This window comes from Lytechinus pictus, chromosome 15 (assembly GCF_037042905.1).
Source record: "Lytechinus pictus isolate F3 Inbred chromosome 15, Lp3.0, whole genome shotgun sequence".
NCBI classification, from domain to species: domain Eukaryota; kingdom Metazoa; phylum Echinodermata; class Echinoidea; order Temnopleuroida; family Toxopneustidae; genus Lytechinus; species Lytechinus pictus.
The window spans coordinates 14,316,265-14,460,443 of NC_087259.1; the positions used below are offsets into that span (position 1 = coordinate 14,316,265).

Genomic DNA, 144,179 nt, shown 5'->3' on the forward strand with positions numbered 1-144,179 from the left:
TCTTTTTTGTGATGGCATATGTCTGAAAGCTGTTTGACTAACGACATTGACCATTGCACTGTAATTCCTTTGGTGATGGCATATCATTGAAAGCCGTTTGGCCAATGGCATACCTGACCCATTGCATTTTACTTCCTTTGGTAATGGTATTCCATGTTATCCATTGGGGTATTCAATTTTGAAAAGGGAATAACAAGCCATTCACAAGACTCCTATGATACTTTCTGATCAGACTTCCTACACAAAAACGTTTTCTCCATGTTTCAAAATATCATCTATGAGTCCTAGAGATTGTTGAGATGTGGGCTAACTTCAAACCGGTTTGATTTTAAGTAGCCACATGTGATATAATCTCACAGAGTAGCTCTTACAAACTGTCCAGGGTCCCGTAACACAAAGGTTAGCGATTGATCGTACGCTTGATTTTCACGATTGATTGTACATTGTAGTCAATGCAATCAATTGCAGAAAATTTGTTACACGATCATTGCTAAGTTTTGTGTTACGGGCCAAAGGGAAGTATTTCACAAAGAGTTAAGTATGACTTAAAGCCATGCTTATTGCTGACTTGCATATGATATGTAATGCGCAATCTTATTTATGAATACGGAGTAGCATGCCTCCTCTTTGCATGATTTGACCAATGCGGTGTTGCCTTTTATACGGCACGCAACTGGGAACTGGGCATTTAAGTGCGACTCTAAGTCATACTTAAATCTTTGTGAAACACCCCCAAGGATTTTGTACAAAAAGTACTATATACCATTTAATCACAAGGGCAGGCCTTTATCACAGAGCTCAGTGATTGATTTGTATAGCAGTAACAATCAATTCATTCAGTTGTTAAAATCAACCTTGCAATCAATCTCTAAGCTTTTATCTACATTCTGAAAGAAGTATTCATGGTTTTTCAAAAGCTGTTCGTGAAGTTACGCACAACCAGGGGGGTGTTTCACAAAGATTTAAGTATGACTTAGAGTCGCACTTAAATGTCTAGTTGCACGCGGTATAAAAGACATGACCGCATTGGTCAGATCATGCTAAGTGGACGCACATTACTACGTATTCGATCAATAATGTTGCGCGGTGCATATCATGAACGCGTCAGCGTATAAGTGTGACTTAAATCTTTGTGAAACCCCCCCCAAAAAAAAAAAAAAAAAATCTTGTTCTTAGGTGCTAAGTTGCATTGGAATATATCATTTAGCACAAGAAAGTGTCACTATAGTTGTGTGTGAAGTCATTCATAACTTAGGTACAGCCAGTCAAGATAAGAACTATAAACACCATGGAAAGAGTCTCCATTTTTACTATTTTTTAGTAATTGAAATTAGTCAAATGAGGACAGGAAAACTCATTGGGCAGAAAGATAATTATTTGTATTTATATTGATACACTGGTAATCATCCATCAGTATGTAATCTGTCAAGTGGATGTATCATTTCAGAGATACGCAATGTGCCATATTTTTTCTTGAAAAGGACTTGTCGCTCACTGTTTGAAATATTGTGAGGTATATACTGTAAAATGCTATTGATTAAAAACTGCATATTTTTATGGAAGTGTTTCACAAAAAAAATTTTGTAGGTGATTTTAACGGTTCCATGACATTTGCTCCGGCGACAATTGCTCTGATTGAAAACATGTTAAGCCAAACATAAAAATCCAAAACTCTATAACTAAGTAAACCCTAATTATCATCATTATTTTGAACAAAAAACTCCATTACAATCCTAACTCTAACCCTATGCCTTCTGAGAAATTAAGACCAGAGCAATTGTCCAGTCCTGAGCCAATGTCGTGTCACCGATTTCCACTGATAAAACTATCCCTGGAACACTCCCCAGGGGCCCATTTAGTAACTGTGCCAATATGTTAACTACCATGGCAACCTTGATTGTGATGGGCTGTTGAGCCCTATTACCATGGTAGTTGGCATAATGGCAAAGTTTCAAAAGTTTTATGTCCTTTATGAAATTGGTCCAAGGTGTCTGGTCTCTTGTCATTGATTGTACCGATGTTATCAAACATATATGTGGTGTCATTGCAAAATATAACTTGCAAATTTCAAATTGACAATTGTTTCTATGGCAAATCAATTTACAATTTATATTGCAAAAAGCAATTTAAAATCATTACGATTGATTTCAAGGCTTAGAATGGACTTAAAATTGATTGCATGTTTCTTGTAAAGCCTCGAAGGGAAGTGAGTGCAGTTCCAATACTTCTTGCCGCCATGTGCATATGATGTAAAACCTTTTGTATAAAATTGAGAGATGGAAGCGCGTATATATGCAGAGTATGTTTGTGTACTTAAATTGTACACATGACTTTTATACCACGCTTATACATTGTGTATATAAATATTGTACAAAGGATATATCGATTATGTTAACCAACTATTATTTGTTCCTATATCATATTTTCCTCCTATATTTATGTATAGAATATTTCCTTGCTAATATGATTGTCAATAATGTATTTGTATAACACATTTTAGTGTTAGTTGTATAATAATTTTTAAATGCACATGATATGTTTGTTGCCAAATGCAGACAGCCAATTTTTAATGTCTTTGAAATTCTTGGTATTTATGTTTTAAGACCAAATAATTCCACTTTGAATAGTGTCGCAGACAATTTTCATCAAGTGAAGCAAAAGAATACATAAGAAAAACAAATGGAATGCCTCTGGCAGTCTTCTTGCCTGCATAATGCGATTTGACAAATTTAATTATTTATAACTAAAAGTTGTTATAATAAAACTAACTTCTTTAAGTTGACAGTTTATTTAGACACCCCCCCCCCCCCCAGTGATATGGATCTGAAATTTCATTCATCTATTATTGATATGTTTTTAAACATTTATACAATAGGGTAAAAACTTATGCCAAATGAGCACTACATGTATCTGCATATATGTACTTCAAACTTTTTTAATCTGTAATGGTGCCTACAAAAAAAGGTTGTTTCCTGCATATGATGGAAATTAACAAACGGGGGGGGGGGGGGGGGGGGGGCTGTAGGGAACAGGGTAGGAAGTAATTTCATTTTTTAGGGGCTATTTTTCTTTTCTTTTCCACATTGGGGCGATTGCAGAATTTTGGGGCCTATTTCTTTCATTTGAATGACTACTTTTTAGGGGTAAAAAGTATTTGTGCAGTACAAGCAAGTATTCTTCTGTTTGATTTTCTATATATTCTTGAATGTTTTATTGGGGAACTCGAAAAAGAGACGTACATGTAGCATGTATTTTGGGGCCAATTTGGAAATTTGGGTGAGGCTAGAGCTTCAAGTAATGTTCTGAAATAAATCTAATTATAGAATGACATTTAATATTTAATGTACATGAAGTTCCATTCCTAAATTGAAAACGAGTCGAAAACGCAGCCCCACTAGCATTACCAGATTTATGCTGGCGAAAAACGGCCAGCATAAATAGATAATAACAAGGCCAGGATACAGTGAAAAGGTTAGAGGTTAGGCATGTTATATAGTCTTGTGTTGTTCATGGCTATATGATGATGTCATGGTATTGGTTACATGTATCACTGTATCCTGGCCTTGTGCGCTCGGCTGCTCACACCATAGCCTAGGTGAGCCTCCCCTATATACCTGTCAAAAGTATAGGTAGATTTGTTCAAAGTTTGTAGAACTTGACCACGTCTGGTGGAAACATTGGCAGGCTATGAATATTCACTAGGATGTGGCCAATGAGCTGTCGGGCTATTTAGGTTTACAACGAATATTCAGAATTTATGCATACATTGTTAACTCGGTAAATACCAATGACCAATCAAAATCATTGTTGCATGCGCATTCTGTTTAAAATACTGACTGGGACACAATGAGTGCGGTTCTTTCATATTTGCAATTCATTGCAAACCTTAATTGTGTTACGGAGCCCAGATCACTCTGCAGAAGAATAAAAGCACTTTAAATGTGCTATGCAATGAGCCAGGTGTGTAGCTATGTGAATGTATTATCTTTTTCACTATATAGGGAGGATTCTTGATATGAAATAGCTCAGTGAGCCAGTCTGCTCACATTAACATCTCAATTGGTCACTATTGGTTTGTCATTGTTTGATTTTGATAGAATGCATTTATTCTTTGTATTGGATCTAATGCACCATTGTAATATTATTTATTAGAGCAAGTGAATGCATTCAAGATAGTGTAAAGGTTTATTCATACCATTTCTCCTTGAGTTTGGATGAAATAATTGCATGTTTTCTTCCAGACACCCCACAAATTTCAATTGGCTGCCATTCAAAAGACCAAATTTTTTTTTTACAAATGCTATATTTTTAAATGTCTAATGAAATTGCATAATGAGACTGCGCTGCACTTATATCTTTGGAGAAACCCCAGTTTAAATAGGGTAATCAAAGGTTTAGATGATGATTTGCCCCTGAAATTGGATGCAGTTTGGCAAGTTCAATTTTTAATGGCCTAACATGACTCTATAAGGGCTTCATTCTATGGGTATTTCTTATGCAGGAATGTTAATTTAGCCTTCATACAGTAAAATGTATCACTTCTCAGTGGGTGAGACATGCAGTGTATAACATTTTATATTTAGCATATTTCATGAAGCCTAAATTTTATTGCTATATATATAGTGACATGAACAGGTGCAATAGGTGTGTAGAGTAGTTATTTATTAAATTTTAATGCAGTCATCCATCAGTTATAATGCCTATGTAATAGTACAAACCTTAATTTTAGACCGATTTGCAGTAAGCCTTTGTCTTACTGTCTGTCCCCCCCCCCCCCCCCCCCCTCATTGAAAATTATGCCTTTGTGAATTCCTCCATTTAGTAAAAGATGTAATAATCACTAAGTGGTTTTACATGTATCTGCATTGTAATATGTGGAAAACCTTGATTGCTATATGATTTTATAAACTTATGACACTCATTATATGCTACCACTGCAAAAATATTAAATACATTTTTGTGTGGCTTGTAAATAAATTCATTATTAACTAAAAGGTATTTATTCAATTCCTGTTTCAACGATTTTTAAATCTGGTTATATTACCCAGCATTTAGTAGAGCAAGTTATCAGGTCAAAAGTAATGTTTATTACTAGAAAGGTTGTGCATATTTAATGAGCTGGATGCTGGTTTGTTATAAAAGAAGCATAATAATATTCATTTTATACAACAGAAAATTTACTCTAAGAATATTGCTTAATGAGAGAGAAATGATACCAAAAAAAATTCTTTTACAGGATATCTCTGGTCTCCAAGTCTTTATTTAAATACAATGGAAATACATGTACGACATGTTTTGAGGGATGCACACGATAAGTTGTGAAATTATTACACTTATGTAAATAAGCAACATAATTTGGAAATTCATTGTACAGATGTTGGGGGAGGGCAAGGGTGTATTTGCTTCATTGGAATGTAAAACAATTTATTAAAGAATTTGTTTGCCTTTTTAAACATAATTCTTGACTAGCCATAATAAGTTGCCAGGGAAATGTATCTCGACAAGGTACATGTATACAGTGCGTATCAAAAAAAAAGTTTACACTTTGAAAAAGCTGGATATTTTTATCACTTATAATCTTGGGACTCATCTATCCAATGGAAGTAAAAGTTATGACAGAATGTTACACTTGAGCGAGTACTGTCCATCTTTGTAAAGCTCGCAGAAATCTGTTTGCCCACTGTGTCAAGGGGAAAGGGCGAAATCAAACTTACCCTGCGAAACATTTCTCATACATATCAAGCATTTTGTAACAATTTTGGCATTTAACATTAGTAAGCACAATTATAAATGAATCCGAAAAAAAGTTTAAAGTGGGTTTACATTTCATTTAATACTTGTTTCTCGACAATGATTAACTAAATGAAAATCAAGTCTAGGCCATTTCATGTAAATCACAGCTCAGTGTAAAGCAAAAACGTATCGATGTGCCTCGGTAAGTGGTGCTCACTCAAGCGGAAATATTTTTCGACAGTTATATCGTCACTTGCTTAAATGGATCTGTACCAATGTTAAAATGTGGAAATACAAATGTGTAATTTTACAGGATTTTTTCAAAGATACGCACTGTATAATATACATTTCAAAGTGTAGAAAGTGGTTTGATGAAAATCTCAATTGGATGGCTGGTCACCTGTTGTACTACATGTATGCCACCAGGATGCTTTTAAGGGCTACAATTCTTTATGTAACCGGTAGTTGACAACAATACTCAAAATGGGGAAGGATTGTATTGATCAAAGCTTTTTAAAAGTGAAAACTAGCCCCTGGTCACACAACATCGACGTCCTTACTATTGTAGAAATTAAACACTAAACAGAGAACTTTGTAATTTCTAGTGCACATTCTATAAAATCTTAACACCTCTGTGCAAAAAGTCGTGCCTACATAATTTATCCATGGAAGCCCAGAATGAAAATGTTATCTCCCTAACTTTTTAGCAACAAATAAATGGCAATGGCTACCTACAAATAACAGCCCACTGAGTTTTGTAGGACTAAAAACAATGAAAGATTAGCAATCTCTATAAAGATGCATATTGGAATGTTGAGAATCTATTTAAAATGCCCATCACAGCTTAGAGGTCATTGTCATTGAACTTAATATCGCGCAGAAACGTATATAATGAACAAATTGACCTTTCCATAATAATCTCTGACAGAAGATATGACAGCCAGGTCATTTGATGTGACCTGACTGTATTTTGGTTACTCTTCCCAGACACCAAACATTTCTAATATCTGGTGAATACTTGCAAAGTTATCATGCGGAAACCAACTCGCATATTTAATTGGACATTTATGAAGTTATCATGCATACTCCGAATTCAAACTTAGCGTGTATTTCTGTGTCATCTACCTACATACCGAAATTTGAGTTATTGCACGGAAACCAAGTGAGGGGAAGGACGGACAGTGGCAACGCTTAATGCCCCTCCCCCCTTACTTCGTCTGCGGGCATAAAAATTGATGAACCGGGACAGCAGATTGGAAATATGTTGTTTGTCCAGGACGACACTGCTGTTTTGATTGAACAATTTTTGGCAAAGGCTGCTTTGTCATGAAGGGCTTTAATACATTCTCAACATTCCGGAGAGCTTCCACAAAGTGATTTGCAAAATATCAAGAATTCCAGAGTTAGTTTTACTTATATTATTTTCAAGGTCAATATTACTTCAAAACAAATGACACACTCGGGGGTGGGGGAGGACATTATAAGCCGAAACCAGCCAAATAAATAATTTAGAAATACTTCTATCATTAGTACCACTTTAGAAGAGACCATGGCCCCAACTTACAAAAAGTTACGATTGATCTGTTCAACCAATTTGAATCCATTGTCATCATTTTTTTCTACAGGAATTTTGCACAATGTCCTTTTTAAAGAAATAGAAGTACACTAAATTTTTAAGAAAAAAAAAGGAGAAATATCTAGAGAATAATTTGAACAAACATGCATTTTTGGAGGTTCACATTGCTGGCTTTCAATAGTTGTGGTTGATCGGATCAATCGTAACTCTTTGTAAGATGAGGCCCAATATATGTTATTTCAGTTCATCTGAAAACAATATGAGGATGAGAGTGCAAGATATCCTGTCAAAATTTCATCTCCTTATAAACTTGCCACATCAACATCATATCTTCATTGTACATATTTACAGAATTGTTATTTGTCAACACAGTTTAGATCATAGGCTATATTATATAAACTGTACAGAATATGTACAATAGACATTTAAACTTAGCTGTGCAGTTCTTGCTTGCTATATTGCTGTATTTTGTTTGAAAGTTTGCCACTTTGAATCAATCACTCATTTCAATATCTGATAACAAAATATATTATAAAGAAATGCCATATATACTGTATGAAATCTAGTCTCTATATATATTCCGATGATCAAGTTTTTGTCAGACAAGTCCATGCATTTGTTCTGTAGGATATGAATAACATCTTTGATGAAATTTGTGAATTTGAGAGTTTCCTTTCATAAATTACATTGTTATACTTTCTTTATAATTTTTATTAGTTTACATGTTTTTTTAAATTTTATTCAAATATCCTAAATTAGTAGAGATGATGTCAGTTTTCACTTTTAGAGACACCACCTATTCATACTTTTGACTGATCTATGATTTGAAATCAGTTTGCTAGCAATTATATGAATATTTCTTTAAATATCATGGTCAACTTTATAGTGCAAGACAATTATAGCACATTTTTTTTCTTTTTTAAACCTTAGGACTAGAAACTGAGAAATGTGGTAATATAAAATGACCAAACAGAAATGGAATAACCCAAATATCTGTGTTGAACTGCATCGTAATTGTTAAGAAAGGACATGTGATATACTACATGTACCTAAAAAATATAGCCAAGATTGAGTATCGGGGCATCTGACTTTCAGCCGTCTTATTAAATACATAACATTTCACTGTTCCAAAAATGAACAAATAGGTTAAACTCGCTGTAAAAAAAAATCTGCTTATCTGAAAGTATTAAGTTCATTTTATTTTTACAATGAAATTTGAAGGTTCAATAATTGAAGGAAAAAAAAAAAAACTCCATGTAGTAACTGCCCATTGCCTCTAAGGACCTTGTGATGAAAAAAAACTTGAGAGGTCATCACATAAAACTTTCTTCAGCGTATACTGGAGTATTGATTATAAATAATGTTTTGGTCTTCAGTGTGATACTCAAATAAGGTCAATACTCTTAACTCTTCCCCCTGAAAGAAGTTCTCTGAGTTCCAGAGTCTCTCAATGATTGCAGTATGAAATGACTGACCAAGAAACTTCTAGGGCATTTCCTGAGGCTTATATTTTGTTTATCTAGATCATGTCCCACCTTCGCATTGGGACAGTTTCTATTGTGCGTATCCAGATTCTATTCCAGGCTCACATTGCTTGCAACCATGAGTTTATCTCATAAATGATCTCCGGAAGCTTCTTGATGATGCACTTCAAACAAGAGGAGTAGTTGTTTCACCTCATGGTCATCGGCCAGGAAGAATGTTCTTGCTTCTGGATGGATCCTTTCACAGGGCATTGATGGAAAAGCTTACTAAACCCGGCAAGACAACACATGTAGTCTCACATCACAAGATAGCTCAGACTCTTCTCTTCAAACCCATCACTTCATAATCATCAAGGCAAACCGCTGGGGTTACAGGATGGCACCACCATCCTCCTTGAATTTACAATCTGGAAGCTAAGAAAGGCCCGCATCCATACAACTTTGGCGTCGTGTTGCATCAAAAAGTCACCCCATTGGGACAGGGATGTCCACACCAAAAGCGATTCTTGCACGTGAAGTCTCTGTTCATCAGATGTACGTTTCTGAGAGATCGTCCTCGTTGATGCCCGAGACTTTCTCGCCGTGGATCAGCTTGGGCGTGACGGTGGTGGGCGCGGCCATGGAAGCATACGCACTGTCCTCCATTGAGAGGTGAGGGGGTGTGATCTTATCAGTGACCCTGAGGGAAGTCCTTGTTCTTTGTGCAGTGGTGGGGGTTGATTGGTGTAGGGCAGTGCCCGGCGAGGAAGAGGAAGGAGATAACACGCCCTTTGGCATTGACCGAGTCTTCTGTTGGATCTTATCCGTAAGCATCTTGATCTTGTCCTCTCGCTATTGGCGGAAGATATCCCATGAAACACATAAAAAGAAAAGAGAGCGTGTGGAATATGACAAACAAATTTTGATATATAACAAATATTTCATCATGCATGCAACATCAAAGTTAAAGTTCATTATCATTAAAGGTTTGTTGGTGAACACTTGTGCCACAACTGATAATTTGAAATTGAAGAAGTTAAATAGAAGGTGAATCCTGAGCACAAGGAAGAATAAGAATTGAAACCATAGAACTTAAGGCACACCATCATCCTCAGGTTCAGTTTGAGGTTTAGAGGAGGAGGGACATAGGACAAGATCTTTAATTTACGGTGTGGGGGCTTTATCATCTGAGTAGAAAACAATATCATTTCACAGTGAAACCTGTCCATTGTGGCAACCCAAGGGAAGCACAAATTTGACAAGCAAAAAAAAAAGGTCACCTAAATTTAAGGTCAATAAAGTTTTTCACCTATATTTAAGGTTAATTTGTCTCTTTAAAAAAAAAATCCTATGGGGGGGGGGGCTAGCGCACCTTCAGCCCCCCCCTGGATCTGCCCCCTAATACAGGTTTGACCGTACTCTCAAACTACAAAAGGGAGGGGCTACACCCCCCCCCCAATATCTAAGGAAAGCAGAGTCTACGGGAAATATGAAGAAAAGAAGATAATCTTAAGGATAAACGCTTTATAAAGAAAATTTAGTTATACAGTGCGTCCCACAAAAAAGGAAACCCTTTTTCAGATATAGATTTCACAATTATTAAACATGTTTATAACAACTATGAATTTAATACTTATGGTAAGAGTGGGATCTCATCTTGAATTTGAGAGCTTAGCTTAGCTTAGCAAATCATTCACACATGGCAATAAATATTGAGGCCTATCAGACACTCACGTGTTAATCTGAATCCCCACTCATTTCAGGGATCAGTGAAAGAAACTTAACAAATACAAAAGAAATGCTAATGAGTGAATCATCAAATAAGCATGACTGTCGTATCACGAATCAATCCTATCCAATTTTTCTGCAAAAATTAATTTTGACATTAAAATTTCTAACTCGTCTTGCTCATTAATGAAGTGTTCGTCACATTAGGTATCAAAATGTAGAGGAATAATTGAATTGTACGATGTAAACGAAATATAATAATTAATTTGCCTTTGAAGGAAAAATATGTGGGCATCCCGGTTTCCTTTTTTCTGGGAGGCACTGTATAAGAATGCTCTCAGTTGATCTTTAATAAGACCTTACCTCTTTGATATGTTTCTTGATCTCATCATTTTCTGCTGATAATCTTGTATGTTTTTCTTCATCTTCCCTGGATGGTGCTGTTAGGCCCTGAGTGTTCTTATTATATGTGCCCTTAGGATTATGTGCAATAGATACCACCTATATGATAAAAAAAGGCCAGACAAAATGTTGGGTTCTTTAACATTTGTTCCTGCGACAATGTGTACATTGGCCCGTATTCTCAAGAGGTTTTAATTATACCATGGATCAAAAACATAGACCATGTAGATTTCTGCATGAAATAACATAGACCATGTAGATTTCTGCATGAAATAACACCTATTTTGTTGCATACACTCACAGAAGTCCTATTATAAATGCACACTTTTTGCAAAGGGTAATACAAGAAATCTGCATAGTCCAGTCTTGTATCATGGTACTATTGAAAGCTCTTTTGAGAATATAGGACAGTTAAGCCAAACAAAAACCCGAGCCTCAAACCTTGACGTAACCTTCATCCTACTCCCTTATATGATTCTAAAAACTCTCACCATCACCTTAAATTTTCAGAGAAACAAGCTAGGAGTAATTGTCATAAGAGCACATGTAATGTTACCATTCAATTTTGCTTGTATCCAATTCATCTGCATGCAGATACTCTTAGATCATCCAACACCATACTATCAATTTGGTTGGATTACCATCGGTCTAACAATCAAGTGGTCTAATACTCACTTGTTGTAACTGTCATTTGGTCTAAATTATATTTTGTAAAATTTGGATTCTAAATGCTTTTAGAAATGTGTAACATTACAACCTAACTAAAAATGTTGACAAAGTGGTGAAATTAGACATAAGTAGATGAACTGGTTGTTTAAATACATGCTTTAACACTACCCTTTCCAATGTATTGTCTACACTGAAATCTAAATCAAATAGATTCTGTTTTTAAGGTTAAAGAATAGTCTATTCCAAACCAATTTAATAGATTGCTGATTATTTTCATAGTTTCATTCTTGAGGATTAAAGCCTATCCAGTACATGAAAGAACTTTAACATTCCATTACAACTGGTGGGTATTTCATAAAGTCTTTCAAATTCACCTCTACAAAGTCAAATTGTTAGATTTATTTTCACTTCTTTTTGTATTTTTTCCTATACATTTTTAGTTTTTGGTGAAATGTTATTAATTACTGCTCAATATTTTACCTTATACAACTTACCTTTGGTATAAAAATGAGTGCTAGCGTAATTGCTGAGCAGAAGACAATAGTGAATGAAGTGAAGCCATAGACGGCATTATTTTGACTCTTAATGATTAATGTGACTGGAGCTGTAATAATACACAATACCTGTGATAAAAAAAAAGAAACAGAGACATAGAGAGTGTGAAGAAAGAGAAAAGCAAGAAAGACATTTCAAAATCTTAATGAGCAGGCAAGATTAAAAACTCATCAAATTCAATTTGTAAATGAAAGAAAACCCCAATTAAAACAAATTACCAGAATGAAAAAGCAAATGCAGCCTACCTTTTCTTACCTACATACATTGTACACTTGAATCTTTGATTCAAATCTAATTAGCATAAATTGCTGATGAATTGAAAACGCAGCCCACTAGCAATCACCTATTCATGTCAGCCGAAAAAAGGGCTGACATAAATAGATAATAAACAAGGCCAGCATACAGCATAAAGGTTAACTGGGGTTATGGTATGTTGTAGAGTCTTGTGTTGTGCATGTTTATTGTTATGTTGATGTAGTCAAATCATTATGTAATGACATCATCATCACATGACTAGTCACATGTTCTGTTATATGTGTCACTGTACACTGGCCTTGCTTGCTCACTGCCTCCATCCTATTAGCAAGCAAGGCCTTTCTTATATACTCCAGCAAATGACTAGCAAACTTTTTGACAGTTAGAGAGGAAACCACCACGTCACGATAAACTTCCCAAATATCATGCATAAACATGAGTTTGACAATAGACTTTAGTGATATCATCCAATAGGCAGAGAGGAGGTGAGAATCTTTTATCATGTATTCATGAATACAACAAATCAGGAATTCATTACATAAACCTCTCTCCTCAAGTAGACTTGAATACACAATGACCAGTTCACAAAAGGTATTCAAAGTGAAAATGGCTAAAATGTAAGCAAGCCACCATCTGGTTTTTTGAATTCCAATGGTAATTATTCTCCCATTCATAAGGGATTATCTACACCAAAAGTATTCAAAGCAAATGCAGAATAATGAGTCCGGACATCACCTTCAGGAATTTTTTTTCTAATAATGGTGGGACACTAAACCTCAATGAATGCATGATTGATGAATGTTGCTAGGTTAGACAATGACCTGTTAGCTAGATAGTATCACATGTCATGCATACCTTTGAGACAAAGATGAATGCGTGGCTCACATCTGTTGCTAGGTCAGACAATAGTTTTTTTTACTCCGTTCGGTGAAGAAATTTACAGATGAGCCATGAACCCATTGAGCCCAATGCCCAAGAACACTTGAATATGATTTGGTTTATAGAAAATGTACATCATACTCAAATGGGCTGCGCTACAGGGGCAGCATGGGGTGTCAGCCCCCCCCCCCCATGATTCTTTATGTAGTTAAAAAAGGGGGGAAAGAAGATTCAAATGAAACATCTTAATATAACATAGGAGTGTCAGTTGTAAAACATCCTTCTCTGATGATATAGACTACATATATAATTTATGTGATACAGATGAGATTACTTACAGCAACATTATATATGGCCATGCCAACCAATCTTGAGTCATTTAGATCCCGTACCGTCATGTTACGGGTTTCATACGCTAAGAAAAGACCGAATATTAAAAGTAGGCCGTTGATACCATATAAGATACCTGAAAAGAAGGAATAGGAGACAAAAGGAGAGAGGAATGTGAAAATTAAGTTTGCATTTCTTTAAAAGTATTTGAATAAAATTTTTACTTTTCTGTTTGAAAACAAGGGGGAGGAGATAATCTGTTGTTTGTAGGTTATCAGCAAAAGCTGTCAAGTTCCTACGGGAGTTACCATAAACAGAAACAGTTGCTTTACAAGCACTTAACTTGGAAGAAATGCAATTACTATTGATACTCTCAATATCAATCATCCAAAGAGACATAAGGCAAAATTGAAATAATCCACATATATCTAAATACTTATGTAAATGCTGTCAACCGTAAATTGCCAATTCGCCTATTGCCACCTCGTCCATTCATTACATGGTCTAACATCATTTAGTCCATCAACATTTCGTCTAACAACCATTTGGTCCAATAATCGTTTGGTCCAATCATCAGACGAAATAGTGAGTGGACGAAATGGCAATTAGACCATGTGGATAGTGGATGAACTGATGGTACATGTAGACCAAATGATAGTAGACGAGATGGTAATTGGACGAATTGTCATAAGACCAATTGTTAATAAACCGCTATCAACTTACTGATTAGTAATCATATACGGTACCCAGAGGCAGATCCAAGATTTCAAGGGGGTGGAAAGAGCACATTAGAAAATATAAAGGGCGCCAATGACAATTTTCTTGGTTTAAGTGTACGTTCAATGAGTGAATCTCAAATATGACAGGGGCGCATGCCTCTTTGTGCCCCAGCCAGCCTGGATCCACCGCTGCATACTTCTCAAAACTGGGACATTTTCCAGAGTTACATCACACATCTTTAAAACAAGCTCAAACCAAGTGAATAATGCGGTATCATGTGTATACAGAGGATTACTAAATCGCACAAGATGATCTGTTAAAACCTTCCTTTGACATCTTAACCCTCGTCAAATTCTTCAATGAATATTCAAGACTTGTACCAAAATACCATTTAAATCCCAGTGTGATTGATGCCTTTAAAGATCCAATATGAGAAGCAGATCTCATTCATTCATTGAATATTCTAGTGTGGTCTCAAGAAAAAAGGATGTTGAGTTCATCCATCATCTGTTGAATATTTTATTTAACAGTGGACGAGTTCGCTTAATACCAATGTGGGTTCAAATTGGAAATCGTTCAATAAGTGCTAAAACGTGAATTTAGAATTATCAGCCAACCAGTTGAATACGATTAAAAATATAAACTATTTGCGGAAATCTGAATGTGAGCTATCAGTCTTCATTTAGAAAATTTGATCACATCATCACGAAGAAAAGTGTTACTTGGACTCTTTAAGACCCACAACAGGATGAAACACAGATCTTTCTTGCAAGGTTTAAAACCATAGGTCCTTTTGTTTAATCACATCTTTACTTAGCCATATAAAACTACCTTGTTCTGTTACCTTGCCCAAATGCCCTTAGTATATAAAGGACCACTTCAAGATTAACCATGAATATCTAGGATAAGACTTAAATAAATAGGTCCCTTGGCGCAACCCCAACCTCCTAATCAAATCTTACTGAATCAGTTAGCGTAGTATTTGTAGTAGTAGAACTCCTTTTTTTTGGGGGGGGAGGGGTGTACACTTTTCCTTTCCCCCAAGACAAATCTTAAATATCAAGTAGAATTTTAATGTCTTGGAAAGTGTACTACCATCGGAAAGATAGGCAAACATGCGTAGAGTATTGTGGGAATAAAAGTGATACAGGTATCAAAGGCATTATCTATGGATTAAACATGGATCTCTGGATAGGACTTAAAGACATAAAATCCATTGCTTTAATCTCTCCTGGAACCACTAGATCAAACCTTACCTAGCCCAATGGACGTGTCACTGGCTCAATAGCAACCCAGGTATTAATGGCCTTATCTATGGATTAAACAATGGTCTATTTTGCTAGGACTTAAAGCCATAACCCAATAGCTTTAATCTCCTCAGGAACCACTTCATCAAATCTCACCTAGCCAATATTAAAGATACGTTATTAGCTGTAGAGTGCTCAAGCTATTAACAGAAAGGTCTCAGGATCGAAATTGGATCTCTTGATAGTGTTTAGCCCTCCCATGGAACCACTTGAGCAAACCTTACCTAGCCAAATAGACATGTTTTTGGCTGTACAGTGCTCCAGCTGAGGGACAACCTCCAGGTCCTCCTCCGGGAAGGTCTCCTTGGGGAGGTTCTCCACCGTGCGGTACATGGGATCCACCAGCTGCCAGACCAAGATGATGGAGGAATCCAGGAGGAAGATGATCCCTATCGTCAGGTACATCTTCCAGGTGTTGACCTTCTGCTGGTAGAAGGGCAAGCAGATGAAAAGGTAGTGTGAATATGAGAGGGGATAGTAAGGACCCTTGTGGGACTAGTTAGTGGTGGTAGTTGAGATGGATGAATATGATCCCTATTGTCAGATACATCTTCAAGGTGTTCACCTTCTGATAGTAGAAAGACAAGCAAATGAAAAGGTAGTGTGAGAATGAGAGGGGATAGTTAGGATCCTTGTGGGACTATGGCTAGTGGTAGTAGTTGTGATGGATGAAGGCGATCCATATTGTCAGTTTGAAAGACTATAGTGATTTATTTTTGGAGGTAAGGGTGATGATTGTGGTCATGATTGTTATGGGGATGGTGGTAGTGGTGGTGATGATGATGATGATGATATCTCTGGTGGTGGTGCTGGTAGTGGTGTTGGTGATGCCGATCACAATTATGATCATAATAATAGAATATAAGGATGATGATTGTGATGTTGATAATCATGATTGCGATCATGATGGTGATAATGATCATGATTATAATCATGATGATAATGATTTTAACTATGATAATACTCAAGATTATGATGATGATGAAAATTATTATTGTGTTCTTGATGACAGAGATGATGCTAGATTGGTGAAGATAGTTGAATCAGTGCCAAATAATCCAATGATAAGAAGCATAATTCAGGAATATCAAAGTTGATATTTTTACCTGATTATTAAAATACATGGTGATGACACAATAAAATTACTAATCATGAGTGACTTGATGTTCACTTTCTTTTAATGAGATTAGAAATTAAAGCACATCATGTTTGGATTCTTGATGTATGAAATGTTTACCAAATTTATACAAAAATCACAACAAGCTGAAATGAAAATGTCATGTGCATCAGTCTTATCTTGTTTGTATCATGTTCTAACTGTAACCGTAGCAAACAGCAAGCAATATGTTAAATTACTAATATTGGTGATAGTCCAGACATGGCAAACCACTTGTATGCAAAATAAACTTACTGGGAAAGTAATGAGATATGTTATAATATGACCCTTCAAAATACTTTGATACATATTGAATAATTTTTCAGACACCACACCAATTAGATAAATGAATATGATACAAAACCACTTCACACACATTAATGTTGCAAAGAAAACACATTTATGATTATTGTATTACAAAGAGAAACCTGTTGAAGAATGGCTGATTATGCATTAACACACATTTTCACAAGACTCCAGCCTCTGTATATATTTGCAAGCTCAGTCTCCAACAAGTTCAGATTTCAAACAATCTGTCATGATTGAATAGTTTGATATTACATAACATTTCAAACGCCATGAAGATAGATTGGGATCAATTATGCACAAAAACACATAAGAGATGATATAACACAGAGTTATGCCTCCTTTTGAAGAAAACTTGTCAGAGCCAGAGAGAATATCCTGTACTAAATTAATATCATACCCACATAAAAAGTCTGCAGAGGACAATTCGCTATGTATATATAATTCAAATTAATTTATTTTGTTTGAATTTGTCTGCACTTTCATTTCAGTTCATTTTAATTCCACCTTTAAAAATTACATTAAAATCATTTCGTCAATATTGTGTTCAATCATCTAGTTTGAATAAATTTTATTTAATTCATTATATTCATTCAAATCATTTCAATTTACCTAAAGCAAACATTAATTTATCTGTCTCATTGTTTCAAACAAAAGAAGCACAATGAAAATTAGCATATGAAAAAGATTATATGCTATATGTATTAAAGAAAGAAAGATACATGTAAATGATATTAACGTTAAATACGTTACGAGTTAGCTCACCGATCAAACCACATAACACATCACTTTATTACCATGTTGTTTTAGCATTATGTTCGTATGTATCATGTGAAGAATAATGTTTAATAAAAGCCACTTCAAACATTTTATAATGAATATGGTCAAATGAAGCCTGAAAAATTAATGATTGCATGATTATAAAAAAAATCATGATAGCTCTAGCAAATCAAAGCAAATTCAAACCGTTATAATGTTGTAAAAAACTTCTTCCTGAAACACAACCTTGAACTAATATCCCCGCTCCCACATAATTTAGGGATAAAATTGTAACTTTAACAGATCTTGCCAGACTGTTTCATGATTTTCATCTTTCAACAAAATAGCTCAATGGAATGATTATTTTGTGAGCTCATCATTCAGATTTTAAGCATGAATTAGCACATTGATACAAATTTTGAAAAGGACATCCGTTGCAATGTGTGCACTGAAAGATACCTCAATGTAATCTTAACAATTTAGGTATATACCTATCGTTGAATAGGCATATCTATACTACATACAATGCTCTGCAACATGAAACAATTTTAGACATTTGTGCATCACAAATGTCTTTATTGTCTGCTCTTAAACTGTCCCACTTGATTTTCACTCAGATAGACATATCTATAAATATATAATGCTATCTACCCAATTTGCCTTGGCCTATTTCAATAGTAGTTCAGGGCCCCGTCTTACAAAGAGTTACGATAGATTCAATCAATCATAATTCTATGGAAATCCATCAGTGTCATGATTTTTTCTACAGGAAATTTGCAAAATGTCCTTTGTTTATAAAGGAGAACACACCGAACTGTCAAGAAATCAATGAATTTATGGATATACATTCATATCTAGAAAAAAATTTGAGCAAACATTAATTTCATATGTTGACTTTGCTGGCTTTCCATAGTTGCGATTGATCGGATCAATCGCAAGTCTTTGTAAGACGGGCTCCTGTAGTACTTCCTGGAAAGCATACTCATTCACTTGAACTTAGAAAATGTGGGTTAACAATTTATTATTATGACTCCCTCCACTTGTATTATCCACCTCGAATTACGTCAATTTTTTTGCCAGCATCTTTATTTAAGTACCCTAGAGTTAGCACAGAGCTTACCAAAGACTCTTGGGTTAGATGGATATTAGTGATGGCATATATAAAGCAAAATAAAACAAATTATACCTTTACTACAGGTTTCTTCTTCTTCTTCTGAAAAGGTAAGTAAGAAAAATAATAAAAAAATACTAATATGTCAACATTGAAAATTAAGATTTTTGAAAGTCAATGTGGCATATACTATTTCAGAGGGTATGAAAATAGGCATTATTGACTTGGTTGAATGTTATTAATTTGTTTATCGTGTTATGTTCTCTTATACTTATGCTCTAACAAAGTTACATGTAAACAGATTAAGTAGAAGCATCTTACATACAATGCTACATCATAAACATGATTCAAATTAAGAACTTTCTCCTTACTATATTCATACCGGTTCCATGATATTTGCTCCCATGACAATTGCTCCGATGGAAAGTCTGCACGTGAAGCCAAACATAAAATCCAACCTCCAAAACGAATTAAACCTGTATCCCTTAGATTATTCTGACCCCAAAACTATTACAATCCTAAATAACCCTATGCCCTCTTAAAACCGGAGCAAATGTCGTGTCACCCTACACACCAAGCACATAGAAAAGAAGAAGGGGGTAGAATGACGTGGAGAGTTAAAGGAGGAGATCTAAAAAATCTAAAACATACAATCACAAATCTTCGCAAAGAAAGATGAGAAGTTAAATGAATACTACAAAATTCAAAAAATAGGGTTAGAAAATAGAGTTGGAAGTGGAATCGCTGAGCGGTACCGAGCCGCAACAAGCGCCAGCTAGCAAGTGTGCAGTGCACTTGCTTATCGATATCGATACGCACCTTGCTTGGCGGCCGGGGTGCGCCGGCCAATTCGTTGGGAGGGCCACGTACAGCTTGCGCTCGCAAATGTTCAGCGTAAGGGGGCGCTATTCCACTTGTTAAAATGGACCATTGAAATATTCATTGGCCGTGTGCCTCTCGCTCAGACATGCTGCCCGCGTTTAGCTCACGACTTCCCGCGCTCGCTACACGTACACCCGCGACGAAGTGTCAAGTTTACCGAGAGCGGCACTGTAGGTTGATATATGCTCAAAAGGTACTGGCATAATATGGTTGGTCATATCTTAACTAAAGTTTTGTTTTGTTTTGTTTCAAGTGTTTGTTCTGTGAGCACAATATGTTTATGTATTTTAAGGGTAAAAGGAGAGGAGGACGAAGGAAAACAAGGAATGATTAAAAAAAGATAAAGAATTAGTAAAAAGGAAGAAACAGAAACTAAAAAATTATTTTTTAAAAAGAGGAAGAACAAGAAGAGGGAGGTGGAGGGAAACAATACCCCAACAGTAAACAAGAAGAAATGGGTGGTACAGAGGGAAAGGAGGACAGGAACAAGAAAAGAAGAATTGGAGTGTAATAGAGAGATGGGGAAGGGGGGGAATCTTGTGATATCAACTGACCTGCAGGCTGACTTTCCTTCTTCTCCTCCTCCCATCATCATTATCTGTCTTCTCCTGAGTAACTAAGGAATGCATCATCCAGATCTTAGAGAACATAGAGCCGTACCCAAGAGAGAATCCAATGCTTATCAACCATGCTATAGACTGTAGAGAAGAAAGAAAGAAAGATCAAAGTTTCAAAACTATCATATACTGTATACACATATTTCTTATAGTTATAGCAAATCCCATGGTATAGCTTCATAGAGCTCTTAAGTTTGCATAATTTTAAATTTCATTTTCTCCATACAATACCATCTTTGTTATCACATTCATATATACCTATTGTTTTTATATAGTTCCTATGGACATTATGAATTTCATAATGGTTAAACTTTTTATTTTATTCTCAAATTAATCAAATTAGACTAGAAAGTTTTGTTTTGAAAAAAGGCTGGAATGTACAGAACACATTTGAGTTTAAAATGGTTACAGATCCAGTGGATACAATTTAATTTCAGGGGCCGTAATGTTTTTGCACTCCAGTCAGCCCCTCAAAACTATTGTGTCTAATCAGGCTAAATATAACACCAGTTAAACTTTATGTCTGTCACATCTTGTAAAAAATGATATGTAAGCAGAACTGAATTAACAAAAATTGAAAACAAAATTGAAAACTTTTGAGCATTACTGCTCAATAACAAGGTTGGAAACGAGCCAACGACAGCTTACAGACCTCTCCAAACCTAGACACTTGACTCATTGAAGTTTACTCAAGAAGCTTGCGGCCATGCATGCATGCTATCCCACATAGTTCAATCTAGTGTGGCTTGAACAACATAAAACCACATGAAGTTCAGTTCAATCACATGGATTTGAATAATTCAAGACGGTGGTGGTTAACCAGTGTATGTTTATGCTCTTCTCTTCAATTAGTATGCATGGTTTATCATTCAAAAGCTCACACCCCTTAGGCTTCTTGTCGCCCATGGCAGAGGGGGATAAGCACCCTCATGGCTTGGGTTAATGCAGGACAGTACAGTATCTTTTGCCTTATGTGATTTCCCACCGATTTCCACACTATCATGGCTTCCAACTACCTGAAGTTTATTCTTTGTTTTGATTATTCATTTGTTTATGATTGCTCAGTCTTTTCTTTATTTTCAACAGAATATTTGCTAAAAGAGGTGATATCAAATCAAACAGGGTTGCTTGGACATGTAGAACTTTAAAAAAAAATCACCTCAAAATCAGACTGCTAAATTTCAATAGTAGCGTAGTCATTGTTTGGGGGCTACCATATTTAAATTTTCATCACACAGTTTTGATTATATCTCAGAAAATGATACCATGATGAGAGAATAATCACAACAGTTTTCACTTTGTGATGAAAAGCATGTGTCTATTTTTGAAGAAAAGAAAAAAATTATGTAAACACATCTTGATCCTGATATTGTGCAATGATGAATTACCTACAGAAGGATATTAATCTATGATACAAAACTTTTTTATATTAGGCAAAAAATTAATGGTGGCAATTTATGAAAATGAATGAGGTTATTTTCCATTGAAGACACACTCTGAAAGAAATGTTTGTACTGACATTTTAATAATGCTGTAGGCCTGCTTTGTTTACGGCATTTAATTCCTCTATTGGTTTTTTTTTTATCATCACTACCTTCTAATTGCCAAAATAGGGTTCAATCGATAGTTACTGCTGCATAGCTTGAACTACTTTTTCATTGAGAGATTTAACCCCTGATATGCTTGAAGGAGATTGAATCTCATCAAACAGGGAGGCGGAAATATGATTGCTTATTCTACCCCGGGCTACATAAGGTAAAGGTCTATCCTTTAATTGTATCACCGTTTGAATAACTGTGACACGCTGGTTAAATATCTAAATTTGTAACTGAGTTGTACCCTATAGAAGTTTTTTTATCTTGGGTACATTGATGAGAGGAAGGCAAAGTCTTGCAGGCTAGTACCTTTGCCTTTTTTATCATGTTGGATCTGTGAGATGAATGATAATTTTTATTCTGCTTGTACCAAGTTTAAAATTCATACCATTGTTTTTATTTAATACATGAATCATAAAAATATCTTCTGTTGGGTAGTGCTGAAGCTGAAACATTTAACTTTCATTTTCAAACTTCCCATTCTGTTAGAGGTGTTGACAAGTTTTCAATATCAGAATTAAAGAGTTCAGAAGTTCGGACATTTCACTTTTAGTAGGAGGAACAGATCATTAAAGATAAAAAAAAAATAAACATAAATTCTTCCACAACTTGAAGCCTGGTACTGATAAAACAAATCCTTGCAATTCTTTTTTTTTCAGTAAGGCAAAGAGAACAACTGTACTGTCTGGGATCAGCGTCTACTTGAATGGTAGCTCTCACAAATAAATAAGAAAAGAAAATATCTATGCTTGAATTGCCCTTTCAGGTAAACTCAATCTAATTACAATCATTAAAGCCGTTCACGGGATAGAGCTCCCCTAAAAGTACATCACCACTTGAGTGAAAAGGTCAACAAATGGTCCGGAAGATGGAGTTCATTTTTCTTTATGCACGTTGTGTCTTTCTGTCCTCGATTCGATGATGAATTGAGCCTAAGGCTAAGCATCTCTACACGCACAACTGTGTTTCCTCAATTGAAAAATAATTTTCCTAGCTCTTCTTAACAGACTGTTGCCTTGTGAAAGCATATTGCCTTGTTTTTAAAAATCTGTTTGTTTGGTTTTCTCCAACGAATGTTGATTCCTCGCTTGGTGTTATCCATCCAAATCATTGGTGCGCATATCAAATTCTTATCCGTAATTTCTTCTGAACTTTTGTTGAGGATTGTGAACTTTTTTATCAAAAGACTCTATAAATTGTATTGTAGAAAATTGTTTGGCTTGATAGAAATATAAGCTTTTACTATTTTGTCAACTTTTAAATTTGAAAAGAAGATTCTAGAAAAACCATGCAAATAAATTAAATGTTCTAAAAATGTAAACCTTTTGATATGATACAAATTGTCACATAATCAATGAAGATTGCTCATCAAGGTTTTCTGAAGCCCAAACTGAGGCTTGAGCTTACACCGAGCATGTTCCTTAACTAATCCAACAAATGTCCAAACCATAGAAAACATCAACAAAACTGACCTTACAAGTTCAAAGGGGAAAGAAGCAAATGCTTTCGTTTGTAGATCTGCGACCACAGTTTGCATATATCTTGATACGCGCACCATTACCAATGGTATTAATAGCCTGCACAAGTTATTTGAAAGTGTACGTTTGTATCTGTAAACACCAATTGTGCCTCTTACATTGAAACATCTCAAGCGCTAGAAATCCATGATAAGGTTGTAATTGTCCAATCAATCAACATGCTTTCAGTAGCTTTTAATAGGAGCTTAGATACTTGTGATTGATGGTTTGCTTTTAAAGCAAGGCCCTGGTCAGCCATCAGTATTCAATTTTCATGGCATTTTTATTAAATCCATCCCTTTTCTGGATTGTATTAACTGTCTAATCAAATAAATAGATTTTAGTAGCTTTTAACAGCTTAGAAACTAGCAATTGATTTATTAAAAAAAGAGCCTTCTTTATGCCAGTTACACAGAAAAGTCCTAAGTATCCTTCATTGGGGGACGAGGGGAATTGAATCATCCAATCAAAAGAGGATTTCAGTAGTTTTTAACATCAGCTTTGAAACTTGCAACTGATTTGTCAAAAAGAGAGGCCCTATTCAACTTTCCTTATGCAAGGTATATGGCAAATTCGTAAGAATCCATCATTGGGGACGAGGGATCGGATCATCCAATCGAATAACAGGATATCAGTAGCTTTTAACAGCAGCTAAGAAACTTTCATCATCCATCAGTGCACTACTTACATGGCAAATTCTTGAGAATTCATCCTGTTTCTGCCGAGTGTCAATCTCTGAGGAGTCTGACTCGGAACCATCAAAACCAAGCAGGAAGACGCAGATGAGGGCAGCGATGCACCCCAGGGCCGTCACGTTATTCACATGGGGCTGGGAACACTGGATGTATCTGAGGGAGGGGGGGGGGTGAAAAAAATACATAATCAATCAAATTTAATGATAAATCTTAATTTAATATCTATATTAATTATATATATTCCTAGCATCTTTGAGGATCAAGCCTAGCTGTAACTCCAGCTTCCGCCACAACCATTTTAATGGTGATTTACACCACACTCACTGTACCTCCATGGTATCTTTACAATCCTGGTAATAACACTGATAGCCTTATCTAATAACCTATCTGAAACCACAATCGGTCTACCCCCACAACACCCGTATTTCATACCCATTCTATTGGTTTCATACACCCCTCTACCGGTATCTCATACCCACTCTACTGATATGATACACCCCTCTACTGGTATCTCACACCCATCCTACCAATACCACGCACCCATTCTATAGGTATACCAAACCCAATATATCGGCACCTCATACTCACATACAAGTACCTTACACCCCTCTACCAGTATCTCACAACCATTCTACTGGTATACCAAACCAATTTTACCAGTATACCAAACCCATTATAATGGTATCTTATACTCGCATACATCTTACATCTTACATCCCTGATACACCCCTCTACTGGTATCTCACACCCATCCTACCAATACCACGCACCCATTCTATAGGTATACCAAACCCAATATATCAGCACCTCATACTCACATACAAGTACCTTACATCCCCCAACAGTATATCACAACCATTCTATTGGTTTCAGCACCCCTCTACAGGTATCTCAGATACCCATTTTACTGGTATCATACACCACTCTAATGGTAACTCATACCAATTCTACTGGTATCATACATCCCTCTACCGGTATCTCGTGTCTATTCTACTGGTAACATACATCCCTCTACCGTTATCTCGTGTCCATGCTACTGGTATCATACACCCCTCTACAGGTACATGTATGCCACACCCATTCTACCAGCATCTCACACCTATTTTGCCAGCATCTCGTACCCATTCTTCCGGTATCTCATATCCATTCTACTGGTATACCAAACCCACTCTCCCGGCATCTCACACCCATTCAACTGGCATTCTACCAGTATCTTACACCCCTCTTACCCTGTATGCTGGAAGCACAAGTTGAAGCCGATGCAGCAGAGAGCAAAGCAGATGATGACACCAGCCAGGACCGATACCAAGATGAAAAGCTGTCTTGATATCCTCTCCAGCTCTTCACTCGTATCCACTCCATCCTTGGGAATCCCAGTAGCTGAAATGGGTCAAAAACAAAATCAAATACAACTTTCACTAAAATTCAGGCTAATTAACCCTTTGCCTACTGGAACCGGATAGTCTCTGTACAATGGGAGGTACAGAATTCCGTAGTCAAAATTTTAAGTAGATATTTTTTCCTTGCATTTCTTAAAGACATCTCTGTGAGCCATCATCTTCTTGCATGCTACTGAATTGGGATTTTTCTTAACTATTTTACATTTTCTGTCTCATGCTATACAAAAAAATACATAGTGAGGCCATGGCAAAGTGGTCTATGACTACTGGAAACCGGTTCATGAAACCAGTTTGGAAGATCGCTTTGCTAGCATTCTCACTTGATCACACGAAAGTGGTTTTCAAAATCACTTCATGTAAAGTGATCTTGTTGCTATGGAAACGCTCTCAGTGGGGTAACACATTTCACGCAAAATTTGAAACCGCAGCGTAGGCATTCTACACCTGTCGTTTGGAGTAGCGCGCTCAAAATGTGCAAAGATCGCTTCACGAAGAACGGTTGTGTCCTCACTTGCACTAAAACCAGTTTACCGAGGCGAAGCGATCTTGAAAACTACATCGTGAGGCAGTTTTCCAAACCGGTTTGGAAGATTGCTTCCAAGACCGCTTCGACTGTTCTCACTATGCGTTAAACAACTTTCCACTAAACTAGTTTCTAGTAAACTAGTTTTAAGAACGCAGTGAGAATGGTGTCTAAGGCTCGTGATTAGATGCATGAAAGTCCATATTTTGATCCTTAGGCACCGCATCTACCCATGTGACCAAGGAATCTAATCAACAGTGCTGTTTAATCCTACATTTAAATAAATAAATATGCATTTGTGGTAATTATGTGTGCACTGTACTAAATCTTTTTTATGATGAAGTACCTGGAAATCCTTGAGCATCCAAAACATTTGTTTCCTGAAATCATTAATGCCATTTATCCACTGGGTTGTTCTACTTCACCAAACTATCAAGGACACACATGTTTCCTAACATTGAAATAACCATGTGCTGGTTACGCAGAAACATCATTAGCACACTTTTGAATGTCTACAAGCTGTGATTGATTGAGAAACATACGTTGCATCAGGCTGCGTTGCATACACGAACATAGTTTGCAAGGCTCCACTAAAAAAAGAAGTCCAGTTAACTTTATGTAGATTACAAAGCCTTTGCAGCTTTATGACAACAAATTAACAGTGGAGTTCTTCCAATTCCTGTCTTTTAATCAGAGGATTGTGGGTTAAAATCCTTCTCCAGCTTTTAATTTCTGTCAGCAATAAATTAATTCATATTTTGCTGCACTCAACCCGGGTGAGGTAAATAGGGACCTGGCAGGTATTTAATGCTTGAAAGGTAAAACGTGTAATAGCTGCTCTGTTAAAGTAAAATAATTATACTCTAGGAGAGTGCCTACAGACTTCCCATTTAGAAGTGATAAACGCTTTACAATTCCACAGGAATTCTCCAAAATGTTAGGTAGGTGTAGGTATTTGACATCAGGCATGTTTAAATATGGTATCAATGATAGCCCATGCAAAAAACTGCACTGTTTATGCTGAACAGCACCATCTTGTGGTCAAAGTAGGTGACTATTTATACTGTTTTTTTACTAGGGACTCTTACACAGCCCCCATGTTATTATTTTTTTCAATCCAATCACACATTTACATGATTGAATTGCCCATCTAGTGCCAATTACATGAACAAAAGTTTCTGAATAAAAATTTACATGTTAAGATGAATTTTCCATCTAAATTGGCATTCAAAAAATGTCTGTGTTTTTCCCCCAAGTATTCTAGGCCATTATCTAAAACTTGCTTTTTATGCAGGTTCCCTCATATTTCATATTTTGAATTATCTATGATTTCAAGTTGCTGTATTATTCAATTTAGATGAATGATGCCATGACTGATTTATATCATGTTGAATCTTCTGATGCTATATTTTTTGTCCTATGTTCACTTGTGATAGGTCTATATGTCAAATGAAATCAAATTCAAATTCAAACGGGTCTGCAGACTATGTACATGCAGACTACTATCACCCCAATGATTAGTGAGAGACCCAAGGGGGGTGGATAATCCCTTGCTCTTTTTCTTTTTTGATCCTATAACCCTTTGATCCACCTCTATTAATCTCTCAGATCATCTTTCTTTCTCTCTATCCATGAAACCGGAGCAAGCGCTGAATCCCACCGATACATCCCTGGGAATGGCATCAAAATTCTTCCCAAGACATACCCCTTTCTCACACCTATGTAGGCTTGTTAGACGTCATTCTCCATCACCTTCCATCTTTTCATGCAGGCACATTTCTCATTTCAATTTGAACAGTTTATTCTATACATAATTTAGATGTTTACGATTTTTATAATGAAAATATTTCACACCGGCAATAGCAGTCACCTGCCTATAATGAACACAGTTTTGGTTTTAATTGAATAAACCTTCCCACCAAAACATGCATCATAGGAACTTGTCCAGAAAGGCCACCTGCCTATAATGACCACAATAATGGTTTTAGTTGAATACATCTTCCCATTAAAGCAGATACGAACCAATAGCGCCATCTCCAGTCCTCAGCTACTCATACCTGGCCAGTTTCCTGACCCATAATGCTAGTGTAGTCTAGTAGTATAGACCCACTTGAATGATAACATGCTAATTAACTACTCAATACATTTATACCGCAATAATTATGTTACCAAGAAGCAAAAAAAAAATACTCTCAAAACATTTTAGTTTCTCTATACAAATACAATTATAGGTAAATTTGTTTCTCTGTAGTATTAGTAGATATCTGAAAACATATATTTTAAGACTATGGCCTGTATTCTGAAGTCAGGTTTAAGTTAAACTCAGGTTTAAAGTTGTGGTTTAAGTATGGACAGCCAAAAGTATCAATTTTTTTTTATTAAGTTGTACGTTTCTTATGTTTGCTGTGCTCTTTCCTGATTCATCGATGGTGAAGACAATAATCTATATATACTTCCTAGACAATTATGAATGATTTGAGAGCCAAATGAGCTGAAAATTATATCCCTTCTGTTAGTGATTTATGTAACAATTGACTGTCCATACTTAAACCACAACTTTAAACCCGAGTTTAAGTTAAACCCGACTTCAGAATACGAGCCTATGTATTTATAACACATGGTCAATGAGAGACCACACACAGTTCACTCCCCCTTTAAAACATGCATCAAAGGAACTTGTTCATGAAGACCACTTGCTCATAAAGAACACTTTTCTTGTCTCCCTTGGGTGGTCTTCATAGACAGATTTCAAAGTATTTATCATTTGCAAAGCACTGATTATTGAGATACCTACTCAATGGCGCATTATATGCATAAGTCTTGAATCTTAATCTAAGGATCTAAAGCAAAAAAGTAAACTTTATAAATGAAAGTAGTTTCATATCTACCATAGATAAAAATTTTACTATCGCTAGGAATTCATTAAACATAATGCATGATTTTTATGCCAATGTAATTTTATTTCATTTGAGCATGACAAACTTTGAATATCTGAGTCTGAACGTATAATCAAGGATAATTTTGCAAAGAAAAGACAATATTCAATAAAGTAAAGTCCTTGTTTCTATTCTTTCAAGTAAATGAGCTTAAAGAAAACTTATTTGAAACCCTGAGCTATAAAGACTTCTCATCTACCCATGATAAGCACTCTTTTCGTACTGCAAAGAATGTACAATTTTTTTTAATAGATTGATTAGGCACAGACTATTTGAACTTAAAGAAAGGTATGACTATATTTATGGTATTCCTAAAATGAAAAAAAGGGAGAAAAATAGCCCAGTATCAAAACCCTAAAGAAGAATAATTAATCAAAATATCAATTTTTTTCTTTACTCCAATGTTATTTGTCATCAAAATGATTTCCAGTCAAAATAAAAGATCTTCTTTGCACCACTAGGAATGACTCACTCGTATAAAGTGTCAGTAATGTTTCAAAGACAAGACATGCTAAAATGGAATCAACCTATGTAACAGCGGCGGTATGAGGATATGGAATATTGCTGCATATTCAGGGGCTCCATGTGGTTATAACTTCACTAATCTAATCTAAGATGGATTTATGGCACATAGAGAGCATTAGGGACAGCGAAGGACATACACTGGTTTGGTTACAGTGACAACATCTGCGTTAATAGCACTAATAGGATTGAATGACATGGCAAGGATGGGCAACATTATTGTAAGGAGAGAGAGAGAGGGAGGGAGAGGAGTAAGATGCGGGGGGGGGGGGGTGGAATAATAAAAGAAATATAAAAGAGGAGAACATAGAGAATGGAGTGAATTGAGAGGAAAGGGAATAATTATGAGATGATGAAAGAATAGATAACTATATATAGAAAGCGAACAAGAAAATGGCGTGAAACAGTGAATTAAAAGAGGGAGGGGGGAGAGAAGAGAGAGAGGAAGATTAGAAGAAAATTGAAAGATAAAAGAGAGAAAGTAGGAGCAGTGAGAAGGGTAGGAATTGAGTTGAGGGGGGCTGCAACAGGAGACAAAATAGAGGGAAATAGAGAGGAAAAAAGAGAAGAGGGGGAAGAAAGAGGATTCACTCTCAGAGAAAAGGATGAATGAGAAGTGTGAAAGGAGAAAGAAAGGGGTAACAGGAAGAGGAGAGACGTGGGGAAGGAAATAAATTGAGGTTCTGACTTTTGTATCTTAAACCAAGTGTTCCTGATTCAAATTCCAACCATGTCAAGTTTTCCTTCAGCAAGAAATTTATCAACATCGTACTGCACTCATTCCAGGTGACGTGAGCGGATGCTTCACATGATAAATTTCTTGACTGTAGACTGCTGAAATCAACAGCAAAAGCTTAAACAGGGGTAATAATAATATTTTATCTCTGAATAGATTACAATGTATTTCTAGAACAACTGTGTTATTAATACCTACAATAATTATTTCACTCATTATGAAAAATCAATAAAAATGGTGGAGATTTTTGAGGGAGATATTGTGCGTGCAAATACACTGAGGGATGGAAAGCAATTTAGAAAAATCATTTTAAAAGACTTTTACACCAAATCATTGCTCACTGGACCACTTAAGTCTTTGAGCCAATTATCAAGGTTATTTAGACATGAACTGCTCAAGCTAACATAGCTTCATGGCAATGGTTACTGGCTATACTATAGATTCACAGTTTGTGTGTGCTAAATAATCACCTCACAAATTAGATGATATCACCAACTATAACTTGAGATTTTGAGCCAATAAGTGAACAGAGATTCATGGAAACGATTACTGGTTATACTATAGATTCACAGTTTGTGAGTGCTAACTAATCAACCCACAAATTATATAATATCACCAACTATAACTTGAGACTTTGAGCCAATCAACTAACGGAGCTTCATGGCAGTGAATACTGGTTATACTACAGATTCAGTTTGTGGGCACTAAATAATCAACCCACAAATTAGATAATATCACCAACTATACCTTGAGACTTTGAGCCAATCATACATTTTAAATGACACGAACACCCAAGCCATGGCTTTATGGAGGTTTGTATACCTTCATAGATAAGCAAATACATCTAAATCAGATTTCCCATTACATGGTTGAAATGGGGTAATATCTGATTAACTCAGTCAAATACCTCCTCCTTTTAACCTCGATTTTAACCTAGATTTTTACCCCAATAAATACTGGGGGAAAGTTCATGACTACCAGTGGATAGGAGAGCATATTGTGTAAAGCTACCAATTAATTGATTATGATGCGGTTGGGTTAACAAGCCAGAGATTGCTAAAATTGGGTCAAAGAAGAAATGCAACTTTTGGAAAATATTTTGATATTTCCAATATTTCTGTTGAGTCCCATAAATCTATAACTGTGTAATGTTACAATAAAGCATTACGCAATTTCCTTATACTTTTAATTTTAATCATTCAGATGCCTCACACAAGACATGTTTTCTATGCTGCTAGACAATTCATGTTTTTTAACTGCTCTGAGACCATTTTTATCATTTTTCCTATTCAGCATTTTTGGTGAAGAGAGTTATATCTATATAGTTATCCCTAGAATCTAGGGAATACAAAAGTGGTTGCATTTCTAACAATCCATGGTCAAACTATCTCACTGGACATCCATGTTAAAATGTTCCCCCTAGGCTGATTGGTCAAACAATCGTATGTGCTTGTGGGTATTAAAATGTAACATTCTTATCAACTCAAGGTATGGTTCCTTAAGCCCATCGCACACCTTACGATTGGTCTGCGACCCGATTTTAGAATAAAACGTGATAAAATTTTTATGGAAATATTTTGAAACATGGAACATCTTACTGCATATATATAGTTCTACATCATTGTGGAGCGTTGTGGCCCAGTGGATTAGCCTTCTGACTTTGAAACAGAGGGTCGTGGGTTCGAGTCCCAGCCATGGAGTAATTTCCTTCAGCAAGAAATTTATCCACATTGTGCTGCACTCAACCCAGGTGAGGTGAATGGGTACCCGGCAGGATTAATTCCTTGAATGCATGAGTGCTGAAAGGCAGCTAGAGCTAAAGCCGGGGTAATAATAAAACATCGCGCCTCGGAATAGAATATTTCTAGATAGATGGCGCTATATAAATGCCTATTAATTATTATTATTATTGTACGAATAATTATATTATGACCATGGTAACATGCTTGTTAGAATAAAAGTGAATTGAATATCTAATCGCAATGACATCATATCAATTGTACAATTGGCTACGATTTGAAACTAATTTTGATTTTGCTCCAAAATAAAGACTTGCAATAGTCCGAATTTTTATTTTGGTATTCTTACCGATAATTTGAACCTCAGAATAAAGATTTTTATTCAGATGTTCAGAAAATAAACAAAACACGATTTGTTCTCAAATCAGATTGTGGACTATTCAGAAGATGTGCAGTGGCCTTTATATTCAAGAAGAAGAAGATGTCTTATCAAATCATTCAATTCAAAGGGGAGCTGTCCTCCAAGGAGCTCAATAACACATTTGATCTCCTGCGAAAAGCTCATGTGCTTTAGGATAGTCTTGATGAATATACCTTTTATTAAACAATTGGAAATATATTGTAAACTTAGGTTGTTAAAATATCATGGCCATCTGATCTATATTGAAAGACAAGAATTCCCAAAAGCTAGCTGTAATTCCACATGCTTCTTGGCAAAATTTTGTGGTATGAATGTGGTAAATACTATTACATGTTCAATTATTTCCCATTCCAGTGGGTATGAAACACAAGACTACATCATCAGAATGTTGCACCCTGGGTAAGGATCGAGAAACAACTTGTGCAGTTTAGGTCTTGAGTTGGTTCTGTTTAAAGCTGTAATTACACTTTGGCATTAACGCTATGTAATTGTTATGATTTGATAGGGTTGGGTGACTGTTACCACTCATTTAACATTTTTTTAGCAATGTCAGTTGAATAAATGATGATGATGAAATAGTGTATCTAGCCACTATCCTGTCATAAATAAGTTAATGATATTTCTTTATTTACAAATTGGGGTGAAGTTACCCCTTCTTGTTCTTTAATTTTTTAAAGTTTTTGTTTTCATAGGTTCATTTCTTTTTCAAAGCACAATATAAGTCCATTTCTATTCTTACTATCTCTAGGTATATATAATGTATCTATTTGAGAAGATTTATTTCAGATTGCCCAAATTGCTTTAAAATTTCTTCTAAACTACAAAAACTTGTTAACAGTGAATTACCAACCAACAGATCAAGTAAAACATCTGCAAATTATGTGACACATATCCTTGAAGATTTTCAAAGGATATATGTTCGATATATTTCCCCACTGCATTATTGAATACAACAAACAGGGGAAAACAATTTTCATGAAAAATCAGCTGAAGCTTATTACATCAAATAGGAAACACAAACAAAATTAACATGAAATTCCATACTTTCTAATTCATGTGAGAATTCTAATAATGACATTTAACAGGTACAATGAATTTTTGCTGCATTTGTTTGAAAATACTTCATAGCTAAAGAAAATTAAATTGAATTCAGATCATCAAGAACAAACATTCTAATACATCACACACAGGATGTCTTTTCAGTCTTCAAGTGAAATTCCAGGGTATCTTGAAAACACTAAAGTTCAATGGACCTTAGTTGTTTTTTTCTTAATATTAGCAAATTATTAGCAAGTGTTGACATATGCCATGAGTGCCATTTTGTCCATTGAGAAGTGTTTTGCACTCCACAATCCATTACAATGAGTAGCATTGTTACTGAATAATACTTATATCAAATATAATAATCTTCTTTTAAAACAAAGATAACGGCAAATAGGTAATTTAAGTTTAATTTCTTTTTATCTCTATTGACCTAAACAGAATAGGACATGATCAACACACAATTCACTCGAACAATTCAATTTGATCTTTATTTATTACAACAATGTGTGCATTTTGGATTGTATTTACAGATAAAATTGTTGGCATATTAAATTCAAAATTACAAACAACTGATAATTACAATAATAAAAAACTAAATTAAGTTATATTTTCATTGCCTAGCATCTTTGAAATTTCCACCTCATGACAGCATATGTAACTGATGATATATCTTTAGGCCTCCCCAATAAAAATGACAATGATAATAATAATGAACAAATATAAAAATATGTAAATAAAGAATAAACTAACAATGAAATGAATTGAAATGATAAAACAATATAATATAAAATATAAATAAAGATGAAAATAAATATTTGCACTACACAGATAAAAAAGTATATGGGCCACAAATGAAGTCCTCTTTAATACTCCAATAAAATCAAATATAAACCAACCAGTTTAAAAAGGAAAGGTCTGAAAGTATTTCAAAATCGGCCTTCGAGGGTGTGGAATCAAATTATCCTCATTACATTAGAGCCACACCCAAGGTGCTTGCCTGTTATATCAGGTGACTGTTTTACCAACACTTCAAGGTCACTCAGTCCCTTCTAAGTCAATATTTTTGCAAACATGAACCTGATTTCAAGCAGGTTAATTAGGGATATGTATTTGATTGTGACGTTGCCTCATATGTTTGGTGGAAGTAGGCAACGTTTGATGCACGCAACTGAAAAAAAGTTTGATTTGCATGAAAATGAAGCAAACCCTCTAACATCTTTGGTCCAAATACAATAACAGTTTATACCTTAATTAGGTATTATTTTTAATCAATACTCCTTGAAGAAGAAAAAAATATATAATTCATTAAAAAATATGCTCAAGAGCAGAATAAGTGTGACCAAAATGTCCCCTCTTTCTCTAAAAAGTTTAAAGACTTCATCTGCATTTTACAAAAAATAAATGAAGTTTAGACAAATCTCCACAATTGAATTATCAATACAATTTTGAAAACAAATGAGTTATATTAAGCAGATTTCATTTTGCAATTATCAAGTTTGATTGATTCATCTTACGAGCAATTTGGATTTACCATATCTGATTAATACAAAATTTGTTGTTCAATTTAATTCATCCTTATTTCACAAGCCATATTAAGTAGGCTAAGTTAAAAAAAAGATTGTTTACATGTTTTTGTGCCACTTTTTATCACCTACAAAATACCCATAATATCCCATCTCCTACACTCTAAATTCCAAGGATTTGAAATAAATCCAGATTGGCTGTGAATAGTGACCAGTCGAATATTAGATTTAGGTTTAAACTTTGTTGATTTAAGTAGAAATCTAAAAGATTTGAATTTAAATATTTTGACATTTAAATGTTGATCCTCAAGATTTAAAATAAATTCAAAATTTGGCTGGTCACTATTCACAGCTGATCTGGATTGCAATACCAGGGCCCCGTCTTACAAAGAGTTGTGATTGATCCAATCAATCGCAACTATGGATGGCCAGCAACATCAACATTTAAAATATATGTTTGTTCAAAATATTTTCTGACTACTATGTATATTCAAGCATTCATTGTTTTCTTGAAAATTCACTGTGCTTCTTTTTGTTTACAAAGGACATTGGGCAAATTTCCTGTAGAAAAAATTATGACACTGATGGATTTCTATAGTTACGATTGATTGGATCAATCATATCTCTTTGTATGACGGGGCCCAGGCCTGTATTTCTACTGAGATTCAAAGGGTTAAGAGAGAGAAAAGAACACAGTGTACCCACAGAGATTCCAACTCATCAAGGAAGCCATAATCAGGCATGAAATCATACCGATACTCTATCTAAATACGTCAAGCTCCAGCGCTTAATTTAATCAGCGCTCAGAGCTGCGGATTTCATGTGCTCCACTTACTGTCGATGCAAAGTGGGAGCAGTGATTACAGTGCAAGCAAAGGGGGGTAGGTTTCACGGAACTCCTCGCCGCCGGAACAATGACCCCCCAGATACAATAGAGGCGTGGGTGGAGGAGGAAGTTTTATTTTAGTTCTAGAAGAGAGGAAGGTGATGATTAAGAGGAAATGAAAGACAGGTAAACTTGAAGTCGACCTTCCATAGGGGAGATATTTGCCAAGTCGAAGCAAATTTTTAGACCGTATTGTGCTAAACAATGCCTAATGTTCAACTTACACAAAGTTACCTGAATGTGAATGAGTTCTCAGAAGAAGAAACATTGAAAAGAGATGAGGAACACAGGGCAAAGACACTTGCTCTAACCTTTGACAAGAGGCCCACGTGAATGGAGAGAAAGCAAGTAAACATAACAAAAAGCTTAATGAATAGACAGACAAATAAAAGAGATAAATAGAACAAAAAGTGGGTAAAATGGAGGCTGTTTGAAGGGAGGTTTGACACTAAAGAAAATATGTTAGCCATTAAGGAAAAAGGATGACTAGGACACATGAAAGGAAAAAAATATGCATAAGGATTCGAAGAAATGAAAAAAAAAGGTAATTTCCTGAGAATGTACGAGATAGAAGAAAGAACAATGAGATAAAAAATAATGACTGGAATGATGAAATAAACAAATGTTCTTACCTGGCCATTCACTTGTATTAAGCCATGTTAAGTTGTCGTTTGCATAGTCATAGTAACCGATCTTTCTGTATTGCCCATCTGTGGTGGGGAAAAAAATACAAAATAGTAAATAAATATCACTTTGCTTATGTGATATTTTATTTGAAGGGGGGGGTTAATAACAATGAAAGCAACATGACATCATTTTTCAAGAATTATACATAAAAAATAAATGCCTCATTGAGAAAATACATACAAGCATTCTGCCTAAGATCTACAGAATTTTTAAGTTGATACAAACAACAAAATCAATCAATGTAAGGGACAGCACCATTAGATTTGAACAGAAAAAAAAAAATACTTTGAATTTCTAATATTTTTTCCCCTTTACGTCCTTTCTGCCATTACGATCAGTGACCCAATTACCAAATGGTGCAATTTGATGGTCAATTCATCAAATTAGATGTCAATTTTTCTCCTTATCTGGGTTTCACTTGGAGAATTATGAGATGAAATGACCGATAGCCACTACATAGAGACCTAATAATCTCTCTCTTGTTGACCATTACTCATCCTATATTAATTTCATTGCAAAATGATATCAGCATTATGAATAAAGCCATATCAAAATATCATATTTTACTTTAAAAACAAAATCTTGCCATTCCATTTTTCTAGGTATTATTTTGTTGCAAAGGAATACTATTTTCTGTATAATATATTACAAACCACTGCTGGACAATTTTTTATCCTTTAAGATATGTTCAGAGAATGCAGCAAAAAACTAGTTAAATTTATTATTATTTTACTATAAATTGAAGTCTACTTATTCAATCCCTAATAAATATTTGAATATACGAATCCTTTTTTTTTTCATTTCTATTTGGTACTATAGTAACCTGCTCTTCAATTTAAAATGTAGTCTACGGAACCACTTATCAATATCTTTAGGACTCCATCTGTCAGCTCTAAGATTTGACTTTGCTTTTAAAAGATCAACTTCTTTCATTCACAATTTTACCAAATATGAATCTAAACTTCTTTGAAACCGATAAAAATAGTTTTTTTTTTAAGGCAAATCAGCTTATCATTTCTTCAAAGGGCTCCCGGCATTTTATGAAAATACCATAGTAAACTAGAAATGACATTTTTATTGGCTTGAATAAACAGGAAGTGATATACCCATTTTATCTGAAAGTAGGTATTCTTCATGACGTAACAGAGGCTTCATAACCCAAGTAAGCATTCTAAACTATCAATGTACGTGAGCATCTCCATGGATCTACTGCTGTTAGCTTAACCTGTTGACTACTGATTTCTTGATTTCCCATAGGCTTTGTACAGGAATCGCCCGGTTCCAGTAGGCAATGGGTACACCATCCCCTTCTCAATAATTCAGGTTGACTTGGATGTAACCAAATAAGATAGACTTAGACAAGGTAATGCATTAATGGATACTACCGACAAGATTTATCCCTGAGAGTAAAGTTAGTTTGAAGGTTTCAAAGTTTTTAAGATTTCAATGCCAATACCAATAAAGTTCCTTATAAACAGACAATGCCATAATCATATATGTTTATGTAAACAATTTAAACAACTGTGGTAAATTTAAGATTCATGAAATTGCATTAATTAATTCTAAAAGTGTTTAAAACATATATAAAAATATTTTTAAATCAGGAAAGACTAGCACTTGCGAAGATGCTAAGATCATATTTGTCAAGGTTTTTTTTTTTTTTAGGAAAAAAGCAATGTAGATTAAATATCAGCTGCATGCAAAAATCTGTGTCTGCCATTACCTATGAAATGTATATATGTATCAATAACCTGTGTGACATGATATACTTTAATGTATGGTTTCAATGAAGTGATGATGAAAATAAGGAACCAGAAAAATCGTTCATGAAAGCAACCCAAGGAGAATTGAGGACGTGAATGACATTTGAGAAAACAACAAAACCTGGTAGGGAATTTCCCCTAACAATTCATCAAGGAGGTGCATAAACATGACTTTTAATCGATACCCTTTTATATGGGGGAAGGAATTCAATATCCTTGCATGCAGGGGTGGATCCAGGATTCAGGCTTTCACCTCAAATTTAAGGTCATTTTGTCTGCCAAAAGTTTGAGAAGCAAAAGAAAAAAAAAAGTTTTCACCTAAAATGTAAGGTCATTTTGTCGCAAAAAATTGGACAAGCCCCCCCAAAAAAGGTCCTCACTTCCAAAAGGGGGGAAACACTTGGTTAAAAAAGGCATATTTACAATAAAAAAAATTATTATGACTCTCAAAGGGGGAGGGGGGGGGCACGAGCCGGATGTGTCCCCCCCCCATCCGCCAGTGTTTTCATGCAGCAAAAGAAACATGAAAGTGATTTGCAACTAAGTAATATACTCTCAGCTTCTATGACATGAACTATTGTTTACTCTTGCAACAGCTGTTTTGATTTGCTTTTTAGATTTTAAAATATGATTTTATTCTTTGAAAGGGAGATAAAAATAAAAGTTTTATCAATTTAAAAAGCCAAATATGACAATCTGAAAGTGTTATATTGATAGGGGGTAATCTAAAACGGTGAAAATCTGAGCCGATTTTTTATAACGATGTTCAACGGACTATTCTTTCAAAAGCCATGTTTAACTTTCTCTCCCGGCAAAGATAATTTTTCAACGTTGCTGGGGAGTGTTTTATTAAGAAGATAGAGACTTGTCCACTGACTTAATTGCTCTGAGCTAATCTGATGCAAGGATTTTGGTAGGTTACAACAGTAGTGAGTGAAAGTTTCTGACTACTGTTTTTCCTGAATTGCTCCAAGTTTAGTCTAACAATCTTGTTTCATTCAAATTTGTTATTGATTTCAGGTTTTTGGAGTCAATATTAAAAACCATTAAGAAAACATTTTATCTTCACATGTTCTTTCGCAAAGATAAACTCACAATGTTCCCCTAATAAATGAGCAAGGGAAATAATATTGGAATGCTTCCCAGGGAGTGGAGAAAGTTATTACATCGTGTGCAGGCCAGCTAGGGTCGGACATCCAGGGTAACATTACATGTATGTCTTTAGAGCGCTTAGAGATGTCATTCCGATGTATTAGGCAGTATATAAAAGCGGAATTCTGTCTCCAATCTGAAATATACAGGGTTTAGAGACCTTGTTCTGATGTATTAAGTGCTATGTAAAAGCAGAATGTTATTATCATTTCTGTCTTTAAGCTAAAAATCCATAAGCCAGAGGATCTTGTCAAGGGTATGCATGAATCGATTGACTTACCGATCATTTGTTCAATTTGCGTCCAGGCCAGTCTGTCACCCGTCGATGTAAAAGCCACCGTCCCCTACGAAAGCAGACAAAATGAATAAAAAGAAGATCAGGGTTGTTTTTCAGATAACCAGCAAAACGTGCTGTCCCCTTCAATATCAGATAAACTCTCCGCCCTTTCACACGGTGACAAAATTGTAATTTGAATGATGATTCCAGTGAAAGATAAGGCTAATGACAAATATTTAGCACGTGTGAAACCAAACTAGAACATGATTAGAATCACGAACGCTAATCACAGTCACAATTACAATAGCAATCAAATCATCATTACAATGATGATTCAAGATTCACGTGTGAAAAGGCCCGAAATAAAAGAAAACAAGATGATCAAGGTTGTTGTTTTTTTACCTTCAGATTAGCAGTAATGAAGGTAATTGTTAAGCGTATTTTGTAAAATAAGCCAAGTAAACATATATGTGATCAATAAGAAGATTTTCTGTAATACTTGCTGGCAATGGTCACTGTGATTTGGATAGGGGTCTTATCTCAATTATGGAAATATTTCAAATATGTCACAGTGAAACCTGTCTATTAGAGGCCACCAGAGGGAGACACAAAAAGTGGTCACTGTAGGCAGGTGGTCTTTAGAGACAGATTCTAGAGCATCCCTCGGAGAGGACCTTAAGCCGTCGGTCCTCTGGTTGCTTGCTCACAGGCATTCGTGCTTTCTTAGCAGTCAGGTAAAAACCTCGGTATAACATAACATAACATAACCACATAACATATACCTCTATTGAATTGGAGACAATTTTGGTGGCCACTAAAGACAGGTTTGCAGTATAGACATGCGGCCGCTAAGACAGGTTTGATGACCGTGTTGTAGATTAATGTCATACATAGACTCTTTTCTATCTCTCTCTCTCTCTCTCTCCCGGTCAAGTGCAACTTTTTTGTACACACCTTTCACTCCCCCCCCCTCTCAAGCCAATAATTTCTACTATCATTAAAAACTACTTCCAATAAATTCCTTTATCCTTTCCCATATCATTATATCTATGTTTGCGCATTTGTCTGGCTCGCTGTGTCTCCTGTTTTTCTTTCTTCCACCCCTGTCCAGCCTATCACTCTCCAGGGCGCAACATCTCCCTCACATGACTCTCTTCAAATTTGGAGTATTACACTCAATGTGCATGACCATGGCTTTCCTTAAATATTGACCATGTAATGAAGCCCCCTGCGTCCTTGGATTTGAGTACATGCCTTCATGCTATTGCATATCTATGTACATGTGATAGTGAATTGCTAATTCCTTTTTTTCCCCTCTCTAATCCTGGCTGTGCAATAGTGAAGTGCTCATTTCCCTAACTCTTCTTGGGTTGCTATAAAAAGACATTCTTAAATCAAGGGAATATTCCTTGCTAAACAATTCCATATAATTATAATCTATAACTGACATGGATTTTAGAAAACGTTAATCGAGAGCGAATCTGAATAGTGATCATAGTCCTAGTTTAGAATTTAATTTGAATTCTAAAGATTAAAATATCAAAGGATCTGAATTTAAATCTTCAAGCTTGAACTTATATTCTGACTCTAATTGCAGTTTTCTGCTGGTCCCTATTCACAGCCACTGTAGATTTATTTTAAATACTTAGGCCCATATTCTGAAGTCAGGTTTAATTTAATCTCTGGTTTAAAGTTCTGGTTTAGCTAGAGATAGCCAATAGTGGCATAAATCTCTAACAGTATAATTTCAAAGAATCAGCTCATTTTTCCCTCAAATGATTCTTAACTGTTTTGGAAGGATGAATAATATAGCTTTCTTCGCCGTTCACAAGTTAGGAAAGATAACCCAACACAAGAAACAACAAATTTAAGGAAAATTGTGGCATATTTGGCTTTACATAATTTTAGCAAGGGAGACACACAGATAAAGCATGATAGAAATATTGGAAAGAGAGCGAGAGTTGATAGAGAGGAGAAGCAAAAGATGCACAATGTTATGGTTATTGTATGTTTAAATTTTAAACATTCAAGTCCACAGACACTCAGAAAAGGGCAAAGCTCCATTGATTGAGGTGTTGATGTAAATTGATCATGATTGAGGGAAGTCTCAAATACCCTGATCGTGGTCTAACACAAAAAAAAATGCTTTAGAGCAGTCAGCAATATCATTATAAGAGTCTACAATGTGCTGAGGGATCACATTTGTGATTCAAATCCATACCTTTAGTGAAATTTCAAGGATATTCCTTCCCTCTTAAAGTTTATGTCTATGAAACTGATGTATGACTAGAATAATAGCATAAAGTGGTTTTTATTCTTCGGGCTGAACGCATAAAATGAAATAAATCACAAAACATGGGATATATGAGTTGAAAAATAAATTTATATTTTTGTCTTAAAACCTTGAAGGGCAGTTATCATGTGCCTTAAATAGAAAGACAAGGAGACTCATCTACCCCCTCCAACATAACCACATAAAAAGATCAACACGTTTGGCAAGTTGCTGTATTCATTTCATAACGGAGCAAAATCATTAAGAACGTTTCACTGCCCTTGCAGTGTATGTTTTTAATCACTTCATGTTTAATAGAGTTCGTGTTTTACTCAATGTTTTCATAATTCATTTGAATGATTTTTCAAGGACTTTCCATGCTGATATTCCTTTGAACGTCACTTTATAGCTGGGTACATCGGAATAGTAGGTCAGATTTATTCAACGGTTTATGTGACGTGAAAACCGATCGATATCCCAAGAATATATTCAGGAATATGTTTCCAAGGACACTGCTCTCTAATTTCTTCTCACACTGATTATTGGACCATATATGGGCAAATAAAACGTAACATAAATCGATTTAATAAGGAAATGCAAACTGGGGGGTATACATTGTATATAATGTGGCCATTCTATTTATCTTGGAATCTAATTTATCGTTCAAGAGTGGTTTCCACGTGTGATTCAAGGGTATTTCTTCCTAACTCATTCCTCAAACATTTGCTTGGCCTTGTGCTCAACCAACATGATAGACCCTTGATTATTTTCCAGGTACGCATGAAATATGAAAGTATCGAAACTTTAACAATATGACTTATCGCACTTTACATTTGAAAACTTTATCAAGGCGACTGCATACATGGATACTAACTTATGTTGTTATTTCTCTTTAGTCTCATTACTTCTGTTTTGTTTTATCAATTCTATTTTGTTTCAATATTCCTGTCCTGTCTCATTAATTCTGTTTTGTCTCCTTATTTCTGTTTTGTGTCATTTATTCTTTTATAATAGCTCCCTACATTAGTACAAGCATTGATCCACCTATTAGAGTTCCCTTTTAATTTCTCAGTGTTTGTTTGGTTTCTCAATCCACATTCTGTTTCCTAATCACATGTCCATTAAAAAATGTTCTGATTTCCCAGTCTAGTCTACCACTAATGATGAAATTCTTAATCGTGTTGGACATGGGAACAATACACTTTCACGTATAGCTTATTATTTTAACAACATGAGTGAAGAACAAGCACTGACTTAAATGATTCTTCTCCCATTCTCAATTCTGCCTATCTACATGATTTCAAATAATATTACTCAGGAGCACTGGCGGATCCGGGGGGGGGGGGGGGGGACACAACCAGCCCTTGCCCCCCAGCCCCCTTTTGAGAGTGAAGCTCTTTTTTTTTTTGCTTGTCAAATTTTTTTGTGGACAAAATCCTCTTAATTTTTGGTTGAAACCCCCCTTTTTTTTGCTTGTCAAATTTTTCCTTGGGAAAATGTGCCCCCCCCTTTTAAAAATCCTGGATCTGCCCCTGCTCGGGAGAATACTTTTAAAGAGTCAGTAGAGCCTAATTTCATGCTGTCTGCTTTAACTCAAAGCACTGAAGTAAATCCAAGTGGTGAATAGTTTCATCCTCCCACTTGAATAGTATGATGTCACATACTTAATTATGCCCATGAGTCAGAGTATGGTCAACACATTTTTACACAAGTCTGCCTGTCTCAGCAGTCTAATTCTGAAATTTATGGCTATTGTCACAACAGAGATCTAGTTGAAATCATAAACATTTATAAAGAAATGATGCATACTATTTCATAGCTTTAGCATCATAAATGATAATAGGAGAGTAATGGAGGATGCATTCAAACATATTAAGTGGAAAAAAATCAATTATTTATATCATGTTTTATATAAAAAAAATACCCAGAGGAATACATACAGTGATTGGAATAATCTACATGCCCTAAAATATCACTTAGATAATGCATAAGCAGCATATTTGATAAATTATTTCAGGAACCTATTGAAAATAACTTCAGATAGTACTATCAATTAACAACCTATCTAAAAACCAACCTACTTATCAAATAATGCTGTGTGTTGGTTGAAATCTACTTACAGAGATGATTACATGTGAATGATATGTTAATGATTACCATTGATAACTGATAGTGCGACGCATCGCAGTTTGCAATAACGTCCGACAGTGCCTCTAATCAAATCAATATTGTGTGACTTACCGATAGTCCCTCAAAATTAGATGAATTTAGGGCCATGTAGATTTCATCTGCTATGTCAGCATTTCCGTAGGTGTAGTTCTCAAGGCGTAGATTTCTGCTTGCTAGTCTCTCCTGAGTTCTGTTCAGGATGATAATGATTATTCAAATTATCACAACGATAACAAAGATTATGATGGTGATGATGATGATGTTGATGATGATAATATTAAGTACAATTCTCATTATAACAATTATAATATAAAGAAAAGTATATAAAGACAAAAAAATAAAAAGAAAGCAAAGGAAAAGTAATAAAATAACATTTTAGAAAAGCAATTATTGGTCTTTTAAGGTTAAAAGTGCAATACCATGGATTAATTAGATAAGTGGCTAACAAAATGAAAAAAAAAACCAATATTATACTCATTAATGCTTCAAGACCTCTCACTTCAAGCATTTTGAAATTATGAAGTGCCCAAAGCACAGGAATGAGACTGGAATTAACACTTTCCTTTTTGACTAGCACACACATTATTGATCTTTTCCACCTCTTTTATGAATCGATGACAACCCGTATAGCTTCATGACGTATATATATATGTTCCAAAATATGATATATATTCAAAATCTTTCTTTCTACAATCATTCGAGACAGAAAAGCATAAGCATTGCCCTGCACTACAAAACAGAACAGAACAAGCCAATCCGGCAGAATTTTTTCCCCGCTCGGTTGTGACAGAAGAATTAATCGAAGGGAAGGAAAATACTTTTGCATTAAAAATGGTATTTGGTTCAGTCACCTGTTCCGATCGATAAAATAAGACTAGGCACATGGAAAATATGAGCATCGATCGGGATAAAGTCTGTCTGGGATAATCTAGGACACTCCTGACAGAGATTTCCAGGGGAAAATGTCAACGTTCATAACTTCTTTGTAGATTAAATACCCAGGCAAAGGATAATAAGCAGCTAAAATTTAAAATATATATTTTAGATATTATGTTATACATATCCCCTCCTCTCTGAAAGAATAAATTCAAAATCAAAATCAAAATCAAAATCACGTTCATAACTTCTTTGTAGATTAAATACCCAGGCAAAGGATAATAAGCAGCTAAAATTTAAAAAATATATTTTAGATATTATGTTATACATATCCCCTCCTCTCTGAAAGAATAAATTCTAAATCAAATCAGTTTTTCAGCGGTTCTAAAATCCACAAGCTACATTATTTTAGCATTGAGTTGGAATGTCAAAAGGGAAGACATTTCAACATGAGCAACTTTCACTCATCTCATTAAACAAAATTAGAGTTCAAATTGACACTTAACCCGCAACAAGCACATAAACGATTTGCAGTAAGACAATTGGTTTTATTTTCCACTTTAATTCATTATTTTGAGGTATTTCCGTCAAACTGCTACAGGTGTCAATGCTGATTTGCTTTCTCTCGTGAAGTGCTTTCACTTTAACTGAAAATGTTATTCAAATTGTTACTTTTAAAAGCAGTCAAGTTTCCAGGCAGATGTAAATTTGTTGCTCGCGGTTTGTATTTACATTCAGCGGCTTCATGAAAGAAAAAAATTTGCATTTGGGACTGTAACTGGATTACGTTAATATGAAATCGTCATATGGTAGCCTGCAAACACAAAAGCCCCTTGAGAGTTAGAAATAAAGTTCAATGATCTCATGTGCAAATCAAGTCTCCATCTTCACAGGGAATTTGTATCTAAAATTGAGTATTGAAATAAAATGTCTAAAGGTAAGTGAGGAGGAACATTTTAGGGAAGAAATTCGAAATCCGGGCAACCATAAAGAGAATAGAATATCAACAGCTTACCCACAGCTTACCCTCTAAATACTGCTGAATTTTATGATTCTTACAGGCCTTGTTCCAACAGGTAATAATTGGTTAAATACTATACTGTAGTACATAATAGTTTCCGATACTAACAATGCCAATAGCTAATCAGAACACCACTTATGGTTAAATACTATACTGTAGTACATAATAGTATACAATACTAACAATGCCAATAGCTAATCAGAACACAACTTATGGTTAAATACTATACTGTAATACATAATAGTCTCCGATACTAACAATGCCAATAGCTAATAAGAACACCACTTATGGTTAAATATTATACTGTAGTACACAATAGTATACGATACTACCCATGCCAATAGTTTATGAGAACACCACTCTTTTCAAGGAAGTTATCATCAATATTAACAAATTTGCAAGAATCAGTGTAAGAGGAGACAAGAAAAATGGTCTTTGTAAGCAAGTGGTCCTAATAGACAGGTCCTTATCATCCATGTTTCAATCAGGAATACAATTCAGGGCAGTAGCGGACCGTGACCCGGAGGAGACAAAGCATTGGAGGGGCACTGCATTGTTTGTGAACAATGCTGTGCCCCCCCCCCCCCAATGCTTTGTCTCCTCCAGGTCACGGTCTGCCACTGATTCAGGGGAAACCAAAGTTGTGGTCTTTATAGTTAGATGGTCCTTCTGTACGAGTGGTCACTGTCAAAGCAGTGGCTGTGTTTTATGAGAGGGCACTGGCTGTAAGAACTCAGTTTTCATCAAAAATGGATATAGCTCCTTCTGGTATTAAAATATACATGTAGGGGGTAAGTTGAGCATAGGGGCAAGTTGAGCCAACACCCCCAGGCCAATAATGAATGAGTCAGACATTGTGGTGGTGTCATGTATTGATGACCCATGGCATAACCCCTTACCCCACCACATTGTTTTCAACTTTGAAACAAAAAGTACTTTTTAGACGCACAAATACAAATTTCAGCCAAAAAAGTTTTTAAAAAGGTGTGAAATAGATGAATGTTTTTTTTACACACACACGTCTTTAAATATAATAAAGGCATAAGTACAACATTGTTAATCCAGGTATGGATCTTCATTCTTGTCATAGTCTTTTACATGATGGATGCATAAGAAATGTGTAGATGCAAAATTGTCGCATTAAGTTCGGACTGGGGTAAGTTGAGCCAGCCAACATGGGGCAAGTTGAGCCATGGTAATTCTAATGGTAATGTACATTTAAAAAAAAAATTGATATGCCATCGAGAAGCCATTGATATGCAGGCAGAAAGGAGCAAATTTACATGACTTTTAGAGGATGTTCGTATTTATAGAGAATTAGCAAGTGAAAAGACTTAAATAAAAAAATTGACATGCTGGTTCTTCCCCCATAGATTTTGTACATAGTTTTTGTGGCTCAACTTACCCCACAGATGGGGCAAGTTGAGCCATTTGACATCTCTTTTTTTCAAAGGTGACAATGACTTTCAGTGTGGGGTAGAAAGTTATATATAGGTGAAAAATATTTCAGAAGAATTAAATTTTAGGCAAGGTACTTATTTCTACAAGATTATTAATCATATCAAAAAGCAAAAAGTGTCACAACTTACCCCACCTTCCCTTACTGTTTATACTTACTTATTGAGAGCAAGAGCTAAGGCCCATATAGCATCATAGGCGAGGGGAGCTTCCGGGTATCCTGCAGTCTGCTGTGGAGATGTGGTAAGTTTTCTGTTTAGCCGAGCTAGAAACTCCTTGGAAGTCTGTAAAACAATAATGATTAAGAAAATTCCTTTAAACAGTTATTATCCACTTAATATTCATAAATGTTCTAGTATATTATTAACTCTTAACATGCCGGAGTAATTGCAGGTCTATGGAATCTATGTTTATTATTTTGTGCCAACTGGTGGCATATTAAGAAATAATCAAGGTTTATAATCGCTTAGCAAGTTAATAGCCGAGAAGTTACTTATTGCATATATCAGGCAAGATTTCATATGATTTACCTCTATGTTATGCTCTTAGAAGCACGGTTCTGAAAAAGCATATTACAATGATAAATATGAATAAATTATCCTAACTCATCCAGTTAAATACACTGAATTAAATTCTTCTATCATTCATCTGGTCATGTTCAAATATATAGAACATTTACATCTGATTATATTTCCAGAGGATTTTTTTATTAAATATCTACATATCGTCCAGTCATAGTTAACAATAAAAGGCATTTACAATATTTCAAGGGATAACCATAGTGTGCTGGATATGGCAACAAATGTGTACATTTGAGATATTAGGTTCGACAACCTTTCATTGATAAAAGTTGATTTTCAAAATAGTTGTCAATGATTATATGACAACATAGGACTCAATTGCAAATTTACAATAATGATTATTATACATTTCATTTACATACCACCTTTTCATGAGATACAAAGTACATTGTACAGAGAAATAAAACATGATAACACAAATAGGGGGTCTAAGAAAATTTGAAAAAATTACAATATTATTAACTTTATATAGAAAATGTGCAGATAATCCAATGTAGATTTGCAATTAAAATTGAAATCAATTGTAAATATTTTTGAACATCCTCTAAACGTTATTTCCAATATATTCGATACACGTATCACAATATATACTCGGACTGGGGTGGGGTTTCACAAAGCAGTTGTTTGTAATTTACGCATGTCTTTACACAAGTCTGGTGACCCTTTCTCATGCTAAACAATATATCCATACGTAGCTCACTTAGCAACTAAGAACATATTCCAGTCGTGAGTAACTTCACAAACAGCTTCATGAAACACCAACCAGGGCCCCATTTTACAAAGAGTTACAATTGATCTAATCAATCCCAACTGTATGGAAATCCATCCATACCATAATTTTGTCTACAGGAAATTTGCACAATCTCCTAAGTAAACAAAGAGAATCACACTGAATATTCAAATATGCAGTTTAGATGTTGACGTTGCTCGCCATTCATAGTTGTGGTTGACTGGATCAATCGCAACTCTTTGTAAGACATGCCCCATGACTGGGATGCTATTTCATATACTGTTGTTTATAAGTTATTAACAACTTTACGCAAGACTGGTGAACCTTTCTTTGTAATAAATCTGTAACCTTCTAAAAACTGAATTACGATGGTACTGGCTGTCCATAGTTGAGATTGGATCAGATCAAAAACACTTTTTTCACAAAACAAGGCCCTGGTGTATCCATAACCTTTAATATCAATCTCCACTTCATCATCAGCCCACACCATCACTTTGACCATGCATCTTCTTACAGAAGCCAAACCCTCATCAAAATATCTACTGCCCTATTCAATCACAAAAAGACCTGGATAAAATCAGCACTGACCCATCCCCTTAGCGGAAATATCCATACAAGGTCCCAATAATTAAACTTCCACCCCCGTCCCTATAAATCTGGGAGACCTGGCAAGGGTTGCACGAAGCATCTTGTCACCGATTCTCGCTGGAAATTTCGCTTGCAGCCAATCAGATGCAAGGATGTGAGCAGCTCGAAGCAGTTGTCAGTGTAAAATCACTGGTTAAATGATTTGAGAGACCCTCCCCCTGTCCGGAAGAAAGGCAGGTGATGACCGATGATCAGTTGTTAGCTTGATGAGATGGCTAAAGATGTCTTCTCAAGTACCTTGCTCCCATTTGTAAACTATTTCTTCCACTCTTTTCCATCTCAATGCCTCTAGAGTGCCGATGAGTTGTGCAAGATTCAAAGCAGAGGTGCTGATTAGATGGAGGTAGTGTTGATGATGGTGGGAGTGGTGATAACGTTGGTGTTGATGTTTCTGATGGTAATGGTGATGCTTTTTATAGTGGCAGTGGTTGTGATGGCTTTGGTGGTGGCACTGGTGACGATTGTGGCTATGACGATGATTATAGTAATTATATTAACCCTTAAAGGACGGGGGGGGGGGGTGGAGAGGGGGGCATGATGGCCTCCCCTCAGCGCTTTTATCGCACCGCAAAATTTAATGACTTTTTCTTTAAGTCTCGCTCAACTTTTGAGACCAAGTTTGTGATATACGGATATAGCATCGAGATGCTACATGAATTTTTACGAGACATATTTATACTTTGTGTACAAAGTCTATTGGAGATGAAATTCAGAAAAGGGTGATTATTTTTCATTCTAATTGGTCTGCTTAATTGACCTAGGGTTTGATTATTGGTTAAATGGTTTGTAATGATTTCGATTTAAAAAACAAAGAAAAACAAAAAGATGAAAAAACATAAAAATACATAAGAGATTCTAAAAACAAATAAATACATTAGGAAAAAATTGACTTTTTGCAATTTTTCAATGTGGAAACCTTTAAATTAGATTACAAAGATGACATTTGGAAAAAGATGAAAATTTGGAGTGAAATTGGGTGTTAAATGTGCAAGTTATGTTTTTTTTCACGAGAAAATTTGCATATTTTATTCATAACAAATAAAAAATTATTATTTTCAGAATTTTTTTATACTAGCTTGTAGTTTATGTGGTCAGAAGGGGGAGCCATCATGCCCCTCCAGTCCTCAATAATCTCAAATAGCCGAGTCCTTTTAAGGTTAATAGTGGTGAAGGTGGTGGCAATGTTAACAATGACGGTGACAATGGTTGTGGTGGTGATGAAATTTTTGATGTTATCCACACAATAATAGAAAAATATAAACAAAACACACAGATCTATTGTCACACCTTTTATGACATCAGCCATTGTTCACTGGTATTGGAGTCTTCATTGCTTTAAACTTAATGGGGGATTAGATTTGATGATCTAATTGCACCTGAAGATACCTTTGTTCGTCTTTCATATCTAATGAAGATATGAACTAGTTCCATTCACAAAAGATTGGGCATTATTGTTTCAAATAACAGTTGGTTCCTAACATACAAGAGTTACCAAATGGTACCACATATTACATACATAGTTTTATACTGCTCACGTTTTTTCAGGCATTCTAGAAGTTACACATATATTTTACATAGCACTCAACCATAGGGACTTCTGGTCAAATCAAGTGTAAAAAGTGATATATAAACTGGTGTAATAATTGTTATTTCTGTAATTTATATACCTCTATCTCAATCTGCTGATCTTTACTTCATTGTTTATCTATTTGTTTCTGTTGCTTAAACCAATCTGTCTCATATTTTGAGTCTCTTTATATCTCTATCTCTTTTTTATACAAATACAAATCATGACTTTCTCTCTCTTTGTCTCTCCTCCATCCCCTCTTTCTTCACTCCCTATCTCTCTGTCTCTTTTTTCCTTCTGTCTCTCTATATCCACACTATTTACAGGTACTAGCATTACTTTACCCTTCCTGCCCTTTTTTCTGTTATAACCCTCTCTATGAATTTCCATCATAAGTTATCCATATCAAATCACGCTGCATCATCCCAGCTGTCGCTGTAGCAGGAGTGTCTTCACACCTCTCCCACCTTAATTGGGGGAGCATGCACTTCCGTGGAGACCTCCGGTTTGTAATGTTTAATCAAATCTCAACACTTTACCCACCCTTGCTAGGTGTGTGTCTGCCAAGGTCACGGTTAAAAAGACACGTGGGGAGCTTTTCACGATTAAGTTTTTTCAGTGATTTTCACATACTAATATGCTCTCAGCCAATCAGAATGCAAGGTTTTGCAGTAGCTCATGACTTATGTTGACTTATGTATTCCATGGATGACTCCCATGGATTAGAACTCTTGAGGAGTGGTGGCGATGGATATAGGGGTAAGGAGAAGGGGTGGGGTATGAAGATAGGGGTAAGGAGAAGGGGTGGGGTATGGAGATAGGGGTAAGGAGAAGGGGTGGGGTATGGAGATAGAGGGAGAGGAGAGGAGGTGTTGTGGTGTAGGGGTAGAGGGAGAGGAGGGTGGGGTGGAGGGGTAGAGAGAGCAGAGGGTGGGGTATAGGGGTAGAGAGAGCAGAGGGTGGGGTATAGGGGGAGAGGGAGATGAGGTTGGGTATAGGGGTAGAAGAGGGTGGGGTATAGGGGTAGGAGAGGAGGGTGGGGTATGGAGATAGAGGAAGAGGAGAGGAGGGTGGGGTGTAGGGGTAGAGGGAGAGGAGGGTGGGGTATAGGGGTAGAAGAGGGTGGGGTATAGGGGGTAGGAGAGGAGGGTGGGGTATGGAGATAGAGGAAGAGGAGAGGAGGGTGTGGTATAGGGGGTAGAGGGGTAGAGGGAGAGGAGGGTGGGGTATAGGGGTAGAGGTAGAGGGAGAGGAGGGTGGAGTATAGGGGTAGAGGAGGGTGGGGTATAGGGGTAGAGGGAAAGGGGGTGGGGTGGGGTATAGGGGTCGAGGGAGAGGAGGGTGGGGTATAGGGATAGAAGAAAATGAGGGTGGCGTACCGGGAGAAAGGAAAATGAGAAGGGGGCAGCTGAGGAACATGGAAGGATGAGAAAAACGTCAGATGCAAAACCACAGCATTACAAGAAATAGGTTAGAAGTGTCAAATGATTTGAACATAATAAAGATCTACCCAGCATGCAATACCGTCCTTTCGACCTCCCACTGCTTAATTTGTTTTCACTCGTTGACACAATTTTGGCCATCTCATCCTAGATGATAGTCACATACAGAGACCCTCTAGCTTTTCCGCTTGACTGTCTTCCCGATTCTAGCACCCTGCTAAATTACACTGGAAAATAATTGTTACAGTTCGGTAAACAGACAGGCATTACTTCTGCCTTAAGATGAATGAGAAGATGGATTAAGAAGTATACGGAAGTTAAGAGGGATGGATAGATAGAGAGACAGAGGCAGAGAAAGACAGAGAGAGATGGAGAGAGATAGAGAGAGACAGAGGATGAGAGAGCGTAAGGGTTGCTGATGCAGAACATGGAGCAGAGATAGAAAATATAACAGGGGATTGAATCAAGAAAAACAGACACAAAAAAAGGCTGTAATCTGAACTTGGGTTTAAATTAAACTCGGGCCTATAGTTGTGGTCTTACTATGGATAGCCAATTGTGTCACATATCTCTAACAGTACAGGTTCAAATTGTCAGCTCATGTTACTCAGATCATTCGCTACCATCTGTGGGTCATAACTGGAGTAGTTTTCTTTGCCATTATAGCCATATGGAACATCACAATGAACATAAGAAACATACCATGTTAACAAGATTTTTACATTTTTGGCTTTCCATAATTTTAGGACAGAGTTAGACAGTGGCCTAAGTTAAATAGGAATTCAGAATACGGACCATAGCATTTATTATACATTCAAGGAAAAAAATTAGCGAGAGGGAAAGACAGACAGATATAGATAAAGATACAAATAGAAATAGATTGTGGGGGCATTGTGGGCTAGTGGTTATGACTCTTGTCTTTCAATCAGAGGAATGTGGGTTCGATTCCCAGCCATGGCGTGTTTGCCTTCAGCAAGAAATTTACCCACATTATGCTGCACTCAACCCAGGTGAGGTGAATGGGTACCTGGTAGGAAGAAATTCTTTGAATGCTTCAGCGCCTACATGGCAGCATGGCTAAAGCCGAGGTAATAATAGCAGCGCTTTGTATCCTCAGGCAAAAAGTGCTTAATAAATCCAGCTATTTTTAATATGATTATCTGAAGGAGGGACAGAGGGGGACAGAGGGTGACAGAGGAATATTAGAAATAAAGAAGGAATATGCAAATAAAAGATATTAGATCAATTTTGTTTTAAAAGTGAAAGATGAGCAAAAGAAACCTTAACCGAAAAGAGCACCTTAGACTACTAAAGTCAATCTAATCTTTGTTCAATAGTTCGGGTTCAAAAGAAACATAATAAGCATTACAAATTGTATTCCTAATTCCAATGTAATATTGTTTAAGTTCAAAACTAATCACAAACAATGGTGAACTGTTGAATGTCGATGGTGAAAAAAAAAACTGTTCAAACTAGACTCTCCATAAAGAAAATATATTGCAAAGCTAAAGAACCTATCAAAGTAAATGTTATTGAACCGGAATACCCTCTGTACCACCATCAGAAAACAAAGCAAATTACTGCTACAATAAATCAAAATGACCAACTAACAGATTCTTTTTAAAGTCAATTCATTCAGCAGAGAAGCATAAACACATCATTGAATCACATGAGTAGCATTATCTAGGTCGCCACGTATGTGGAGAAACATTACGCCGTGATGTCGGAGAATGCAGTCCAAAGACCGCATCATCCGTCCCAACTCTCAAGTCCTCTTCCTTGGAATATAATGATTGATGGCGTATCTGTGTCATATTAATACAGCTATGATGGAGAATAGGGGAAATGAAAGAGAACGGATTGGAGGAAAAAAGGAGCAAAGATGATCTATGCTAGCATAGATAACGGTAAATGAGGTCATTGAATCCTTTGAATACCAATCCCTCGGAAGCTGTACTGCTCCAAACTAGAACATCTCTCACACTATTGACGTTAGGTGCATCAGAAAATCTGCTGATTTATTTCACCATTTTTATTGTCATTAAATGAACATCAAATATACAAATTAGCCTCTTTCTCTTGTTTTGAAATTATGATAACGGAAGTCACAATATGAATGTGAGGCAATCATGGAAAATTTAATCATTGCGGTGCTTTATATTTCTTAGATGATTCCTTCAAGAATATGGAAGAATAACAGCTGATTAAAAACAAAATTGTTGCTAAAGTTGAATCCATGTTGTGTGCCCATTTCTCTTGTACTCTATCTACAATTCAATTACATTAATTGAGCAATTTCTCAAAATGAGATAGGCAGACAGTTAATTTTTCCACTGATAAACTTCCCTTTAAAATTGCTTCTCTGGCATCATCATACTCCTTTATAACATCTTTTTATGGAAACCATTCCATGTGCTTTTCTATTCATGTTGACTACATCCCCAGGGTAAAGACAATGTGGATCATCGCCAAGTGTTCTAAATAATTTTAGCAACTTTGACACCAACATTGTGTATTATAGAACAGGTGGGCGTTTCATAAAGCTGTTCATAAGATACGAATGACTTTACGCTTGACTGGTGATCCTTTCTTGTGCTATGTGATAGCCCTATACAATTGATTTATGACCTAAGAGCATGTTCCAGTCGTGCGTAAAGTTGTGCGTAACCTTACAAACAGCTTTATGAAACACCCATCTGGGGGCTGTTTCATAAAGCTGTTCGTAAGTTAAAAGCGACTTTAAGAACGACTGGTGAACCTTTCTTACGCGTTAAACCATCACCAATGAATATACCACTTACCACAAGAAAAGATCACCAGTTGTTCTTAAAGTCGCTCGTAACTTACGAACAGCTTTATGAAACACCCACCTGCGGTCTGTTTCATAAAGAGTTACAGCTGTTGTAACTTTGCCATTATGGCAATCACCATGGCAACAGGGCTCAGTAGCCAATCAAAATCAAGATTACCATGATGGTAGTTGCCATAATGGCAAAGTTACAACAGTTCTAACTCTTGATGAAATGGGCCCAATAAATTGCCAAGTTTTGCTGGAAGAGCCTACAGAACATACACATCCCTGTACTGATGAATGTTTCACAGAAGACCATGCATCAGAAAAAACCTAGCCGTGACGTTTAACCCGTCGGAGATTGAATGATTTTGCTAGAAAGCATATTTCCGTATCTGCCTATTATGCAGGCTCAGTTTCCAACAGATTAAAAGATTGAATTTGTAACTGACAAAGTTGTTACTTAGTTCTCAAGTTCAAGTTTATTCATTTAAACCAAAAACATCACATCATAATCAAAATAGATATACATACAATGTAAATGAGTACATAAATGCACATCGATTAGATTATGCATAGACAAATTGCTTTTAGGACCCCTTTAAAAGCAAAGCTTGTGAGTGGGGCCCTGGAATACTAATGATTATTAACATAGAATATAGGATATACTAATCTACAAAATACAGAAAGAGAGAAAAAAAATGATATAATAAGGTTAAGATGCTAAACTAGAATGGAAGACTATTACAAACACACACCCAAAACCATCTTCCATTCTTCTCAATGTGTACAACCAGGCGGAGCTGGAGATTGAAGTGGACGGTACAAGATGATGTATAATTGTTTGATATCCTTCATTATTACAAAAATATATAATTCAATTGTTTAATGGAACTGTTGCTTGGCTAAAAACATTAACATCCATTGTGTAAACACTAAGTAAGCCTACACTATTATCAAGATTTTGATGTATCTACAGGTTTTACATTCCATATTGTGCTTTTTACTCATTCTTTGTTGTCCAGGTATACATCGTTCACCTATCAAACCAGGATGAATCCATTTCATTCTTCGGTCACTTTATCCATCAACAAATCTCGCCTCCTTTTCATCTAGTTCATACCACCGCAATAGACTTTACAAGACAGTCAACACTTAAAAGAACTTGCGGTTATACATTATCAAAACCACCTTGGACTATGCAGACACTCTAATGGTTTCAAAACTTCAGATATTACTTCCTTTTTTTGGCCTTGCACGAGAGAAGTAGCTGGCCCCTAGCAGCTCCCCTGGTTTTTGCTTGGCAGAAAGCTTTTTGTGCACCACTGACGGTCCTTGAGAACCTGTTCTATAAGGAAGCCTTTAAGGTTCTTCGTACGACCTGTGGTGTTCTTAATAATGCAAATAATCCCTATATAAAGAACCCTATACAAAGTTGGATGCGTCGCACCCCATACAGTGTATAAAGAACCTTAAAGGGTTCCTTGTAGAACCCCAAATGGTTCTCAATGACGGTTTACAACCATTTTCAGCTTTTTTGAAGTACCTTAAAAGGTTCCAAATACAGGATAAAGAAAGGTTCTAATTAGCACCCTTTTTGAAGAGTGTAGTGAGAGTTAGAGAGAGAGCATGAGAGCCTGACAGACTATGGAGAGGAAGGGAGGGACGGGGGAGGGGGGTGCCACTACTCACCATGCCTGAGATGGAAGGGGTGTCATCTGGTTTCAACATCATCCCTTCTGTGGTGAAATGATACTGTAGGGCCTCCTTGAGCTGTTCGGAAGTACAATTAACTTTCTTATCATCGATGGAATCGTACCAGTTGTCAGGATACCACCCAATCAGGAACCAGACAATCTTAGGACCATACAGCTTCTGCTTGTACACCTGCAAAATAAAAAGAAGAATTTGAATGAACATTTAATTTGGAAAAATAAATCCTGTTTGATGAGAATAAAATCCTTCAAAGCATGAAATGATTCTAACGTACATTTTTTGTTAATCCCAATTGTGCATTATTTATACTATCAATATAATTATAGTGTAAGATTATACTGACCATTTTCACATGCTTATCCTTGTTTGTAATTTTGAGCATAATTGGGTATGGGTTTATTTTACGATATTAGAGTTACATTTCAGATATCTAGGACTCAAAACTTTCTAGACCTAGGTCAATAAAGATGTGATAACAATTCGTCTTGATTTTGAAAACTTTCTGTCAGAATTATTGCAAAATATGTCTTGGTTTTCAACTTGGCCATGCATTTCTATATCTAGTAAAGCAGGTTTATTTAAGGGAACAAAAACAATTCTTATTTCAGCACATATATTACAAATCATCTTGCTAGAATATATATATGGACATTACAATGACTAAATTCTAAATTGTTAACTTTATCATCACTTGCTCCTATGTTGTTTACTTGCCTCAGTGAAGTAATAATGAATTACCAGTGTATGCATGACATTTACCAATATTACTTTGGAAGATTTGACAGTCCTACATGACACAAAAATAGCCCCCTTTTTCGGAGGAGGGGGGGGGGGGGCTTCTAACTCTCTAACTTTCATCATAACTTTCCTTAAGATCACATAAGCTTGCCTTGGATATCAACGCCAGCTGTCGGATTTCCCTTTTCACAGCTAGCATCTGACAGATTGTGTCAGGGTTTTCCGAGAGGCGGAAGAGTGAGTGGATCGGGTCTAAATTTAGGACCTCTAATTAGGGCGGGGTAAATAGAGTCACCCTGTACCCCTCCCTAATTCAAGTTTGCTCTTATACCTTCACAAGTAATAATGGGGAATGAAATACGTGCAATTAAAGTATGGAAGGTATTAACTCTTTGCCTGCCATGGACATAAGCCCTCCTGTGCCATATTTATTTCAAGCTGCAACCCTAAGAGGGGTTTTGCATGGACTATGCTAATTTAACCGACAATAGCCTTTGATTGGCTTATTGTAAAGAAAAGCTCTGTGTGTATACTTTACAATGCAATGCATACATCTCTATGTGTATGTAAAATAGACTTGATACACTCTAGGTGTATTGTGAATTAAATGTGACTTGAGTCGAACTTGGTAGTCCGCTAGATAGTCGAAGAGAGCGAGCAAAGAGTTAATGGTATAACATGCGTTGTAGACACTGCATGATCCTGTTTGAGTAACGCTGACAGTTTCTCACTTCTCCTGATTAAATTTGGAGCATACCATAGACATTCTGACAGTCTGGTAGATGAAATCATCAAAAACCCACCCCGGTTTATTGAAGTCTAATGTTTGATTAATCTGTTTCCATTGAAATTGAAGAAAGTGGGTGTTGAGACGAGACAAATAGGCATGTGTTAGGAGAAAACTATGCCAGAAATGAAAAGAGAATGGTTGAGAATAAGAATTGGGATGAAATATAAGAAAGGGGTAATAAAAAGACAAAGGCACAGAGTCTGAGAAAGCAGTAGATACAAAAAAGATTCTTGTAGGGTATTTAAATAGATATGTAAGTTTAGTAAAAGAAAAAGATGAGAGAGGAGAGTAGAGGAAAGGGGAGAACATTAAAGAACATTTCCCAAGTAGGATGACAAGAAATATTACAGAATATCAAAGACAAATTCCATGTATGATCAGTGACAAAATAGGATGTAAGAATTAGATAGGCAATAAAGTAAAAGAAAGATATGTGGGTAAGTAGATCAGAGGAGAAAGGGAGAGAGAGAGAAAGGGGGAGAGACATGAAAGAATCAAATCAACCAGGATAAGAGAGCCATCAGGGAATGTGAAAAATGTCAAAAACAATTTGCCATCGACAACAAATAAGGGAGAAGGAAGGAAAGATTTAAAAAACAAGCTGTGAACTCTCTTCCAAGTAAAAGTGCCATGTTTAAAATCAGTATGTTTTCTCAAATAAGTTTGGAGGATTGCCCACTCTCTGGTGATTACGGAGGGGACTTTGGGAGTTCCTTTGTCCAAATCAAGAGAATAAAGAGCAATAGGAGGGTTAATTGGTTGTCACGGCAATCATTTCTTCCTAGGTGGTGAGGAAATTGATTGGAGACATCCGGGAGGAGGGATGGAGGCGTGAGGAAAACAATGTTTGTATTGACTCCCCGGTGTGGATTTGACTAAGGAGGTAGCCGTGACGACTGGCTTTGGAGATGACGGTAGAGATGGTCAGGATGGGGAATTAATGATGTGATAACGATGTCAGCTGGAATAATGTGACGGAGTGAGTAGGAATTAGATTGTAATGTGACATGATATGAGGTGCACGATCGTGGGGTTTGATGGAGATTTGATCGCTGGGGTGTGGCATATTCTGACGATGAGAGAAGGATATGTGATGTTGATTAAAAAGGACTGGTGCATCAAAGCTGGGGATAGAGCCGGTGATGGTTGCAGTAGTGGTGGTGGTACTGGTGGTGGTACTGGTGGTGGTGGTAGCAGTGGTAGGCAATGGCAGAAGTGGTTGCAATTGTGAATATAGAGTTGTCAACAGTGGTGATGGTCACAGATGTTGTGGTGATTATAGAAGAGGTGGTGAGTGTTAAGGACGATGATGGTAGTGGTGGTGGTAGTGACGGTAGTGGGAAAAGTTGTGGTGGTAGTAGTACTAGTAGTGGTGATGTCGGTGGAAAAGCCTGTGGAGATGCCCTTCATTGTGACGGTGCTGGCTGTGGTAGTAAGGATGTAGTGGTATCTGAGATAGTTGTAATCATGTTGAAGTGACAATAGCAATGATGTCAACAACAGATCAAATACAACCATGGATGTTGTTACAACTTGATAGGGGATATAGGGTGTGGCAGTAAACATATTGCTGATGTTGTTGGTGGTGGCGGTAATAGCAGCAGCTATGATAGTGGTGACAGTATAGTAGCAGTAGTAGGTCAGGGTCCTGTTTCATAAAGACTTGTTATAATAACAAGTGCACAATTTCTATAACAAATTCAATCAGTCAATCAGATTGAAGGATTTCAGTAGCTTTTAACTGCAATTGCAAATTTGTTATTATAACACATTTTATGAAAAGAACCCCTGGTGATGTGTAGAATTAATGTCAGTGGTAATGATAACACTATCAATTTTGAAGACTTAATTACCTATTACAATATTACGATATTGCCAGACATCTTAAGAAGATATGAACACACCGGAGGGGTGTGTGTAGTTTACGGTCAGGTGATCCTTCTTTATAGGAAACAGCATACACTAGGGGAGATGACTAATGCTCATCAAGAGGCATATGTTAAAATGTAAGAGAGTATTCGGTAAGAGGTTGTTAGAAGTATAGGATTAGGGTTCTATGCTCTAGTGACTCTTCTTCGCTATCTTTTACTCTTAGATAAGCCTTTTCTTTGGATGATACCAGATAAGTGCTTACCAACTAGATTGTCAAATTCCAAGAAATCTGAAAATAACATTTTCAGGCATCTCAAGAACACAGCTACACTCACAAGCCCCCATTCATGGCCAATAGCAAGTTACATGTTTTTCCATTTGTATGAGAATGGAGATTTCTACATTGCCATTCAGACTGAGTCTAAATTTAGCCATGTCCGCACGTTCATGTAAAGTGTCGCCAAGGGCTGAGATGACAACATAAGCAACTTCGTACATGTGATTTTGAGAAGTCTTTCCTGTAGGAGATCTGGGGCCTGTCTTACAAAGACTTGCGATTGATCTGATCAATTGCAACTCTGGAAAGCCAGCAAAGTCAACATTTAGAATGTATGTTTTTTCTTTTTTTTTCTAGATATGTTATTCCTAAATTCATTGATTTCTTGACAATTTGGTGTGTTCTCCTTTGTTAAAAAGGACAATTTGTAAAACTCCTGTAGAAAGAATGATCATACTGATGGATTTCCAGAGTTACGATAGATTGGATTAATTGCAACTCTTTGTAAGACGGGGTCCAAATCAGTCACTTAGCCTTATGTTACGGGGCCCAGGTCGCAGGATAGAACATACACTCTAAAAACATATAAGGTGAAAGAGTAGGAAAGGGTGGAAAAGGGCCAAAGAGCGGCAGCGTTTTCCATCCTTATTACAATCACTGTCATTCCTCGGCCTGTTTATAGGGTGATTTAGCCCTGTCACTTTTATTTTTAATAGTGTGGGTTCAGATTTCAAAACTATCCATGAGGCCATATGAGGCAACAAGGGCCCTGTAGCATAAAACTTAGCAATCATATAGGGGCTGATTTTTACGATTGATCATACACAATAATCAATGCAATCAATCTTAGAGATCAGCCCCCCAAAATCAATTGCTAAGCTTTATGTTACGGGCCCCTGAGTAAGTTTCTCCATTAAGACAGGGTCGTGTATCTTCAACCCTGGACCCAGTAACATAAAGCTTTGTAATTGATCATAAAGCTGATATCTACAATTGATCATACACAATAATCAATGCAATCAATCTTAGAGATCAGCCCCAAAAATCAATTGCTGAGCTTTGTAACACAGGGTCATGTGTCATCTTTAGCACTTAATGTCTGCATGCTAAAAGATTTTTTTAAAGGCCAATAAGGACATTGCTTAAACTACTGTGAACAAAATGTCTTTGAAAATGATGTTTCTAGGGTTAGAAATGTCTATTGAATGCATCTGAAGAGATAAGTTAAAATGAGATAGGATAGGAAGAGAGTAAAATGTGATAGTGTAACAGATCTAGGTATGAGAATTTATGGCTTGGGATTAAAAAAAGAGTCAAGTAAATTTATCAGCATCCATGGCCAAAAGGGATGGGCATGCAGGAAGGAATTTCTTTTTTTTAATCATGCTGTCAGGTTTAGTTTAATACAAATATAAGAGTAGTAGTAACAGTAAGTTCATTTGAAATAGGTCATCCATTTTTAGGCTTGGAGCAGAATCATTGCTACATTTGGAGAAAAAGAAGCCAAATATTGAATCTTGCCAAAGGCTTGTTCATGTCATGTCTTGTGAACCAAATATTGGGATTTTAAAAGAACACAAAAACCTAAAAAAAAGAAATGGAATGGGGGACTTGGCTTACAAATAAGAGAATTGGGTGAATATATTCTGCTATCTATATTTTTATTCCTGAGGCTACATCTTCAAAGGATTTGGGCTGGAAAAAAATAACTGTCAAGCCTGTCCAGTTACCGTAAAACAGGCAATGCCATGGAGAAGGGAAATTTGTTTTTGTTGACGATGGGGCACAAGTACAGCAATGCATTAACGTGTTCACTTCTGAATTCTGTAATTCCTATATATGCTTTGTACAGAAACCATCCAGTTTCAGTGAGCAGCGGGTTAACTGGAGGACGAGGCTATGTCAACAAGAAGGGTTATATTTAGTGATATTTGCTGAATACATCCTGGTTTCACTCGTGCTTTGGTCTTGGATTTTCTGCAGGTTTAGACTACAATTTAGTCAAAATTCCAACCTCTTGTATGTGTTTGTGTATGTTCTGCGCTCACAGCAAAACTATGAAACAATAACTGGAGCTAGAGTCAGGGTAATATATAGTTTGCCACTAAATAGGCAACTATTATTAGCATTTTATAAATACTACATATGGGTATTATTATTATATTGCTGTCCTCTGTGTTGAACACACTGCTCTTGGGTGCAAAGAAAGAATAGAAAGTACATGTAAAACCAGCCAAGCAAAATATGACCTCCCAATCAATTCTGTGTAAGTTCATGTTTAGTTTTATCAAGACTTTGTTATAGCCAGTAGCCAATCTGCTTGAAACATGCTCATGTTACCTGCCAAATTTTGTTTTTCTCTATTCATCTCTATTCACGATACACATAATAGATGAAACCCACAAGAAGACGGTCTGAATAAATTGTCTGAGCATTCCATTTTAAACTCAAATAATGGGCATTAGCAGCATTTTGTGGCAGGCTTTTCGAGGTCTCCTCTCTGTCAAGGGTAATTCTCAGACAAAAAGCTATCAACACCACATGAGAATAGTCACATGGGGTGAATAACACAAGAATGGTGACATGCAATAAAGCAGGTCTGTCATAGCGGACATAGTCCTTTCTTTAAAAGGTAGACCAAACATTACTTGCTGTGCTAATAAACAGCCAAAATTTCCCTTAAAAAAGACATATTCTCTTTTATCAAGTCTTAGAAAAACCATATCAATTAAATTGGGTGGCATTGCATGCCAGCAGCATGAAACAGCTCTTCATATGCTTTAACCGACAGCTTTTAACCATTTAGTGCTTGGTGAATAACCTTTTAAAAATGTCTCTAGACCATGCAATAAACTTCAATAAGCATGTTCAGTATGATGCTTTGATCATCACATCAAATACAAACAAAAAGGAAAAAAACAATCAACCACATGATAGCTACTGTTGGTATATGACATCATAATACAGTCTCCCAAAACACTTGATAAACCACCATATTTCAAAAAGTTCCATTTAGCTCTCACAAGCCACTCTAAGAAATGACTTTCAAGAGTCTTTTCATAACTGCTACTCTAGTGTTTCCCCGGAATGGTAAGGGCAGAAAGTGTTACAGAACTTATTCACAAAAGACCAACCACCTTGTTGCCTTCTATGTAGAGACATGGTGAACGGGAAGGGCAAGGAATTCAACTGACCAGCCGTCACTGGTGCCTACTGGGTATTGAAGTGAAAGACACGAAGGGCAAAGATTCCTTTTGAATCTATTTCTCTCTAGGCATATTCAGACCGACACTCACAAGAATACCTGTTAAGTTACGAAAACTTGTTCAGACTTAAAAAAAAAAGGATTCTTCCCGACCCGAAGCAGACCCTTTTGGGGCAAGTTCTGAAGTTAACACATGCATGCTCAGTATGGTCTTATTAGCAGGAGAGGCATGCAATTCAAAATCACTACCTCAGCAGCCCATAGCACCCACGCCCATCTACTCGGTGGGTTGACAAAGTTCTGCAAGAATACCTGTAAAAGTTCTAAGTGCCTACTATTTAGCAGATATTTTCTTTCAGGAATATTGCAAGTTATTTTCGTTCACACTGCCAAAGACACAATGGTATTTTCTGATCATGCTAGATCAGGGTAAGGTGAATTGTCCAAGGTCAGAACCAAAAATTTCACCACAAATCCCGCCAGCGACGTCTCATAACCAAATTCTCACACTTCAAAGGAAGACAAAACAATGGGGATTGCAGGAAAGCTGGTACGAAAAGACGTATAATGCCTTTAATGTAGCAGGTTTCCTGAAAAAGACTTTAGAAAAGATACGTAAGCTTGCCTATCAGAGAATACCTGGTATTTTCGAGCTTTGAGTCGGTCTAAATATGTCTTCTGAGGATGGAGAATACAATAAGTTGAAGAGATTGCAAAAAAGGTCCTCCATTTTGCATTTGGCAAGGCTACTTCATGTAATAGTGCCTTGATCATGGATGGACAAGTGTACAAAAAGAGAAATATGTCCCTTGAGGGAAGGAGAAATCAATGAAAATATTTGACAGTCCTCTTGAAGATCCATCATGACTACAAAATGTGGATGACATCTGAACCAGATTTGAAGGCCAATTTATGAATAATTCATTTGAAAAAAAAAGAGTTACAAAGTTTCCAATATTTGAGAATTCATACATAATGGACATAATTTTGACATTTAGGATGTTAGATGTATCTTTATTTTCAATGATTTATATGTTGTATCAGAGTACCATTTCAATGGATGCCAAAAAAGTACAAAGTTGGTGGGTTATCCAGGCATTCACTCATAATCATTAATTCTTTTAATTTGTCAAATAAATGATAAGATACAACAGTTTCTTTGACATCATTTTTCCATACTGATTGGAAATTTCACTCACAGATTGGAGTTTGCTCATCTCATGCTTGAGTGAACCCCAAACTTCAATCAAAGCTCCCCCCTCCCATTCAATCAAGTATTGTGAGGAGATTATTGTTAATCAATTTGGACAATTATACCAATACCGGGGGGGGGGGGGGTACTTGGATTATTATTGGACGGGGGTGTGAGGCTTGGGCCTTGAAACCCTTACCCATTGCTAAGGGTCATTTGACCCATGTCTAAGGATTTTTCTCAAAATACAGACCCATGCCTAAGGATTTTCTTTAAAATATAGACCCATTTTCAAATGTGGAAATACTACAGGTACTCATCCCGGGGTTCTGGCTAGTCGTACTCTCGACCGGTATTAACATAGACATTTCCAGGGGTTTTTCCTGGGGATTCTCATAAGTATTTTTTTCAGAAACCGACCCATGTCTAAGGATTATTCAGTTGAAAAATAGGACCCATGGCTAAGGAATGTTTGCAATAGCAAGACCCATGTCTAAGGATTCTTTCGCAAAAAATGACCCACTGGAGCGGCACATTCCTGTATGCGATATACACGCGAGTACAAACCCCCCCCCCCCCCCCACCCCCCGTATATGTCGTGGAAGAGAACTGAGATAGGGAAAAGAATGGAGGAAGTAAAAATATCGATTAAGAAATGGGGTAAGTAGCTTTAAAACAAAAAGACAACAAAATAATATAAGTTCTATGAATAAACACTCAAAAAGAAGTGCTCATGTAAAGGGATGATAATGCAATTATCTGGGATATCCTACTAAATTTAGTTGGTAAAACTCTACGTCCTCTCGCTGGCTCTAATAAATCCTATCTGCTGCCCTCTCAAGTTTCAAATCAATACTAAAGGATAAAAATGATATGACAGATATTTCCTTCCTCCTTATAAAAAGCTTGAACAGATGAAAAACCAAAACACCCTCAGGACACATTTCAGCTTCTTTAAATTTTGAAAAGTGGTTTATCCAAAAATCATTCAGGCATTATAGCGGACATAGAAAAGCAGGTTTAACCTTTCTTTCAAAAATGAAAATAATTGGGGTCATAACACCTTTAACAAAGTGCAATAATCTGTAGAGGGGAGGAGCTGGTAATGAAAGGTCACTGAAAATTGGCTCTATATGAACCAATCGAGTAGAAAAACAATATTAAGCCCTTTTTTTTGTTATATCATCAATTAATATCTTCTTTTAAAATATCTTCTGTATGGCTATCATTCACTTTTTATACATATTCTAGAAGAATAATAAATGCTCTTACCAATATAAGTTTTATTGAAATTGTTCCTAAGAATGAAGAATATATTTTTTTTCAAGTTCTTGCTAGGAGCATGTTATCTCTTTGCAAAATATAAAATGTTTGATTTACATATGGTTGTGTTTATGTTTTTACTATAATAACAAAAATAAAATTATTTTCCCCCTATGATTTCATCTGAGGAAAAAATTCCTTCTGATTTTCTAAAAATACAATTTAGTAGTAGAGTATTTGTCAAGCAAAGCAAACTTATCCCATTCAGTTTTTTAATGCAACATAGAAAATAATACAGATAAATTTTCAGTTTGATTTAATAAAATATATGGAATTTAGAGTGAAGTCATATGATAAGCTATATGTTCATTATGACATTCTACTTGCAAACAGATACCCCACATATTTCTATTTTAATCTCATGCCACTTGTGACTTTCTGCTTTTAAAATGCTAATCATATCTCAAGTATGCAACAAATGGGTCAAAAGGATCTAGACTCTGGAGCTCTATCAACGAACAAAGCGAAGAGACGCAATTGACCATTTCACACATGGAGAAAATATCACATTTTATGTTTACACTCCACAATGAATTTCAACACCAAAGGATATGGTCCTCTGAGCCAATGAACTAATGTTATTCTTCACATCATAGTCTGAAATTTGCAATTTAATGCTACACTCTAGATTCCAAGGATGTAAAACAGATCAAAATCGCCTGTGAATAGTGACATGCTGAATATTACATTTATATTTAAACCTTGTGGCCCGTATTCTGAAGTCGGGTTTAACTTAAACTCAGGTTTAAAGTTGTGGTTTAAGTATGGGAAGCCAAAAGTATCAAAATTTTTATTAAGTTGTATGTTTCTTATATGTTTACTGTGCTCTTTCCTGATTCATCGATGGTGAAGCCAATCATCGATTTATACTTCCTACACAATAATGAATGATTTGAGAGCCAAATGAGCTGAAGTATGATATCTCTACTGTTAGTGATTATGTAACAATTGGCTGTCCATACTTAAACCACAACTTTAAACCTGAGTTTAAGTTAAACCCGACTTCAGAATACGGGCCTGTGGATTTAAATATAAAGGTGAAAGATTTGAATTTCAATCTTTTGATGATCAAATTCTATTCTTAAGATTAAAAATAAATCTGAATTTTAGCTGTTTACTATTTACAGCTGATCTGGATTAATTTTAAATCCTTGAAGTTTAGATTGTATGGTAAAAACACTCAACAGCCAAAGTCAGGGAATCTGTTGAAGTTATCAATCGTTGGCAAAGTTGCCATAATATATCAACTCTCATGCAGTTGGATCGAAAAGTTTTGCATAGCATGCATCTACTCGAGCTGGGATTAGTGTGAAAGACCCCCATCAGCTTGTGTACTTTCAATTCTTCAATCCAAAGGAAATATGGGCACGAGGAAGAGCCGGACCTGAAGAAGCATGCACTCTGCAGAATATAGATTTCGCCCGAAGCATGAATTATTGAGGAGGGGATCGTATTGCAGGAGAATCAAGACAACAGAATGAGGGGGATGTCCTTGTACAAGTGAACCATGCTTCTATTTCTTACCACAGTATATATTTAATTTAGAGATATATACTTTGGCAGAAATGCACTGTTTACGATCCATTAAAGCTCTTCAAACTATCCATGACTTGGTGGACAAGGAGAAAAAGGTAAAAAGATAATAATGTGGCCGAAAAAATAAAAAAGCAAGTTTTCTGTTACTCTCTATCATGGCCATACCCAAAAAAAATTGCGAGAGGGGGGGAAAGACGCATGAAATTTTTCTTTCAAGGGAGGGAAGTGACCTAACTTTTAGGGCACTTTTACGTATTTTCTAAAGTGAAATTGAATTATTTCGAGTACACATTTGTTGAAATTCGTTACAATTTTCAGTAAACAAATGCAACTTTTCATTTTTTTTTTGTGGAAGGGGGGGGGGGGGGTACTGGTAAGTTTGGTCAATCTGGTTTATATTTTTATGTTTATCGCTGTTCAGAGACATTATGGATGACAATGGTACAAAATATACGAAAAACAGATTCAATTCATGGTAACAAAAGTAGAAATGAAGACTCGGTTTATGCAATTGACAATCTCGTGCTTATAATTTTCAGGTTTTCTACCAAGGGTAACAAATCCATTAATCCCAAAGGCTTAATATAACAGGTTTATATTTATATTTCTTAGAACTAGGGAATATATACAAATATTGCATGGACCTGGCCTAACTAGTTGATTCTATGTTTGATATGAGATTCAACACAAGATCCTAAAAAGACTTTTGATTACAAGGTTACAATCAGCAAACAATTTTGTAGACATGGTATTGCCTTGAAGTATGAGGTCATCAACCTATTCCCACTCAAAAATTCTGTAAAGATAAATTTTAAAGTCCTTCTATTTTGTATTTTCAATGGTAAATGGGCTGAATGGCAATTGGACCACATGGTTACCTCGTTAGTAGACAAAGGACTAGACCATGTTGGATGAGACCAAATATAAATTAGACAAAGTGGGTGTACACTTAGACCAAGTGGCAATTTACCAAATACACTGCACCAATGCAACCTTGCAATTTTTTCCAGTTCAAGGTTGCAGAAGTGCACATTGATTCAAAATGATACCGTTTCCTTTGTTTCAGGAGGCTTCTGTTTTACTTGATCGATCGCAACACCTTGCCAACAACACAGGTATATCTCTCACAAGACGACAAATGAGGTTTATATAATGACGCCTACAGTCCCACAGTGCCGAGTAATCATGTTGCACTTAGGGGGAAAAATCAAACTCCACTGGCAGATAACCCCTAGCATTTTCTGGTGCAGCGTCAGTTGGGAAGTATTTTAAATAAAAGTGATACCATTGGCTTGGACATTAATAGATCCCTCCTTAAAGGGACGGCGATCGATGTTTTACAATGACACCCCCATGAGCCATGTGACACAAACCTTGGCCATTGATCATGGGGTAGACATTAACAATTGATTGCATAGATCACTATGGGAAATTAATCACAAAAATCAATCGTATGTGTGATCAATTGCCAAGTTCTGTGTTATGGCAGTTTAGGGGGTGTTTCACAAAAGGTTGAATATAAAATGCGGTTGTGGTAACAACCTGAAAGTGAGGTCAAACAGAGTCCAATGAAATGACAAACAAACAAAGAGTATGGCTGATAAAAATGTGCCAAATTATTGTGGTGGGATATGTGTACTTGCTGAGAAATTGACAAACATGCATGATATTTTAGTCAGGATTGGTTGTTTTTCGAGCAATGAAGCATGAACCGGTGATCTTAACTGCGGTCATTTTTCAGCTGAGATTCCATCTCAGAGTTAGGTTACTATATACCAGATCAAGATCTACCACAATATGTTAGACCTAGGTCCTGTAACACAAATAATAATAATAATACGACGTTGCTTGTATAGCGCATATCACTACCCATGGGCGTCTCTGTGCGCTTAGTAGGAAAAGAGACAAAGAAAGAGAGGACTTAAGCTATTATGTAGACTTCCTCAGTTAGAGATTAATCGTACGCTTGATTTTTCACAATTGATTGTACATTGTAGTCAATGGAATCAATCGTACAAATATGTGTCTACGGTCATTGCTAAGCTTTGTGTTACGGGCTCCTGCTCATGAAATAATTGTTTGCTGCAACTTCAGGTAATATACACTTAAACAGCAACTCGGTGTTATCTAATTGATGAATACGTGGTAATAAGACGCATTACTGGAGTATGATATGGGGGCCATTTTATAAAGACGTGAATTATTGTAACTTTGTCATTACTGTAACATTTACTGTTACATCTAAAACTTAATTGCGATTGGCTGGTGAGCCCTGTTACTATGGAAGTTCAATAATGACAAATTTTCAACAGTTTTAAGCCTTTCTGAAACGGGGCCCTGATCAATGTGGTGATGTGTCATACAGCACAAATCAACTGGGCATGTAAGTGCACTTATTAGCCTTGAATCTTTGTGAAACACCCTTAAAATCTATGGAATAGCCCTTTACAGAGTCTATTTATATTGAAAAAACAAGTACTTGGACTCCATTGGGAATTCACCCTTAAAATTTTCTGGGTTCGTAGTCACTGGGGATGCACGTGAACAAATGTGAAACCAAAACTCCACTGGCTCAACAGATTTTTCTTTCAATAAATCACTTTATCTTTTGTCCCTAATCCTAATGAGACAAAGAAAGAGTTTGCTTGGTGCAAGAACGTTCCTAGAGGTATATGCCAATTTGGCTATGATTCTATCAATGACTGTTTTCCTTGGTTTTAAAGTATTCCTGCACAATTGCAAAGGCAAAATGTGATGATCTGAGATTTTTTTACTGAACGATTTAATGTTACGAAAGAAAAGAAGTAGAAAAAGAGTGCTGATTGCTTGGAGATTTTTTTTACAGAAACAATTAGAAAAGAAGTAGAAAAAGAGTTCTGATTGCTTGGAGATTTCTTTTACAGAAACAATTAGAAAAGAAGTAGAAAAGATGGGATAGTGTTCTGATTGCCCAGAGGTTTTTTTTTCAGAAATGATTTAATGTTAAAAAAGAAAGAAAAAAAAAAAAACCTGGGATCGAGTTCTGATCCTGTGACTTACTTCGCAGAAGACTCTCCTTGCCATGCCCACGTAGAATACCCCGACGATGATACGAGCATCCTGCCTCTTCAAGTTCTGGACTGCGTTGTCGGGAACAGTAAGGAAGCTTTGCCTACTGATGATCTCCATGCCTTCAGCCTTCACACGTTGCTCCAAGTCTTCTATGGTCTGAGAGACAAAAGAAAACAAATTGAGATTTTAAAAAATCTTTTAATGATTGACTAACTGATTGTCACTGGAGTGTTGTGGCCCAGTGGATTAGTCTTCTGACCTTGAAACAGAGGGTTGTGGGTACGAATCCCAGCCATGGAGTAATTTCCTGCAGCAAGAAATTTATCCACATTGTGCTGCACTCAGGTGAGGTGAATGGGTACCTGGTAGGAAGAAATACCTTGAATGCTTGAGCGCCTAGGCAGCCCAGCTAAAGCCAGGGTAATAATAATAGCAGGGCCCGCTGGGAGAACAGTGTTCAGAACTGAAGTGGATACCCTGGGTAAATATACCTATATTATTATTATATTATTATTATTCTCTTTCATTTCCACTTCAACAAAACTTAAAAAGTAAAGCAAAATATAGATATGAAAAAAAGAAACCCACTGGAAAGCACAGCTTGTTTATGTGAGTTCCCTGCAATGAATAACTCGTTAAAATATAACTTTTCTTCAATGAAAATCAGATTGTAATTAACAATGTTCAACAAAATGATAAAAATATACCAATGGGGTCAAACTCTTTTTGCCTCCAAACAATATGAAAATTAAAACAATGTGTCAAATATTATACCCATGGTATATAACATTAGACAATTGATATGGATTGTTCCTATATTTTGCAATGCAATAATTGAATTATATTACTTAATAATTTCAATTTGTATATTGTCTTCTTTTAAACATTTCATTTTTCTTTAATCTAGATTAATATTAATGCAACTAATTATAAGTGTGAATAACTCAGAAGTGCAATTTCGGAAAACAATTTCATCATTTTTAATAATATTTATTTTATTATGTATTACCATGCCATAATTCCTTGCACCATAATGGACAATAAAGAAATTAAATTGAAGTGAATTGAACTGTCAAGTGAAGATATTCAAAGTGTAGAAAATGAAAAGAAAAGCACACCTGATAATGATCCAGAAATACCTATCTCCATGAGAACGGATGAAGCCATGTCTTTAACCCTTTGCGTGCGACGGGCTTCCACAGAAGCCCAGCGAGTCGTTCACTTAGCTACGACGGGCTTCTACAGAAGCCGAGATATGTTTGGTTTAATTCAATGAAGTTTTTCAGCTTTTTCGTAATTGTTATGTACTAAAACCTCTGCCACTATTTCCTTTATAAACCTATTTCGATAACAGATTGAAAAAAATATACAGCTACGTGGGGAAAAATCCCGAAAATAGGAAATCATTTCAACTTTACCCGATTTTTTCGTTGGAGTCTGACGGGGAAGATAAATTTTGTGACGAGCACGTACGCGCGCGCACAAGGCCTGATCACGTGATTTGTTCTGATCACGTGATTTGACCCATATCGTTGTTCTGGTAGATATATATACGCTAACATCTTTTCTGCAAGATCGTCACGTAATAAGCTACGCGTTTATTCACCATTTTCGTCTTATTTGTTTAATCAAGAAGATATCACTCTAGATAGAATGATATCTCCTTGGTTTCATCGATCGATTGTATTTTCAGAAAAACAAAAAGCTTGTAATGTCTTAGTACTTTGAGCTGATCTCGGTGCACTTTTGAACTTTTTCCCTCCCCATCATCCCCCTTCTTATTATTTTTGTCTACTATTCTGAAAAAACGAGAAAAGAAAGCAGTTAAGCACACCATTCATCTTCTGCTCTTTTCAAAAGGGAAACGTCCATGTAGTTCATGATATCGGCACTACCCGAACAAAAGAATGTTTGGGCGGCCACTCAAACAAATTCCTTCCGAAAAGAGCAGGATACAGATGGTCAACGCCCCGAACAAAAGGAAGATTATAGTGTTTATCGGCAGGATGACCAATTGAATGCTTTTCGTACTTAGCAATACAAAAAGTATTTATTTCGACCAACATACCGTATCTAAAAAAAAGATTGTCTCATTTACCGACAACACAGGTGCTTATGACATCCGTCAGTGATTCATTTTGCATAAAAGCGCTACCCCCTGGGTGATGATGCATATAAGGATGAACGAAGAATCATTTAGGGAAATCATAGAAAAAATATGATCAGATGTCACGGAGAACGAGAGTGAATGAGAGACAGAGACAAAAGGGGGAATAGACAAGTGCGCTTTTGCTAAAATTCCATGAATATCTACTTAAACGAATAACAACATGACTTTATTTTTTGGTCAGATTACTTTTTTAAAAATCCCACAACGTTTGTTTGTCGCAACCCGGTCCCCAGACCCTTGCCAAACTGATGACTTTTTAATCATTATTCTTGTTTGACCTTGCCCCCCCCCCCAGATGGAAATGTTCTGACCTACACTCTAATATTGTTTTTTTTTTCTCCTCTCTCCGATTTTCTGTTTTTAATTGCGAGTAACGCGGTAGAAAAGATAAGAATAAAGACCGTCCTGGCCAAATCGCATTTGGGGCGCTTACCATGGTTAGCATCTAAACCAAAATATTTGGAAAAAGATGTTATACAGGGACAGCAATGTTTTTTTATGGTGCAGGGGTTGAGCTGTGGGACGGGGGTGAAGCGGCTAAAAAAAAATCACAATTTGTTAATTCATGTCATTTTACAGAATGAATTTATAATAGGTTAGGTTTTAGAAGCTCTTCATCTTATTTCCTTTTCTCTCTCATTGAAAACTTTTGCATTGAAAAGTTGCCGGAAACATGATCACTTCAAATGATAATACCAATAATGAACTAAAAGTTTCCTCGCGCGAAATGGAGGAAATAGAATGATACAGGATGACAAATTGTTTGTCTGGCGTGTCACCCGATAGAACCCTCTCAATCCTACAAACTTTTATTCATGTGTGACCTACACCCCCCCCCCCCCTCAAAAAAAAATGTTGATACCGACCCAAATTTTATTGATTTTCCTACTTTTTCGCCAATTTCTTTCTTCTTCTTTTTTTACCGGCGAATAGCGTGGTAGAAAAGATTCATAAAGGAAAACAAATTGTTTCCGTTACTGCAAAAAAACATTTTGGGCGCTTACCCTGGTTAGCATCAAAACCAACATATCTGATTTTTTTAAATAAAAAACAGGGGCCACTGAGCGTTTTTGATAATGGAGGGGTTGAGCTGAATGTGGGAGGGAGTGGACCGGCCAAAAAAAATCATAAATTTATATAGACTTCGGATTTTTTGTGTACATGTTTGCTGAAAGGGGCCGATGAGGACTGAAACTTCCTACCAACTCCGCTGCCTCTGTACTATGAGATTGAACGATTAAAACGATAGAGACAAAAATGAAATATAACTATTGTGAATGTTTTTTTAATGATTTATTTATTACTTTGTTTTCGGCTGTGAAATCAAGGAGACAATATAACAAAACGAAGGAGATAATCGAACAAAACGAAAGAACAAATAAAACAAATAAACACTTATGATTACGGATGCTATAATTTATTCAAGAAAAATTACTTTCTCTTACTTTCAGTAATTGCTATCATGGCTCTTTTTGAGGGAATAGTAAGATAAAGAAAGAAACGTAGAAAGTGACAAGAAGAGAGTTGGAAGGTATGATTTCAGACTTACAATTTTAGTCATTTCTATTCCTTTTAACACTTTGAAATAATTTCAGGATATTACAAATCGAATACCGGTGCGCAAACTTCAGAAACAAAATTTTTTTATCATTATAATAGCTGCGTGGAAAATCGAATTAAATGAGACTGAGACATATAATTTATGAACAGATCTAAAAAAGAAAATTACTTTTAGTGAAATATTGAGGCCTCTGTTTTGCCATAACCCTAAGCCCCAAGTTCACAAAAAATAGTTTAGTTGTGCATTTTTATACGATGATGATGTTATCAATATAGAAAATGGAAGATGATATAGAATTAATTGTGAAATGACAGTTACAAAAGTAATTTTAAAAGGTTTTTCGAGACATTATTTGAGAAACTGGGGGAAAAAACCCCAAAATTTCGACTTGATGACCACGATGCAATAAAAGGAGAGGCCCACAAATCCAACCATCTCCGATACAAGTTGGCAAAAACGAGGCATTCTCTCGGAACCGTTTCCGATGAAGAGAGAGAGATGTAATCTAAAACGACAGGTACTGAGAAGAAAAAATCAGAAAGGATTGAGGGGGATGGGGGCGGGTATATACCTCGTAATCCAAATCGGGAAGAAGGAAGACGATACAGATACAATTTAAATGAGAAGTACTCAGAGAAAAAATGGTGTAGAAGGGCATGAAGGGAGGGGATATAGAAAGACGATAGATATAAGGGAATGAAAGCGGTAGATAATACATTCGGTTACAGGTTAGAAACCAAAGAAAGGGAAAACGATTTTATACCGTTTTATAAATACATTATACATGTACATTTTATATTGACAAATGCGCAATAATTTTAACAAATTTACCATCCGCCAGTCAAATAGAAGGATTTCAGTACCTTTCAAGTGTTATTGAAAATTTGTAAACAAATTTTATATAAAACGGGCCCCTGGTAAATTTTTGAACCCCCCCCCCCCCCCCCCGCTTTCTCTCGTTCTCTCGTTCTCTCATCCGATATTGCTCTTATTTTTGTCTTCTATTTCAAAGGAAACAAACAGAAAATAAAGAAATTTAGAACACCGTTTATCCTCTGCTCTTTTGAAAATGAAAACGTCCATGCAGTTCTTGGTCTCGGCACTCCCCAAACAAAAAGAAAGTCATGGCGGACGCTCAAACAAATTCCTTATGAAAAGAGCATGGGGACAAATAGCCAACGCCCTGAATAAAAGGAAGATTAGTATATCCACCTACAAAAAAAAAAGTTTGTTTGACGTGTCCCGACAAACCCCTCTCAATCTTACACCTACCCCTCCCCCTAAAAATGCTATTGATTTTTTTCGCCAGTTTCTTTTTTTTTTTTTTTTGGTCTTTTGTTTTTCTGGCGAATAGCGTAGCAGAAAAGGATCCATATAAAGAAAAAATAAAGACAGGTTGACCTTATATTTTTTGGGGGGCGCTTACCCTGGTGAGAATCAACACCCAAATATTTGAAAAAGATGTATAAATAAATTTAATTTAGATGCTACAATTTCAATACTAGTAGATAAAAATAATTTACTTTCTCTCATTGTGACGAACAGTAGTCGGTAGCATGGTTATTTTGGAGGGAAAAGGGAGATAGAAAAATGAAACGTAGAACGAGACGAGGAGTGCGTTGGTGGGAGGTATGATTTCAGATCCACTATTTGAGTCACATTTACCCCCTTCGCTCTTTGAAATTGCAACAGGAAAAACAAATCGAAGACTGGTATGCAATCTTCAGGAACAAAATTATTTTTTTATTACAAACTATAATTCATGAAAAGAAGAAACCAAAGACGATTTTTAGTGAAACATTGAGGCCACCGTCTTAAAGCCCAGAAGCCAAAAATCACAAAATAGTTTCGGAATTTCGTTGCGCAGCATCATCATCGTACTTGCAAGGGAATATTCACCCTTTTTTATTTATTTTGGAAAATAAAGGAATTTGGTACGCTGTGATTTCACCCAAAACGGATTATCGTCGTAATTATACACTTTGCAAATGATCTGTATACAAGGGGGTAAAGAGACCATTCATGAGTAGCGTGACAATTGGCAATGAAAAAAAGCACCAGATCAGACAACAAAGCGGTATCGATCGAACCCGACTTGTCCGCGCGTGCTGATTGCCCTTACGCATTTTTGTACACAGTGCCTATTGACTTGGGAAAAAGCGAAGATTTTACAAAATAACACGACTTTTTCCTCGTAAATTTCTTAACTATTCTGTTGATTTGAGAAGCGAGACCTTTAGTTCTAAAAAGAAAATTGTCTGATCTTTCATCTCTACATTTACTAAAAATCCTGAAAATACTTCAGTTTGGCGCAATTAGCAATAGATTAGGAAAATACCGCCACAGATCCAAATACCAGCAATGTACAAAAACGGCTCCGCCGCAGGGAGAGGTATCCGGTTTCGCGGGCCCGCACGCAAAGGGTTAAACTAAAAACTCAACAAAATGCCTTGATTTCGAGCTTCAAATGGGAAGCTTAAACACACCCTTTAACCATTGCATGTTACCCCCATTTGCAGTGATCACTTTTAACGAAATACTCCTGGGAAGCGTTTCATAATACAAACAGTCAGCGATTTTCAATGACAAACTTGCCCTTAGCCAATCAGATGCAAGGATTTTGGTAGCTTATAACAATAGTTCGAGAAAATCATGAATTGTTTGTTTCATAAAATGCTCCCCATCTGCTGATTAAAGGAATGAACAGTTAGTTTGAAAGGTTCAGAATTTTCATGGACAAATCGATAAAGCAATAGAAGTTTGAGGAATACAAAGAGAAGAGTCAAAAGGAAGAAAAATTTAAACGCTGTTTGATGAATGGCATACAGACCATAATCCCATTACCAGCAGGTAACATACCTTCAGGAAATCAAAACAATGGCGTCTCATCCTCGAGGATTTTACAGGGGGAATCCCAGGTACCCAAGCTTAAAGAAGATCTATTTGTGCAACATTATCAGGCTTTCATTGGTCAATTATGAATGGTGGGATTCCGAAGACTTTTTTTCTAAAATTTAGAAGCAACATTCACATCAACAAGGCAGATGTCATTTTTTGAACTACATGCAAGTTACTTGACTTCTGTAAAGAGGATTGAATGATCGAGGTTGAATATGTTTTGAAATATTAAAAATGCTGTTTTAAGTTGTTTCTTCATTTTTTTAAATATTTGATCTTAAATAAATTAAGCAAGGTTGTTTATACCATTACTTAAATACTGTAAAGTTCATATAGTAGGCAGTGTTGTATTTAATTTTTAGGTTTGCAAGGTGGTAAGACTGGAGGGTGAGATTTGCGGTTACACCATGTAAATTAGTCTTGATATGGACTGTTGGTTTATCTTTCTTATAGTAGCTGTAAAAGAATTGTTCGAGCAGATATGCTTTGCTCTTTGTCAGGCCTACTACTACATGTTTTTTTATTGGAAAGTAAGATTATGTAACAGCAAAACAGCAGCTACTATTTGGAATCTGGGTTTGGTGGGATAGCCACAACCATGAAACTGTCTCCAAACTCATTGATGGTATGTCATTGCTAATACCTCAGTCACATTTGCTCTACAGCGGCCGTACGGCGAGTCAAAAACAGCCATTTTATTCATTTTTATTGAAACCACCGATATGTAGCTGGTACAAAAAATGTTAAGATGGCTGTTTTTGACTCGTCATATGGTCGTCATAGGGGAAATATGACTGCTCCATTAATAATACCTACAGCCACACCCATGAAACTGTCCCCAAACTGATTGATGGTATGTCATTGCTAAATGAGATAAAGCGATGGTCGGTGTGGAGTTTGGTTCCACCAGTGTGACTCTAGCATAATGAAAGCCTATATTGTCCACATAAAGCTGCATGGCTTATAAAATTCAATATATTCCTGGACAAATTACCTATTTTTTAAACAATTTGTCGTGTTGGTGCAGGAACGCCCTTCGCACCACATTTCTGACCATCTCACTGGTGCAGATCGACAAGCCCTTGCACGATGCCCTTATGCGCGCTACTAAGGGCGTTTCTGCGCACATGCAAAACGTGTAAGTGTGGTGCTAAGGGCGTTCCTGCACCAACACAATGAGTTCATTTTTTACTGCTTATGGGATTCTTGTATCGTTTGTCTTTACTGACTTATATTTGGAACAGATGTCATTCAAATGATAGCAGTGACTTTCTTGGCTTTTTAACAAATTGCTCCCAAAATAGAATTACAAAGGTACCAGTATTTTGCATCTTTTTATTCATAGAATAATCAAAAAAATATATAGTGGTACATGTATCAAACAATCTAGAAAGTTCAAAGTTTAAAGCTGACTTACTGAGGTGAAGACTTCTTGGGTCTCTTGGATGACGGAGATGCGCTTCCAGCCCCACGTCCTGGCAAGCTTGATTCTGGTGGGGTTGTGGAGGGTTGCAGAAGGGTGTGTCCGGAAGAAGGTGCGGAACCGCTTCCTGTTGGACAGGGCGGGTGAACTGGCTCCAAAGGCAAGCTGGAAGGAGACAAGGAAAAGATGTTATAATATTTATAAAAATGATCCAATGCTTCTAAGCACTGCATATTACCACAGCTTTAGCATGGCTACCCTGGATGAAGTGCTCGAGCGGTCATGGTACCCATTTACTATACCTGGGTGGAGAGTGGTATATGTACTAAATGTAGATACACACCTTGTAAAAGTGTGAGGGTGCTGCAGTGGGATTTGAATCCTGGACCTTGTGGTTCTGGTGACTTATCCACTAAACCACAGCACCGGTAAAGCATTATGGGATAAGTAAATGAAGTGGACAAATAAATTGTTCCAAGGGTCGTGTTTCATAAAACGTTTTATCAATGTTAAATTATAGGCAAGAGTTAAAGGATACTGATCTGCCTTTCGGGATGCAGAATTTCATACTGTTGACGATGAGTGTGAACTGAAAATTTTTAAGAAAAAATGGAGGGGGGGGGGGCAAATCAGTGACCAGGGTTACCATTAATTCATGAATGTTTTAATTACTGACAAGTACTCATGTTACTGGGTAACCACGGTAACGTTGCTCCTCAGTCAATAAAATCCAAGGACTTCAATGGATGGATATAGATAAGGTAGAAGAGAACAAACAGGTCACCATTTTAAATTACTGAAAGTCATTCACCAAAATTTACCATGGTAACAATAAACAGTATCTTTAACCAAAGCAAGGCAAAGAACTCACTGAAAAGCAACTTGTCAGTGATGACATCTTGAATTAAAGAATGCCCAGAAAATCTGTCATCAAGTCATTGGTGATTGTCATAAAATAATGACATGTAATGTATATTATTGCTTAAACCAAATAAGACATATAATAAGAGATCGTGCAAATAAAGAATGACAAATTTTTTATGCCATTTGGCAGGAAAAAAACACAATACAACACCCAATAAATGCATCTTTGTGTTTGACAAATCAAAAGGGAGGTTTTAAGTTGCAATAAATGAATAAACTATGAGAATAATATATGTCAAGGACACCACTACAACCGTTTGAACTTGAGAAATTTGCCCTTGATATCAGCGTCATCTGATATGAATACTTCATGTACTGTAATGATCGAGTAACATAATACGCAGCGAGACCTAATTATGCTCTCTGCAGGCTGGGCTGACCAACAGAAACGACAACGAGGACTGTTTTAAGAAGTAACGTGTCTCTAATGTAACACAATTAGAACTAATCTATTTCATTTATTGGATTCTTCAATGATTTTCCAAACCAAATTGTATATGATTTGATTGTCTGCCAATTCATAATAACAGAGCCCTTTTCTAAGTGTAAGGAAAGCCAATTTTTTTGTTATTTTAAAAAGTGATCAATCAAACTTCATTGGAATGACACAATTTGAAAAAGATTCCCATTACCTACTAATCATGTATTCCAGTTAATTTGCTTCAGTAAAATAAAGAAAGATGAAAAGGGATCCATTTTGATAGTTTTGGAATGTGATTTAATATTTTTCTGTTTCTTAGGTACACTTAAAATGTTATAGTCTGTCCAATCTTCAAAAACAATGTTGATTATACTGTATGCAGTCTAATAAAGACACCCTTTTTCTATGAAATTAATATGACATTTTTATACTAAAGATATTGGAAATTGTCAAGATACAATTTTTTTTTTAATTCCTCTTAAAGTATTATTCAACAATTGCTCTCAATACATATTTGTTGTTGTTTATATGGCACAATGAATATATGAACAACTGGGATCTGTTTACAAGATAAACATCAGAACTAATCTTAAAGGCTGGTACCATGCTGAGAAGCTTTTAAACTAATAATTGCCATAGGCTCCGGCTTTGGTTATAGCCTAATTCAATCACAACTGATAAACAAATTCTGTAATCTTATATATTGTCCAGAAGTTTTACTATTTTGATTTCATATTTCTCTGACGTAGCTAATCTCTTTAAGTGGTCCAATTGTAATACCTCTACAATGGATCTCGATGTTGTTAGAGTGAGAGAGCTGTTTACCAATTTCGGATTGAAAAATACTGCAAGAAAGGGCAATTTTGGAACTGTGATGCATTTCAAACTTCTCCCTTATGGTTCAGAATATATTATCAATGATATTTCATAATAGGTTGATATTTGGTCTGAATGAACTGCAGATGCACCAATGATTCAGCTAATGGTTTGTTCTAATCTTCAGACTTTTGGTTCATATCTTGAAACCTGATGCAATCAATGAAATGATCAACTATTTCAACAACTACTTTCTCACTCTTTTACCCTCCTACAATTATGACACCGTGGAAACAACTATTATCCTTGTGTCCCCCTATCATTTTCCATCCTGATCCATGGAGATTATATGATTCCATGCCTGAACTTGATGCTATCTCTAGCTCCAGATAACCTATTTATCATAATCAGTTTACTCATCTATTCAGCCATTCATTGACTCCATTATTAATAAACCAATTCATTTACTCTTATCTTCTATTCATTCTTTATGAATCAAATAATGAATCAATCTATTAACCAAATCATTTACTTAGAAATTCATTCATTTATTTCTTGTTCTTTTGCCTTGTCCATTGATTTCAATTTCAGTTTTAGTTTATTTGTCATTTTCTTCACAACAAACGACACAAATTAATTATATTCATAACAAATTTCACATCTTTGCTATTATGTAAATTTTGATAATTTAATTTGGCGCAAATCTAATTTTACTACACAGCAAAGAATGCCTATTGATTATCCAAGCATAAACATATACATGTACCACATGAATATGGTAACAAATTATTTGGGAGAAAATACCCTTTCAGGGCACATTGTGGTCTAGTGGTTCTGACTCTTGCCTTTCAAACAGAGGGTCGTGGGTTCGAATCCTAGCCGTGGCGTGTTTTCCTTCAGCAAGAAATTTATCCACACTTTGCTGCACTCAACCCAGGTGAGGTAAATGGGTACCGGCAGGAAGTAATTCCTCAAAAAGCTGTGTGCACCTGAATCGGTAGCCTAGCTTAGCCGGGTAATAATAATAGCAGGGCCCGCTGGGAGAACAGTTTTCTGAACTGAAGTGGCTACCCTGGGTAAATATGCCGTCATTATTATAATTATAATAATAATTACGTTTTCATGACATGCTTTTTTCCTCAAATGGGTGATTTGTGACATGCAATGTTTTTTGCATGGTACTATCATAAGGGGGCGGGGGCTACCATCAAGTATTTATCTTCAACTTACCACTACTAGATTCCACATCCTTGCTGCCTCCGCCACTGGGGTTGACACACTGCTACAACCAGTCAGCATCATAATCTTTGTGGGTGGGGTGTAGAGGAGGTTGTAAAAAATATTGGTCCCCATCCCAGGATTGCACTGAAAGAAAAAAAAGATGAAATAATATTCTAGATGAATCCTTAAAAATGCAAACAAAGAGAGAGAATGAGTATGAAAATAAAGCTACATTTGCTGAAGATGTTACGAGATACACTTTGGGAGCAACAAATATTTGAGCATTGGTCCCACGCAGTACTTTTCTTGTATGTTTTTGATATTTTCCTGCCGTCAGAATGTATTCAGACACAGGTTCATGTGCTAGAAATGTCATAAGAACATGTGTGTTGATGCAAATTAATACAGAGGAACATTCGCACTGTTGCTTAAAAAATGTAGACCAAGGGAGCATGTCATTAAACAAACAGTGATTTTCACCAAATATAGTCATCAGCTACTGAAATCCTTGCATCTGATTTGGTGAGAGCATATTAGCAAGTCGAAACCACTGAATAAATTGGCGTCTAAGAGGTGTATGAGTAGAATTCTGTTTAAAATAGACCATATGCAAATTTTCTCCTTCATCTTGCTTATTGATTGGAATGGGAACAAAAATCTTTAAAGGAGTATTTTGGATAGTAAAAACGAGGGATTTGGGAAGAAAGTTGGGAAAGAAACGATAGTTACTGACAGATAAATCTTAATACATCTCTCTTCCTATTATGCTTTATCTCCTGCTTTCTAGATCACTCTCTCTCTCCCTCTCTCTCTCTCTCCTGCTTTCCACTTGGCCTCTTATGCTCTATCCTTCTTTCTTTCATTATCTTTCCCATTCATCATTCAGAATCCTTCCTTTTAAGTATAATATCATAAAATCAACACTAAAGTGGTAGAGCAACAAAAGAATGAAAATACGCAGTCATTGTAAGTTGTAAGGGAATGTTATGTATGCGGTTACAAATGTTTTCCAGATATCATTCTACGGGGAAAAGAATATCTCAATATGAGAAAATAAAAGCATCATCACAAATTTCCTGAAGTGATGAAAAAGGTTCTTTTTTATTGCTTTGAGATGTTTTATTCATAAACAGTAATTCTATCAGGAAAAATAGAACAAAAGACTCGAATTATATAGATCAAGCATCTGAAATATTAAAAAATTAGACACTTGAGCAACACTCAACACCATAACACATCATTGTTGCCTGTCACACAAAAGAGCTACAGAATTCTAATTAGTAAACAACTAGACTCATTTCCTCTGAATTTCATAAAAGATAAAGAAAAGAATCTGTCACATTTAGGTCCCATAAGATTACAAGACGACAACTATTTCTTCTCGATTATTGTTCAAGCCTCGTAACCATGGCCTGCCTCCTGGCTCCTCCTATGGGAGAATACAATACCCATCTAGGATGGACGAAGAATTTAATGGAAAACATTTGATGCTAAAAAAATAGCAATATCAACACGTGGTAACGATCGATCTTACAGTCTCTGCTTTTAAATTATGTTATTTGTTTATTAAATATGAAAGAAGAAGTAAAATTGATGCTGGGATCAAAATATCAAAATGTGGCAACCAGCTTCACCTTTTTCACACAAAGTGATTAAATCATTCACTTTCAAAATAGTTTGTTTTGATCAGATCTCTCTATGAAAACTTTCAGAAGCTATCCATTTGCTCAAAAATTTTCAGATTTTCAATTTTCCAATCATGTTACTTTCTTACATCTTTAACTATATATAATGTATATATATATATATATATATATATATATATAATGTGTATATATATATATATGCTGAGGAACCAGGTGGCGGGTCTTCTGCCCCATTTTTTTTCAATCAACTTGTACAAAAATGTAATAATTGCCATCTGATTGTGTTTTTTTTTTCATGGTTGACCTCCCCCCAGCCCAAAACGTTCAAAGCCAAAGCCCCTTTTTAAGTATTTATATGTGAAAGAGGAAGAAAAATAGCTGATACAGATAAGATTGTATTGTAATATGTGGCAATGATCTAACTTTCATCCATTTCATTATTTATTCAATTTGAAAAACAAATGGAAAAATAATTTCGTACATTGCCTCGTCAAGTATATTCATTCTTTTCTTTCAAGTCAAGTAGACATTCCTGACATCAGTAACGTTGCATGTTGATTTACCCGAGACAACCACATGCATGATTTTTTTTTATTTCTTAATAGAAAAAAATGACGGGGCAGTGTCTTGGTTGCTGATCATAACCTGGAGCAAACAATGCTTGACAGTACCTATCTATGGCCTCTACACTGGCAATCTTGTTTAGATATGAAATCCTTTTTTGGAGCCAACTGTCGTCACGAGTTCAAATTGGCCACAAGCCTACCTGAAGGTAAACGAACCCCATTTTTCCGGAGCAGTGGCAGATTTGATTCTGTATCCACGGCATCAAGATGATTAACTTTATGATGATTGTTTCCAGAATGTTTCAGAACAAACTCATAATGTGATTCTTTTTCTTTTCTCATTTTTTATTTGGGGGTAATATCTGCTTGATGATTTTGACTGATATTGGGTGATTTCATGACGGCCAATTTTAGTTCAAATGAAGTTCATGTTTTCCTGTCTGCTATCAACATAGCAGTCCTGGACCTTGTCTTATAAAGAGTTTATGATTGATCCGATCAATTGCATCTATCGAAAGCCAGCAATGTCAAGATCTAAAATTACTTGTTAACAATATTTTTTAGAAATGATGTATATTCATACATTCACTGATTTCTTGACATTTCAGTGTGCTTCTCTTTGTTTTCAAAGGACATTGAGCAAATTTCTTAAAGAACAAGGCAAACACCAAGCGTTGTCTCGCCTGCATATTGCAGTCATGAAGAGACTGCATGTCAAAACTACATGTATGCTATATGACTTAGATGGACCTCTGTTACGAGTTTGGTGATCCCACCTCGAAGCTATAGAAAGTTATTGTGTGTACAACACAGCACAGTGCCAGTCATGGAAAGTTCATTGACCTTTGACCTTAATCAAATTCAACTCACAATCGAACTTGACCTGCACCTTCAAGAGATGGACCTCTTGTATGAATTTGGCAATCCTACCTCGAAGATAAAAAAAGTTATTATGTGTACAACACAGCACAGTGCCAGTCATGGAAATTTCATTGAACTTTGACCTTAATCAAATTCAACTCACATTTGAACTTGACCTGCACCTTCAAAAGATGGACCTCTTGTATGAATTTGGCAATCCTACCTCGAAGATAAAAAAAGTTATTATGTGTACAACACAGCACAGTGCCAGTCATGGAAATTTCATTGAACTTTGACCTTATTCAAATTCGGCTCACATTTGAACTTGACCTGCACCTTCAAGAGATGGACCTCTGTTATGAATTTGTCGTTCTCACCTCGAAGCTATAGAAAGTTATTGTGTGTACAACACAGCACAGTGTCAGTCATGGAAAGTTCATTGACCTTTGACCTTATTCAAATTCGACTCATATTCGAACTTGACCTGTACCTTCAAGAGATGGACGTCTATTATGAATTTGGTGATCCCACCTCGAAGATATAGAAAGTTATTGTGTGTACAGCACAGCACAGTGCCAGTCATGGAAAGTTCATTGACCTTTGACCTAATTCAAATTCGACTCATATTCAGACTTGACCTGTGCCTTCAGGAGATGGACCTCTGGTATGAATTTGGTGATCCCACCTCGAAGATATAGAAAGTTATTATGTGTACAACCCAGCACAGTGCCAGTCATGGAAAGTTCATTGACCTTTGACCTTTGACCTAATTCAAATTCGGCTCATATTCAAACTTGACCTGTGCCTTCAGGAGATGGACCTCTGGTATGAATTTGGTGATCCCACCTCGAAGCTTTAGAAAGTTATTGGGTGTACAACACAATTGTTGACGACGACGACGACGACACCGACGCCGGAAATAGTGATACCTATGTCTCGTTCCGCTACGCAGGCGAGACAAAAATTATGACATTGCTGGATTTCTGTAGACTTGAGATTGATGGGATCATTCATATCTCTTTGTAAGACGGGGCCCTGATGGTTGGAGAACTAGTTTTCAAGAAGTGTTGTCCTGTATGGATTTGAATCTTACCATCAAGAAAAAATGCACCTCTGTGTGGCTTGTGTATTATTTGGGTTCAATCATTCACATTACAAGAATTAATTACTGATTTGAAAATGAATAAATTTCTATTCTCAAAATTCTTCTTTTACACAATTTTTCATTCACTTATTTACTTGCTTATAGAGTCACTTATTTGTTATTCTACATCTATTCATAATTTATATATATTTCACAAAATCATGCACTTTTTGATATCTATTCTAATATATTCATTACATAATATTAAATTCTATCATATAATATATTTATTTCTTAACATTTTCTGTTACTTGTTTGTCTGTTTAAGGAGCATGTTACCCCAAAAGAGGCACATTGTAAACTTAACAAATCAAATATGTTTCCCAAAAGTGTTTGCATGGACTGCATAAAGACACATGGATCTTATTCTAACAATGTACTTGCACATGAGAGAACATAACTAGAATTTACTTATATAACTACATATTAATCAGGTTGCCCACTTTCCATTCAAACATTTAAAGGGATGGTCCCGGCTGAAAATATTTATATTTTAATACATAGAGTAGAATTCACTGAGCAAAATGCCGAAAATTTCATCAATATTGGGAAACAAATAATAAAGTTATTGAAGTTTAAAGTTTAGCAATATTTTGTGAAAACAGTTGTCATGAATATTCATTTGGTGGGCTGATGATGTCACATCTCCACTTTCCGTTTTCTTATGTTATTACATAAAATCATAATTTTTTCACTATTTCATACTTGTGTGAATAATATGTCTCCCATAATGAAATAAGTTGCAGCAATAAATATCTAATGCAAGAAATCAGTTGTCAATCCAATTTTTCTAGTTCTTGGAGGAAAAAAATTGAATAAACCTAATTTCATATTATAAAATACAAAATAACAAGTGGAGATGTGACATCATCAGCCCACCCAATGAATATTCATGATAACTGTTTTCACAAAATATTGCTAAACTTTAAAATTCAATAACTTTGTTATTTGTTATCCGATTTTGATGAAATTTTCAACATTTTGCTCAGTGAATTCTACTCTACTTATTCAGCTATAAAAACTTTCAGTCCGGACCATCCCTTTAAGACATAACTCCTCATCAAACATCTTTTTGGTTCACTCCTCCCAGATACTAAAAGCGGAGTGAATATAAGCACTCACAAATGATGTTAAAACTGTAGAGCCACTTAGCTTTCTACCAATTTTAACTACATTTCTTGACAGGTCTCATTGTGTGCATATGCTCCTCTTCTTTCTAACACTTCTCAAAATAGTCCTAGAATAATGCCCTTCTCCTCAATGGGTATAGACGTCTGGAATTTCAGACATCCTCATGAATTAAAGATGAGGGTGCAGAACTGTTTCCAGTCTCAAGACCATGAATGTTTTCTACTTCATTCAGGGGTCACGTGCTGGCCAAATGGAGCACATGATTTTGATTTTAACTATTTTTTTTTGCAGCACAAAATGGTATGGGCAACATTTCCAAAGACGGGTCATCATCTTGTACACTATCTCATCAAGCTCCAAAGTTTGCACAAAATACTGAATTTTAAGAAAAATTAAAGGATATTCATTTTCTAATTATGGTGGAATGGAAACATTTAATGTGAGAAAATGGGATACAGGTAATAGATGGTCATTCCACAATCACAATGCGTGGGCATTGGTGACTTTACATTAATTTGCCTGTTATAATTGCTCAGATTTAACGCTGAAAATCTTTTGGTTAAGATTGACCCGGAAACTGAATCTTTTGTAGCCACATCCTGTTCTTGGCCAAAATTGGCATGGAACAAGGGTCAACATGACCATTTTTGGACCCGATCTGACTCTTTCTGTGACCTTTTTCCTCTTGGAATATGACAAAGGAGAACTTCATATAATAAAATACAAAAGAAATAGTGAATAGATGACGTCATCAGTCTCCTCATTTGCATACCAACCAGGATGTGCATATAAATGTTTTGTAAAATTAAGCGAAACTTTACAGTGTCATAACTTTCTTATTTTACATCCGATTTTGATGAAATTTTCAGTGTTATGCTAGTTTGATTTTTCTCTATTTATTCAAATCAATATTTTGCTGGGGTGGACTTGACCTTTAAAAAGGGGGTCTACAGGTCTCTCAATAAGTGCTGAAACTTCCTTTACCGACTCGCCTTTTTTCATACCACCTATCAGTCTCATCATTTAGAGGGTTCATCATGCAAAGATCAAATCAATGTTCTCAATCCAATGGAGCATTTTCCTGCTGTCAACAGCCCGAGGGGACCGGTGCCAACTCATAGGAAGGCAAGCCATAAGAACAGTTCAGACTAAGACAGAATTATGCGCAAACGGTGGCACGATATTTGCTCCTGCGATGGTTTTATTCCGTCTAAGATATAGGGTTAGGGTTGCGATAGGCTTAGATTTAGGATAAGGTATAGTATTGAAACAAGGTTGAAGATGGTGATTCCATTAGTGTGTGGAATTCACAGCGAAGCAATTGTCGCCGGAGCAAATGTCATGGAACCGCCCAAGTGGGGGGGTTACTCGAATTATAACAGATACCTATGTGCCGCGCCAACTTGAAAATAGAGGGCTCTGGAACTAAATCTTGGTCTTAAAATGGGGGTCTCCAGAACGGCTCTTAGATCAACGATTGCTAAAACTGCAATGCTCTGGAACGGACTACATGAAAAAACGAGGTTCTCCGGAACTCATTAGATTGTAGGCGCAAAACGCATGCACGTTTTGCTAGATTCATATTGGGCCGGCGAAAGATAGCTACGGGCTCGAGGAGCTTCAGCGGGCAAGCATAATGGCTCCGCGCTGATCGAGCTTGCCACTCTGACCGGCCGAGTAGATCATGACGGGCGCTCTCTGGAGCAAGAAATCACAAATTTGAGGGTTTCCGGAACGGGAAAAATTGGAATTTCTATGGCTTCTGAATTGGTGACGCTCTGGAGCAAAAATTTAGGCTGAAAATGGGGGTCTCATCCGCGGCACATACGTATCATACATTTATACTTAGTACCCCCCCCCCCCCCGGGGGGGGGGGGGGGGGACCGCACATGCAACATTTGAGGAAAGGCAGGTGAAGAAAAGTGCTGCAGTGACAAAGCTTGCAAGTGTATCAATTTTTCATCTAATAGAAATGCTGTACAAGAGTGGGAAAAAAGGAATGTGTGCATGAACATAAAGTAAGCTTATTACTATCATAACTATTAAAATAATAAATAATAACGTTTTATTTACCCAGGGTAGCCACTTCAGTTAGGAAACTGCTCTACCAGCGGGCCCTGCATAACATTATATGTTATTATTACCCTTCTCCAATCTAAATGCTGAGCACCTAGCAAGAAGGCAGAAGGTCCCATTTTATAAGTCTTTGGTATGACTCGGCCGAGGATCGAACCCACGACCTCCCGTTCATGAGGCGGACGCTCTACCAATGAGCCACCATGTCCGGTTCAGCATTAAGTTCAGCATAATGTAAAAGAAAACCAATCTATAAGCATCCACACATGTCAATGTCCAGCTGCATCATTCTTTTTACTTGATAATAAGAACTGGTCAATCATTGGGATTTCATCAAACTTTGTATTCTCTGCAAACTGTTTCTTTCTTGTTTTTTAGATTATGTCTTAACTGATACGTTTTGATTGATTCTACTTGCTTTAAAAAATATTTGTACACTCTAAATTTCAAGGACTCACAATAATTTCATAAGCTGTGAATACTGTCCACCCAAACATTTACACAGATTTGAATTTAAAATATATCTTTTGAGATTTTAAAAGAAATCTAATGCTCGACTGGTCTCTATACACAGCTAATCTGGATTGATTTTAAATCCTTGAAATGTAGAGTGTCGTCTGAAAGAGGGGTGGAAGGATCATGGGAAGTGGAGGATTAATCGAAGATGAGATTGCACGAGGAATGACCTTGCCAGAGGGATGGGTCCAATGGGACAGGATATTAAGACGATGTTTCGCTGGGAGCAGTCGGCAGCAAGATCACGCCAAGTAAACCAGTGCCCCATCAATATGGGGCTGGGATTTGAAAATCAGCTTAATTTGAATTCACACCAGGAAAGATAATAATATGTTAGTAGGGATGAGAATGGGGAGGATGAGAGAGAAGAAGACGAAGAAGAAGAAGAAGGAGGAGGAGGAGAATGATAAGAATGGGAAAAGAGATAGAAAAGAGAAAGGGTTAAAGAAAGAGGGGAAGAGGAGGACAAATATAAGGGGTCGATAGAAAGAGGAAGGAGAAACTGTGAAAGAATAGAGGGTAATAATTTAAAAAAAGGATAGAGGGGAAGTGAAATAGGAGAAAGAAAGAGAGAACAGAAATGAATGCCCATTGAAAAGGGTGTACATGGGAGGGGGTTGGGAAGTTGGGAGCTTGAGCAATTAAAAGAGCAAAGATTTATCTGAAAGGTTAGCATATAAGTAAAATGGTTATATGATAGAGAAGGTAAGCATTAAAAAAACGTAACTTAAGAAACTGAATGAGCCTCACAACAAAATGTCTGATTATAAAAAAAAGAACTAGAATGGCGACAAAAGATGAGATTTAGCTTGATATGAGACTTGAGGGGAAAAAAAAGCCAGTCAACCACGCTAAAAATCATATAAATAGTGCAATGCTAGTACATAAACAGAGGTAATGCAATATTCTTATTAGATGTTTATGCAAATGTATTTCATTGAAATTATTGCCTAAATACAGTAATAAAGTGGCAGAGGCTACAACGATGATTGATCATGTTCGGTGGGTAAGATTTCTTTCTCCATTCCTAATATAGAAACAGTTTTAGAAAGATTAATTTATATGATCTTCAAATCCGACTCGTCAATCACTTTAGAATTCAAAGAATTTCAATTTAGTAGCGGCTTATCTGTGCAAATATTAAATGATTGATGAAGATTCTGGACTTTCCGTTCCCAGGTCTTCACTAGCTTGCCGCAAAGAATTTAACGTGGATTCCATATCAAATGGATGTTTTTCATGTTTATCATGGATACTGCTACATTAACACCAGCAATGAAACACACATGATCTGATCGACCAAGGGTCCCTTTCATAAAGAGTTACAATTGTAAGTTCGCCATTATTGTAGCTTCCACACTGTGAAAATGCTATTTTAAGCCTGTCACTCTAACAACTATTGTTTAAGTGTAAGTTGTTCAAAGTTTTAAAAAAGTGTTAGACAGATCTTGTTGGGTCTACATCCCCGAACCAGAAAGCATCTTCCGAAAATCTGAGCCACATTTGACTGCATGCTCTTCCAATTTCCAATTTCTTTATCTTCTTCTTCTCCCTCTTCTTCTTCTTCATCTTCTTCATCTTCTTCCCCTTCTCCCTCCTTCTCCTCCTCCCCTCCTCCTCTTTTCATACTTCTCTTCTTCTTCTACTCCTCCACCTTCTCCCTCACTTTAAAAGTCAATCCTTACTATTTTCCAAAGTGAAAATGAAAGACAAGTAAAGAATAAGGGATCTCAAAGTTGAAAGGATAGCAAATACTGTGCCAATTAAAAAATGTAAGATGATGCTACGACTACATGAGGAGAAACTTTCTCCAAAATTTTCATCTCGTCGGCGTTCATCCGAATCGTCGTATCAGTCAATATTGGTTTTTAAAAAAGTTGATTTTGAGATTTTGGCAGAAAATGAAAGTACAAGTCCTATTCTATTTTTAACTTAATTTCTATGCAGCAATCAATTTTTAGTTTTGGAGATCTGTGGGCATTTTCGAGGTGATGCCATACAAATTATTGATAAAATGCACATATCCCATAGGAAAAGTGTAGTGTAGCAAAGCAAACAGCTGCATGCACTTAATATGCAAATGCGAGGTCAGTCAAACCGTCGTATCGGCACTGCATTGACAGTGCACATGAAAAAAGCGATACAACGTTTTGAATGATTGCGCACATTAAAATTATGGTCAGGGTTGTTGTATGATCACCTATGGCATTTTGTACAGGAAAAATCTAAACCGCTCAAACCGAAATTTCAAACATGTAGCTGTTTGCAATATTTTCTCTGATCCTTGGTTTTGTGTAAAAATAAAGATACCAATGTCGAGCAATTGTCTTGGTATTTTCAACCATGCATTTCCTAGGATTGAATATGTTGTAAGGCTGGGGAACTAACTGAAAATTGCAGTAAACTTTGAAGTTGATTTTCTCTGAAATGGGTTTGCACCTTCATATGTGTGATACGACGGTGCGGATGACCGCTGACAACTTGACAAGCTGTCTGATCTGAAATTTCCTTGTTTCCTTGATTCTGATTGGCAGAATTCATGTCGTAATTGTTGGATAAAACATACAATGTCAGATGAAAACACCTGACAAGTCCTTTCCTAGAACTCTACCATGAACTGATCTCTCTTATCACCCCATTCCTCTCCCCAGCAACCACCATCCATGGCCCTGGGAAGAGGGGGTGCTGAAGTACCCCAAGATTTTTCTAGGGAAGCACAGCACCCCCAGGAAATATGGTTGGTATGCAATAATGTAGAACCAAAATAACCTTCATTTTGGATTTGGATTGAAAACTTTGCTTATCAAATCTCTAACAAACTAGCACTTGCTCTTAGAAAATTGTTCCCTGGCCCCTGCTAACCACCCTCCCTCCTAATACACCTGTCAAATCATCTTTTAAATACTAATGATACCCTGAACGAACCATAAGCATCTGATAACACCGGTCCCCGGTGGCCAGGCTGAATGACAGTAGAGTACCTAGGTGCGTCCAACCTTACCAGTTAACAACATACCTATCGCCTGTAATTACATTCGCTGCAGGCAGCCGTCATACGAGAACCAGTTCCATATTGCAATTTAAACTGCCCTCTGCTGCTTCATTTCCAGCTGAGTAATAAAAAGAGTTCCCAGCAATGCCTTTGAGGATCTATCATCACCATCATCATCAAAACATTATCAGGGTATCTACGCAAACATCCAGCTAACATCTTCTACGATTGCTCTTCATTCACTTCCATCTCGGTAATAAAGAGTTCCTAGCCATGCCTTTAAGCATTTTATCGTCATCGTCATCAAAACACCATCAGGGTATTTACAAGAACATTACTTCTGTAATTGCTTCAGATGCTTATTGGTCTGACACCAGGTTACCTTCGGTCTGTTTTTATCTAATATTACAGAGTTAAATAATGATATCTTATAAGCGTCTGATTGCCCACAGGTTCCCTGTGAAGTGCCCTCCAGAACTCCGCCCTTTTGAACCCTACCCTTTCCATCAAATGGTGGTGAGAATCCAAACAAACGCATTGGCATTCAACGATGATTAACTTTTTCCAGCAAACAATAACTGTAGAAATTTTGTTACTATTTCACCTTTCTTATCCACCCCATCAAATTTCAATGGAAAAAATCCCATTACCTCTGTTAATTTTCAAAAATGGGAGGAATTTACCCCAAAGTTATATACCTTTATTAATTCTATGAACAACGGTGTGTCAACAAGCATCTAAACATTTCATTCAAATTGAATGTATTCTACATTAACATCAAGAAGTTTAATTTCTTTAAATTTTCTTCTCTTTTTTAGTGGGGGGAGGGGTGGGATGTATGTTTAGTGAGGGACTAGTGACTCAATCCCCATTTCTATATTCCCCATCATAGAGTACCAATTTCCTCATTTCTTTCACATCCCATACTTAATTTGATGGCTACTTCAAACTGTCCCATAAATCAAAGTAATAACCTCAGATCTTAAGAAGAGGACACTATAATACCACGAGAAGACCTTGTTAGAATGACTAATTTTATGAAATTTTCTAATCAAGCATTTCATCGGTCGGTTGCCAACTGATAAAGAGGACAAGTCATTCAAGTACATAGCTAAAATAATGTCTTTATGTCTATTGAACAAATGGAAAGGAAGTCCAATAACTGGCATCCATATATCACTTTAGTATTCTGATTTTCCATATTTATTTGAATGAGGAAAATTAAAACATGAATCTTAAGACCACTTAAAAAAAAATTGGAACAGACCAGAGACAATCTACATCACTTTGATGATTTTGTTTCATAAGATATTGGAAATTAAACATAATGAATTAACTTGTTAAAATTTTGAATGAAATTATTAATGATGTTCTAAAAAGTCTACTTTTAATTCAGATGTAGATGATAACATGTTTAAAGAGGTTTGACATAATACTACAATGGACTGTAATATCATCTTCACCAACATCAGGAATTTGTTTTAACCCATTACCTACTAAATTATATTTATCATACATGCTTTGTACAGGTACCAGGAGGTAATGGTTTAATTCTCAAATATTCATTATATGACATCTTAGAATAACCAAATTTATCATTTACTTTCTTTTCTTTTCTCAATAAATCAAGTTGTTATCAGGAGTAGATAGCGACCTGTTAGAAAGGTTTGACTAAGTATTAATGGTGTTATCATCTTCACCAAAATTTTGGTTTATTATAATAAATCATGATAAATTGTGTGGTATTAAATCATAAAATAAATGAATATATTTTTGTTCTCTTCATATTCTTTTTCTCAATAAATGAAGTCATCGGGATTAAACATAAACATTGCAGAAAGGGGGACGCCATGTAGATATTGTTACATTGTAGTTCTCAACATTTTTTTAACTATTCACTCTGAATATCTTTAATGAAATGAAGTAAATGATATGAAATTAAACTTATATCTATATTCAGGAAAGTCTAAAATCTAAAAAACATCAATCAACTGCTATCTGGGGTAGATAAAAACGTAGTGAAGAAAAAAGGGGGGTTGGGTATGAGAGCAAGATCACCAATAACAATATCTTTTATAAATTATAAACAATTTAATGAAATAAAGGAATATCTACGGTGAAATGAAATAACCCTTTCCAATCTTGTGGGGGTTCTTATTGAAGTTAAATGTAGTAGATATCAGAGGTACAGTAGATAAAAACAGGGAAGTGCGAGAAGGCACACCATGAATAGAGTGGGTGAGATCATTAGCTTTGGATCTCTCCCTTGGAGGGTTAAAAGGTCCCTCTTATCTGCTCTGTTGGTGGAAGTAATGTGCCCCGTGGCACATCATCCTCTTGAACTCTCATTATTTCACATATTTTGTTTTCTTCTCACTCTCTCTTTATTCTCTGTCTGTCCATCTTTCCCTCTCTCTTTCTGTATTTCTTTCTTTATTACCTTTTCCTGTCTCTTATATTCTATATCTCTACCAATTTATTTGCTTCATTTTCTCTACCACCGTCTGTCTCTCCTCTTCTCCTCTAGCTTTGTATTTTCTCAAACTTTCAATCACACTTTTATCCTTCTTAATCTCTCCTGTCTTGTTTCCCTTAATTCTATTTTCCGCTATAATTTTCCCCTCTCTCTTTTCCTTTTTTCTATTATTTTCAAGTTCATTTTTAATGTCTTTACGGGTATCATCCCTTTGTTCATCTTTTCCTCTACACTTCAGCTCAATGTACCCAACTCCTTCTAAATCCCAACATATTCACCTTAATCAAAATAAAATCTGTTCTAACAGAACAATAATCTCACTACCTTTTACCTCTCAGATGCTAAGCTTCACTAATGCAATTTCCTTTTGAAAATACTGCCAGAAATCAGAACTGTGTTTATCTTTATTTCATCCCTATTCTGCCAAGGGCGGCCATGGTGATTCTAAATACCAAAGAACTCAAGCAACTTTCTTAAAGACTCTTCACACTACAGAGGAGAATATAAGTTCTAAAAGATTATATTCATATCCACAGTTAATTACCACTCATACATGAATGTACTCTTTTGATGATCTCAGAAATCATCCCACGTTTTGGGGAAAAGTTTAGAATTGCACTAAAAATGGTTTGCACTGAAGTATGAAGTTAACTTAAAATAACTTGTAATGCAATTGTGTAAATATACTGGAAAACGACAGAGGGAAAATCTGTTTTGTTAGAGTAAGTTTCATGAAATAACATTTTAATATCACTCCTTTAAAACCCAATATCTAGGGGAATTTTTGAAGCTCTATAATTATCACATTACAATAGGCATCTACAGAGTACACTGCAACTTTTCATGACCTCTCGTATGACATAAAACACAAAAGTAACAATACATTTTTCTGTATGTACACATAGGGGATGCTGGGATTTGTTCAAATATATTTATCTACAAATCGCATCCTTCCTACAAAGAAATCAAGTCTACAAGATATGAACCTTTATGTGAAAGGGACCAAAGAAAATTTCATTTCTAAGAGCGGAAAGAAGAACAAGAGTTTTGACAATATCCCCACCTGCTGATAAGGCTAACAAAAACACCCTTTGTTCCAACAGATTTGTTGAGATATTGATATAACCCAATTTCTTCACTTGCATATACAAGATAAAAAAAGGATGGCGTATTAACCCTAGCTACACCTATCTTCCAGCAATGCCCAGGGCTATCTTCACCCTTTGCTAAACGATTTGACAATGGGAAATGACTCCTTTCCTATCAATAGGCCAGTTAGGTCCTTTAGGGTATTTCATATCAAGTTTTTATATTTCCCAGATGTTTTGAAGGTGGACATCGATTGCAAAACATAAATAAATATGAACAATATTATGTCAGATTTAATCTATAAGGAAAAATTAGTAGAAGTAGTAGTAGTAGTAGTAGTAGTAGTAGTAGTAGTAGTAGTAGTAGAAGTAGTAGTAGTAGAAGTAGTAGTAGTAGTAATAGTAGAAGTAGTAATAGTAGTAGTAGTAGTAGAAGTAGTAGAAGTAGTAGAAGTAGAAGTAGTAGTAGTAGTAGTAGTAGTAGTAGTAGTAGTAGTAGTAGTAGTAGTAGTAGTAGTAGTGGTAGTAGTGGTAGCAGTAGTAGTAGTAGTACTAAATGTAGAAGTATTAGTATCAATATAGTAGCAGTAGCATTATAGTTGTGGAAAGAGTACAGCAGTAGACGTAGTTGTAGTAGTAGTAGTAGTAGTAGTAGTAGTAGTAGTAGTAGTAGTAGAAGTAGTAGTAGAAGTAGTAGTAGTAATAGTAGAAGTAGTAGTAGTAGTAGTAGTAGTAGTAGTAGTAGTAGTAGTAGTAGTAGTAGAAGTAGTAGTAGTAGTAGTAGTTCCCAGATGTTTCGAAGGTGGACATCGATTGCAAAACATAAATAAATATGAACAATATTATGTCAGATTTAAACTATAAGGGAAAATTAGTAGAAGTAGTAGTAGTAGTAGTAGTAGTAGTAGTAGTAGTAGTAGTAGTAGTAGTAGTAGTAGTATAGTAGCAGTAGCATTATAGCAGAAGTTGTGGAAAGAGTACAATAGTAGATGTAGAAGTAGAAGTAGTAGTAGTAGTAGTAGTAGTAGTAGTAGTAGTAGTAGTAAAAGTGGTGGTAGTAGTAGTAGTAGTAGTAGTAGTAGTAGTAGTAGTATATTAGTAGCAGTAGTAGGAGTAGTAGTAGTAGTAGTAGTAGTAGTAGTAGTAGTAGTAGTAGTAGTAGTAGTAGTAGTAGTAGTATAAGAGCAGTAGTAATAGTAGTAGTAGTAGTAAAATAAGAGCAGTAACATTATAGTAGAAGTTGTGGAAAGAGTACAGTAGTAGATGTAGTAGTTGTAGTAGTAGTAGTAGTAGTAGTAGTAGTAGTAGTAGTAGTAGTAGTAGTAGTATATTAGTAGCAGTAGTAGGAGTAGTAGTAGTAGTAGTAGTAGTAGTAGTAGTAGTAGTAGTAGTAGTAGTAGTAGTAGTAGTAGTATAAGAGCAGTAGTAATAGTAGTAGTAGTAGTAAAATAAGAGCAGTAACATTATAGTAGAAGTTGTGGAAAGAGTACAGTAGTAGATGTAGTAGTTGTAGTAGTAGTAGTAGTAGTAGTAGTAGTAGTAGTAGTAGTAGTAGTAGTAGTAGTAGTAGTAGTAGAAGTAGTAGAAGTAGTAGTGGTAGTAGTAGTAGTAGTAGTAATAATAATAATAGTAGTAATAGTAGTATTAGTAGTAGTAGTAATATAAGAGCAGTAACATTATAGTAGAAGTTGTGGAAAGAGTATAGTAGTAGTTATTATTATTTGTTTGGCATCACCTGCACCTGGGAGGTGAAAAGCGAACTGAATCACTATGAACCGCAGGTCTCTCCTCTCGGTATAACTGATTGGGGGAGTGCAGGTTGACCACTACACCGGGGTGCGGTGGGTTCTTAACGTGCAAAGTTGGTGACTCTCCTCTACACAGGGCCTCCATTTAACGTCCTATCCGAGGGAGGTAGAGTGTTTTCCATTATAACATAGCCTGCATCCATCAAACATGGGAGAGACGTTTACACACAATGCACTGGCTTCAGTCATCCGCCCGGGGTGGACTCGAACCCACAATCTTTGGTTCGACGGGCAGTCGCGTTACTGAGCCAACAACGCTCTCAATGAAGTAGTAGTAGTAGTAGTAGTAATAGTAGCAGTAGTAGCAGTAGTAGCAGTAGGAGTAGTAGTAGTAGTAGTAGTAGTAGGAGTAGTAGTAGGAGTAGTAGCAGTAGTAGTAGTAGTAGAAGTAGGAAAGGAAGAAGAATAAGAAAAAGAAGAAATAGTTGTTGGTAGTAGTCATATTAGTAACATTGGAAGGAACTGTTGAAGAGAAAGTAGAAAATTACAATTCTCGTAAAATTACTAGTAGAAGTATCAAGTGAAAGAAGTAGTAGCAGCAGTAAAATTAGCAGTAGCAATGAGGGTAGACTTAATTGGATAACTTGTTTAGCACCTAGGCTAATCTAGCATAAGAGCCCTTTTTAATCTGCACAGCCAATCTGAAGATCTAATCAAATATTGATTATAATTTCACCTGCATTATCAAAACTTTCCCCCTTTTATTGAATGAACAAGTACATGTCTAGCTGCCTTGTCGATGCATTAAGTCATTACCACGAACATGACTGACTGAACAATTTAATCTAGCAATTAATTCCTCATTCATGATTATTTTTTATGCATTTACCATATGTGAAGAGAGACATAAGGATCTGATTACTGTAAACTTTATCACAACACACCTGTATATAAGAGAGCCTTGCTAATATCTTTTCACTTTCCACTTCAATCCATTTTTCCTCACATAATCTAATTTTTTAGTTGTGGGCCGGTAACATGAGACTTATCAATCCATCGCCGGGCTGATTGTTATGATTGATGATACATTATAATCAATGGGATCGATCATAGATTTTTTACCCTTCAATCAATCACTATGTTTCATGTTACTGGGCCACTGGTTTCATTCGCTTGTAAGATTAGCCATACTGGCTGGGAATTGTTACAGAGATACACAATCCAAAATGTGTTAATTCAATAAATTTCATGGATACGCAAACACCTAAAAGACTAAATACAAGAACATTTCCAGGTATTACTCTTACCTGAGATAGAATCATATTAACTTTGCTATTGACTAAAAAAGGGTAAAATTTAAATAAAAAATTACCAAAGAGATTAAAAATCTGATACTTATAAAAATGAGATTCCATATATTGCCAATGCTTTTAAATCTTAAAGTGTGACTGGCTAATACCAATTGATTTTGTTTCTTGGTATTAGGTGAAAGATTTTTTTTTCTCAATTGATCATCTAAATCTATCTCAATGGAACAGTCTGGATTATGATTTCAATTAAACATTTGATTGAAGAAATATTTTTTTAATAAAACTTCAGTGACATTTTTGAAACATTTTTATAATTGATTATCCCTCACCTGGTTTCAAAGCTACGTTACTCGATTTCATGATGGAAGAATACTTTTCAAAAGTCAAGGATAATCGGTTTATCTTCTCATCAATTACACAGGTGTGCAAAATTGCTTTGTAATTATGACCCACTTTCGAGAGCGAATCAACTGCAAATCCAGCAAATCGCCTGCAATGACACATTAATGTTCCCTGCGTTCATGCTTGATTAAATTACTGGGAGTGGATTGATGAATAGTGTGCTGATTGGAGTGGAAGTTTAGAGTTTTAACCAAATGACTTCTGAATGCCTCTTAACATAAATCCCAATTACACTAGTGATTAGAAAATGAACAAACGATAACAATGTGATAAGCCGAAGTTGGTACGCCTGGATGAAAATTTGGTGCCAAATGATTTGGAGAAGATAAGTAATTGTTCAGTAATTAACAAATTGAGTGGGGCTCTATGTCCTAAGATGATTCATGTTTGTAAGCTATACATAAATGTCCAGCGTTGTGGCCCAGTGGATTAGTTTTCTGACTTTGAAACAGAGGGTCGTGGGTTCGAATCCCAGCCATGTCGTAATTTCCTTCAGCAAGAAATTTATCCACACTGTGCTGCACTCAACCCAGGTAAGGTGAATGCGTACCTGGTAGGATTAATTCCTTGAATGCATGAGCGCTGAAAGGCAGCTCGAGCTAAAGCCGGGGTAATGATAATAATAACATCGCGCCTCGGAATAGAATATTTCTAGATAGATGGCGCTATATAAATGCCTATTATTATTATTAAATACAATAGCTTGCAAGCTATTACAATCAATACATGTGCCAACGTGTAGTTATCTGTGTGTTTTTTTTACCATTCTCTTGTAGTCCAGGTATTTTCGATTATTTGATAAAGCTTGGCTTGCTAATATTATGTCTAGACCTCCTATGAGACCTTTCTCAACTATGCAATTTCATTTCCTTTTTTTCATATTTGTTCATTTATCCAACATAAAATCATTACGTATAATTACATTTGATAGCATTACTAACAGATGAAAGAGAGTGTACCAAAGAGAGTATTTTTATTTGTGTTTTTTAAATACATAATTCACAATCTTCATTTTAAATAGAGATATGTAGGTATATATGGGAATAAGGAGATTCACTCAAAAGCATAGCTTTAATGATCCCCCCCCCCTCCTCCCAAAAAGAGACAAAACATGTATTTGTACATTTGTATAATACTGCGTTCAATGAGAGCATTTATAAGGCAATTTTGGTCACATTCTGACAACTATTGAAGTACATAATGATACACCCGTTTATATCATGTGACTCACGTTTTAAAAATTTACCTGATCACTTTTACAAGAATGCATCCTTAAACTAAAACTCTAAGGCCCGTATGCTGAACTCCGGTTTAAATTAAACCCTGGTTTAAAGTTGTGGTTTAACTATGGAGAGTCAATTGGGGCACAAATCCCTAACAGTACACATCCAATTTATCAACTCATTTGTCACTCAAATTGTATGTAAATGATATCTGAATTATTTTTAAGTATTTTTCTTCATTATGAAAGCAAAAGGAAACAAAATAGTAAACATAAAAATATACAATATAAACTTAATTTTTGAATTTTGGGCTCCCCATAATTTTAGTACAGAGTTAGACCGTGGTCTAAGTTAAACCCGACTTCAGAATACAGGCCTAAATGTCAACGTTTGAATTTATTGGTGGGGAAGAAGTGGTCAGGCCTGATGAGTCAGTGGCCAAACACCTCTTATCGGTGATATGTTACTATGGTAACAGTTTCCATATAGCTGACAAAAATCAGGGGGAGCCAGTGTTGGACAGAGCGGTGGAGGGATGAAATAGATGCAGAGAGATTGAGTGTGAGAGAGAGATACAGAGAGAGAGAGAGATACAGATAGAGGGAGGGAGGCAGAGAAATGGAGACAGGGAAAGAGTGCTGGAAACGGATACAGATGAGAGAGAGACAGATACAGAGAGAACAAATGATATAGAGAGAGACAGCGACAGAGAGTGAGACACAGAAGAATGAGAGAATGAAAATGGCATCCATACTGCACGGAGCCTGCCCATCCATGAAATTTGATACAAGAGTAAGGAGAAATGAGCATGCTCTATGGGAGTAATTTTACACAACATGAAACATTGGCATAAATATAGTTTTTCCTTGACCAACTTTCGAAGCACATTTTCAATGCCTATAACTAAAAGGATTCCTCTGATAAAAGATGTAATCAAACAAACAAATTCAGTAAAAATACAAATACAATATATTTCTTAATAGATAAACCCAGTGACTATGAGACTATTTCACAAATTTGTATTTTGACAAAATTATCTCAAAGAAGTCAATTCGAATGTCTCCTGTTGTGCACTTGTGCTAGATTTCTCATAGACTATAACTTTGCTATCAGGTGATATCCTGTTCTAGCACTGTTTTTTTTAACACATTTGAAATGGGCAAGATTGCTCAATTGTAACAACATACAGAACTGCTTTTAATTCAACGTATATATATCTTTTCTAAAGAGTCGTTCATCAATCTCATAAACGAGATTGTGTAAATAATAGAAAAAAAGTTTTGGGAGAGACAAATACCCCCCCACATCCCTCACCCTTAATAAATCAGAGAGTTTATACTCGTTACGCATCCAGGTGTCACGTAATTCGGCGACAATGGTCTCATTACATCTCCATTCAGCGCCGGGCGGAAAACACTTTACGGGAGACGGAGGATGGAAAAGAAAACAATGGGCAGGACTGCAGACAGATTGGATGTTGATTGAAAGAAAACTTGATTGCGATGAAAGAAAAACATTGCCTTAACTTGATGAAGATTGTTGGGTATCGATCTAGTGCAGGGGTTCGGGATGGAGGAGTCGGAAGGTGACTGGTGGCAGGACCTTTGGTGATGCCATCCATCTTGGTAGGATCTACTAGATGAACTAGGTTTGGTAGACGGTATTGTTTCTCTGTTGTATTGCTCTAATTGCTGCTCTCTCTTCATTTGATTCTCTGTCTCTTTCCTCTCCTCTTTCTCTCCTCCTCCGTCTCCACTTCTTTATCTCTCCCCTCCCCTTTTCTCAATCCCTCTCCCACTCTCTAGACACACTCTCTCTGTCCTTCTCTCTATACCATCTCCCCTTCATCCTCACTTTGACTACTTTCTCTCTTTCAGTCTCTCTCTCTCTGTCTTTTCTCTACATCCCTCCTCATCTTCTTCTCATCCCAATTAGCTGGTTCTACTCCCTTCTCTATCTATCTCTTCTTCATTCTCTTGACACACACCTTCTCTCTGTGTCTTTCTATCTATATCATCTTTCCTTCATCCTCCTCCTGTCTTGCTCTCTTTCCATCTCTCTCTCTCTGTCATTTTCTTCTATACCCCTGTTGCTCACTTTCCCCTGTCTGGCTCTTTGCCCCCCCCCTCTCATCCTCTCCTTTAGTTAGTCCTTATAATTATGTATACATCAATAATAGCCTATTCTCTAGTCCGTTTCTCTCAATTTATAGAAACTGATATGAAACATTTATATAACTTTAAGTAATATATTTTCCAGTAACTACAATAACACAGAAAAAAGTTACGTCTCATATCTTATTTTCTAAATTATAATCATGAAGTTAACATGGATTTCAGATATTTTTTTTAATATAAAAAAATGAGAAAATCTGGGATAGCGACCAGGTGAATAATAAGCAAACTTTCTAAACTCTGTTATTGGACTTGGAGTATTGGACTGTTTTCTGTTTTTAATTTTTCTACAGAATCTAGGTCATTTTCAGTTTGACATTTGATTTTCCAATAAAGAGAATAGCAACATATGAAAGAGGACAAAAACCTGCAGGCATTTAGCCTAATTCTATACTAAAGTCGATGGTGATTTTTAATATCTGATTTTTGTTAAGGCTCTTGTAGTTTCTTACTCTTTGCATTTTCATGGAGTTGAGGGGATACTGACTGCTCTTTTATCAGCCAGGAAGCAGGAATAAAAAGTATATCTTTAAAATATGCATAATACGATCATGGATTTCTGTGTTCAGGTATGCTTTGGAAATGGTAATATTGCTCAAAATACATGATCATTGTAAACAAAAAATGAACATGCTTTGCCTTGGGTTCTAAAAACTGGGTGAAAGTACAGTTTTGGCAACATATATAGTAGAATCTGTCAATGACAACTGTAAATTTAAGATATCATTCTGGAGAGATTCATTGAGCAGATTGATTTCCAATCACATGTTAGATAAATTTAAGCTCTATGTTTCTTTTTTATTATTTATATGATGCAAATTGACAACTTCATGATTGTAATCAATGCTCTTTAAAAACTGACAGTATGATACCCTTTGGTTATCATAGAAAACTTTAGCAGTACCTTTAAAGAAAGCATATCTTGGTCTGTTGTGCAAAAGCAAACTTGGTTCGTCTTCTTTTTTTCAATTCAATCTTACCAGCATTCTCCCATGTTCCACACAATGTTTACACTTTACATTAACATACATGCACCCCACATGGGCAGGTGAAGGTACATGCTTCTCAGTCTGACCCTGTGGCCTTAACCCCATCCACATCGCAACCATAAGTCTACACATGGCACCAAGGGGTGGGTGAGATCCTCCGGGTTAAACTCGCGAGGTGCATCATCCGATACATGTGAGCGATGGCTGTCAGGGAACAATCCTCATGAAAATTCAGACAAACAAAAAAGCCAAAAATGGAATTCACGGGCGAAACCCGACACCGGAGGACATACATCAAGAAAGGGAGTCGGATGCAGATGAAGAAGGATGATGAGGAAGAAGGGTTCAGGGTGAGCCCATGATGATGATGGTGATGAAGAGAAAGAGATGCGGGAGGAAGAGGGTCGATCGCCTTGGAGACAGAGAGGTGAAACAGGAGACACAAGCAGATGATCTTAGACATGAAGCAGGGAACGTTGTAGGAGTGGGTGGAGATGGAACAGGATCTCAAAGCCAAGGGCCACTTGACACACCTCAACGACACCCTAAGTACCATTACCAAGGCAGTCTTGACACACAAAACGGAAGAGGGAGGTCGCATCGGGTTAAAAGCACCCGGGCATGATACTGATGGAGTGGGGTGCAACTATGAGGCTGTTCACACCGCAAGGGGGGACCGTGGGCGGACCGTGGATCGCGCTATCGTAGCGCGATCCACGGTCCGCCCATTGGCATTCGCCGGATTCACACCGCAGTGAGATAGCGCGGTCTATCGTAGCACCCCCTTTTTTGAGAGGTCCTGTTGCCATGACGCGTGACGTCATGAGATCAGAGCGGTCAAAGATTTCGCGCGCTATTACGAACCCGTACTAGTTAGTTGAGAGCTCGATATCGTTGTGCCTATTATGCTAGCCGGCCTACGTTTATTTCATGGCGTTGTAGAACGATGACTTCCGGCGTGCTATCGTAGCTCGGGTTCACACCGGCAGAGATAGCGCGATCTAGCGCGCGCTAGACCGCGCTATCTCTCGTGGACCACCCCCAAGAGGTGCTCCAGTGGCACGCCGTTTTGGCTCGCCGTGGCTCGCTGTTGGGCGGACCGAAACGACGTTGTACCTTCCACACCGCAGAGATAGCGCGCGCTAGATCGCGCTATCTCTGCCGGTCTGAACAGGCTCTATTACCCCTAGTGAGCTTCAAATAGAGTCATATTAAGATGAGAAAAAAGGTTGCATATGGGGTGAAAGGCAGAGAGACCGTCTGGTGGAACCGTTTTTCATTGGGTCAAACACACCAAGGGCATAATACTGATGGAGGGGATAACTATTACCCCTAGCGACCTTCAAATAGAGTGATATTGTTAAGGAGAGAAGAAAGGTTGCATCTAGGGGATGAAAGGCATGAGGATCTGGAAGAAAGGTCTTTCAATGGGTCAAAACCCCTGGCCATGGTAATGATGGAGCAGACAAGGAAAGGGGGAAGACATATCACCCCTAGCAAGCTTCAGGTAGAGTGATAAAACACACATTGTCAAATCAAAACAAAGGTTGCACAGGGGTATAGGGAACACAGACCTAGCTTAGGTAAATCAGTTATGCATTGGGTAAAAATCACTAAGGCATAATACATGAAGCAGACACATTGGGGGATGGGTGAGAGGGGAGGGGGTTAACATATAACCCCTAGCAAGCTTCAAGTAGAGTGATACACACTGACAAGAAGGAAAAGTGGCTAGGGGTAAAAGGAATGCATATCTTCTGGCAGAAAGGTCTTGAATTGGGTTAAAATCATCAAGGCATTATACTGATGAAGCAGACAAAGTGGGAGGGGGAGGGGGCATATTATTACCCCTAGCAAGCTTCAGTTAGAGTGATAAACAACCAAAGAAGAAAGGTTACTTAGGGGTAAAAGACCTACTGGTAGTACACATTGAAGGGGGAACCATCATTACCCTTGCAAGCTCTTAGCAATCCATAAAAGTCTAATAAGGGAGGGTCATTTTCAAAGAAGTACTTAGAATGGGGGCATGGGCTTTTTCCAAGCTATAATGGACTCCTAAGCAGGCCAACAAGAGAAATACAAATAGAACATGATCAAGTTTTTCACATAACCTCTTGGTTCTTAATGTCTCAGTAAAGATATAAAAATCCCCTACACCTACCCTACCCTGACTTCTCTGACACCCGACACCATGACAGACCATCCTTTTAAGAGAAATTCAATTCCTTAGGTGCAATAAAAGATTTGTTCTCAATGGAAATACTGTGTGTATATGGTCACACAAGTCAATCACAAGTTACCATTTTAGCAATTTTTTATACATCCATGACTCGCGTACTCAATCTTCTCAAGAATGGTATATTTCCGAAAGCTTTGTATTTAATATGGGATTATATCATGCCCAGTTAACTTTCTTTGAATCTATATACCATCAAGGTTTAATGAAAACATGTTATGAGGATCACAGCTATTGTTAACCAATACCTATTGTTATCTGCTTTTCCGTGTACAAGTATTATGGCGGAATAATTCAATGGAGTTGACAATGAAATAACGATACTGAAAATCAAGGAAAATTTATTATTGAGCAAAGAAAAAATGGTTTGCTATATAGGCCCAGGATAAGAAAAATGAACTTTATTCTGAATTTTAGCACTTCAATGTCAGAGAAACGGCCTCCTCTTCTGCAACAATTTGGAAATATAACATACATGTGGAGCGTTGTGGCCCCGTGGATTAATCTTCTGACTCTGAAACAGAGGGCCGTGGGTTCGAATCCCAGCCATGGCGTAATTTCCTTCAGCAAGAAATTTATCCACATTGTGCTGCACTCAACCCAGGTGAGGTGAATGGGTACCCGGCAGGATTAATTCCTTGAATGCATGAGTGCTGAAAGGCAGCTCGAGCTAAAGCTGGGGTATTAATAATGACGCGCCTCGGAATAGAATATTTCTAGATAGATGGCGTTATATAAATGCCTATTATTATCATTATTATCATAACATGCACCTTCCAAAGAGAATCGCGTCTTAATCTACCCTACTACGACTGCATGAATTATTGCTTGTTACACAATTCATTTTATTTTTCAGAACTTATTTGCATTATATGGAAAAAAAAAAATCAAATTTCTATAATCACCATGAGTTCTGTAAAGAGATCACTTCAATAAAATCAATTAAGATGAGGACCATACCATATCTTTGGAGCCATGGAACCTTTTACATATTAAAACCCATCAACAAGGATAATCTAATCCTCGGTACTCTTCTCTTTGTTTTTAATTGTCCACTCTCCTTTCAAAAGTGCTTTGAAGAGTTTTAATTACAAAATGGATTACAAACGGATATGTAGAAATGTATGGGATATGGAAATGAGATCCGGACATGGTCGATACTTTGCAGCCTTGGTAGTGGTGGAATTCAATATAAATGTATGTTTTCATAAACAGATCATCTCTCTATTTCTCTCTCTCAGTGGAAAAGAGTAATATTAGATTGTTCTTAATGACATCCCAAAGTTAATGTGAGATCTGCATGCATCTGCACTCGTGTGTGCAGTCAGGCAAGAGAGTGGTAAACACATCTCTGCAATCTCTTGGGTGGATGCTGATGCGAGCACTCAGTGGAAGAATTGATACCAATCCAGGTGGTAGGGGAGAGAGTAAGAAGGAACAGGGAGAGAGAAAAGTGGGGGAAGAAGATAATATTTAAAGAAGACATCTACATTAGATGTGAATCAACTATTTTTTCTTTTAATCTTAGTAAGATTAAAGTTTACATTGAATTTAACAAATGACTATACTGAACTCAGAAATTCAAATATAGACTTAGTAATAGGGACCACAACATTCTAACACATTCAACATACAAATACTACCAAACCTTCAAATAACATTCACATCATATCCTATCAATGGTCACTTTCTGTTTATAAACATAATACATTCATATTGTGATGAAGTGTAAGTAGCAATATGAAATGACATGACACCACTTTAATAGTATGACTTTATTGATAATTTTTTTTTTATGTACGTTGTAATAGACCCAACTATTACAAATTACTTGAACATAAATGTTTTCCTCGGGAACCTCTGATATGTAGATATTCTTGAAACAGGTCAAGTGGTGAAGAAACTGCAATACTTGATGCTATGTCTGACATGAGTCTTGGACACTGTCAAGAACAGTCTTTATTTAAAACAAGCATAAGATGTGAAAATGATGTTAATACACATGAAAATTGATTCAAGAAGTAATTCACTTCTTCAAAACTTATCAAATCATAAAAAAGTAATGAAATATAGAGCTAATTTGGTTTGATTACACAAATTTCCTACCTACACATTTTCCTATAATAGTAACTTTTTTAAACTTTGCTTCTGAACATTTAAGTGAAATATTCATGAGTGTACAAAGTATTCTAGCACTACGGCATAAACTAATGTCCATCCATGGAGGACAAAATTGATTGCCATATTCAAGAGAAAAAGAGCATTTTATTGAAAAAGGACAAACTTGTTCAACAAAATGGAGGCAAATTGGAACTACCATCTCCTGATAAATTCAACTATTAAGAGACATTTTTAGAAATGCCAGCATTGATGGATAAACCGTTTATCATTCAAGGAGGCTGAAAATAATTGCGATGTTTAGGTGGAAAATGCGTGTCTGCGTGAAAAAACCACAAAAGGTGGTTTCAGACCGCCTCGAAGTTCGTCAGTTCCAGGTATTCTCTGATCGGGAAATTTACCCCGATCAGAAAATACCAGGTATTTTGGTAATGTGAAATCAAACTACGCGTAATTTCCCTGAAAGAAAATACCCGCTAAATAGTAGGTACTTGGCGAAATTACGAGAACTTTCGTGGGGATTTTTCCAAGGTCGCAGGTATTTTGGCGATGTGAAAGCAAATTACGGGAATTTTTAGCCCAGCGTGTCATTGGGTGCGGCGCCGTGGGTGGCTGCTGGGCTAGTAGTTTTGAATCTTGCGCCTTGCCTGCTTATTAGACCATACTGCGCATGCTCCTAACTTCAGGAATTTATCCCGAAGTGTATGTTTCGGGGCGGTGTGAATGCAGGAATAATTATTGGGTATTTTTCAGCCTAAAAAATTTCTCGTAATTTAACGGGGATTCTTGTGATCGAGGCGGTTTGAAACCACCTATTGACATCATCATTATTTGAAGGATTGACATGACGCAGGTGAAATCTCTTGGACTTGGTAAAGGATTGGAGATGATTGATCCGATGGAGTCATTTTTTGATTAAATGCAAACACCACAAAGATGGACTACTTATCAAGTGGTTGCTAAGTGTCTGCGTTTAAGAAGATGACTTTCGGCGGATTGGTCACGTACCGTCACGATCGTAAATGACAACAATTTGTGCGGTGTAATCCTGGGGGTTTCTCCATTGGAGGCAGTTTAATTATGATTTGATTGAAAGTGTTTTGGGAGATTCGTCTTTTCTTGGAACTTGATCAATGAAATGTATAAACTATGACTTTATCCCTATTTCTTATTTTTACAAGCTTCCTGTCTAGCTGAGAAGCTACAATTCAAACATTGATTTCTAACACTTATTTTAACACCAAAGGACCAAGATTCTGAATTGCTTACCATCTACTTTTTTGTTATATTTCTCCCTTACTGTCATCTTCCTCTCAATGTTCTTCTCTCTCTCTCTCTCTTTCTCTTTCTTTACTTCTTCACCTTCTCTCCATCTTTTTCTAAACGTATTCTGAGTCCAACAATCTACCCAGGGGTGGTATTCTGAGATCCATTTTATCTCAGATAAAATAAAATATTTTTTCTCCGTTAAAATCAGTGAGATAAAATACCCTTAAAATCTCTCCGAATTGGTATTCTGAAAACAATTTTATCTTATTTTTATCTCTGTAAGACACACCTATTTTTTAATGAATATCCAATTAGAAACGCGCTTTTATAGCTCTCTCGTGTCACTCAACCAATGGAAATCCATTCCGCCAGGTGTGGCAAAAAAGTGAGATTGCGTCAATTTATTGACTTCAAATACGCTTGCACTATATACGCTTGCGCGTCTTTACAGAGATTTCTTTTAAACAAAAATGACAATACTCTCATCTTTTTTTGAAGTCTAAATCGTATCTTTTCAAGCATCATTTCAAAGACACTATTAGTGAACAAAAGTCTTACGAAATACTTCCTGATTGTACAGAAATAACGTTAAGGTGTCATACTCAATAAACATATAAATTTTCTTCATTTTTATGTCAACATTTGGGGTTAATTCACCTAGAAATATTGGTGAAATCAATGTCGCGGAGATAAAATAGCCCCTGCCCTCTTTTAAGTTTATTTTTTGTTTTTCTTTAAAGTAACACAGGCGCAAGCACATCATCCAGGTTGCAATGGCCAGATATGCGATAGATATGTCTACGCAAGCATTGTAACATCTATAGATACGCAAGATAAAATTTAAAATTTTAACTGAGAGATAAAATGTCATCTCAGAATACCAATCTCATTTTAAGAGATAAAATAAAATATTTTAAAGATAAACTGGCCTCAGAATACCGCCCCAGGTCTGTATCTCTGTATTGCCATTACACACACAAACACTACACATACATAATTAACACTACACCTTAACACTTCTTTTGTTTTCATTTTTAAATAATAATTGAAAAATCTTAGATAATTTCCAGCGCAGTATTTGGGACTGTTAGTGAGTAAAAGCAATTAAATTAAAGCTAATTGTTACACTCTCATGATGTAGGTCTATCCATATTTTTTTGTGTACTGTCATAGTTTCTTCCAATGCCCAAGATAAGAAATAAGAGTCCATATAAGCATGGAGGTCTTTCTACCTATAACTTTACACCTTCATCCAATCTCCTATAGTGTTCATGTATCTCCTCTCCCTCTTCCTCTTCCTCCTCCTCCTCTTCTCTCCTCTCCCCTCTTTCTACTCTTCCTCCCCCTCTCTCTCTCTTTCTCTTCCTCTCTCTGTCTGACACACTCACACTCTCTCTCTTTCTCCCTCTCTCTCACACCTCCCCCATATCCCGGCCGAATCCCTCATCATCTCCCTTCCTCCACCTTCCATTTTTATTGCCAAATCTTCATCTCATAATAGCCATAAGTTTGCCCGACTGATACCATGTTGTGATGCCGTGGGATATTTTGGTAGCAGTAATCACGTTTCTGCTTCGCCAGAGATTCTCCCTACCCCCCTGTATCGCCCAGTCATAGGAAGCAAACCATTTCCTCTTTAGAATCACACCCTTGGAGGAAGAAATACCCTTTGAAATCGTGAAATGTCACTTGATTTCAAAGCTCACCTGTTCTTAGAAGAAAGTTGAAAAAGTTAATATTTCATTTCTTTTACTTTGATTATTCTACATGAACAGAATTGCTCAGAACTGTGGACTGATTATTGTGGATAATTTAACCTAATCACTTAACTAAATATATTAATACTTGATGAAATTATCAATAACAGTCTTCCTCGTTATGTTATTTTTGACACAAGATCTCATAGCTTTTCAGTGCATATTCCATTATGATTCATTTAAAGGTCCCCCCATCTCTCTCTACCAACACCAGTAGGAAAAACCCCCCAAAAGACCAACACACCTAAAGAAACTCACACAGCTGACCCAAGCAAGATGATGGGGTAATCAAAGAAAGAAAACGTGTGATTTCATCTCTTCGCCAGAACCATTTTTATATCAGCATGGGAACATAGTCCCTGATGCCAATGACATGTGGGCCCAAGGATGGGGATAGTTACCATGGTAACCAGTATCTCTTTCCTTCATGTGAGCCTGGGCCCTACATGAAACGAGTTATGCCTTGCATTGTTATAAAGGTGAGAATTATACATATATGCAAAAGTGAATGAATGGGAGTCTCAATAAATGAACTGGATGAAGAAAGTCATTAGGAGAAAGGAGAAAGTGAGAAGGTGGAAATTGGAAGATAGGGAGTGGAAGCGAGATAGAGAAAGGGAGTGGGGAGGGAGGACGGAGGGAGGGAGAGGGAGGAAGGGAAAGAGAGAGAGAAAGAGAGAAAGAAAGAGATTATATCAATTAGAAATTATCTGAAAAAGTATGTTAGGGAGTCAAGAAATCTAAATTGTTAAAATTAACACATTATCTATTTCAATTAAAACAAAATTATTTGTATGAAATTAATTTCATAAAAGGGGACTTTGAAGCAGAGGACATCCCCTGCAAATATGAGACAAAAGGAAGAGGGAACAAACACAGGGACAAGGAGAGACAAAAAGACATACAGAGAGACAGAGGTAAAAAGTCACATGTAACAAAATAGAATACAAGCAAAACCCACAGGAGTTATGAAAAACAAAGAAGAGTGCGTGTGAGATGCAAATCATCCGCCTATAAATATCTACCAGTAATCTTGAGGAGAGCAAACATTACAAGTTTATACATCCAATTTACAAAATGCTTTATTGATGGGCTTAGGCAAGGAGCGAGCAGGCATGAGGCACTCAGGACGGCAAATGATGCGGTTACCATAACAACATGAATGGTATCACCTGATGAATGTGGTTTCTTATTGATAAGATTGGCTTTGATTTGAGTGATGGGTGGGAGTGTATTGATCGCCAGAAAGCAGTAAGAAAGCTGGCATTAGCTCTTGTGTGTTAAATTTAGTGTAAAAGTGATTTTTTTCACCTTGAAGATACATTATTCTATTTGAATTACAATATTAAGCTCTGTCCCCGTCTCACAAAGACTCATGGTGCATTTGAATTCAATTCAAATCGAGATTGATATTAAATCTGTTAACTAATCATATTTGAATCAATTGCAACTCTTTGTATGACTGTGCAATGGCCTACCAAAAAAAAAGACTCATGATGCATTTGAATTCAATTCAAATCGAGATTGATATTAAATCTGTTAACTAATCATATTTGAATCAATTGCAACTCTTTGTACGACTGTGCAATGGCCTACCAAAAAAAATGCGAGCATCCAAGATAAAGTTGACTGAAAATAACTCTTAACTTGCAAATCAACACACATGAATCCAGAAGAATTGCAATTCATTTGGCACGTTGAATGTTAATAATCTGACTTGGGTAATGCGATCAGGGGAGGGGCACTTTCTTCCAGTATGCTGCATATTTCATCAATACCAACAGTATTTTGGGGGGTTAAGATAAAAAAAATTGTGAAAAAACAATTGGGCACAATAGAACACACATCAGAAAAAAGGGATAATTAGAATCAGAAAATTTTGATATAGATTCTAATAACTAATTTGGGGTATTGCAAATTATTGGAAAGTTTTCATCAAATCTTTTAAAAATCCTCCCTTCTATTATATATGAATTTTCATGCACCAATTCTTGACACAATTTTTCATCTAAATGAGTTTAGAGAAAGGTTTAGGATTAACTTCATTATGATCTGAATCGGCCTCCTGTTGTCAATACAACAAGCTGCACTTTCCTTGACGATGCTTTATTTGCTTTGTCCTTCGCAACCCCTTGGTAATAAAAATACCACCTTGACCCGTTTTCATATCCCAATCAATCAAAATCATTCAAACGAAAGAAATAAGTTCAGTTTAGACGATATAACGATCAACGCAATAATAGGAAAAACAAACACCTATAGAGAATGAATGGAGTCTAGATTCTTTCGCAACGATATTGGCTTCCGTGCCAGGCTTTTGTTCTATCGTGTCAAACAGAGTGGAAGTGACTGTCGTATATTAGTCGGGGAGAGTCGGTGGATGGTTTATGTTGGTGTGTCCCTGACGATTAAGTGCTGGCACCCGGTCGCTGAACTGTGTATCATGCGGCAAAGGAGGGATGCGTAAATTGCATAATGACCTGGAAATGGATTCTAGCTTTTCCGTATTCCTAGACAATAATTACATTTTTCTACTCCGAAGGTCAAAGTCTCTGTTTAATTTGTTTCATTTCTCTTCCAAAATAATACAATAAGAATAAGTAAATATGGAATTTGATTGATGATTACATCTGATTATTCAAACGATATAACTTCTGTTACATTATATGTTTGTACATGAAGCATGATGACGGAGAAATGCTCTAAAAACATACATTCAACCGACTATAAATTTCAAAGAGATTAAATAAGAGACAAAAATAAGGGTATGGGAATGAGATACAAGAATAGATGGGAAGAGAGGAAACAGAAAGAAAAGTGAAGATAAAAATATATCGGAGAAAAAAATAGATTCTGATATAATTATAGCGAAAAGAAATTGGGAATGGGAGATATATGTGATGGGAGAAATTATGAGAGAGAACACAGAGGGTAAAGATGGTAAGAGACCAAGGGCAGGAGGAGAATGGAAGGCAAGAGTGCAGGAAATCAGATAAAGTTGAAAGAAGCAAAATATATAGGAAAAGGACAAGGACAGAAACAATGAGGGAAAAAGAGAGGTAAATTACTAAGTAGATAAAGTATAAATCAATGAAATAATAAGAAAATATGGTAAAAATACAGGTAGAAATAGATATAGAAATAAAACCAGGAATGAGACATTGGAGAAAAGATCATGAAACAGTCAGGGGAGATTTACAGAAAGGTGATGGATCGCTGAAGCACTTTGTTGAACCCTAGCAGAAGCACCTGAGCAGAGATGGGTCTCATGCTGAAACACAGAGGTGGGGTTGATAGCCGGCACCCGAGATGATCCCGACACGCTCCGTCGCCCCCCTCAAGATTGAGGGATGACATGGGATAGGTACTTATCAATGGGATGGGGACATCGATGAGGGAAGGAGGATGGTATAAAGGAGGACAGGAGGGGGATGAGCAAGAGATGGAGGAGAAAGATGGAGGAGATGAGGAGGAGGAGATGAGAAGAAGGAGAAGAAGAAGAAGAAGGAGGAGATAAGAAAGAGGAGAAGAAGAAGAAGAAAGAGAAGAAAAAAAGACAAAAAAGAAGAAGGAGAAGAGGAAGAGGAAGAAGAAGGGGGAGGAGGAGATGAGAAGCAGAAGAAGCATGGGGAGGAGGAGATGAGAAGAAGGAGGAGAATAAAACAAAAGGAGAAGAAGACAAAGAAGAAGAAAAAGAAGAAGGGGGAGGAGGAGATGAGAAGCAGAAGAAGGAGAAGAAAATAAAAGAAGAAAGAAGGAGAAGACAAAGAAGAAGAAAAAGAAGAAGAAGAAGAAGGAGAAGAAAAGAAGAAGAGGAAAAATGAATGATACAAAGGAGAAAGAGGGAGAAGAAAGAGAGGAAATTTAAAAAAAAGAGGAGAAGAATAGGTAGATGGAGAATAATACAAAGAAGAAAGGGAGAGAGGGAGAGAAAGTGTGAGAAGGGAGATGGAAGAAGAAGAGAGAAAGAGAGAGAGATAGGGGGAGGAGGAGGAGAAGGTAGAGTAAGCCTATTTCAACGTCCCATTTAATACCACAAAATGGATATTCTTGCAGAATTAGTAACAAAAAATGTACCTGGTCAGTGGGAAGATTAAGAAAAGACTTCTTTAAGTAAATTTTCTTTCAATAAAATAAAATACAATTATTTCAATGCATTTCATCTAAATGGGCCATATTACGTACTATCGTTTCTACTAGGAAGGCCAAAGTGGAGTCTTCAAATTTGATAGTTCTCACCCATCATAAACTTGAGGTTTAGGTCCCTCTCGAGAGTCTGAATTGTCAGCAAATTACTAGAGCAGATATTGAAAAGCCTTCAATTCTGGCCGAGATCTTTCGGCACGACTTTGAAGTTGGTACATGAAGACAACTCAAATATTCATTGAATACTAGAAAGTGGTATTAAAGAGGAGAAATCCAACAGATGGTATTATCTAGAGGTTTGTTGCTCACAGATTTCTTAAAAAGAAGGGACACAAATGCCTGTTCTATTCCCATTCATGATTACAGATTTCATTTACTTGAATTGTACATCTAGCGCAGTTGTAATTATTTTCCCTAAATCCTGCGTGGTAATTACCTCCCCGATGAAAAAAAGGGGGGGAATGTATTCTAAAATATCAAATTGGCAATCAATCTGACATTAATTGTAGCTTTTAAATGAATTTTTCATGAACAAAATCATTGACAAGATTTGATCAGAAGGCATACAACAATGATCTTAAAACTAGAAGGTCATCAGTCCTTATAAACCGCACTGGAGCCCCATTGCATAAAAATGAGTTTTAACGGTAAATTTGTAATCATAGAGTTTGAATGATTGCTTAGTAACGTTACCATGGTATTCATGATTGATGCAAGAGATGGTCAATTTCATGCAATATGTCAGAGGTGTAGAGGACTTTGCCAGTCGGATAATAACCACAGTCGCTCATCTTGACGATGTAAAATGCATCTATCAATCAAATTTTGCAGACTGTTTATAAACAACCTAATTGGGAACAAACTAAACAAATATTAATGACTTGAAACCCAAATACCAATGATTATGAATGACGGTTATGAATGGCGGTATCATCATATCATTCAAGGGTGAATCACATCTGTGGTGTCCTCTCCTCCTTCAAAATACGATGAGACGGTACATCAACCATCTATCTGCATGCCTCCATGTAGTATGAGGGACAGGAATAGAAAGTCTCGGCTCAAAAGCTTTATACCGTTAATATCTCAGGTCTGCAGACATGCCGGCTATTCTATGTGATGAGGTCTTGGATAAAGATAAGATAACTTTAAAAAAATATATCTTTAAAGGTATGGTGAATAAATATATATATATATATCAGATGTAGGCCTATATATGGTATTTTCTAGGGTCCAGGGAAACATTTCATTTGGTCAGTGATTTAAGAAATAGTGATTTTTTTTTCACTGACTATTGTTATAAGCTACTGAAATCCTTGCATCTGATTGGCTCAGAATGAATTAGTCAGTGAAAATTACTGACAAGTCACTACATGAAACATTTTCCATGGGAGTTGTTTCATGAAAAGTTTTGTCAGTGATATTCACTGACTAGTTTGATCTGAGCCAATCAGATGCAAGGATTTCAGTAGCTTATAACATCTGTTGGTGAAACTCACTGACTGGGTGCTTCATGAAGTACTCCCCAGTAGTACAAGTGACTGCCATCATGTATATACATGCAGACGTGATACCATCAGCGAGAAAATAAATCCTGCAGGTAGCTCATATCTTACAATTATCCCGGGGGGGGGGGGCACTCAGTATATAATGCATAGTGGGTATGTGCCGCGGAGGGGACCCCCATTTTTACACTCAAATTTTCTTCCAAGGCGTAGCATTTTTGTCTTGAGAAAAAGAACAAAGAAAGCCGCTCTAAAGCATAGCATTTCCTTCTTATCGAGAAAAAAGAAAGAAATCCGCCCCAAAGCTTCGCATATTTTCCGTTACGCCGTTCCGGCCGCATTGATCTGCTACAATGAGCCGCAATTTGGGTGAAAAGCGGCCGCAGAGCGCTGTCCGACCATCGCCTCTGCGCTAGCGCACCCGGCACCCGTGCCGCCGGGCTAGCTGCATGCACGTTCCATAGGGATGCATACGCACTCACACGCAGGCGACCCGTTCCAAGGACCCCCGTTTTCACAAACATTTGTAGTTCCGAAGCCCGTTCCGAGGACCCTCCTTTTTACAATAAGCCTGCTCCAAGGCCCCCGTTTTTTGTGAAGTAGTAAAGCTTAATGCCTTGCCTCATAAATGTTAGAGTTATGCAAACTGTACAGATCAACAATTTTGTTTTCATTACTTAATGTTGTTCATGTTTACTGTTAGTTTGAAGTTTTCAGACTATGATAATCCCATATTTTTTTGGCATTACTATTCCACACCAGTAATATCTCTCAGAGCTGGAAAAATATTATCAACAATCAATTAAATGACTGGATCTTATCAGACTAAATTCGACAACAGACTTTTTAAAATCACAGCAACTCCATTCCCGATTCTCAAATACCAACTTTAATAGCATCCATGGATGATCATCTTTCAGCTTGGGCTACATAATGTTTACATGTTTAAGTCTCTTTACAAGATAGTTAGGAAAACCAGTATGCAGCATGCATTCAAAGATGGCCGCACTGAAAGAAAAATCTTTTCATGTCATCAAGTCGGTGACAAATATTGAGATAAAGAGCGGGGACTTACTAGTACATCGAATGCTTCTTAAAAGGGACGAGTTGAAGATAAATTTACAATGTTTTGGTATTTGTAAAAGGATTTAAACTTATTTGATTCGTCATTTACAGTTTACAAGTATGCATCAACTACCAAACAAAGTTGATTCCTAAAATGCTTACATGATCTGCCTGTGATCATGCAATACTTCATAATGGTTTTTAAAGACTGGGTAATGACTAAAAAAAGGTTATTTCAATGTATCATCTTTAGATTGCACGTTTCATTTTCATTTAATTTTCATCTATGCACTTCAGTCACCAAAAATTAAACAAAGCTTTTCATTACAAATAACTGATCTGAAAATGTTTATATCAGGTAGTATGCAAAGGAAAAGTACGATTCAGAATGGGATGTTGTAGACAATTATCATGCCTTGTTAAAGGTTTGCCTGTTCAAACAAGATTGCAACAGTCACAAAAAGTTGTTTTGGGGCCTCTTAATTAAGGGCACGTTGGTGGGCAAAAATGATGTGATGGTTTCTCATTATAAATATAATTACTAATCTGATACATGTTAATAACCAGTCATTGCTAGCAAATATCAGTAATTCACAAATTTATTTCTTCCCTTTGGCAAATACCAATAATTCACAAATTTGTTTTTTCTCTTTTAATGATCATTAAATGTAATTTATACATAATGGGTTAAATTCCACATTGTTTGATACTTGTTAATGAAAACACATTTATCGGATACTGCAATAGATACGTTTAATTTAATATAACAATAATCTAATTATTTACACAATTTTTTTTTCATATTAATGAAAAATTCTTCCACATTGTGCAAAATATGAATATGAAAAATCCAAAATTGAATGATGGGGACTGAAACTAAAAATCATTTCTGTTTCACATTGTGAAATATGAAGCCAATGCTATAAATTGAAATTTCTGATAGCTATCACGATTTAGGAGTGGTGAGACTGTCACGAAAATGCAAAATTTGTGATTTTTAAAAGAAGATGCATTTGCAGACAGATCATGGAGACAGGATAGAGGTCCCTGATACATTCCTGTTTCCGGGATTCTTCCTCCGCCCCTCTGCAACGGCTCCAGATTAAATTTCTCGTCATTAAAAAAAGGACAGCTTCCACTCGACTATCCGTCCGCACGATTCCCACGTGGTCACCACAGGGTGGTCTTTTTGAATGAATATTTCATCTTCAAGCAGCTCTAAGTCTGCACCCTAAATAATTTATTGTTATCGCTGACAATGAATGAACGCGAATGAACCCGTATTGACTCCTGGGTACCCAAGTGCGTGGCACTGATGAATCTTCTGTTGTTTACTGCCCAATCAACGATCAACAAGAATTTCGAAAGGTGTTTGAAAATGATTTGAGAGGACTAGGAGAGGAGGTGGGGAGGGGGGGATGATCCAGGAGAAAAATGAGTCAAACTTACCAGGGCTGCACCGGTCAAAATTTGTAACATTGTTATTACAATCTACAATGGACAACTACAAGAATTACTAGGTCTATTTTACCAGGGGGGTGTTTCACGAAGATTTAAGTATGACTTAGAGTCGCACTTAAATGCTGATGCGTACGTGATGTGTAACACGTAATCTTATTGATTAATATGCAGTAGTGCGCGTCCAGTCGGCATGATCTGACCAATGCGGTCATGTCTTTTATACTGCATGCAACTATAGGCATTTAAGCGTGACTCTAAGTCATGCTTAAATCTTTGTGAAACACCCCCAGGTCTCTTTTACCAGGGCTCTTTTGGGCAATGAGTGTAATCTCCTCAAAGGAGGGAGTTAAAGTAAGAGAGGGAAGAGGAAGTAAGAGAGGGAAGAGAGAGAGAGAGAGAAGAATCAGATCCCACAACACTTCAGAACTCATGGGCAAACTTTTTTGGGGAAAATATATAGACGTCTTGTATTAAATTATTGCACTTAACATTTGACAACTTTTAACTTCATTTAGATACAAGAATAACAATCCTTGAAAACAGCAAAGGAATATAGATAAAACAGGTACTCAACATCAAATCAAAATTTCTTCTTTTTCTTCAAATGAAAAAATGAAGCATCCACTGACCCTGGAAGAATTGCTATAAACATTTGATGGAATAATTCAATTTTAGGGGGGTCGTTACATCATTCAAAATGTGCATTTATGATTTTCATTCCATATCTCTGCATGTTAATTACAGGGGTGCATTTTGAATCCATTCAATTTTTTTTTTTTTTTCAATTTAAAATCTGATCAAGTACTTAAGATTCTGTCTCCAGAGTACTTTGTTGCATGAATTGAATTTCAAATGCACTTTTGGTGGTCAGAAGACTGTCCGCTGTATCCACACAGATGAGACAGCCTATGCAAGAGAATGATCAGGACTTTCCCAATCAACTTCGTTCCTGGAAATGATTAAGGGTAATTTCTTGGAATTACTATTCAATGAAAAATGATAGCTTGTATTTTTTTTTGTGTTCATGAGTTTTTCCTTTCTGCTTCCTCAGTATATATTTCTATCATCAGAAAAAGTCAGTGTATATTCTACACTCAGGTAGTTTATTCAAGTAGTCATTATTGTTTATTTGATTAAAGTCAACATATTCAAATTAACAGATGGTAGTACAAATTAATATTTTGAAAATTATGAAGATCTTGTTGATGATGACAATAATGAAGATTTTGGCTGTGGCAGAGGTGAAAGTGGAATTGATGATGCATGGTGGTGGTCATGATAAGATGATGATATTATTGTTATTGTAGATAGTGGTGGAGATGGCTGTGGTGATGATGATGATGATGGTGATGATGATGATGGTGATGATTATGATGATGGTGATGATGATGATGATGATGGTGATGATGATGGTGATGATGATGATAAAGATGGTGATGATGACGGTGATGATAAAGATGGTGATGATGATGATGATGATGATGAAGAAGAAGACGACGATGATGACCATAGTCAATTCGTAAAACTTATGGAAATGATGATGATCATGTTGACATAACAAATTAGTGACGATAACAAGGATGAAGATGATGATGGTGGTGTATGTGTACTTCATAGTGTAATGATAACTACGAAGATCTTGAAATTGTTGATTTGGTGACATGGAAACAACTAAAATTCTTGAACCTTGAATCAATTAATTTAAATTAGAAATACATTCTCAGCTTATATTACCATCATAAATCACTCTTTCAGAAACTATTGAATACAAGCCTCCATCTTCATCATCAAAGACTTTGTGTCTTTTATGCGACTGATGTCCAAGAACTGAAGAGGACATAAGAGTGCATTGCACTGCAATTATCAGCCTTGAAGTTGAGACAAAGATCTATAGTATCTTTACATGGAACTGTCATCTTGTGCTTTAGCTGTACAGTAAAAATGTAGAGCTGTACGCTTACTGCACAACGAGTAAGCAGACAATAGACATTTTGCCAAACTTTAAATGATATTACATTTTCAAAGACTTCTGTTCAAAATGTGGGAAACAAGTGGTATTTTCCTCTTAGGTAACAAAACTAGTGGCAAAGATAAAGCAATACAAGGTCAAGTCCACCCCAGCAAAATGTTGATTTGAATAAATAGAGAAAAATCAAACTAGCATAACACTGAAAATTTCGTCGAAATCGGATGTAAAATAAGAAAGTTATGGCATTTTAAAGTTTCGCTTATTTTTCACAAAACAGTGATATGCACAACTCAGTGACATGCAAATGAGTCACTCGATGATGTCCATCACTCACTATTTCTTTTGTTTTTTATTGTTTGAATTATACAATATTTCATTTTTTACAGATTTGACCATAGGGACCGACTTGACTGAATCAGATAGTATTCTCCTCATTTGCATACCAACCAGGATATGCATGTCACTGTTTTGTGAAATTAAGCGAAACTTTAAAATGACATAACTTTCTTATTTTACATCCGATTTTGATGAAATTTTCAGTGTTATGCTTGTTGGATTTTTCTGTTTTTATTCAAATCAATTTTTTGTTGGGGTGGACTTGACCTTTAAGATTCATATCTTTCCTTCATAACCAGAGGTACAGGGATGACTACCATATAAAACAGTTTGAGGGTAAGGGGAGATCAGATATGAAATAATTATACCCAAAATTGGTAATGCATTCACAGATGGCAGGCATGCTATAAATCAAGTTGCTCCCTGTATCTTAGAAAGTTGTGATTGATATAGCATTGTCTTGATCATAATATGCCAAGCAGCAGATTGAATATGAAATGATAACGCCTAGAAATCGGTAATGCATTCGCCAATTGCATGCTCCTTATTGTAATGACTGATAAAATCAAATCGCCGATATCCATGGCGACGTATGGTTGAGCTTGGATTGTCTTGATTATATGTGACGTAGCTCCGATGAAAAAAAATACATGATTGATTATTTACTGATGGCATTATAGACAGCAGTCAAGGGGGAATAGCAGTTCAATTCATAGTCTGAGACAGAGGGAAGGACTCCGGCTCTGGGAATTCTGGGAAAGATTGCTACCAGTATTGATGGTAATTGTGTCCGAGTTCAGATAATGGCTGAATATATTTGATTATTTTCAAAGTGGTGACACTGAGCAGAAATCTATCCGGTTTTTGCTAGATTTTAAACATCAATGCTTCGATAAACACTAATTTCATCAGATTATCTGGGGCCCCATCTTACAAAGAGTTGTGATTGATCTGATCAATCACAACTATGGACGGCCAGCAACGTCAACATCTATTATGTATGATTGTTCAAAATATTTTCAAACTATGATGTATATTCATTCATTCATTCATTGTTTTCTTGAAAAAGTTCACTGTGCTTCTCTTTGTTTACAAAGGACATTGTTCAAATCTCCTGTAGAAAAAAATTATGACACTGATGGATTTCCAGAGTTAAGACTGATTGGATCAATCGTAACTCTTCATAAGACGGGGTTCTGTTTTGCTTCACACAATCAACACTAATGCGGGTGTTGCAAGAATCTTTCATTCGATTGCAAGTCACTTTTGGGTCCCAAAATCGATCGTATGTCTGGCAATTAATTGCAAAATCACTGCTGATCTGCATCTTACAACATGTAAGAAGTAAGAATCAATTTGTCAAAGTTACACGTGATATATGATATTTGCAACCATTTTAAATCCCTTTTGAAAAACAAAACAAATTCTCTATCTATAGGCTTTGATACATCAAATGGCTAAAAAAGGTGATTTGTTTACCTCCTATATAGCTCCAGTGTGTTCATGTTACAAGTGCTGTTGTTTATTGACTTTATGGCTGTATTTACTTTCATGCTACCCCATCAATGCCATCACATCCCTGGCAATGATATCTTCTTCCACCAAATTACAATATAATCATTTCCAAAGTGGGAAATTGGAAACCCTGTTTAGCGGCTGAGCAATCATGAGTTATTCCAATCTCTGATTTCTCCCCGTGCTTGAGGCAAATAACATTAAACCATTGCTTAAATGATGAGAGCAGGGTACCGAGTGTTGATCGAGGAGAAGAGGGAGTAGCCAGAAATATCATTTTCGAAATCTCGGTGTCACGAAATGATTGATCAAATAAATATTGAAATAGATATGGAGGAAGATGGGGATGACACTGATGCACAAGAGATTTCAAAGGGAGTTTGAAACATATTTGACAAGGGAATTGATTTACCTTCAAGGAAATATTGTAACTAGTAAACAAGAAAAGGGGACTGTAATATATGTTTAAAGTGGTGAAATAAAAACAGAAACAGATATTACCAGAGCTGCCAAGTTGTATTTTGCATTTTCAGTATTCTTATCCCCCAAAATCAGTATTTTTACTGTGTGAGATAAATATGCAGACCTGCCAACCTCTGGGAATGAAAAACTGTATTTTTCCCCAAAAAAGTGCATTTCATAATAAAATGCTTGGCGCACTCGCTCATCGCGGCGCTCAAGCTGCATGCAAGCTAAAATGCGCACTGCTCTTGCAGATGAAAAAAACAAACATTAAAACATGTGTATATCTTCACCCTGGTTTTAACAAAATGATTGAAAAAAAACAAGTTACCTGAAATTACATTGATCTAATAACCATATTTGTGTACGTTTTATGAAATAGAGACATAAAGAGATTTTTTTTCTCAATAAATTACAATTTAGTAAAAAAAACAATTAAAAAAACCATATCTTTCAAAGAAAAAACTTACTGCCATATTTTGGTTGCAAAAACGTACTAAATACGGCTAAAACGTACTGGTTGGCAGGTCTGTATTACTAATATCAATGAAGCAAAGAAAAATTTAAAAAAGTACAATGTGTAAGAGAATAATCATAACAGAGCCTGATTTTAAACACTTTGAATTATACATGAATATCCAATGTTCAATCCACGACAGGAAAATTCATTTATTCTATCTGGTATTTTTTTTTACATTTTATACCTTTGTTTTCATTCAATTTTTTAGAGTAGTAATTTTGATTGTCTGCAAGAAAGACAGAAAAAATATATATAGAACTTGACCTTGAACTCGGAAATTGATTTATAATCATTATGAAAGCAAGATATGGGAATAAGTGGAAAATTGGGAGAAGGATTTTCTTTTGAGATGAGCTCAAAAGGTCACAGATATTGTGGCTCATGTAACATAGAGTTAAGATCTATTTCATTTTTTCTCAAAGCATCAGTTAGTATGGAAAAGTCTTTTGAAGAGAATATGCCTTGCTACTCTTAACCAGTGAAATATTTCATTATGAAATTGCCATTTACAAAACCCAAGAACAAACCATTTAATGTACATTAATGATAAAATGTTATGATGATTGGGGGTTGATGTTACGATTATCGATTGATATCAATTGATACGTCTACAATTGTTGGGGGTAAAATAAGGTGGATAGGGGCTATAATTTGTATGTTTACAATATTTAAGTCATTCACACCATACTGTGCTGATTGTACAATAGGCCTACACATACAATTGAGGCAAAAAGTTTACATACACCCATGGAATTCAGTGAAATTTGGTTGCTTGCCAAACATCGCAAAATTTACTATATCTTCAGAAATATAAATACTACCATGACGAATATGGTATCAAATGAAAGAGCGTATTAAACTCTTTCACATGATTGGGATGCCATTGATATTAAAGTATATTTAAGGTGGAATTTTCTTTGAAGAAAAAAGGTAATATTCGTGCCAAATGTAATTCTATTGTTTGTTAGTATATTTTCAAACATCGTTTCATAGAAATATAAAAATGTTAAATCTATGATTTATATTACATTTTCTATCATATGTCACCACTGAACAAAAGAGTGTAATCTGAAATGTTTGTGTTGAGAAGTAACTAGCACAAATATGAAATGTTTTTGTCAAGTTTTTATGTTTAATTTGTCTAGAATATGAAGATTTTTTTTGGGAAAATGACACCTAAATATTTTTTAGCTCCTGATGACAAAGCAATGTGATAAGGGGCATGACATACTCATTTGTCTGATATCAAATTTGGCATGATTGCACAAATATTTTATACGATGCAGTAAATTTTATGATGTTTGGCAAGTGTCAACTTTTCTTTGAATTTCCTGGGTGTATGTAAACTTCTGGCCTCAACTGTATATAGCACAATGACCCTGTGCTGATTGTCATATTCCCCTTAAAATTAGTTTAAGAGCTCAAATATTATCATTTTACCAAATTTTAAGCTAAAAAAAAAAGGTAGACCCTGTGATAATTGTGAATTTGTACAAAAATCACGCAATCGCCATATATATATATATATGGAAGCGCCGTGGTGTAGCGGTTCTGACTCTCGCCTTGTAATCAGAGGGTCGTGTGTTCGAATCCCACCATGGCCTAGCGCCCTTTGGCAAGGCATCAATCCACACTTTGCCACTCTCACCCAGGTGCTAATTGGGTACCGGTAGGAAACAACCGTCATTGTGGTTGGTTTAGCAAGTTTGCGCCTAACAGGCTGCTTGGAATGCTATGAATCCAGTGACCGGGTAATAATAATTGTGAAGCGCTTTGAACAGTCATAGATTGATAAAGCGCTATGTAAATGCCAATTATTATATGCCACCCTAAAGAGATTGTACAATTGTCAACTAGTAGTATCCACTCAACCCACATGTACCCTACAATGATCATAACCCAAAATAATATAAATGGGACATTACTGGAGGTGACACGACATTTGCTCCTGCGACATTTTCTCTGGTCTTAATATCTCAAAGGGTATAAGGGCTAGAGTTAGGATCGTAATAGAGCTTTTGGTTCAGAATGATGTAAAGATTATGATTAGGGTTGATTTCGTTTTGGAGGTAAGATTTTACGTTTGTGCAGATTCTCCATAGGAGCAATTGTCGCCGGAGCAGATGTCATGGAACCTTACTTGAACCAATGTTGCTCTTTCCAAGAAACGTGGAGAATGAAAGAGCAAGACGAGGGGAGTTCAAGAAAAGTGGCAAATATTGTACATTAAATCACCATAACCCCTCGGCCCGGTGCAAACTGGAAAAGGTCAGCCAATTCAGTGTCCATCAAGAAAGACAGACATCTGCATGCAGAAGGCCTTCACGCTTTCACAAACTGTGGCTATGTTCACTGCTCAGGATATATACATTTAGCAGAAAATACCTAGTCTTCTAAAGGTGCAAAAGAAAATTGTTGCAATATTTCTTGAATGCAAAATAATACATATATTCTGCTCAGGATAAATACATTAAGCAGAAAATTCCTAGTCTTCTAAAGAAGCAAAAAGAAGATTTTTGCAATATTTCTCAAAAAAAAATAACTGCAAATATCAATGTTCTCTTCAAATAGAAAGAATTTTTTACAGGGATTTCTCCAATGTTGCTGGATATTATTTTCAGTGTGTGAAAACAAATCAAACAAATCTTTAGATGATCCTAGAATGATGAGCATTAAATGCTGTTAAAAGTGCAAAAGTGTTGTCACCTTTATAGAATTATTCCAGGAAGAAATAAAATCAGTAATGACAATGCAAATTACCAGTCTATCCATCAGTTATTCATTCAAATTTTCTAAATTCTTATTTGTGCAGAAATAGAACAAACATTAAATAACCATTACATTGAATTAGTTATTGATTGCAAGTGACAAATATTACAACAAATTTCGTTTTGGCCAATCAAGCTCTAGCATTTCAGTAGCTTATAACATCAAGCCATGGATAAAGACTTGTATGAAACAGGTCCAAGATTCAGACACTGGGAAAGGTCAGCAAACCGATAAGATCAGGTTCTAATCCATCAGGATAATTATCAACCAGACTTTATCTGCCACCATGTTTAGAAGTGAAATCACTGATACCTGTTGGTTTGACTATAACGCGGGACGGAACGACCTGTCGCTAATTGGAAAACAGTCCCCGCCAAGGAGGAGCGAAGCCTTGGAGGTCTGATGGGAAGACATCACGGTGAAGGATACAATCTCTGACAGACGGACTGGCGGTAATGGGAAATATATCCCAACAAAGTCAGATAGGAATAGTATACATCCATGATGAGGCTAGGTTTGAAAGGCGTTACATTCCGGTTCACATTAATGGGTAGAATTGCAGAGGAAAGTTAATGGTTGCGTGGCCGAGGCTCCAAGGGTTGAAAATGAGATATTCAATCAAAACAAAATATTCATGGGAGTATATGGGAGATATAAGCAGTAATCTAACTTCAATAGGGGGTATGGCAAGAAAAATATTTGAAAAATCAGAAATTATAGATCAGTTTTAATTAAAGCAAATAAATTTTCTTGAAGCAGACCAACAATCAGTTACAAATTTGCGATTGATTAACACTTGTAATTGATTTGAGGATATAAACTGAGACAGTCTACATAATAGCTTTGATCCACTCTTCTTTCTTTGTATTTTCCTACTAAGCGCACAGAGACGCCCATGGGCAGTGATATGCGCTATACAAGCAACGTCGTATTATTATCATTATTATTATAAATTGACTTGTGATCATTTGCAAGTTTCTTGCCATGCCCCATTACAGTTAATGCTTGTTGAAATCCTTGGATAAGAAATACTAAATACTCTATACTTGTTCTATCTGTAAGTGTTCTCTCTTAACCCCTTCATTCTGCCTTTTCTATCCATCTCTCCCTCTCTTCCTTCTTCCCTCCTCCATTCTTTCACCCAATCTTCCCTTCTTCCTCCTTCTCTTCCACCAAACGCTCTTCCATCTTCCTTTCTCTTTGGTGCCTTCTCGATTTGTTCTACAAAATGTTTAGTATGCGATTGTCAGATATTTTCCTTCTTGAAGTCCTAAAGATTAGTTCCCTGGCAAGATATTATACTCCCAAGTGTTCTAAGTATTTAAATGCATTCTTCGGGTTTTTTTTCTCTCTCTCTCTCTTTTCTCCTTTTCTTTCCATTAGTTACCTCCCCATGTAAACACTTTAATCATCCCCGTTTAGTCACTCTCTCCCTACCTGAAACATCATTTCAATTTAAGGAACACTGCCGACCTGTTTTTCCCAAAACCTCACATCACCACCGGGCATCCGACCCCCAAATCCCACCTTTGGTTCAACAGAAAAACCAAACATTTCAGCTCTTTGCTTGTTAACATTTTGTTGGCTATCGCTGGGCGTTTCCCCGAGGCACGGTCTCATGAGGAGGCATTAATACCTTGCGATGGGAGGAACACTGGTGTTGGTATCAAGCCACATCAAACCATTAACCTGGAGCTCTGGAAGGCATCATCCGTATGTCACGAGACCGTGGCTAATGAGCAGAAAGCTTCATTCTCACTAACGCTGAACAAGATAATTAACACCTCCTACAAGTGTAGCTGACGAGCAGAAGTTATTCCAGAGCTAAGTAATCACCTTTTATACAAATTCATCTCCTCCAAACACTCCCCTCCTCCTCTCTTAGATGGGTGCACCATATCTCCTTTTTAATAAAAAAAAACTGTAGACTTTCACAGGGAAGCATTTTCAAAATACATGCAGGAGTACATATCATGAAAGAACATGTCTGGGTTTTTTTTCTGACAGTTTACATTGTAACATTAAGACAAATGTGCTTCACAACCAATGAAATCAAAGAAAGAAGTCAGATCTGAAAAATTCTAAGTAGGCCTAATGTTCATTTTAAATAGTTGAAAACACCAATAAAATGCATATTTTCATTTTTCTTCAAAAATCCCTTCTAAAATGTAAAACATGGCAAAAATGTCAGGATACAATCATCTGATGTCGATTTTAATAGTTGAAAACACTGATTTAATTCATATTTTCATTTTTTTCCAAAAAATCCCTTCTAAAATGTAGAACGTGGCAGGATACAATCATCTGATATGACTTTCTGATATGCAAACACTAAATTTTTAAGAAAATTGATTGAATACTTCTATTTAGAAAAAACAAAACCTTTACATCAATCTGATTAACAGAAAGTATATTTTTGTATGAATGTATAAACATATCACACTTCAATTCTTAATTAGGAGCTCAAGGTGCTTCACAGCGAAATAGAGAGTGAACAAGTTGAAGCTTCATACATAAGTGGATATCTTTCAAAAGGTACTCTTTTTGGCATACTACAATCTGTGTTTTAAGCCTATGAGTTAACACCTCTTCTGGCTCCAAATAACTTAATGTTACCATTTCCTTTGAGAGGAGATAACATTAAATCCATCCAGAGAGCGAGGCCTCAAATGGTAGGAAGTTGCACCATTTGAACTTCTGACATCACATAGAGCCGAAATTGCTTAGCATTCACAGCGGGGGCAGCGCAGATGCAAATATGGCCACCACAGGTATTTGCCGAGCACTTTGTGAATCCACCACCGGAATGAGATAAAAGATGGGAGAAGAGATGACGAGTATCCAAATCCCTTGTGACATGACCATAAAGACACCACTAAATCGCACGTGTGGGACTGAAGAACCGAAAGTCATTTTCCATAAGGGAGAATATTCTACCAGGAGATTGATTATAATAAATCAAATGAAACACAGGTGAGTGTGTCATAAAGGTATAAGTAAAGGCGACCGCACACCTTACGACTGGTCTGCGACCCAATTTTGGAACAAATCGCATTTTGCTCATTTTCTGAAGTTGTGAATGGAACATATCATTTTATTTGAGGTTAAAATTAATTGAAATAATAATATTATAACAATTTTGAAAGATTGCAAGTCCTTATTTTGGAGTAAAGTCCAAATTTATAGTTTCAAATTGTAGCCAATCGTACGACTGCTATGATGTCATTACGACTAGATATTAAATTCGCTTTTATTCTAAGAAGGATGATAGCATAGTCACAAATTTTATCATAGGTATTCGTACGATGATTTAGAACATTACACAGTAAGATATTCCAAGTCTCAATATTAGCATCAAATTCTATTACATTTTATCCTGAAATCGGGTCGCAGACCAGTCGTAAGGTGTGCGGTGGCCTTAAAAGCCACAAATGACTTTACAAACCACTGGGATACAGTAAGTGAAAATGGGTCTCTCAATTATTGCTGGGGGAAGTTTTAATTTTGCAGGTGTTATTTACTATCTGTATGGTAATATTTTACTGCAAAGTATTTTTTAGCCGCAATTCAAATGACATGATTTAGTTAAGTGTAGTGTCTTGGAAAGATTGTGTTCACATTGTGACACTTATGAAAGTTTAGTCAGTTACAACTTCAAAAGCTTTATTAGACACCCCAAGGTATAAATCAGAGTAATACCCATTGTACCCGACCCCTTCCAGAGTTTGTAGCACTCCCTTCAATTTACCCCCCCCCCCGGTCTCTCTCTCTTCCTCCCTTTCCTTCTCTTGATCTCTCACTATATATATATATATATATATATCTTTCACTCACTCCATACTTCTATTAATATCTGTTCCTTTCTTTATCATTTTCATATTCATTTTTAGGTGTTCAAAACCAATTCAATTCCCCCTGAAGAAATAAATGTTAAAAATCCATGAGATATTACAAATAACTTCCCTATATTTCTATTTCTACCTGTTCCATCTTTCTAGATTTGCGTATATTTGAATTTGATTACCAAAATGTTTTAATGTAAACTCACCTGTTGTAGACAGCATAGAGAGTTAGAGTGGAGTCCATAAGAGTATGTTCACATCAGCAGAAGATTTCATGAAATGACAAAAAGAAAGCATACAGTAAGAAATGAGATGATTACACATTAAACATATCAAAATACATGTCAGTACACTTACTTTGTGTGTTATTAAATCGAGTTTAGATATTTACAGAGAATGCCTACAAGGCTGAAACACACAAATATTAAACTGATCAACCTTGTAAAATCATGAAAATACCTTGCACTTGACCATCAAAAGTGACTGGTTTTCAATAATTAACATTGATTTGCACAACTTACATGTATTTCAATTTTTTTAAATCACATTAAAAAATTAAGCAATGATTTTTAAATATCACTTTCATCAATGATTTTCCATTGATGCTGAATTTGATTGAAGCATGTAATAATAATGAATTTTTTGCAACTTGAACTTTTTTCCTGATTTTAACTCTTGTCAATACTCATCACATTTCCCCTCTCTATTGTTCAAACATCTCCCCTTATCTATCTTTTTTTAAATCTCCCTTTCTCTCCTGCTCTCTCTCTCTCTGATGTCATTTCATAACCATTTTCTCCCTAAGACCTGTGCCTTGTAATCCCCCGCTTCATTCCGTATTCAGTCTCTTACTAAAATAATACATTTTTAGGACATCCTTGAAAAATGAGATCATCAAATATGATCTATATTCAAACAACTTTGCATGCCATACGAATCTGATCAAAAATCAAATTGTGATTTGCATGAATTACTGCTCAAAAGCTCTGATTCATGTAATAGTGTCATAAAATGACTGCGTAGGATGTTAACGGGAACTATTCGAAGAGCCGTCTCAACAAAATGTCAGCATGCTATGTATAGTTTTTCCCAGTTTTTCTTGTTCAGGAGGATCCTTTTCAACTCAATGAGCAAGCGAAGGAGTTCATCATCTTGTCTTCGAGTAGTATCGGACTTATGTTTCAAGTCTAATACCCGCTTGAGAACAGAAGCATGTCATCGGCAACAGTTTGAGAACATGCCGTAAAATCTGTCTTCGACAATAAGAGAGGAGATAGAGAGAAAGAAGAACAAGAAGGGTTAGGGTACAAGTAAGAGAGCCAAATAGTGAAGGACTAAAAAAAATAGAGAAAAAAGGAAATGTAGAGGAAAAGGTCGGAAGAATGTAAATAGAATGAGACCTGTTATTTTTAGAAGAGGAAAAGAGACTACAATTTAAAAGAAGGATAGAAAGAAAGAAATAAGAAGAGATACACTTAGTTTGGAAAGAGGGGAAGCAGAAGAAATGATGGTTATCAAAACTAACAATAATAACGCAAATCTGAGCAAGCTTGTCTCCTGAGTAAATTCTACACCCAGAGAAGGTTATTTGCTATGAAAGGGAAAAATGAACCCCTTTTTAATCTCTCCCTCTCTTTCTTTAATTTTATTTTTTTTTAAACTCTTGTCAGCTGCACTGCACTGCACATCAGTAGACCCTTAAAGGGGTGGTCCAGGCCAGGTTTAATTTATATCCACAAGATAGACAAAAACCTTCTCTTTCCTATACTATATTTTTTTTAAGAAATAAGAGGCACAGTTATTTTTTATTGAATTTTCAATTTTGCCAAAATCATATTCTGGCACGAGTCTGTACGATCCCAGAATGCAATGCGCAGCTTTTTCTGTGACGTAGCATCTCCACATTGGCTTCGCTGGCTGCTGCTACGAGCGCGAGCGAGCTAGCTAGCTATCGCTCGCACGTATGCGTATATAGATCATCAGCGCCTGCCGCATATACGTACGGTATTAGCTACATGTAGTTTTCGACTTGCATTGATTGCGGCCACCGTCGACCCTGTAATTCACAATTTGTTTGTTTCTCGCCGTTTATTTCATAATTTGAACAGTTAATATGTCGGGTCCTGCGGGATATGCATTCCAACCAAGGTGGAATGCGGAAGAGTTGGAGAACCGTCGAAGAATAGAAGAAGAAGAGGTGGAGGAAGATCCGATCGTACCGCAGCCAGCGGCCGATCGAGTGGGGAGAAATGACTGGTGTCGGTGCGGGAACTGCCCGGTGATGCCGACGGCCAGAGAGAGCATTTGGTCCTCGCAAACGACTCTACTCGCGTTATATTTGTATGTTTTTATGTCAAACTTGTCAGTCCCAATATTGTGAAGCCACTGGGCACATCTCTCTCGATCTCGGATCGGATTTGGTATAGAAAACGCACTTTTATGGTTATTTTCTCCCGGCCGAACCGAGCAGCCGTATGCCTGACACATAGGCATATTGCAGCTGTGAGACGTCGCGCGCTGGATTGTTGCGAAACCAAAGTGGAGATGGTACGTCACAGTCACGTGACCGATCTCGCTACATGTGCGCGAAATTTAATTCTTTTTGCCCCAAATAACCGTTACAAGAAATGCTCTTAAAAATCTCCAAAGTCGAGTAAGGAGATAATACTTTTTGAAATGGCTCCTGTAATTATTTACTACGGGCTAAATATTTTTTGGAGCTGGCCTGGACCACCCCTTTAAGTCCTCACACCTAATTGGGTGAAATTATCTGAGATTTAAATCTAAAATGGCTTGTGATATACTTACATTGTTACTGATTAATGTAATGTATATTTCTTATCTAGTAAATCCACACCCACATACCAGATCATCTCCAAATACCTCAAAATGCCATTCACATCTGTGAATGGGAGCTCCAGGACATGACCGTACATTCGTCTTAGTGAGCACACCTGCTCTAATTATCTCATGAGCAAGGTGTGCTTGAAGGGAACAAGCATCTTCCACCATCTCTTTTCCTTACTGGTAGGGTCCATGACTATACCATTTAACACCTCCTTACATCATTTACTCTATCCCTCTTCTTTCCTCCTCACCCTTGGATTCTCCTCACAATCCTTACATAAGGGATAGAGCAACGTCGTCGCTCTGGGGCTAATCAGTGGCTGCCAGGCCCACGATCCGATCGGGCAAAATGGCGCTTTGGAGGATTTCTATTTCTGATTTCGGTTTTGAACAGTAAAGTATGGATTTTCATTTTCATTTTTTTTTTATTCCAAACTTTGCAGTTTTTTCCCCATTGCTCTCTCATTCCCTCTCTTCAAGGCACCCCACCCCCTCTATCCCTCTGTTTCCTCCCCAGTCAGCTCCCTTTACTTCTCCCTCTCTGAATGCCTTTGCTGTCATTTTATATTTTTTTCCTGGCCTCACTACTCTATTTTTTACCTTCCTAGTTCTAAGCTTTCTACTGCTAACATATCTAAATCATATCTGCACTCCAACCTCCTTTATTCCTATCAATCTTTCACTTACATTATCCCCTTCCCCCCCCCCCCACTCTCTCTATTTCTTTCTCTCTCTGCCTCTCTTTCTCTCTCTCTCTGCACCTCCAATCCGTAAGTATGATGGAGGTGCAAAAAGCTACAAATATTTTATCTTATTCAGTAACAGTTATATGGAAAGTAATGCTGCATATTCAATTGCAAGAAGGTAAAAACAATTTCTATTTTGCTCATTTTAGTTTCTAGGAACAGGAAGCAAACATATCTTTAAAAAAAAGGAATATAATTTCTTCTGCTTTATTTTCTCCTAACAAACATCTGATATACTTTGCAGTATAGATGATATCTAGATTCCAAGGACTGTCAGGTAGTAACAATGGCTACATGTAAAAGGAAAAAGAATATTTTTATTCTGATTATTTCACAGAGAAAGCTCGACAACAGATTACTTTGCGGAAAAAAATATGGACATTCCTCTATTTCCATGTAAATATAACATCATTGGAAATTGAAAAATAACAAAAATAAGATATAAAGCAATATGCATTTCAAGGCTTACATTAAAAAAAAGCAATATTACATTCTTAATCAATATTTGAACAATTTCTATATATTCAATGCATTTTTGTCTGCACTTCTTGATTTAGCCCCTTTATTCTATAATTCTGTATAATTCTACAAAAATTAAATATTGGAGTATTTAATAGCCAGATAATTTATTGGAATAGATAATCATTATGTATATTGAAAACAGTTATATGGCAAAAAAATGAAAAAAAATTGGCATTTGGAATGTTTTTGTAGAGTTGTAGACAACACCTGATGTGCCTTTAACACTTTAATATATACTGGCGCAGGTCTTACGCACAAACAAACTTACCAACTGGCAAGGTAATTTGTAAATTTCAATTAAATCTTGATCCAAGGTCTATATTTACCATTAAACAAGTAAACAATGAAATGCACAAGAAAATATCCGGTCAAAGAAATTATTAGGTCCCTGGGAAAGAAACATTCAAGGATAATTAGCCAAGAAATGTTTCTTAGCTATTAAGTGTATAATGTAACAATTCTTTTTCAAGGGTCTGTATCAAAGTCAAGCAAGTCATAATACAATCATAATTTTCTACTTATGTTACAAGTTATGCATTGTTATTCTTTAATATGACACTTCCCGCTCCAGGCATGACTATTGTCAAAGGAATACCATTTAATGTTCTACGACATAAATGCCTGCAGCAGGAAAAGGGTTACGTTGTGATATCTTATATTATTTTTGTTGCAATCATGGTTTGTGAGGGAAGCCAAGATCCCTGAAGAAGACTCGTCTTTTGCCTGTCCCGTATCACTTCTGCCAATTAGCGGTAGCCGGCGGGGCAAACACAGACAGGCGAGCCCACAGGCATCTATGATCAAACAAAATTGGCCGCCAAGAAACTAGTTCAGTGAAACAAACGTCTCGTTTGTCGCCATGGGAACAGACACCACGGTGCTCCTCCCACTTGGTCGGGGAGTGAGGATGAAGAATGGGGATGGGATGAAATTGGATGACAAGGTATTATGTTTAAGAACTGCGCATACTTTGTTTTCTATGAATGTTAGAATATTGCTTCTCCTTCAAATCTAGAGCAAAGTCATTTTTATTGGAAATATAAAATAACTTGGTGCTAAGTTCTTTTGAAACAAAGTGTATCACCATGAAAGATACAGAAATCATGAATCATCCAAGATCAATAAGTGATTCTGAGCAGGAATGATCAATTATAAGCTACTGTTATAAGCTACCATAAACGTGCCATCTGATAGGCGAAGTGCAAATATTTCAAAGATTTCTAGCATTTGTAAAGTTTTATGAAATGTGGTCCTGACCAGTTGTATTCAAGTCTTAGTTTTTCATCACTATGGGTAACTACTACGAGGGTAATATAATAAAATTCTACCTTTTTTCGCCAACAAAATGCCTCATAAATTCAGCATGAATGGCATTCCCTTTTGATGCAACTCTTCTTACATGCTTTGGGACATGAAATAAAACAAAGGATAGGAAATAAGGAAAAGTTGATTGATTCGTGCTGGTTCCCATAGCTTTGAAACTTGCCACAAATAGAAAGGGTCTGGCTTGGTTGGGTATATAAATACAGAAGAAAAAAATTATCAGGTATTTTGGTGATTGAGTTGGTCTAAAAGCAATCTATTCCCAAGGTGCAAAGTGGAACAGTGATTTAGGGAGTCGGGTTAATGGTATAATTACGGAGAGTGTAAACAGACAATACTATTAATAGCAACAGAAACCCTTCTCTTCTTCCACTTTCAGAGGAATAAAGTGGAACAGCGATTAAGGGAGTGATGTTGGCGGTACAATTATGGATATCGTGTACAAACTGTACCATTAACAGCATCAGTTATTTAAGGGCACGTTCTTGATTACAGGACAAAGTGGAACAGCGATTTAGGGAGTTAGGCTGATGGATAAACCTATATGACGAAGTGAGAACATATCACATCATCCTCTAGAGCTTCAGATACTTAAGGTTCAAATCTTTCTAACTTTAGGTATTGTAGGAGTTAGATCTTTGCCACTGGAGTGACTTTCACTGTTTTTCTAAATTTCAAATGATATAAAAAGAGCATGCAATGACACACTTGTCAATAATCTGGTTAGGGTTTGAGGTTGATAGAGTAGGGCCAAAAATTGGAGTATCAAAGCAAATTCTGGGGATTGAATTACGTATTCACCATAGCAACGGGTAACCTTGTCTGTCAAATATAGAAACAGAGTTTTGAGTGTATGTAATGGGATCTAATGTTACCATTTTCATATTCTAGAGAATAAAGGAGAGACTCATAAACTGATACCCGTATTATTGATTGAAATGGCATACTTCTTCTCGAATGCAAAAATATGAGATTGCAAAGCCAGGTGAAAATTGAATATTATGCTGTGATCATTTCAGGAATATACCATAATCCACATTAAGAACTTGGACCTGTTTTATAAAACTTTAAAAAGAACAAAGTTTACAGTTAAAAGCTACTGAAATCCTTTAATCTGATTGGCTGAAAGTAGATTTTTTATAGAAATTGTGCATTGGTTATTATAACAAAATAACAAGTATTTAAAAAATGGAACCCTGATCCAAGGAAAGACCTATATTATCAAAACTGCTCACAACTAGTCATATATACGTTTGTCTTTCTCAGTTAGATTCATGAACAGACATTTCTTGTGGTTTTGAATGTCATTAGCACATTAAATGAGGAAGCTAGATATTGGAATCTCACAAGATCCAGTATTAGATTGGATAGGAAGATAACAAAGCCTCATTGCCATAGCAACAAATACTTGTTTAGAAACTGTTTGAATTTGGAAAGAAGGCAGATTTCCGCTGCACATAAATGAATACAAATAAGGGAATCTATTCCTGGCAAGACTGTGATGGCATCTTTCTTCTTTGAAACAAGAATTTGTTTTGAAAAACAAAGCCTATCGGCAAACTATTGCATTGTAAGCATAGTTGAAGTATAACTATTCCCTGTATCATGAGTAGCATTAGCATTTAGTATAGTAGTAGTAGTAGTAGTAGTGGTAGTAGTAGCAGTAATAGTAATAGTAGTAGTAGTAGTAGTAGTAGTAGTAGTAGTAGTAGTAATAGTAGTAGTATTAGTAGAAGTAATAGTAGTAGTAGTAGTAGTAGCAGTAGTAGTAGTAGTAGTGGTAGTAGTAGCAGTAATAGTAATAGTAGTAGTAGTAGTAGTAGTAGTAGTAGTAGTAGTAGTACTACTACTACTACTAGTAGTAGTAATAGTAGTAGTAGTAGTAGTAGTAGTAGTAGTAGTAGTAGTAGTAGTAGTAGTAGTAGTAGTAGTAGTAGTAGTAGTAGTAGTAGTAGTAGTAGTCGTAGTAGTAGTAGTAGTAGTAGTAGTAGTAGTAGTGGTAGTAGTAGTAGTAGTAGTAATAGTAGTAGTAGTAGTAGTACACTCTAAAAAACGAAGAGCTAATTTAGCTCTTAAAGAGCATGTACAGTGACTGCACTTCGGAGTGCTGATTTGTCTAGTTCAAATTTGAACGAGAAAAATCAGCACTCCGAAGTGCAGTGTGTATTTGAGTTTTGTCAGACGTGTATCAATCAGATATGATTATTTACGTCTGGGACCAATCTTTAACGTCACCATACGAAAGACGTGACCAGGGCTCGAACCTCAAACCTCTGCATCAATTTGTAATTTCCCACAGCTTGGATTACAGGCGCACGCCACAACGCCCAGTTTCCGAAGTGCAGTCACTATACACGCTCTTTAAGAGCTAAATTAGCTCTTCGTAGCTCTTCGTGTTTCAGAGTGTAGTAGTACTAGTAGTTGTTGTTATTGCTGTTGTAGTTGTAGTTGTAGTAGTAGTAGTAGTGTTAGTAGTTGTTGTTGTTGTGTTGTTGTTTTTGTAGTAGAAGTAGCAGCAGTAGTAGTATATAATCACTATTATATCCCTTGCTAAACCCAGCACACACGCATCCAAATAAACACAAACATACACACATGAATGGACTTTGGCCCATCAAAACTTTAATCCCAACTATACAAGTTAGCCTGCATGGCCCTTGTTTGCCCTGAAGCCTGGCCCAAGTTCTCACCAGCAGGATGTTTTAAAATCAAAATAATATTGATTGGAAAGGGTAGCAAATAAAAAAATACTTTTACAAATCTGTGTCTAATGAGAGCACTGAAAAGACAACCATTCAACACATTATTTGAATGAAATATAGAAGTAGCCAGAAATGCCAAAACTCAGTAGGATTTATCTAGTTCAAGCAAATTATCTGATTGGAAATCATCAAATTCTCACACACATTAGCCCTAAAAGATGTCAGAATGGATAGGTTAACCCATTGCCTGCTGGAACCTGATAAACCATGTAAAAAGTCAATGGGTACACAAAAATTCAGTAGTCAACGGTTAAAACGACATGCTCTCAAGCGATGTCTGGCATTGATTTTTTTTTTAAACGTCACAATCAAAGGGATGCAATTCCACCGCGCAACACAGAAAATATTTTCACCCATCTTCCTCATAAAAACATGAATCTTCATTTCTCTCGACCAAGTGTCTTAAGTGTGATCTGATTGCCTTTAAATATGTCAAACAATCATTCATTGCCGAAGGGGGATACACTATCCCCTTGATAATCGGATTAATGTACACCGTTTCACAATTTCCATGGCGATTATTTCCCCTAGACTTCTCAGATTCATAAACTTGGCACGGAATTGTCGGCGCTGTATTGTTGAGCTATTGACAGCGACCCAGATAGATGCTTACCAAAATTAGGTCAGAACGTCGATGAACGGCTAATTACTGCTTTCTTCGTTCAAGGCGTCTGTCGTAATCTTTTCACATATGGGTATTAAAACCAGATTCATGCGCAATCTAATACACTGCAACTTCCATTGCCAATAAAGTTAATCTACATAAAATACATTTTTATAATGAATAAAGATAAACCTGATGGGAGCAGACCCTCCCATGAGTAGAAAGGAAAATTTAAAGTTTCAAAGGCAAAAAAGTCTCCAGCCACAAGTCTAAAAATCTCTAAAGAGAAAAAAAGTTCAGATTACCAAGAATGAATATATTCACACTCCATTACAGACATATTGGCGTCAAAGTGTGTGAAACACACAAAGTGTAAAAGAATAAGGTAATTGCATCCATAGTTATCCTCTCATTCCTCCAATTTGAGCAAGCCCAAACTTTCTATATACCTTGTAATTCTTATTAGTTCCACGTGAATGTATTGGTTCAAATACACCATTACCCTATTTCAATTTGTCATAGTGTGGGTGCAAGATATTGCAAATTTGGCAAGTCATCCACTATTTCCAATCAAGTTAAGAAGCTGGCGACTTAAGAGCTGGATGACGAAAGAGGAAGCAAAATTTTGACTTTCGAAACTTTTTCAGCCGAGCAGCTAGGAGGTCTACGGGTAGGCGGATCACAACCAAAAGACAAGGACTGAATTACAGGCTCAGCGGTGTTCTTTCACACTATGGCCTACTTTCCTAATGACCAATTTCTCTCTCGTTACGGCCATGTCGTGCCACATCGCCAACTTATATCTCAAGGCTCCATTCACACGTGCAAGTATTCGTTGGTCGAACATTAGCAATTGCCCTAAAAAACAGTAAAAAGCACTCATGCTAATGTTTTTCTCGCTTAGACTTCCCTTCTGCTGCCTCTGATTCTGTCTTTAAGAACCAAAGCTTATGCCATACCACGCAGACAGCATTAAATGCTCAATGAGCAGAAAGCTCCAAGCTATTTCTCGGGAGGCAACTTTCTCACGAACTTCAGCTTCGTCTTGAACTATGAAAGTGATTGAGATAATAGCAGGGCCCGCTGGGAGAACAGTTTTCGAAACTGAAGTGGCTACCCTGGGTAAATGTACCTATATTATTATTACTATTATTAGTGATTGAGATACTGAATGGCATTTTGCTGCTGGTTTTACTAAATAAGCCATCTTGTTAAATGAAAGTTACAAACTTGCCTTTTTATGGAGTGAGATGTATGTTCTATTTCTTTGTTGTGCATAATCACAAATAATACCTGTCCTTTGTAGATAAATTATAAGTCATTTACCACCCTTTCACATGGTAAAAAATCGTAATTTGAATGATGATTCCAGTGAAAAATAAGGCTAGTGAAAAATAAGGCTAATGAAAAATATTCAGCACGTATGAAACCAAACTAGAACATGATTAGAATCACAAACGCTAATCGCAGTCACAATTACAATAGCAATCATCATTACAATTATGATTCAAGATTCATGTGTGAAAAGGCCCTAACTATCTAAAAATGCAACAAATTGAGGTATAAGGCCTCCACGCTGATGAAGAAGCTATCAAACGCAATCCAATTTTAAAACATTATTTACACTGGTGTGAAATGGGTCAACATTTAATCATAAATGCAATGGAAGTGGGATGGGGTAGTTTAGGTGGACTTTCTTTAAACCCATACACCCTTAATTCTTTCTTTGACATTCATCCCACACTGATTGCCACTGAGTTTAACTTGGATATCTGTTGGCTTATACCCCTTTCATAAACCCAATAAAACACAATTATGCGGCTAATAGCAGCATAATTTGGTCGTAAAATCAGAGGAGGACAAGAGTTATCCGCATTATTCTGATGCTGCTATTATCCGCATAATAGCGGCATCGGGACAAGATTTTGAGTTTATGAACGTATTTCCAAATAATGCGGATAATTGCCATGGTGCGGTCACAAGGTCACCCTTTTCCAACACAACCGCATTGGAGGGGGCGTGTCCAGTTGTCATGACGATTATCCGCCTTTTTCAGGACGGGCGCTCGTAAAAATAATTTATGGAGTTTGTGAACGCAATTTTTATTGAATTATCCGCATTACTCTTAGGCGGCTAATTGGAGGATATGTTTTATTGGGTTTATGAAAGCTGTCCCAGTCATACATAGGCTGATATATTTTGGAGTAAATTTTTTTTTTTTTTCAAAATGCATACTAGCTACTGGACATGAGACCTACAAGGAAATGTTTGAGACACTTTTGTGTCAAAAATTGCAGCACAAATACCTACATTTCTTTGATCTCATCAGACATTTGCTTTCAATAAGATGAAGAGATCATTTAATTATGTATTCTGTAACACCGCACATCTCAGAAATAAGGCTACGCAGAAATGCATGGATGGGTCCACGCAATCCATCTCTGACACCTACGCTTGTCAGATAGAGACTTCTTTAAATCATGATTACAGAATAAATGGAGCATTGATAATTGGACAAGCATTCCCATGAGCGAGTTATTTCATTTGAGATATAGATTATGATTTATTTGAGGATATGAGTCAAGACATTTGTGTTGAATACTGATTGATATTGGTCAAACTCTAGCCTTGGGAAGGCAATGCTAGTCATACATCAAAGAAGCCTGAAAAGTTGGTGTTCCCAGTTTGTATTCAGAATATGGTTACGATTTCAGTAAGTATGAATTGCACTCATACAAAATAATTAGGGTGGAAATTCCAATTAAGCTGAAATTTTTTTTGCATATTTAGAGATAACAGATTTGCTACCTTCTTCCCAGAAAGAAGAGTTATGATGCGAGTATACTTAAAAAGTATGAATTACTCAAATTTGTAACTGTTGTCATTGCTACTTCCAACTTTTTATTTATATTTTATTCTCTTTTCCCTTTCCTTGTCAAACTCCCCTAAAACTTTCTGGCAAATACATTGCCACCCACAAAATACTTGAAAAGGATGCTTCTATTTTGCCACTAAAGTGATAATAGAATCTTGTTTGTATAAGATCCGAATGTCGCCGCCGAGCCATATCACATTTCCATGCAATGAATCTCAAAATCTCAATGGCGTCTTACGTGCATATTCCAGAGTCACGATCTCCCAAAACATGTTTAACATACTAGTATACCACTAAAGATTCTCCGAAGATATATTTTAAAAAGTTTTTAAAAATTAAGAAAAGAATTTTTTCTGCACATCTCACAAATTTTGAAGAACTAAAAAAAAAGAATGGCATATATATTTGCTGCAACAATAAGGAGATAGGAAAGCCCTGGGGTTGAAAAAAAAATTCAAAAGTTATTTTGTGGGCTACAGAACACAAAGATGATCTTGATTTTTTTTCTGAATTCTAATATCTGATTTATCTTATTTTGTCATAGAATTCTGGAAAAAAACATAAAATATTGTGTTTTATCCCATGTTTGTTCTGTTCTCATTTACTCCATGCTGTGCTGTAAGGCAATAGACAAT

At 36.3% G+C, this 144,179-nt stretch overlaps 2 protein-coding genes across 2 annotated transcripts; both read right to left on the reverse strand.

The window, feature by feature from the left end:
- Positions 1-8,044: 8,044 nt before the first annotated feature.
- LOC129277315 (gamma-aminobutyric acid type B receptor subunit 1-like) lies at positions 8,045-58,639 on the reverse strand. The gene is made up of 15 exons (XM_064109998.1): positions 58,631-58,639; positions 57,112-57,306; positions 47,820-47,944; positions 44,378-44,495; positions 39,868-39,931; positions 36,618-36,695; positions 25,485-25,635; positions 24,249-24,408; positions 20,386-20,529; positions 19,025-19,051; positions 15,842-16,043; positions 13,599-13,726; positions 12,066-12,194; positions 10,864-11,001; positions 8,045-9,624 (listed from the first exon to the last, which is right to left on the reverse strand). Exons 1-15 carry the CDS (start codon positions 58,637-58,639, stop codon positions 9,322-9,324), a joined length of 1,971 nt encoding a protein of 656 aa, XP_063966068.1. The 3' UTR covers positions 8,045-9,321.
- Positions 58,640-68,430: 9,791 nt separating this feature from the next.
- LOC135156858 (gamma-aminobutyric acid type B receptor subunit 1-like) lies at positions 68,431-82,692 on the reverse strand. Its single transcript, XM_064110597.1, has 3 exons — positions 82,563-82,692; positions 79,166-79,336; positions 68,431-71,275 (listed from the first exon to the last, which is right to left on the reverse strand). The coding sequence occupies exons 1-3, from the start codon at positions 82,683-82,685 to the stop codon at positions 71,051-71,053; spliced, it is 519 nt and encodes a 172-aa protein (XP_063966667.1). The 5' UTR covers positions 82,686-82,692; the 3' UTR covers positions 68,431-71,050.
- Positions 82,693-144,179: the final 61,487 nt, after the last annotated feature.

Excerpts from the sequence above, each read along its gene's own strand:
- LOC135156858 (XM_064110597.1), bottom strand. The coding sequence starts at position 82,685 with ATGGGGACCAATATTTTTTACAACCTCCTCTACACCCCACCCACAAAG. Across the intron at positions 79,337-82,562 it reads GGATGTGGAATCTAGTAGTG|CTTGCCTTTGGAGCCAGTTC; the intron begins GTAAGTTGAAGA and ends GTCTCCTTCCAG. Across the intron at positions 71,276-79,165 it reads CCCAAGAAGTCTTCACCTCA|ACCATAGAAGACTTGGAGCA; the intron begins GTAAGTCAGCTT and ends TTTGTCTCTCAG.
- LOC129277315 (XM_064109998.1), bottom strand. Across the intron at positions 47,945-57,111 it reads CCCCTTCCATCTCAGGCATG|ACTTCCAAGGAGTTTCTAGC; the intron begins GTGAGTAGTGGC and ends ATTGTTTTACAG. Across the intron at positions 19,052-20,385 it reads GAAGGAAAGTCAGCCTGCAG|AAGAAGAAGAAGAAACCTGT; the intron begins GTCAGTTGATAT and ends TTACCTTTTCAG.